Source organism: Melanerpes formicivorus, unplaced genomic scaffold, assembly GCF_026170545.1.
Source record: "Melanerpes formicivorus ecotype bairdi unplaced genomic scaffold, bMelFor1.0.p_v2 SCAF_1, whole genome shotgun sequence".
Taxonomy (NCBI): Eukaryota; Metazoa; Chordata; class Aves; order Piciformes; family Picidae; genus Melanerpes; species Melanerpes formicivorus.
Window position 1 is genome coordinate 30341 of NW_027142353.1, and position 144179 is coordinate 174519.

The following is a 144179-nucleotide window of genomic DNA, read 5'->3' on the forward strand; positions in this document are numbered from 1 at the left end:
TTAAAAAAACAAATCTGATGAACCTGAAAGAGTTCCATTCCATGGGACCTGATGAGATACACCCATGGGTGCTGAGGGAACTGGCAAATGAGGTTGCTAAACTTCTATCTATCATATTCCAAAAGTTGTGGCAGCCCAGTGAAATCCCCACTGACTGAAAAAGGGGAAACATAACCCCCATTTTCAAAAAGGGAAGAAGAGATAACCCAGAGAAATATAGACCAGTCAGTCTCACCTCTGTGCCTGGTAAGATCATAGAGCAGATCCCCCTGGAGGCACTGCTGAGGCAGAAAAATAACAAAGAGGTGATTGGGTACAATCAACATGGATTCACCAAGAGCAAATCCTGCCTGACATACCTGGTGGCCTTCTATGACAAAGTCAAACATAAACAGACAAGGAACAAGCAACTGACATTATTTACCTGGACCTGAGCTAAGCCGTTGACACTGTCCTGCACAACATCCTGCTCTCCAAGCTGGTGCTGTATGGGTTCAATGAATGGACAATTCAGTGGATCAAGAACTGGCTTGATGGCCACACCCAAACGGTGGCTGTCAAGGGGTCCATGTCCAAGTGGAGGCCAGTGACGAGTGTAGTTCCTCAGAGATCAGTACTGAGATGTGTCTTGTATAACATCTTTGATGGTGACATGGACAGTGGCATTGAGTCACAGGATCATAGAATCATAGAATCGTTAGGATTGGAAGAGACCTCAAGGATCATCTAGTTCCTGAATCTGGGTCAGAGCAATCCCAAGCACCTATTATAGGCCCCCCTCAACTCCACTCTGGTGAGACCCCACCTGGAGTACTACATCCAGTTCTGGAGCTTCTATTACAGGAAGGATATGGACATACTAGAATGTGTCCAGAGAAAGGCCATGAGAATTATCAGAGGGCTGGAGCACTTATCCTATGAGGACAGACTGAGAGAGTTGGGGCTATTCAGTCTGGAGAAGAGAATGCTCCAAGGAGGCCTTATTGTGGCCTTCCAGTATCTTAAGGGGGCCTACAGAAAAGCTGGTGAGGGACTTTTTAGGGTGTCAGGTAGTGATAGATCTAGGGGGAATGGAGCAAAAATAGAAATGGGTAGATTCAGGTTGGATGTTAGGAAGAATTTTTTTGCCTTGAGGATGGTGAAACCCTGGAAAAAGGTTGCCCAGGGAGGTGGTAGAAACCCCACCCCTGGTGGTTTTAAGGCCAGGCTGGATGTGGCTCTGAGCAACTAGATCTAGCAAGAGAATGGCAGGGGGGTTGGAACTAGATGATCCTTGAGGTCCCTTCTAGCCCTGACAATTCTATGATTCTATATATAAATTTAAAAAAATTGGTTAGTGTTAACTACAAAACCTTCCTTCCAAGCTGTGAAAGGATGAAACAAATGACAGCCATCTCTTCAACAGAATAACAAATAGCTGTTTAGCTTCAGTAGAATAAAGTACAATGATGTAGCCAGTGATATTGAAAAAAAGCACAGATATTCTTTAAGAATTAATTCCTAGGAAAATGAAGAAAAGTCAAGAGCTAGAAACATTTTTATTAATTATTTAGTGATTTAGACATTTAAAACTGCCTGGTTTTTACTTTCCTACATATTGATGTTTTTATGTGTACTGAGTAATATATTATTCTAAAAGTTAAACATAAGATATTTGGATAACTCTGGGGAAAGTTTCTTTGCAACGTGAGGACACTGAGGACACATCATCTTGCAAACAGTTTTAAGTAATGAGATAATTTAATCTGAAATTCAGTAGAATATGGCACATATTTTTCTTAGAAACTGTATTAATTTTCAATATTAAAGATGAGCAGTGAAATGCATAACCATTTTTCCTTGTTATGAGGACACTATTGAATGTTAGAGGACACCTTTTAGAACATAGTAACAGACATTTTCACCTATTAAATGATGTAGAATCTATTTATTGAGCTAACCATTTTCCACTTCTTCAAGCAATAGCAGAAGAGGTCATTACAAATTCTGGATAAAAATATATTGAGTTTGGATGGACTTAAGTAATAGAAAGCAGTTGACTCTATTGCAGAAGTATGAATCATAACAGTGAAATGCTTGACAATGTATTTTGAAGATTTAAAACATAAGGACCATATACTGACCCTGAATTGTATAATCAATAATAATGTATGAATGATGATCTAGTAATATTGAGAGTTCTGAGATGGAATTTCAATACCCTAAGTGAAGCAGTCTAGCTAATAAGAAAATGTTTTCTTCAATGCTAAATATACTAAATGAAGAATCGAAACTGAACACTGGCACATTTCAAAGAAGGGCTTTATATCAAGCAAGCCAGTTTAAATCTAAAAAGCTTAAGGATGTATTAAAATGTTGTAATATCCATAAATCCATAAAGAAACCCATATAGTGTTATACAAATCTTCAAATACATTTCCCTAATACCTTAAAATCAAAAGAAGACAATTTGCTTACAGCTTTGATAAATCAGACTTAATCATTCAATCCTGAAGATAAATTATTTTGATCAGATGGAAGACATTTTTGTGACAGTGTTATTTCTTGTTTAGACTAAATTTAATCACAGCAAGTACCATTTTATGCAATTTTGCTCAGATCTATTCTGATAATTCATTAAAGCATTAGTGAAAATACTCATGATTGAGAAAACTGTCAGCTCGTGGCTTCAACAGGAGCACTCTGTGAAGGGTTAGGAACCAACTGGAGGGCCAAGCCCAGAGAGTGGTGGTGAATGGTGCCACATCCAGCTGGCAGCCAGTCACTCCTGGTGTGCCCCAAGGGATCAGTACTGGGCCCCATGCTCCTTAATATATTTACTGATGATCTGGATGAGGGGATTGAGTCCATCATCAGGAAGTTTGCAGATGACACCAAGTTTGGGGGCAGGTGTTGATCTGGTAGAGGGTAGGAGAGTTCTGCAGAGGGCCCTTGACAGGCTGGACAGATGGGCAGAGTCCAACAGCATGATATTTAACACATCTAATTGCTGGGTTCTACACATTGGCCACAACAACCCCATGCAGTGCTACAGGCTGGGGTCAGAGTGGCTGGAGTGCAGCTGAACAGAAAGGGACCTGGGGGTACTGATTGACAGCCATCTGAACATGAGCCTGCAGTGTGCCCAGGTGGCCAAGAAAGCCAATGACATCCTGGCCTGTATCAGGAATAGTGTGGCCAGAAGGAGCAGGGAGGTCATTCTCCCCCTGTACTGAACGCTGGGTAGGCCACACCTTGACTAAGTGTTTCCAGTTCTGGGTCCCTCAGTTTAGGAAAGATGTTGAGTTCATAGAGTGTGTCCAGGGAAGGGCAACAAAGCTGGGGAGGGATTTGGAGCACAAGCCCTGTGAGAAGAGGCTGAGGGAGCTGGGGTTGCTTAGCCTGGAGAAGAGAAGGCTTAGAGGAGACCTCATTGTTCTCTACAGCTCCCTGTAGGGAAGTTGTATCCAGGTGGGGGTTGGTCTCTTCTCCCAGGCAACCAGCACCAGAACAAGGGGACACAGCCTCAAGCTGCACCAGGGGAAGTTTAGGCTGGATGTTAGGAAGAAGTTCTTCATAGAAAGAGTAATTGGGCTTCCCAGACAGGTGGTGGAATTGCCATCACTGGAGGTGTTTAGGAAGAGACTTGATGGGGTGCTTGGTTTAGTTGATCAGGTGGTGTTGGGTGATAGGCTGGACTCTATGATCTCGAAGGTCTCTTCCAACCTGGTCTATTCTATTCTACTCTATTCTATTCTATTCTATTCTATTCTATTCTATTCTATTCTATTCTATTCTATTCTATTCTAAATTTTAGAAAATATATTCCAGTAGTGTATTTCAATGTCTCTTACATATACCGTTTCTCACAGTATCCATCTGGACAATATGCCCAGTATACAGGTAGGCAACTACATGTTCTGTTGAGTGAATAGTTGGTTCCAAGAGTTGTATTAAATGGGGATACACCAGACTGGTGTATAGTCACTAGCTGTTTTCTCCAGGGCTCAATTTTGGAGCTAGTGTGATTCAACATTTTTATAACTGATCTGGATTCAGGAATCTGGTGCATATTAAGTCTGATGATGATACTAAAGTAGAAGTAGCTGTGGACTTCCTCAAGGGTACAGAAGTCTTAGAGAGAGATCTGGATAATCTAAAAAGATGAACAATCACCAATTACATGAAATTCAAAGAGAGCAACTGAAGGATTTTCCATCTGGGACAGGGTAATCCTAGTTGTATATACAAATTAGAGGATGATGGGCTGGAGAGGAGCCCCACAAAAAGAGATCTGGTGTTTTGGGTTGATGGCAAATTGAACAGTGTGCCCTGGCAACCAAAAGGGACACCTGGGTGCATTAAGCACAGCATAGCTAGTTGATCAAGGGAGGTGATAGTCCCACTCTACACTGCACTGATGCAGCCCCACCACATGTAGTACGTGAGGTTTGACTGCTTCAATGTAAAGACATTGTGTCCAGAGAAGGACAACAAAGGTTGTTAGAAGTTTTGGGGGCCGGACTTTTGAGGAGCACCTGAGGTCACTTACCATGTTCAGTCTGGAGAAGGGAAGGCTGAGGGGTGACTGTCACAGTCTACATCTTCCTCAGGGGATCAGCTGAGCAGGAGCTTCTGACTTCTCTCTAGTCACCATTGTTGTGACATGAGGAAATGGAATGAAGTTGCAGCAGGAAAGTTCAGGCTGGGCATTCTTTGTTAAGAATTAGCTACTGGAGTAGGCTCCCCAGAGAAGTAGCCATGGCAGCAAGCCTGTCAGTTCAAACATCTGGACAATGCTCATAGTCATATGGTTTAGTATTAGTTAATTGGTTTTGCTTATTTGGTAATTTGGTTATTTGTTTTGTTGTTTGGTTTCTCTGTGTATGTTGTATCCTAAATCACATAAAATAGTGAAATAGAAGATCAACAAAGCTGATGAAGGATCTAGAGAACATATCTTATGAAGAATGGATGAGGGAACTGGGATTGTTTATCCTGGAGAAGGCTGAGGGGAGACCTTATTGTTCTCTGCAACTACCTCAAAGGAGATTGTAGTGAGGTTGGTGTCAGTTTCTCCTCCCAAGTAGCAAATGTCAGGATAACGGAAAATGTCCTCAGGTTGTGCCAGAGGAAGTTTAGTTTGGATATTAGAAAGGATCATTAAACACTGAAACAGGCTGTCCAGGGAAGTGCATGAGTCACCATCCCTAAAGGTATTCAAAAGGCATATAGCTGTGCTGCTTAAGGAAATGGCTTAGTTGCAGACTTGGTGGCATTTACTGTTGAACTCAATGATCTTAAAGGTCTTTTCCAAACTAAATTATTCTATGTTTCAGTAATTCCATGATTACTACATGAGAAGCTTCACAGAAGTAGGTAGGACAGTTTCTGAATACAGAAATTTTATGGTAAAAGAATTTTCTAAGTTATTCTACTAGATAACTTCTTTTTTTCTTATACAATTGCCTCTGATGTGATAAGAATGCTTAATTAATAAAATCAAGATCAAATTGGTGATAAACAAAAATATGACTATATTAGTCATTTTAGAGGGACCATATTTTGAAAACTTTTCTCTATGAACAAACCCCATTCTTCATTTCCTCTTAACTTACACTCTCAATACATTTTTTGTTAAGTTCAGATACCTCTTTCTAGGGAAGAGCTTTTTAAGTTAGCTCCCTACAAGAGAACAAGAGCACTCATACCTCTAAAGTATTCTGATTTTCCAAAGTCCTTAACATTGCACTGATTGTCACACAGAATCTGTCCTTAGAAATATTTTCTACTGAAAACAACATGCGTGTGTGACACTTTTCCTATATCCACCTCTTACAAAAATTAAAATACTTGACAGTAATTTTTGATGGACTCAAAAGTTCCATCGAAGTAACATATCACTAGCATGCTTTTTTTGAATCATAATATTCATATCTCCTAAGAAAGGCATACTGTGGGTTTAACTGAACAGGGTCTAAGAGGGATTACCAACTGTGTCTTCACAACTCTAGTTCTAGGTGGGAGCATCATGTAGGAGTACAGATTCATCTTTTAAAGGTGCCTAAGTCACTACCCTAAATAAAAGCCCCAGATCTCTCTATCTCTGAATATTCCACTAGAAATGGATACAGCAGAGGCATTATGAAACATTTTAGGGCAAACATAAACCAGCATTAGCACATTCAGGTTATTTAATTCAAACTCTTGTTGAAAGTCTTAGATGACAATCAATACTTGGGTTCACATGACCTCATTTCTGTCCTTCCAGTATCTGAAGGCCACTTTTCCTGCATTTTTCTTTGCTAGAGATTAATTAATGTATCATCCTTCAACAATGTTCCTGGTGTGAGATTCAATTCATGCACTCCTAAACAGGTAAACAATAATCTAAGCTACTTCTGTAAACCTCCCCAAGAAGGGGAAAACATACCTCCAAAGGAGCATTCATCCTAACTAAATTGGCAAATGCCAAAGCAGATGTTTCTCTTTCTGCATCTGTGGCACATAACACTGATCTCAAGTTGTATGCCTGATGCTATTCCAGTGATCCAGCCTCTATATGCTTGAAATTAAGTGCTTCAAAACTCCTGAGCTCACACTTTGCTTTGAAATGGTGTAGTGCATGTGCTAAACTGCCTGGTCCCCCAATACAAAAGTGAGGGGAAAGTAACACATACAACTTAGGGTCGAGATAAAGAGACAAGAGTTTAATATAACATAAGAGATCATTATCACAATGTATAATTACCTTAGCTAATAATCTAATTAATCTAATAATACAATGCATGATTACCTTTGCTTAGTCTATTGGCAGAAGCAGCACAGTGAAATACAACACAAAACCCAGTATAAAACAGAAAACAAAACTCAGCAGCTACCTAACTCCCACCCATTCTACCACCATGCCTACAGAAAAAGAACCAACACCAAAGAACTTGGAACACAGAAGCAGAAACCAGAACAGGAAGCCTTCTGTGTTACAAGAAGGCTGGGGAGGGACTTCTTGAGATATCAGGTAGTGATAGGACTAGGGGGAATGGAATGAAGCTGGAGGTGGGGAGATTCAGGCTGGATGTGAGGAGGAGGTTCTTCACCATGAGAGTGGTGAAGCCCTGGAATGGGTTGTCCAGGGAGGTGGTTGAGGCCCCATCCCTGGAGGTGTTTAAGCCCAGGCTGGATGAGGCTCTGTCCAGCCTGATCTAGTGTAGGGTGTCCCTGCCCATGGCAGGGGGGTTGGAATTAGATGATTCTTGTTGTCCCTTCCAACCCTGACTGATACTATGATACTATGATACAATCTGAACTTCAAGCCCCATAATACTTTGCTCCACTACTTTCATTTTTTTGATGCTGGCATGATTGCAACATGGTATGAATAACAGTGGCAGATTCAACTCAATCCATGACATACTTCTTTATACTTTCCCAAGCCAAAGTTATATCCTCTTACATTTTTCCAAGACAATTTGTCAGGAAGAAACATATTAGGAGCAGAAAACCTCTTATTAATTATTTCCACTTTTTCTTAAAGTAACTGCAAATTACAAGCAAGCTGTCAGCTTGCTTTCCTTTCATGACTCAGAGATTCATCACTATTTCATGCTGAACTCAATTCTTCTTTCTCCCTATGGACAACAAGCCTATACCTGAAATGGATGATTCTGCAAAGGATACATTCTGTTTCTCTTCCCATACCACATACACTGAGAAGGTATGAATCCAGCAAACCACATTTACTATATTTTGAATAACGACTATGGAAGGGACATTTTTGTCCCATTATCAACAGATGTATAGCTGATAATTCTCCAGCAACTCCCAATCACTCTTCCACAAGATAAGAAAGACCTTTCTTGGACAGATCAGTAATTGTAGAATATAGTGCAAGAGGATATATTTCTGTAGTCATTATTTCCACCTATTGTCTGAAAGAGTTCACAATGTATGTATTTCTACACAATGCAAACAACACAAACCTATTTGTAACACCAGGGAAAGGATAAATCCATGTAAATATCCTCCTACTGGAAATAAGAATTGTCTTCATCTTTCCTCCATGATTCCAAGAGGAGATAACAGCCCTGATCTAGGCTGAAACAGCAAGAGGAACTCTAACTTCATCTCATGCTGCAAGACTGTGTACCACCTCTGCTTCTGATAATTCGGTAAGGATGGTAATAATGAGGAATACAAACTTCAGTTGTCTCTGCTCCTTTTAATTCTTGGATGCAAAGCACTCCTTTTCATACTGGAGAAGTGCTGCTTCTTGTGAAGAACCCACTGCCCGTAATATGAGTTTCTGGACTACATGGCTACACCTCTAGACTGCAAGAAGCAGCTTTGCAGCATGACTCCTGCTGTTGTTTCTGAAGATAATAGTGAATCAGTGTCTTTTTGGTGGAGGCCAAGTAGCTGTAATGGACAATAGTCTAGCTATCTCCAAGATCCCTGCTGTCATGCTTAAATTTGGGATTCAACAACAAACTAGATTTCTCAAACCAATTTTCTGTTTCAGAAGAAATGTTTGTAGCATTACAGGGACATATGTAACTAGTTGTTTACTCCTGACATTGTATTCCTACATATTGTTAGTGGTGGCAAGCTGTGCGTTGCATGTCAGGATATTTCTTCACCTGTCTACCTTGTTCTGTCTTTCATCCATTATCTTTGTTTCTCCTCTTTTCACCCTTGGATAGCTGATCTCAACTAAGAGAGAAGCCCATATATCTCATTATTTCACATTTTCCTCCTCACAGATGGTAACCCCACCTGCAGATCTGCCCTTTTCATGCCATTACTAACTTCATGCACTGTTTAAACTCTGTTATATTTGCAACCAGGTCACCTGCTGAGGGAATGGCTACTTCTGACAAGACCCAATCTCCTATTGAGCAAATGAGCTACAGACACTGAGGCCCAATTATTATTAAGTGTTAGCATAATTGTAATTATAAGTAGAGTGTTTCATTATAATACAGCTGTTGAGGGTTTAATGCATCCCTGTAATGTGCTTTATTAATAAGCTGTATAGAACTGCTGACTTTACAATTTTCTGGATCACATTTATGATAACAAAAAAGGTTATGAAAATGAATTCACTATGGGAGCCCTACTGTGTTAGTTACTATGATTCGCGAGTTTATTATGGTAATAAAGCAACATGAGACAATAATGCTGGGAACTGAAATACACTAATGATGCTTCATATTGTTCCAAAAACATTATGCAGAAGTGGTAAAAAATTTTATGACTTGCAGATAGTCAAATGTAGCAGATGCCACACTACTGAATAAAAGCAAGAGAGACAATACTGTTAGCCTCTACAACATTTGCAGCTTCCTACCAAGTATTCCTAAATGAAGTGAATGTTTAAGTTGGCTTGTTGGCAGAAAAAGATTATTTGTATCAGTTCTTGCAAATTTCCAAATTAATATTTGAGTGAAAAACTGTGTGATCTCATCTTCACTAGATGTTCTTCATGGAAATTTGTTGACACTTGGTAAACAGTTCTCTGGATGAAAAGACAGGGTTTTGTAGCCAATATTCTTACTAGTGTATGTATTTTCAACCTGATTGTTGGCCACTTAAAATTGCTCAGAATAAACCTACCTCAAGTGGCTTTGAGAAAATAAGATCAAGACAAAACAACAAGAGAGATTTCTGACACTCTACCCAGTTTTTGAGGAATGTCTTAGCCCACTGTTCTCCATAAATACTTTTATGTGATATTACAACATATATATAGTCTTCATGTAAAAAAAAGTTTTTCTACATTAAAAGCTTGCAGAATCACAGAATCATAGAATAGTTTGTATTGGAGTGAACTTTTCAAGATGATCTAGCCTCTCCTTCCTAAATAAGCAGGCACATTTTCAACTAGATCAGGTTCCTCAGACCACTGTACAACCTGAGCATAAATATTTCCAGGGATTGGGCATCTGTCACCTCTCTGGGCAGCCTGTTCCAGTGTTTAATCACTTTCATTGTAAAAAAGGGCTTCCTTGTGTCCAGTCTACATCTGCTGTCTTTTAGCAGGCCCTACTAAAATGTTTGCCCTCATCCTTATTATAAGACCCCATAAAGTATTTCTAAGCCACAATAAAGTCACATTGGAACCTTGTCTTCTCCAGGCCTAACAGTTCCAAATTTCTCACCCTTTCCAGCTCTTTGATAATTTTTGGACCCTCTTCTGGACTAACTCCAGTATGTCCATGTCTTTTCTATTCCAAGGTCTCCAAGAGATGGATGCAGTACTCCATGTAATTCATGCCCTACTCCTGTTCCCATATTTACATTAACAACTCAGGATACGGACAAAGACAAGGAAAAGGAGAAATGGGAACCTTTGGATAACTCACCACCACCTTACTAGAACCTGAGCAGAGGTCCCCTGTAACCAACAGCCCCCCTTCCTGCTCATTCACCACCTCAAACAAGAAGCAGGGTTAGGAAGGACCAAGAAGAAGGTGATACAGGTTTACATCCACTCAGGGAAGTGCCTGTGGGGGGTATCAGGGAGGAATAGGATTTGTCACTGTCCCTCTTAACACATCAGATGTCTGCAGTTTCAAGAATGAGATGGGTACCTTGTTAGATGACCCCTTAGGTGTGGCTGAGAGGCTGGACCAATTTTTGGGACCCAATATATATACCTGGAAAGAGATGCAGTCTATTTTGAGTATTCTATTCACTGCAGAGGAAAGAAACATGATCAGACAGGCTGGCATGAGAATATGGGAGAGGCAGTGTCAGGGGGGGGCACCAGGAGATCAGAAGTGGCCTAATCAAGATCCTTGTCGGGACCATTAACAGCTTCAAGGGAGACAGAATATGGGTAACCTGAGAACTATAATAATACAAGGAATCAGAGAAGCTGTGCCCAAAGGATGAAATTTTGATAAAGCCTCTAGTGGGTATCAGAGGAAGCCTCCTATAGAGTGGATAGTAAGATTAAAGAGAAGCTTACAGACATATTCTGGAATAGATCCCAATTCTGCAGTTGGAGTGACACTTCTCAGGATGCAGTTTGTGGCAAAATCATGGGGAGATATTAGAAAGAAATTGGGAAAGATCAAGGATTGGCAAGACAGGGGTTTAGAGGAGTTTAGGGCTTTACTACGGGAAGCTCAGAAGGTATTTGTAAGGAGGGATGAAGAGAAGCAAAATGCAAAGGCTAGAGTGTTGGTGACTGCTGTAAGGGAAAGTCAGAAATCAGGCAGCTGCTCGGACTTTTGGGGTACATATGTACATGTCACACCAGAGACATAGAGTCTCACCAGAGAAGAGTAGAGGGGTAAAATCACCACTCTTGACCTGCTGGTCACCTTTCTTTTGATGCATCCCAGGATACGCTTGGATTTCTGGGCTGCAAGTTCACATTGTTGAATCATGCCCAGCTTTTCATCAATAAGCATCCTTAAATCCTCATCAGGGCTGCACTCAATCCCTGCATCCTCCAGCCTGCATGGATGTTAATGATTACATCAAGCCAGGTACAAGTCCTTGTACTTGAAATCTCATAAGGTCCACACAGGTCCACTTCTCAAGCTGTCTCTGTCATTGATTAAGATATTGAACAGAACTGGTCCCAGTATAGACCCCTGAGAAACACCATTTGTCACAGATCTTCATTTGGATACTGAGCCATTGACCACTAACTCTGGATGTGACCATATAACAAATTCCTCATCCACTGAACAGTCCACTTATGAAATCTCTCTCTCCAATTCAGGGAGAATGAAGTTGTGAGCAACTATGTCAAAAACCTTATAGAAGTTCATATAGATGATATTCATAGCTCCTTTCCCTGTCCATGTTGTGGAAGAACCCACAAAACAGAGTAAATGTCAAACAAGAATATGAGATTTACTCCAAAAAAAGATTAACCAGAACTCTGATACATCAAAGTAGACCACAAATTCAGACATTAGGCAGGAATATAACCGTCCACAACTTGACTTAAGAATTCCTAAGTTTTACCTCTTTTAGAAAGATGACCAAAAATGTGTACACACTCAAAAAAGGGAAAACCCCCCACCCAAGGGTTCCCAGAGAAGGGGATCCCTCACGCAAAAGGGGAAAGGACTCACTCAAGGATATATCCAGGAGGAGTATTCAGTCACCAAATGGGGTATGAATGGTCAGTCAATCCTGGGCAGCATTCTGATACAAGAGGAGTGTATAACTTTCTCCTTCCAGAAAAAAAACAGTTCAAATGAGCTCTACAGCAGGGCTTCATTTATACCACATCTGAGTCTGAACTGTGGTCATATTGGTTCTTACTGTCTAAGGACTCCAGCTACTGTAAAGGCATGAAAATAAGGGCTCAGAAATAAGGGTGTGAAAACAATCAGAAGCTGTTATGTTTCAACAGCCAGAAAGCTTTGTCAGGGTGAGTACACCTGCCATGATCCACTGATTTAGAAGGCCATGATAGACGGCTGCTAGGTTAGTCGGGTAAGACTTATTCTTAATGAATCCATGATGGCTGTCTTGAATCACCTCCCTGTCCGCCGCTTGTCTTAGAATAGCTGTTAGGAGGATCTGTTCCATGGTCTTCCTAGGCACAGAGGTGAGGCTGAAAGGTCAGTAGTTCACATGATCTTCCTTTCTACCCTTCTTAAAAGAAGAATTGCAGAAGAAGAGTGGAGTCATGAAAGATTTCACTACGTTTAAAAGTATTTGGAAGTGTGAAAGATTTAAACTTCACTTGAAAGGTGTAATAAATGGGAGAATGCAGAAAGGAAGACATTTAGAGGCAGTCTTAGCACTAAAGCAGCTATTTCTGAAGCATTACCTGATTTTAATACTGTTCAGTTAATTCATGCAGAGGAGGCTAACTGTATAACTATTATAGAAATGAGAAGTACTGCACTTCATGTAAAATAGATGGAAAGATGCTTTTAATAGAGTTTATTAAAATAGGCTGAGAGAAATTTGTAATGCATCTATGGATGAGATCCCGTCTTGCAATTGGGAGAGTAATTGGAATCTCCTATTATAAAATAGAAATACAATGAAAAATGATAAAAAAACCCCAAAAAACAAGACAAACAAACATTAAAAAACTGTGATGCAACCAAACTGATGATATTAAAATAAGTAAAATTTGCTAACCAAAGGAAATGAATAGGATTCTTTAACTGAAACAGAGACATAAGGGAAATTCAAAGGTTGGGTCCATCCAAAACTCTGCACAGCAGAGGACCAAGCCAACACTTAACATCTGCAAAAGAACAGAGGAAGTGATCATGACCATTAAAGATTTCAAGTATCAGAACAGAATGTGCATTACTGACAAAGTGGATAAAGCAATGTTGTTTCTGAAGAATTATTCATAAGGTGCTCTAGTGATGAAGGAGTGGCTGACTATGAAAATTTAAATTGATATAAAAGGCATTCTAGTGCCAGAAATAGTGACAATAGTACTATTAAAGAGATCCATAGGTAACAACAAGGACAATAATGACTTGTGCCTTAATCTGATCCTTTTGTTCAGAAACATGTGAGATATATATATGCCAATATATAGAACAAGTTTCTTTTTTTAATTTCTACCATTGACTATACCACAAATAATTGGATTATACACAGTCACTCACTTGACTTCAATATAAATGAAAGAAAAACTGAACAAACAAACAAAAAACAACCAACACTGAGTGTGTAGACAGCACAGGTGAAGATGGGGAAAATTCACCATATAAAGAAGTAGTATTTAAAGAGAACATATTGTTTTAATGTTGTTACCAGAGATAAAAGAAAAGAAATTGTATAGTTGCTTCATACATATTTTTGTTATTGAACCACTGGAAAAATGCAAAATCATGGAGAAATGTAGAACAAAACAAGATACTTAAAGAGGCAGATATCTAGAAAATGAACTTTTTCATTTAGCTATAAAGAAACATCTTTTGACAGATGACTGATGGTAAGTATATTTTATTTTGATTCAGTATCCAAGTGCTACCATATGAACACAGAATACTAGAGTTAATGTTTATGCACACTGAAAAAATATTTTCCTGGAAAGTACCATTTCCTTTGATTACTGCATGATGCTCAGCACTTGTCACACGTCACTAGGAAATGCAACAAATTGATTTTATTGCATAGAGATAGGTAATTCCAGGACAGGTTATGGTTTGTTCTGGAAAGTGTCAGTAAAAGAGTGTGGCCAGAGTCTCCACATAGTCCTGGAGAAAGCCACAGTTTCTGGGCTAGAGCCAAACCAAACCAAACCAAACCAAAATTAAACTTTCATTATTGGAAATATGCAGATATACCCCAGAAGAAATTAAAGTGTAAGAGAAGGTGACGGTGTTTTCACCCTGAATGTGCCTACCATACCAGAGAGGAAAGGATACTTCATGGTTAATGACTGGAATTTTATGGCTGTATCAGTAACTCCATGTGCTAGTTTTAGGGTATACCTTTAAAAATTTTTCACAGATCTTGAACAGAAAGTGATAGAATGTAAATAAATCACTATTGGATGTATAAAGGAAAAGTAATTGTAGTTCTAAACAATCCCATTGTAGATTGCAGTTTTGTTTGTAAATACAGCTTTAATTTGCTTCCAACTGAGCTGATCTGGCAAATTTAATGTTGTGGGGGGGGAATTTCCAACTCACCACACTCCAGAGTGCTACCATGAAAAATTGCTTAATAAAGTTGACAAAAGCATTCTAAGAAAGCATTTAAATAATTAAAATATTTATTTATTTAATTACTTATTTTTATTGGTTTTATAGTATTGCATAGCATTAAATAAATGTTCAAAAAGCTTGGTGAACTTTAGCCCTTTATGGCTGTTGACGTAAACCGAACACTAAAGATGTTCGCCTGCTGTAATATAGAATATGTATCTTTCCAGGCTACATGGTAGTAGGTTTGCTACCTAGTAATTTTTTACAATACACTTAACTTTCTGGTCTGTTTGCATTGCAGCCATACCTTAACTAATTCATAGTAATACATGAATTTTAAAAAAACAATGCTTCATAGTAGCTTGTTATACATGTCATGGATTATTTAAACAACTATGTTCTATTGTGTTCAAATAAAGAAGATAAATCTGTTCTTAGTGTTAGGCATGAATAGCTCCACTTTAATTCTAGAGGGAAATTGGTAGCTAGAAGTGACCGTAAGCTGCTTACTGCCAGTTTCTGTGACTCATTCCTGAATTTCAAATTGTGTTGGCAGACCTCTTCTACTATAAATGTGCTGATTTCCATCTTAAGCTCAAAGATCTGATAGATTCTGGACTTCCAGATCCAATTTCCATGGCACTATTTAACGATTTTTGAAAAACAGTGTCCACCCAATCCTTATGAAACATCTAAAACCCATCTCATACCACGCTTTAAATATGTTTTATGATTTTTAGTCACAGCAACATAAACGTTCATTTAAATGTAGCTTCAAATATTACTTTTTAATCTTTACTTTAGCTCAGTTTTCAGGTAAATGGTTGTGTACTCTTCATTGATTTTCAGGTTACATTTATATGTCCTATTATCTGAAAAGATAGATCATATTAATTAGAAGCAAGGCAAGGTGTAATCTTAGAATTCATTAACTATACAAATTGAATGCAAGTAAAACTTAAAAGATTCTTAAAAACATATAAGTTTTTCTGCTTAATCTCACGTTACACTAAAGTCACTAACCTCTTGCTGCTTACATTTTTTTCAGGGAGCTGAGTAAACAGATGATTATGTATGGCTTGTAATACAATCCATTAGTCCTGTAGAATGCCAGTAAGAGCTCAGATGGATTTTCAGGTGGAATTTCTGTTACCTAGCCTCAATGTACCATCAATGTCATATATTCATAGAATCATGGAAGGATTTGGGTTGGAAAGTACCCTAAACATCATCTACTTCCAAATCCCCTGCCTTTGGCAGGGACATCCTCCACTCGACCAGATTGCTCAAGGCCTCATCCAACCTGACTTTGAACACCTTTAGGAAGGGAGCATCCATGACCTCCATGAGTACCTTGTTCCGATGTCTGATCATCCTCAGTACAAAGAATTTCCTTCTAATATCTAGTCTAAATCTACCTTTCTCAAGCTTAAATACATTCCCTCTTGTCCTACCACTACAAGCTTTTGTAAAATGTACCTTGCCAGCTTTCTAGTCAGCCCCTTTAAGGTACTTGAAGATCACTATGAGGTCTCCTCACAGCCTTTTGAGTTGAACAATGTAGAAAATACTTTTAAAGTTAAATTCCATTTCACCCTAGGGTAAGAAATGTAAAATCATTTACATTACTTTTAGCCTGAAATACTCTAGTATGGAGAAATGAAGGAGACAATAAAAAGGATTTTTTTCTGAGTCCAGGAAATGAAGCAAATATTTTGCAATGCCTTGCATAAAGTCTCACTAGAAAAAGAGATTTCCAAGGAAGATCAGTTTCAAATGGAGAGACTGCAAAGGAGAATCCAGCTGTAGAAAACATCATGCAGCAGGATAAGAAGAGCTAGGGATCTTTTAATATTTTGTCCTTTTTGACAGCAAAATTCCAGTCAATACCAGAAACAATGAAGCTACTATGTAACAGCAGCAGTTTAGGTTTTTATTTGTTTATTATTTAGGTTTTTGTTTGTTTATTATTATTTTATTTAATTTTTTTTTAAGGAAGTTCCTCCCATACATGTGACAGGAGCACACACCTGAGAAACTGATTTCACATTCCTAGGTAGTTTTAAATCACAGACAAACTACATGCTTGTAAAAGAAAATATGTTTTAAAAAATCAATATTGTGTATTACTAGTTAAGACTATATACCCCAAAAGGGTGTTTTAAGAGAGCATAACTGATCTGTAAAATATCTGCTGGACTATACTTGCTATTATCCAGAGGCTCATGCTAAGTACAGGCAACCAAAGCTCATGTACTAAGTGAAGCAGTATGCTGACAGTCTTAGCTTTTAGTGATTTCTGATCAGCATAATTCACTATTTTCAAGGCTAAACAAATGCAATTAAGAAATTTACAAAGGTTTGTTTTTAAATATATTTGGGATTCAAACAGTCTTGAATTTTACAAGCTCAAGACTTTAACTCATGTTTTCATGTGGAACTAAGTGATCCAGGATGTATGAGAAAGCTTAACAAACTCTTATGTCAGTGGTTAAACTGCTAGATGAATGTAAGAAGCAAGTTGTACACAGACTGTGAGTGGTAAACTGTTTTCTCCTGATTTTCAAAAAAGAAGAAATACTGAGACTTGCCTGTGTTTTTAATTGCAATCAAAGATACAATGGTAAGCAAAACCTCTCTGATATTGGAGTTTCCTGGATAAATTTGATGGAGCATCCTACCCATCTCTGAAAAAGATGTTATAAACAAATAAAGAAGCACTATTATTTTCTTTCTGTCTGTTGCTGGTATAAGCAAACCCCTAGGCCTTTTCTGCTTATGCAAATAAAATATTAAAGAAGTGACATTTGCAGTCAGCTGGTTTGAAACATCAAGAAAACTTTGATCTATTTAAATGTCTAAGAATAACGTTCATTTGTTTTGTTTTGTTATGCAACCATATTTTGCAGCAAAATCAAGGTCCCAGAAGTAGGCTTTTAAGCTTTATCAATATTTTATTTTATTAATCACCTCAGACAATTGTATTGAAATTTTATATAGAGAAAAGTCAAGTCAATAGCCACTGCAGTTCTCTGAGGATGTCTGTCACAATAAAAGGCAGAAATAGGTGGGTTAAATGCTTTCTTAGTCATTTTCATCTAAGCAGCAATGAAGTTTGAAAAGGCTCTAATAGCTGAAAGCTTTGATCCCTAAAAGACAACCTCTTTAAGACTGGACCTTCAATTAATTATGGCCTATATGATAAGTGTATTCACTGGGTTTTATTTAACATTTGTTTTCATCTGGCTGAGTAGGCGTGAAGAGAGAATTAAGAGCTTCTTCATTCTGTTGCTATCCCTCTATTATAAGACTTATTCCTAGGATGTATTGGTTAATGATCTCAAAGAATTTGAGGAGGAGCAGGAGTTCATGATTATGGTGTTACTACTCAGTTACAGAGCACTCTCAGCACTTGTATATAAAACATTGGAGTATAGAGGAAATGACACCCAATTTTCTGTAGTGTATTACTCTTGCTTTTATATGTCCTTGTTATGTCTAATTTAGACTGTAATAGACATATCTTTTAAAATGTATTTGCACATAGATGTTGATATGGGTATATAACTGTTTTTTCCCAAGAATCAAGGAGGACCAGAATTAGACCATTAATAAAAAATAAAAATACACATGTAATTTCATTTATGCCATCAACCATTCATTGGATTGTTGCAGTTCATTGGATTGTTGCAGTTTATTGCTATTACTTAACCAAATTAGATTCAAATAGATGGCCAAGAGTTCACTGTCTTCAAAACCCATAGTAATCCTTTGCGGCATCCACTCTCATAGGAACACCTAAAATTGAGCTTGGGTTTCTTATTGTGAGAAGATAATTAAAAGTTCTAGAGAGCTAACCACTGGAAAAGCCTGTACTAACCTCTTGGCACTTTTAAAGACAATGAGCTAAGTATATTCTACAACACAGTACTGATGAATTCTCCCACATGCCCCATTTTTGGGTCATTTAGCATAATTTTTTTTTTTAATATCTGGCTCAGAGACAAAATCTTTTTCAGCCTTCTGCTATTTACTTTGTACTTTTTCATCTGCCTGCCAAAATTCCCTGAACTAGGTGTCTTGATTTTATTCTGTTTTGACTTCTATATTTCAATTGAAATGTCTTCATTATTAGTATACAGGAAACTACACTGCAGCTTTCATTTAGGTCAAGGTCTTGAGTTACACAAATGGAAAGCTGAAAACCTCATAATTTCTGTCTCTCTACTAATGTGATGAAGAACTTATGTAAGTCTTCTATGGCATCTTCCTCCTCCCCTCCCCCCAAAGTGGAAGGAACAAAGCTATCCTAACCTCATAGGAAGAACATAAAACCAGAGAATTGTGAATTTGTGACTGCTGTATGTTCATAACATATTCACTAACATTAACTGGGCCAAGTGTCATAGAAAGAAGGTTCAAGCTTTTCTGACTTTTACCTGCCTTTTTCACTTTTTAACCACCTCTGAGACTTAGAGCTCACTTTTGAGGAGAGTGCTCGAGTCTCAGAAGTATCCTTCTCATGAATCAGAAGATATTTGAGACCTGGATGCTGAATATTCTGAGATCATCTCAAGCTGCCTCAATTGGTCTCAAGAGGGCTGTTAGTGTTAAAGATATCAGTGTCATAATGCCAGACTTGATCTACGGAAGTACAGTGAGGTCAGAACACCAGAGAAATGGCATGAGTCATTACTGAAATGATGCCTACATGGTTTTAACATCCCATTTTTTTGCCAGTGCACAATGATTATCAAAAGTGAAAATCTTACTTACATAATTGGTACAACTGCTAATTATTTAGTCTATATTATATAGTTGATTTTTACCCAGATGCCTTGTACCTGAGTCTTTCAGTGATGTGTATTTTCTCTTTCACCCTCATGTATGATGTTACATACTCACATCTAGAAAAAACATTCTGCATATTTCTGTTAAAGAAAACAAGAGATCTTACCTGCATCTTGTACTTTGAGGAGCTATGTGATTTTTCTCATATTATGGGAGAGTTGATTTTTCATCTATTCAGCCTCCAGAAGAGTTGCCAATTTTCTCAAAAATTATCCAGAGTAGCTGAAGCTTCTTAAGACTCACTAGATTCATCATTCTGTTTCAGTCAGTGACTTCGTATAACAATTACTTCAGTTTTAGCAGATACCTTAAATGCTGTCTTAAACTCCAAGTAGTAGATACAGCATGGAGACAAAGAATAAAAAAAATAAGAGTCTGTGTGGTGGTTTGGCCCTGGCTAGGAGTCAAATCCTCGCAAAAGCCACTCTATCACTCCCCTTTAGATGAACAGAGGAGAGGGGAAAGTATAACAAAAGACAGCTATACAATAGAAGCAATTTAATAATAATGATAAGAGAAAGTGATAGACCACATGCACAGAGATGTTAGTCTCAGCTTCCCATCATCAAGGACAGTGGTCAGTCTCAGGAAGCAGGGCTCTTGACACTTGTTGGTTCCTTTGGAGGACAGACAGCATGGACAACTCCTTCCCCCCCCCCTCCCCCCCTCCCCAATTCTTTCTTTCACTTCATTCTTATATCTGAGCTGATGTCATATGGAATGGAATACCCCTTTGGCCAGTTTGGGTTAACTGGCACAGCTATGTCCCCTCCCAAGATCTTGCCCACCCCTCAGTGTACTCTTAGGGTGGGGAAATGTTGAAAGAACCCAGCCTGGACACTTGTTCAACAGTAGCTAAAACACTGGTATATTATCAACTGCAGCTGCAAAGCACAGCAATAGAAGGATGCTTTTGAGGAGAATTAACTCCAGCCCAACCCAACCCAATACAAACCCTTATGGTTAGTTTCTTTCCCAGTTTTGCTTCCAGTAATTGGTCTCTTGACTTTGCAAATTACACTCAAGATTTATTCCTGGCTTTCTCTGTTCTGATAGAGTCAACTCTCTGTCTTTGGAGTAAAATGTTGGCATGCTTTAAATTTTAAGTTTCAGTAGTGACTGCTCCTCATAGACATCACCTGTGTCTGGATAGATATCAGATATACTGGGTATGTACTGTGTTCTTCTTTTTGACCTGGGCAAACCTCTATAACTATTCTAGGAGGCTGCATATACCCTGTAGCCATATTCACTAGCTCTTCAAGTTTCATCTGGTAACTGGGATGATGCCTTATCTCATCTGTGTGTTTCACGTACAGTAAAAAGAGCAATTTAGATTGTATTATTATTAATTTTATGTTGCTGTCGCTGAGATATGATAGACTGGAAAGGATAGTGAAGTATAGAATGGAATGGAATGGAATGGAATGGAATGGAATGGAATGGAATGGAATGGAATAGAATAGAATAGAATAGAATAGAATAGAATAGAATAGAATAGAATAGAATAGAATAGAATAGAATAGCATAGCCCAGGTTGGAAGAGACCTTCAAGATCATCGTGTCCAACCCATAATCCAGCACCATGCAATCAACTAAACCATGGCACCAAGCACCCCATCAAGTCTCCTCCTGAACACCTCCGGTGATGGTGAGTCAATCACCTCCCCGGACAGCCCATTCCAATGGGCAATCACTCTCTCTATGAAGAATTTCTTCCTAACATCCAGTCTAAACCTCCCCTGGTGCAGCTTGAGACTGTGTCCTCGCGTTCTGGCGCTGGTTGCCTGGGAGAAGAGACCAGCCCCATCTGGCTGCAACCTCCTTTCAGGTAGTTGTAGACAGCAATAAGGTCTCCTCTGAGCCTTCTCTTCTCCAGGCTAAGCAACAATCCCAGCTCACTCACCCTCTCCTCATAGGGTTTGTGCTCCAAACCCCTCACCAGCTTTATTGCTCTTCTCTGGACACGTTCCAGCACGTCAACATCTTTCCTAAACTGAGTGCATACGGCTGAAACCAAGAGGACAATTGAACACGGGTTTTGCCTCTATGAGTAGCCATTTTAATAAAGTATACTCTAGCAAACATCTTAAACACTGCATTGAAAAACTTTGTTATAGATTTACAGCACTTGAAAGATAAAGTTTGATTCATATATAATGAAGATGAGAATAGGTATGAAGAGTACTTTGGCAAGTCAAATCGATTGGAAGACAATGAGTATTATTTGCATTTGGTGGGGTTTTTCTTTTTAAATTTTTTTTCTATTTCTACATCAGACTTATTTGTAAGAGAAAATTGCTGGAGAGAGAAATTTAATACTGAAGGGTGTTTTTTTTTAGTTATTTTAAACTGTATGAATGGGATACCATGCTGCTATCATGTCCAGTGAGACCTATGATGACATGCTGAATAAATGCTATTTGTAAAATTTACAGCTACTTGGAGGTGGTATTAATTATAACAAGTATCTTAACTCCATCAAAGGTAACAATCAAATGGTGAAACCTGAATGAAAGTCATATGACTGCTTTTCAAATCATATTATAAATCCAGAATTTGTCTTCCTGGAAATAGATACTAAACTGTATGCTTTTAAAATATGTGGTTCTCTGTCTATTTCTAATATACTCAGCAATGTCCTTAATAATTTATGAAGTGCTACCCAATGGAAGATTCTCTGCTTTTGTACTCCCCATCCAAAATTATGAGATGTAGCCTTTGTAAGGTATCTTACTACAACTCCATTTCAACTGCACTTCAACTGTTACTGTAGCTATGCTTCAGTAATGGAATAACTGATTGACTGATTTAGGGTAAGCAAAGAAGTAAAAGATAAATTTCAAGCTGTGATAAATTGTTCTGCATGTGATTACAATCTGTGTGCATGTGTTGAAAGACGAAGGCAGGATGCATTACTTCATATGACCCCAGAAATCCAAGGATGACAGCTACAAAGGTATAGAATAGAATAGAATAAACCAGGTTGGAAGAGACCTTCAAGATCATCGCCTCCAACCTATCATGCAACACCACCTAATCAACTAAACCATGCAACCAAGCACGCCATCCAGTCTCCTCCGAAACACCTCCAATGTTGGCAATTCCACCACCTCCCCAGGCAGCCCATTCCAATGGGCAATCACTCTCTCTGTGAAGAATTTCTTCCTAACATCAAGTCTGAACCTCCCATGGCACAGCTTGAGACTGTCCTCTTGTTCTGGTGCTGGTTACCTGGGAGAAGAGACCAACCCCCACCTGTCTACAGCCTCCCTTCAGGTAGTTGTAGAAAGCAATAAGGTCTCCTTTGAGCCTCCTCTTCTCCAGGATAAACAATCCCAGCTCCCTCAGCCTCTCCTCAGAGGGCTTGTGTTCCAAACCCCTCCCCAGCTTTGTTGCCCTTCTCTGGACACATTCCAGCAAGTCAACATCTTTCCTAAACTGAGGGGCCCAGAACTGGACACAGGACTCAAAGTGTGGCCTAACCAGTGTTGAGTACAGGGAGAGAATGACCTCCCTGCTCCTGCTGGCCACACTATTCCTGATACAGGCCAGGATGACATTGGCCCTCTTGGCCACCTGGGCACACTGCATGCTCATGTTCAGTCTACCATCAACCAGCATCCCCAGGTCCCTCTCTGACTGGCTGCTCTCCAGCCACTCTGACCCCAGCCAGTGGGACTGCATGGGGTTGCTGTGGCCAATGGGCAGAACCAGGCACTTGGATGTGTTAAATCTCATGCCATTGGAAGTTGATGCTCTCTGGAATGTGTGCAGAGAATTTTCATTGAGTCATGAGTCTTCATTTACCAGAGAGCTTAGTCAGTATAAATAGTTTTAATTATAAAAAATAACTGTTTACGAAAAAGCAAGGACATTTTGAAACATAGATCACTGTATCACTTATTCCACATTTTAAAAGCTGGTATAAGTGCTATATTGAAAGGGGAAATGATGCAGGTTTGTCATCACATGCTACTCTTGAAGGGAAGTTTTTTGGACAGAATGAATAGCAATGAAATATGGGGTGAAAGCACAGGTTTGATATAAACATACTTTTTTGGATAAAATTAAATATTTACTTTATTGTTGGTCAAGGCAGTTGTCTATATCTGAACTCTAATATACCTTTTTATTGCACATTTTGATCTAGAGCTAAAATTGTAATTTATGTAATTTTCAGCTGAGGAATACTAAGATCTGCTTTAAAGCAGTGTGACCGTTTGAGGCTGTCCCCTTAAGAAAGGGAATATTGTAGTCGGATGTTTGCAAACAAAAAGACGGATCTAAACTAATTTCATTGGTAGAGTGGGAGGAAGCACCTTCTGAACTGGGAGTGCAGCAGGGTATCCTGGGCATTCCTGCACTTTTCTGGTCAGTCTGTCTTTCCTCCTTCAGTGGCTTTGCAGCTCACAGCGTTCTGGGCTTTCAGCCAAGGCTTGACCTTGAAACTGATGAACTGCAAGGCCTGTATTAACCACTTTCCAATTAACACATAACTACTTCTAATCTTTTTCTCTTTTCTCTCTTTCTAACCCTCTCTGGGGAAAGGGGGAGAGAAGGGGGAGCAGAGGTGGGGAACCCCCTCAGCAGAGGGGGGAACTCTCATTTTCTGTGCTGCTTTGTTGTATATTTCTGTATATATTGTAAATATTGTAAATTCTGTGTATTCCCCTGCATATCCTGTATTGCTTTGTAAATATACAGCACCCATTGCTTTGCTAATTCAGCTGTGAGTTTTTTTTCCTTCACTGTCCAGGGGCAGGAGGCCTTTCCCTTCCAACCCTACGACATTTTTTTTTTCCATGGAAATGTCTATGGATCTGTCACGAGCAGGAGTGAAGTATATGTTGCCTTCTAGCTGGTTTAGAATTAGAGATCTTCAAACAAAAGAGCCTGATGTGTATTTCACTATAGCACAATGTATAAATGTTGCATAAATATACCTTTATGATTTAAGAAGTCAGTCAAAAGAGTATAAAAAAATCTATATACTCTTACTAGATGCATTTTTTTTTTTAATGACTGGCCTAATTCTACTCATACTGGTTTTAAATTGCTCTAAATGTAATGATCCCAATCAAGTTATTTTTAATTTAGAGATGTAATTGAGATTCGAGTAAGACCCAGATGTGCACGTGTGGTTGCTGGTACACTAGGCAGACAGTTTTTTATTAGTCCTTGGCCAAATTTAAATAATGAAGCCATTTGATTTCTAGGAATGTGAAACAGAGCTTTTGTGCTAATGCTTTTTCAGAAGCTGAAGCAGTACAGTATGAAAACAAACATTTTCCTGAAATACTACACTTTCTTTATGTCATAATTGTTAATTCTGATAGAGACTTTTTCTTCAGTTCTTGGGCTCTATTGCAGTCAAGATCAAGGATCAAAGAGTTAGAGTTTAATTATTGTGTACTGCTTTATACAAATATGACAAACAAATGAAGAATGGAAACAAATAATAGGTCAATATTATTTTGTGCTAATCTACGCATTTGTTTACTGCTACAAACCAGCCATTTCAAGCAGAAGGATATTCCTAAGAAAATGCCGTTCTCTTTGGAAAGAATTTTAGACATTTTGAAAAGATATGAAAATAGCATAAAATATAACTCGAGTTTTTATCTCAATGTTCATAACATTTACTCATCCAACTCTATCAAGAGTGAAAGTGTCTGGCAGAAATCAGCAGATAATAGAATCACAGAATCAATAGGGTTGAAAAACACCTCAAAGATCATCAAGTCCAACCTGTCTCCCAAGACCTCATGACTACTAAACCATGACCAGTTCTGATCTGGACACAAAACATGTACGTGTAAACCAATTTTAACTTTAAAGTCATTTTTCTGTTCATGTTGAGGGCCACCTGCTATTGTGTGGGTTTCTTTTTTATACTGCTTTGCAGCAACCTTTTTATATGAATTCTAGCTCATAATTACATAGACTCTAAAGCAATTGTTAGTGAATGCACATGAACGTACACCAGTCACCTTCTTAATCAACCTAACCTTCTGTTTCTCCTTTTTTCATCCCACAAATGCCCTTCCATATTTAGGCAATCTGCCATTAACTGACTTTAAAAGAAACTAATTAGCACCTGTGTAAAAAAATAAGGGAAATAAAGGGGAAAACAGTGACAGAGATTATGAAGAACAGTAGTAAGGTAAACAAATAGGGAAGGAAGAGCAAGGGTACAGCAACCATGAACAAAGTTCCACCTCATTTTTAGCCCTGAATGTCATTGCAATTGCTATGAAATCGTTTAGTTGGGAAAATGTTACTCTATTACATGTAAAAATGTAAAATGAAGCTGTTGGCAGGTGATTATAAATATTCAAACTACTGGATTTTGACCAGGTAAAGTCCAATTGTGCAAAAATATATATAGGCACTTCAAAACAAAGGTTTCAATGAAGGTGGAAAGAGAATTCTTCAAACCCTTCAAAGTAGTTTTACTTCTATATGAGAAAAACCTCATATAATTCACATTTAGAAATAGATAGCTAGGGTATGCAGTCTCGCTTCATTCCAGTATATGGTGAATCCAAACTTGTTTTCCATACATAATTTCTTTGAATATATCTTATACTCAGATTGTCTATGCTCTTATTTGTATTAAGTGATTAGAGATATAGGCAAATTATATGTTCTAGGCTTGCAAAAATATAATCATTTTAATGACAATGACAATTACAATAACAATAACAATAACAATAACCATAACTATAACAATAATAATAAAACAACCAGGTTGGAAGAGACCTTCCAGATCATCGTGTCCAACCCATCAACCAATCCAACCCACCCAAACAACTAAACTATGGCACCGCTGGCTAAGCCACTCTCCATCATTTTTCAGCAGTCCTGGCTAACTGGAGAGGTCCCAGAAGACTGGAAGCTGGCCAATATGGTGCCCATCTACAAGAAGGGCCGGTTGGATGAACCAGGGAATTATAGGTCTGTTAGCCTGACCTCAGTGCCAGGCAGGAACACTGAACAGGTCATTTTGAGTGCAATCACACAGCACTTACAGGATGGCCAAGGGATCAGGCCCAGCCAGCATGGATTTAGGAAGGGCAGGTCCTGCCTGACCAACCTGATCTCCTTCTATGATCAGATGACCTGCCTGGTGGATGGCGGGTGGCCTGTGGATGTAGTCTACCTGGACCTCAGCAAGGTCTTTGACACCATCCCCCATAGCAAACTCCTGGCCAAGCTGTCAGCCCATGGCCTGGATGGGAGCACACTGTGATGGGTTAGGAACTGACTGGAGGGCCGAGCCCAGAGAGTGGTGGTGAATGGTGCCACATCCAGCTAGTGACCAGTCACTAGTGGTGTGCCCCAAGGATCAGTTCTGGGCCCTGTGCTCTTTAACACCTTTACTGATGATGTGGATAAGGGCATTGAGTCCATCATCAGTAAATTTGCAGACGACACCAAGCTGGTGGCAGGAGTTGATCTGCTGGAGGGTAGAGAGGCTTTGCAGAGGGACCTCAACAGGCTGGACAGATGGGCAGAATCCAACGGCATGAGAATTTGATATTGATTAAAAAAAAACACAACAAACAACCAAAAACAACAATATAAAAAAAATCTGGAGAGATGGTTGTTACTCCCAAGAATCATAGAATGAATCAATAAGGTCGGAAAAGACCTCAAAGATCATCAAGTCCAACCTGTCACCCAAGACCTCATGACTACTAAACCATTGCACCAAGTGCCACATCCAGTCCCCTCTTGAACTCCTCTAGGGACGGTGGCTCCATCACCCCCCTGGGCAGCCCATTCCAATGGCTAACAACTCTCTCTGTGAAGAACTTTCTCCTCAGCTCCAGCCTAAACTTCCCCTGGTGCAGCTTGAGACTGTGTCTTCTTGTTCTGGTGCTGGCTGCCTGGGAGAAGAATGTAACATTCTTTTTGTTTATTGCAAACCATGACTTTTTTTAATATATTCTCAGTTGTTTGTCAGTCTTGCAATTGCACAGCAATTGCTAAGGAATGTCATCACAATTACCATTGTCTTTCTTGTAGATCCTGTTGTCTGGATGCCTGGAGGTTCAGAGATCTTATCATGTATCACACTTAACTGAGTATTTTCACATACTATTTCATTTCTGTAGAAGTGTTACTGGTGATTATTTCAAGTATAAGACAAAGAACAACTTGTTGTCCTGGTTGCAATGAAATATTTCTTTATATATTGAAATGAAATATTTCTTTATAGATACCTATTTTTGACAACACCGAACCTTTCTTCAACTGGTCCAGACTGAATAGTCTCTGATAACCTTATTGTGAAATTACAGAAAGAGCAGAGCAGGCAGATACTCATCTTGATTTTGAATCTCGTCCTTTCTAGCCGCAAATAAATCCAAACAGCATGCTATTTATCATATCCTAAATTAAACAGCTGGAGAGCTGCTATAATTTTTCAGTGGACTCTGTGTTGTCATTTACAAGGTTATGTAGAAATCCTTTGGTAAATAAACCACACCTGTATATGCTGCAATGTTGTTTCCCTGCAAAAGCACACATCTTCTAAATGTTGTTTCCTAGTTGATCTACCATTTTTGTATTTTATAAGTCATGCAAGACTGTTGCTTTCTGAAATAATTAGTCATTGTTACTATTGCATTCTTACTGTGCAAAGTTTCATGTATACTTTAGGATCAAATGCATCACAGCTGAGATTATATGTCTCTGTTAATTTTATTAGTTCAACAACGTGGTCAGAAATGGTATCATTTTTCTTCTACATCTATTTACAAACCCAGGAGCACTCTACTCATACCAGTGGCTGTAAAGATGGACAATTGAGCAGGATTTCCCATGAAATTCAAAGGTTATTTGTGAATTCAACAAAATGCAATATGTCTATGAATAAGTAATAAAGTAGGATCAAACACAGGAAAGACACCATTTTTTTTTCTTCTTCTCCCACCAATAACTTTCTTATATTGAAGTGAGTTATTAAATGAACTTACTTCTCAGATATGTAGAAATATCTGATAAAATACCCCTGAGAAGGTAAGAGTTTGGGGTTTGCTGTGGACTTCTTAATTTTTCTGAGTCTCAGTAAATATAATTTCTCCCTAGATTTCCTACTGTGGTGGTTTAGGCTGGGTGCCAGCCCAGATGCCACTGCACAGGCCACACCTGGGATGTTCCAAAAGGGGTCCCAGCCCAGTGGGTGGTCACAGGAAGCCCGGTATTTAATCCCATAATGCCCTGCTCCTCTATAAAACATCAAGCATGGGGTGCTCTCACTCTCTTTCCTCCCTCACCGCTGCCTAGATAAAATGGCATGAGCTGCCTCCCTTGGGCCTGCCCAGGCCCAAGGCTGGGTTGGGGGGGGAAGAAAGAGCCTTGGGAAGGGGGGGTGGGTGGGTGTACCCCCAGGTGGGGATGGGACATTCTTGGGTGTATTTTGGGATATCTCTTTGTCATGGTGCTTGAGGTTTTCTGTAAAACTTTCATTGTTTTTTCGTTTAAACTTTCCATAATTGTTTACAATCCATTTTGTCTGAATCTTTCTTTTGCCTGTGGTGGGAGAATTGGTCTCCCAACCCACTACACTTACCTTTGCCTCACTGTTCTATATTCAGTTCTATTCTTGAATTAGAATTCCAGTCTTATTGTTATATCCACGTTTTTTCTTCTTTACACAATTACAAGCATGTGAAGGATACCCAAGGGAATAGCCAGAGGCTGAACAGCTATGTACAAGCTATGAGTATTATTAGTTGCTCTAATTGATTTTTAATGTTTTTGAAATCACAACTATGATAGAAGTAATGGAATTAATGCATCCTTGTTCATATATGTTACTGATAGAGATCTTACTTATCCAGTATTAATGTCTCCCTGCATTTACCTAGCAATCCATTAGAAGCACAAGGGAAAACCTAAACAGTAATTGAAAACAGTTTTTGCTACCACACTCCTACATAGTCTGCTTTTACCAATTGATCTTGCAGACCTTGATAAAGAAGATTAAAATCAGTAACTGCTTTCAAGAACTTAGAAGTAAAATCAGATGAACAATAATCCACACGGATGTGGTGAAATAAGATTTCTTATTCTCATTTTCCCTAAAAAATAAGTTGATATTCCTTGTAGGTAGAAAACTCAAAATCCTCAATAGGCATGGTGTTATTCTTTTTCTTCTAGTATTCTCAGAAGGGAGGGAGGAAAGTAATGTCTTCTACACAATGCCTTATGTCTAAATTCTAGATTATATGCTTCACACGTGAAAGTTTTTGGTCAGATGCTATCAGAGAATACATTTAAATGGTTCATTGCCAAAATCTAGGAATGTGCTACAGGGTCTGTGATTGTCACTCAGGTTCAAAATGTGAAAAAAAATCTATGGCAGAAAATTCTGTTGTTTGTGTGGTATTAGGTAGTAAGACATCATCCCTCACTCAGGAGGTTCCTGAGCTACCAGCTGTTTGAATATGGGAGACTATTCTGGGGAAGTATAATTGTATGGTCACCATTAATTTTTTTCTTTCTTTGGAGAAACTTGTTATAGTTATTCCAGGAACCTATAGACTGGTTAGCTTCACCTCAGTTCCTGGAAAGGTAGTAAAGCCATTAATCCTGAAAACCATTTCCGGGAAGCTAACCCTGGAAACTATTTCCTGGCACATTAAAGGAAACAAATAATCAGAAGCAGTCAGCATGGATTCACCTAGAGAAAGTCAAGATCAACCAACCTTATCACCTTGTATGATGACACAGAATCAGCCAGGTTGGAAGAGACCTCTAAGATCATCAAGTCCAACTGATCAACCAACCCTAACTAATCAACTAGACCATGGCACTAAGTGCCTCATTCAGTATTTTCTTAAACACCTCCAGGAACATTGATGCCAACACCTCCCTGGGCAGCCCATTCCAATGGCCAATCACTCTTTCTGTAAAGAACATCTTTCTAATATCAAGCCTAAATTTCCCCTTGCACATCTTGAGACTGTTTCCTCATGTTCTGTTGCTTGCTGCTCGAGTGAAGAGACTAATCCCCACCTGGCTACAACCACCTTTCGTGTAGTTGCAGGTGGTAACACAGCCTTCCCTGAGCCTCCTATTCTCCAGGCTAAACAAGCTGTAAGATACTAAATCTTTTCTCTGTTGATGTGAATCAACAAAGAGAAAATCACCTTTGTTGCCTGCCCAGATAATAGCTGATGTATATTGGGCAGGAGCCACTGGATAATGACTCTCTGGAATGTTCATGGACAAGATCATCCCTACCTCTCAGCTACCTTAGAAAGGGAGGATGGTTAAAGGACAATGGTTTTACCACCTGGACACATACATAAAAAAACTGTATAAAAGACCTGAGCAACTAGTGGCTCAGAAGAAGGAAAAGACCTGGGCAATGCTGCTCTGAAGAAAAATGAAGAAAATACCAGGAGAGAAAAGGACAGAGACATCACCATGTATACTGGAGGCAGCAGACCAGGAGGAACCCTCTCTCTGTGCCCTAAGTTCCTCCTGCTGCAACTCATGGAGCTGAAGAGGCTGCTCAGAGAAGGACATGGACTTGGACTTTGGTATCTCTCTCTCCCCTCCTCCAGCAGGGGATAGCACAGCCAATAAGGCATCACTCTTCCTCCACAGACCCAAACTGTCTTGGGGTTGGGGGGTGGTACTATAATTCCTTCCCTCTTTTCTCTCCCTTTTGTCTCTCTCTCTTTTCTATCTCTCTCCTTCCGATCCATCCACTTTATTCTGTAAATAAATAGCCTCACTGTTGATATTTTGGCCTCATTTGTGCCTCTAATTTCATAACACAGGAATATTCAAAAGAACTGAGCCTCTTTCTCTCTCTGGACCGAGACACAAGCCCAGTTCCCTCAGCCTCTCCTCACAGCACTTATGCTCCAGACCCCAGAGGATTAAGGGAATAGATCATCTTTCTTGTGAGAAAAGGATGAAAGAGCTGGGACTGCCTAGAGTAGAGAAGCCTCAGGGGAAATCTTAGCAAGATATATAAATACCTAAAGGCAGTGTAAAAAGAAGACAGAACCTAACACTTTCCAAATGGTTTCCAGTGTCAGCACCATAAGCAATGGGCACAAGGGACACAAGCTGAAACACAGGAGGTTCCCTCTGAACATCTGCAGCTGATAGCTGAGAGCTGGCACAGGTTACCCAGTGAGGTTAGAAGTCGTCTTCTTTGAGATACTAAAAATCTGTCAGGTAAAAATCTATCCTGGGCAGTCTGTTCTAGGTCTCCCTGCTTGAGTAAGAGGCTGGACAAGATGACATCCAGAGGTCCCATCCAACCTCATCTTGTCTGTATGTTAACTGAAGGTAAATGTTCTTATATATCAACATATTGTTCTTAGGAGGAACTACGCATGATATCTTATCAGTTTCATACAATTTAATAATTTCATTGATTACTTAATTGTTAGAATGAATTATATATGTATGTGTGTGTGCATGTGGTAACTGTGGTTTGGGAAAATCTTGGTGTTTTGCTCTGAAAAACAGTAATATTTCATAGAAAGAGGTTCAATGTATTACGCAAAATATGATGGGGTTATTGTGGATCACGAGCTGAACACACATGGAAAAAAAAATACGCTCTTGGATAAAAACCTCTTAATATCATATTTGGTCCATGAATCACTTAATCCATAAGATATATGACATAGCTGAATTTTGTCTCATTTTAATTACCATATGTCTAGAAAGCTACACTCCACTTTGAGACAATATAGAATGGAGTAGAAGTCTAGAAAAATGTCTATTGATTATGCTTAATAAAAATAGTCATGGAAGTAATTGTGTATTTGCTCAAAACTTTCAAGAATGAAAACCAAGAAATTTCAGAAATTTATGTAATGAAAACAAAATTTTGTTATATAATGTGAGACAGTATATTGCAGCATCTACAACAATTTTAGTCCAGGTGAAATTCATCAATATTTACTTTTTTAAAAATTATAATATTTAATTTTACTGATATGAATACATAAAACATCAGCAGAGAGCTGGAATTACTGACAAGAAGGCAAAAGAAGTTAGCAAGAAGAGAGCAATCATCTGAAAAATGAAGACACCAAGTCCACAGGACAAAGGGTGTAATCTCACTGCAGTTTAGAAACTGTCAGCTATATATGCATCCTGAAAAAGTTCAGCTTTTTATTTCAGTGTAAGATAGTGTCAATAGTAAGAGTGGTGATGAGGAAATATCAATATATGAAATCCAGATTCCATTTAAGTCATCCAAATCTGTGCTCCCTGGAGCATGTTTGACTAGAGTGGAGCTGCATTTAATTAAAGACATTCAATAAGAAACTAGCAAGAATAAATCTATCTTTCTTAGTTTTTGGATATTAAGCCTTGAAATAATGTAAATATTTGGGATTTCAAGAATAGTTTGCAACAGGCAGAAGCAAATTCTTTTATATCTATTAGTCCACGTAAAATGTAAAAGATCCACACATCTAACTACATATGAGGTCAAATAACATAAACAGAATAGAATAGAACAGAATACATGTGGAAAGATATAATAATAATCATCCACATTATAGTGTTCTCAGAATAAACCTTTTACACATGCAGTCAGGTTTTGGTAAGGTTTTGGAAGATTTGAAACTGGAAACCATTACTTTTTATTCTGTGGGGTTTTCAGTTGTGTTCCCTCCCCCCCGCTCCCCCCTTCCCCCTTCCGGAAACTCAATGAGGAAATACTTAGATTTGGTACTTGCTTCAGTCGTACCATTAATAACTTTCATTTAAGTTCTCCCTTTGATCACAGATTCAAGTCCTGTCAGAGCTGACTCATATCACAGATGAACTGAGGGGAAACAGCTTGCTATTCAGTTATCGTAGGAAGTATCTGGAGTTGTTAAATCATAGAATGGTTTGTGTTGGAAGGGATCATCTAGTTTGAACCCCTTTGCCATGGGCAGGGACACCAAGTCCTGTTCACGTTGTCTTGACACTGAAGATTCTGTGTCAGACAGTGTGAAAGTTGCACTTTTATGTAACTGTAACTCTGTAGACTTTATGATACAAAAGCATTTTTAGGGCTTGGTTTTTATTTTCTCCTTTGTATTTCTCAGTCTTTCTCTGGAGTCTGTTTCTAACTCATCTCTGTTGTATTTATTTGAGGACAAACACACAAAAATCACAGAATGACAGCTGTTGGAAGGGACATCTGGAGATCATCTAGTCTAACCCCCTTGCCAGAACAGGTTCACCTAGAGCAGGTTACACAGGATGGTGTCCAGGTCAGAGACAGAGACTACACCACCTGTCTGGGCAGCCTGTTCCAGGGCTTCACTGCCATCAGCATAAAGAAGTTCTACCTCATGTTTAGATGGAACTTCATACGTCCAAGTTCATAAAATTTATTAATTTTGTTTTATGCTGATCTTGTTGCAAGAGGATCACATTAAGTACAGAGATGGCTACTTATCCTGGAAGTGTCTGTAAGATACCAGTATGCCTCTCAGATCATCTTCTCCTCTGGATGTACTGCTTTTTAAGGTAGAAACTTCCAATTTAAGCATGCAGCCTTTCAGTCATTGTATAGGGTTGGACTGAGCTGGAGTTAATTATCCTCACAGCATCTTTCTAGTGCTGTGTTTTGCAGCAGTACTTTGTAACACAGCTACTGTTGAATAGGTATCCAGGCCGTGTCCTTTCAACATTTCCCTGCCCCAAGAGTACTTTGAGGGGTGGGCAAGATCTTCAGGGATGTCATAGCTGAGCCAGCTGACCCAGACTGGTATTCCATGCCATATGATGTCAGTTCAGATATAAGAATGAAGTGAAAGAAGGAAATGGGGGGATATGTCCATGGTAACTATCCTCCCAAGTAGCCACCAAGCTTAGAGAGCCCTGCTTCCAGAGACTGACCATTCTCCTGCTGATGGAAAGTAGAGACTAACATCTCTCTCTCTGCTTTTTTGCTTCCATGTGGTCTATTCATGTTTGCTTATTAGTATTATTAAAATCACTTCTATCCTCTTACTGGCTTTTGTTATATTTCCACCCCCTCTCCCCCTGTCCATTTAAGAGGGGGAGTGATAGAGCAGCTTTGGTGGGCACCTGGCCCCCAGGCCAGAGCCAAACTACCACAGTCTATATATCTATATATTCTCAGAATTGTTTGGAAATTAAGTCTCTCATTCTTACAGTTTTCTCTATTTTAGGCCACAATACTGAACATGGAAAAATCATGTAATTATAGGAATACTAAAGGAGAGAAATGTTATGGCTATGACAGAAAAAAATGCTATGGCAGAAAAAAAAAGGAGTGTTAAACACCATGTTTCAGAGGCTTGAGTCAGTCTGAAACTTTTTGAAACGTATCCTCGTATAAATGCCATGTATTCAAGTCATTTTTCTGTCCTACTAAAGAAACTTCTCAGAAGTCTTTCAGAGTTTCTTTCTTGTTTATATTCTGTTGCACCCTCTTGTTTACAGTTCCATTATTTTAATTCACCTTTCAAGCAGAAGTTCAATTGCAAATATATATTCCAGATGCATCTTGTTGACCTTTCCAAGACTCATGAATACTTGGTGCTGTCAGTCAGTCACACTTTCATGATAAAGCCAGCCAGTCCTAGAAAATGACACCAGGACAGGGGAGCGCAATCATTATGAGGCAGGGTCATGCAAAATCTTCCTAGATAAGATCATTTATAATGCTCATATTCTTGAAATCACTGAACTAAACAAAAATAATGAGAAAAAGAGTTGAAGGGGTTCTTTGTTTCCCTTCCCCCTGCATCTTAGGGTTACAATTTATATTTGAACAAGTTTTTGATACAAAGAGTTTTCATGTGATGTCTAAATCTATGAAAATAAATTAAGAAGTTTCTGAGCTTGCAAAGACTATTCTTTGAGGAACTACAGAGGATTTAGACAAGATTTATTGAAACTTCTGTTGGAATGACAGCTCAACATCCACTTCGAAGTTCAATTAAATTAGCATTCCATCACAGGATATGACTTTCATGGTGCACAGAGCAATTGTAGGCTGATATTTGCATATATTGCAATCCACGAGGGGAACAAAGCACATAGAAAGAGGAGCAAGCAGTAATAATAATCACATTAATTTGTTGTTATAACCATCTAGCAAACTATAGTAAACTAAAAATTTTATAAGGAAAATATATATCAGGTCATTACTGAAAGATCTAAAATTGCTTTGCTTTATTATCCCCTCTCACTTCCTCTAGATTTTCTTAGGCTATTAATTTCTTGGTAAAAATTTAAAGAAGTTAAAAATATTGTGACCAACAATTCAACTAAATAATCACAGAGGCTACAGCAATATAAAGCTTTCAAGTAAACAAGATGCTTCTTACAAAAACTTCAATTTATTTTTTTCTTTTAAGAAAATAAATTAATCTAAAAAGTCTTTAATCTGTTTCATAATGATTTCAAAGTCTTCAGGTGAGACTTTTCTCACTAATTGTAGAATTTACTTGTGTCCTTCTGAGCTTTTCATGCAGGCCTTATTTCATAGTCAATAAAATCTGGTTGATATGGTCAGTGGAATCAGGCAGGCATTAGAATTGTTCAGAATCTCTGCTTCAGAAAAAGTGTTGTGGTTTTGTTCTGTTTCTTTTTTTCAATTCACTGTTAAGAATCATTATGTAACTAAACTGGTTGGGTGACATCTATACATTTGTTTTCTAGTACAGGACTTTGACATCCATGTTTATCTCACCAATTACTGTTGCTTGCTTCCTTTTTTGGTGCCTCTGTGTTCTTATTGGTGAAAAAGTGTTTCTCATACTGACATTAATTGCATCCTCTAGGACAGATGCATGCAAAGTGCTATAGAATAGTTATTTAATGGATTTATGACTTGTTACTCATGAAATTTGCTTTTGCTTTTAAAAGGAAACATGAAGTCTAAGATTCTATTATTGAATATTAGAAGATTACTGAATTAATCAACAGACTTATTTTCCCATATAGAAATGTTGATCTGAGCTCTTTAGTTTCCCCCTCAAAATGATATCCACTTCGATCCTACCTTTTTCACCCTCAGTCCCTGTAAGTCACACTCACACCAAAATACAGTTTCAATGGAGTAAGTGAAAAGAATTTTATCTCATTCTGAAGAGTAAAATTTAAGAGTCCCATAAAATGCTGTTTGGTATCTGTGCCAGTACAGCAGAATTTTTGAATTCATAAAGCACATCAATTCAGACAGACAAAAGTTTGTCTTAGTTTGAGAAACACTAAAAAAGTAGATGTAGGTTTTGAATTGATCTTTGATACTAAGACCAGACTTTCCATTCCCAGAGTAGCTTCACAATATATTCTAATATATTTTCAGATACCATCTCTAAGACAATTTCTATTTTAAAAATGCTTGAAAACTATATGTTCTTCATCATGAACCAGATTTAGTATTTTTACAAGAAATTAAAATAGACAGTTGATAATGCTTACTTATATCTTGGGATTGTGCAACATGACAGGATAACCTAATAAATCCTTAGTATTTCTAGAATACCTCAGATATATGCAATAGCTTTGCCACGGTGTAAAAATCTTCTAATTCTCATTTCTACTTTTTGTGTACAAGTATTAAAAATCTTAATCTAAATTTTATCATCCTGGGAAAGATTAATCCTAAAAAAGTGTTGAAAATTGAAGTGAGCTGTAATGGGGACCTTCTTTCTTTATTTCTTTCAGTTTATTCATAATACATTTAACCTAACAATGAGAGAACTAAAGGGAGAAATAGGATTTACGATACTAAAAACAGGAAAAAAATTCAAGGTCAGGTCAGCTGTTTATGATGTCCCTGATCACTGCAGGGAGGTTAGACTAGATGACCTTTAAAGACCCTTTACAACCCAAATTATTCTATAATTTTATGATTTTATGATTCCATGGGAGACTAATAATAATCTAACATAAAATGAATCTAAGGTCACTAAAGAGTTTACTGAACTAACACTAACGGAGTGATATATAGATATGACAAAGAGTACCATGTAAGAATATATGCTGAACTGCATTTAAGAGAAACAGTGATCCATCTGCTGTATTTAAAAGCATCACTTAAGTGCCTGAGGTCCTGAAGGAATGTTAAATGTCAAATTTTAAACCCCTGGGGGAGAAGAATAAAAATATGTAGCTTTTGATGATCTGTGAAAGTTGATGTGGGAGAGATCTGAAAAATGTTTTCTGTGCACTTAACCATTGTTAACTGGGGTTCTATTGAATACTGCCCCAGTGGCTGCTGTGAATTCCAGATCCTATACTCTGTATAAGTGAAAAGGAATTACACAAATCAGTGCTTAATATTTGATTACTGATCAAGAATGTAACTTTTTAGGCCTTATACTTTTTAGTGTTTATAAAGTGTTTTGAATGGAGGCCCAATGTCTGTGCAACAGTCTGATACCTGACACTCAAGGCTTGCATTGTTGGTGTTCATCCTAAGTGAAAAATAAGGACACTTGTTTGTCTGTTTAGAACATTACCAAAATCGTTCTGCTCTGAAGTGTTGTGATGTACTTTGATTTCATGACAAGGTTTTGGTAGCAGTGGGGCTACCAGGATAACTATTGTGAGAAGATGCTTGAAGCTGCCTCTGTCCAGTGGAGCTGCTCATTTAAACTGAGCCAGTCAGTGGTGTGGCAGCACCTCTGTGAAAATACATTTAAGAAATGGAAAAATTTTGTGTACAGCATGAGCTGGAAGTAAGAAGTAAGAAAATGTGAGAAAAAACAGCTCTGTGGAAACCAAGATCAGTGAAGGAGCAGAGTAGGTGCTCCAGGCACTAAAGCAGAGATTCTCCTGTAGTCCATGATGAGGTAGGCTGTCCCCCTGCAGTCTATGGACAGCCATGGTGAAGCATGTGGAAACACCTGAAGGAGTCGGTGACTTGTGGGAAGCTCATGCTGGAGCAGACTTCTACCAGAACCTGTGGCCCTGTGGAGAGAAGCACACACTGCACTGCATTGAAAGGACCCGTATTTGAGAATTCATGAAGAAATGCAGCCTGTGGGAAGGACCCACACTGGAGAAGTTCACAGAGGACTGACTCCTGTGGGAAGGATCCAGTGCTGGTGCAGAGATGAGAGTGAGAAGGAAGAAATGGAAAAGACAATGCGTGATGAACTATCTGCAACCTTTGCTTCTCATTCAACGTGTCACTCAGAGAGGAGATAGATAAATCAATTAGTAAGTTGAGCTTGGGAAGAAGGGAGGGGTGAGGGGAGGCTGTTTTAAGATCTGGGTTAATTTTTTTATTATCCTACTCTGATTTGACTTGTAATAAATTAAATTAATTTCCCCAAGCTGAGTTTGTTTTGCCCATGATAGGAGCTGCTGTGTAATCTCCCTGTCCTCATCTTCACTCATAAGCATTTTGTCATATTGGAAAAGGGAAAAAAACTGTTTTGATTAGTACTGTATTTATCCTATGCCATTGAATAGTATAAAATGTTTAAAAAAGAGAAAGGAGGAATCAAACTTCACTTTCATGAGAAGCTAAACTACTTCATTAAAGATTTCTGTTACATATTTTTTATAAATGCCTGTTTTTATGTATATTTTAAATTGAATCAGATTATTGATCTGTGTCAGTATGAACAACTTCCAGTCTGCATTAAAAGTAACGCTTCACAAGTCAAAATAAAAACTCACACCAGCAATATTTTACAAATTCATGGATTTCATTGGGTTGGAAGGGAACCTCAAAGATCAAGTTGTCCAATGTCCCTGTGGTAAGCAGTGACACTTCCAACTAGATCAGACTGCCCAGGGCAACATCATCTCATCTTCAACGTATCCATAAGCAGGGTCTCAACCACATCCCTGGGTAACCTGTTCCTGTATTTTACCACTCACACGGTGAAGAGCTTCTTCCTTATCTTCAACCTAAATCTACCCTGCTCCAGTTTAAAGCCATTGTCCTTCATCTTATTGCTACAAGCCCTTCTACATAGTCCTTCCCAAGACATACTGCAGATCCCCTTCAGATACTGAAATGTCTGTCATAGGAGAGGTTCTCCAGACCCTTGGTAATCTTTTTGACCCTAAAAAAGGAAGGCTTTCATCCCACTCATATATACATTGTAAGTTATATTAGGAGTTTCAGTTCTGCAAGAAATGAATTAGACCACCCTCCCCATCTCCCAGTATTTCTACTCATGGCTAGAAACTAAAAATATAACAGACAAAGATGTCTTGATTAATGGCAAAGCCAATTATCTTCTTCTTTGGAAAGAAGATTGGAAGCTTAGTCAAGATAAGACAAAAATGTCTGTAACTTCTGTAGAGGATTTGGATGCAATTGGTTGTACTCTAGTCTGTATTGCTGAGCAAATGTGCTCTGTCATGTATCAGTGATTCAAATCATCCAATCATCTGGACTGGAACACATTGTAGTGCTCTTTGTGTGAGACTGTTTTCTTCCAAAGGAGACTTTAGTGTACAGAGACACAATGTATATCCAGATGTCTTTCTGGCACAAATCTAGAAGGCTTCTAGATCCAAGGTTGTAGAACACACTTGTCCTGTGGTCTTGATGTGGTTGCTATTTATTCATGTAAAGCAGTTTGATCAAGGTTAATTTTTCTCTCTCATAGAATTTTTATTATTATATACTTTTATCATGAATTTCAGAAGCAGTGGGTAAGGAACAGTGTTGCTTGACTGCATTTTCAATGATAAATAGCTCAATGATACTCTCTTCCAGTTTTTCTGCCCCTCTCAGCTCAAGCACTGATGCTGCAGATTCCTGAAGCACCAAGACCACACAGTGATCTCTACAGAGATTAAAACAAAACAAAAAAAACCCAAACAAACAACAAAAAAGCCCACCACCACAAAAACCAAAACAAACAAAAAACCAACCAACCAAAACAAAACCAAAGCTAAAATAGGACAAACTTTGAAAATGCTTCAGAAAAACAAACAAATGACAAAAAGCAAGAAAACAACAGAAAAATCCCAAACAAACAAATAAAACAAACCTACCCCCCCAAAAAAACCCACAAAGAAACAAGGCTAACAACAAGAAAAGCCCAACAAAAAACAAGCAACCAAAATGAATCTATAAACCCCATCTCATTAGGCATGGGCCTAGGGCAACATTTACCATGTATTCTAATTCTGTGATTCATCAATAGAGACTACTTATTGATCAGTCACACGTTTCAGTTGTACTCAACTAACACTATCATTATAACTCAAGCTTTTTTTCTTTTTTTTTTTTTCTTATGGCTGGCTTCATTAAAGAGAAAAATGAGAGTAAATAATGATTTTTACGCGGTTAGTATTTGCTTGTAATGTTGGTTGTGCATGTCATGAAATTTGTAGGTAAGATTTATACAAAAGAAATTTTAGAGTATTCTAAATCACAGAGAGTATTCTCTGCATCACACAGCAAACACATCAGAGAAAAATCAAGATGGAATAAAAGATCAGGCTGGTTAACATGATCAAAGCTAGGCAGAATCTAGAATGTGGGAGGGAAAGGGACCCAGCCACTGAAAGAAATAAGGGAACAAAAAGGTAAATTCTGAGGGGATCCCATACTGTTACTGAGTGCATGACGGAGATATGGCATTGTAACTTAAATATTGGCATTGTTCTGTTTAGACCAGTAGACAGATTAAAGGCAGCTGGCAAAGACATAATGTGCCAGCTTTAATAGTGGCACAGAAACAGAGGCAATGAACTAGGAAAATGACTTTAGATGATCACCAATAATTTTAATTGATGAAGAAAACTCATCCAGTGGAAAAACCCTAATTGGCAAACTAGTGAGTAAAAGTGATTTAATGTGTTCTATGGATCAGAAAATAAGACCTGGCATGGAGTATTGGCTATTAGTGCAGCTGTTGTGAAGATGATCTGCATTGGAAAATTGAACTGAAAAAAGGCACCAATGAGCAGAAGCTTTGGGAAAACACTGGCATTTAGAAGTATTTTCTGCAAGAAGGCAAGGATTTTTGTTCTGAAGTTACTACTAATCATAGAATCAATAAGGTTGGAAAAGACCTCAGAGGTCATCAAGTCCAACCTATAATCACATAGCAAATTGTCACAGAGGCACTATGATAGTTAAAATAGAATAGAATAGAATACACCAGGTTGGAAAAGAACTTCAAGATCATCACGTCCAACCCATCATCTAACACCATGCAATCAACTAAACCATAACACCAAGAACCCCATCCTGTCTCTTCCTAAACACCTCCAGTGATGGTGACTCCACCATCTCCTCAGGTAGCCCATTCCAATAGCCAATCACTCTTTCTATGAAGAACGTCTTCCTAACATCAAGCCTAAACCTGGCTCAGCTTGAGGCTGCGTCTCCTTGTTCTGGTGCTGGTTGCCCAGGAGAAGAGATCAATCCTCACCTGGCTACAACCTCCCTTTAGGGAGTTGTAGACAGCAATAAGGTCTCCCCTGAGCCTCCTCTTCTCCAGGCTAAGCAACCCCAGCTCCCCCAGCCTCTCCTCATAGGGCTTGTGCTCCAAACCCCTCACCAGCTTTGTTGCCCTTCTCTGGACTCGTTCCAGCAAGTCAACATCTTTCCTAAACGGAGGGGTCCAGAACTGCACACAGGACTCAAGGTGTGGCCTAACCAGCACTGAGTACAGGGGCAGAATGACCTCCCTGTTTCTGCTGGCCACACTATGCCTGATACAGGCCAGGATGCCATTGGCCTTCTTGGCCACCTGGGCACATTGCTGACTCTCATACTGTGTTCTCCTGTTGCTTTAAGGGGCTAACCAGATGAAATTATTGAAAATCATGCAGATCGATGCCTATAGATGTGTTGAAAATTAACTTTATAATTTGAGAGAAACTAATATAATTTTGAAAAAAAGTATAAAAGATTCTTGACACACAACACCTGTGTGTGTGCTAGAACCATAAGAGCAGGTCAATGAAGGACAGGATTCTTCTCATTATCTGCATTCTAATATATGAAAACGAGATATCTAAAGTTAATCCTTCTTTCTTTCTTGTCATGGAGGAGTACCAAACACACAGTGGATGCCTATCTCAAAGTTAGATGCTTGACTTTTTATATTAATAAAGTTAAGTGTGATGAATCCCACATTCCATGTTAAATTTTTGTATGGCTAAAGATACCCAGATATTTTTCAGCTTGACAGCTTTTAAGGAGGCTGGTGAATTCACTGGGAACATTTGAGCAGTATTTTATTAGTGAAATGTGGGCTTATCTCTTCTGTTCCCTCTTGTAAGGTAAACTCTGGTCATGATCATTTAACAAATTAGACTACCCAAGACAGATTGTAAACTATGAACTGTCAGCAGAGGGTTGGAACTTCATATTTTGCTGCTATGAGCTAGCTGTCTGCTAACAATGTTGGAGGTAGCTTAAAAAAAAACCCAAACACTGTGCTGGGTTGAGGCAGGGTAGACAGCTGTCTGATCTTCTCTGTATTCACTGTGGCCACACCAAAAACCCATCTATAACCCTTTGAATCCTTGAAATAACCTCTCTTGAGGTAATCAATACCAAGAATGCAAGGGGCTTCTGGGCCAGTCACAATGGGATGTCTTTCCCACTTGTCCCCTGTTAGGCTCACGTCAGCTTCTAATACAGACAGCTCCTGGCAGCCTCCTGTCACTCCAGAAATCCAAAGAGATTCAGCACCTCTATGCCCTGATGGCATCAATGTACACTGTGCCCCTGTGTCTACCAGCGCCTTGTATTTCTGTGGCTTTGATGTGCCAGGCCATCGAATCCACACAGTCCAATATACTCTGTCATCCCTCTCCTCCTCCTGGCCAAAGGCAGGTGCCCTCTACTCCTGGTCCTCATCAGAGCATTCACTGTCTGATCTGGGTAATACCTGGCCAGAGGTCCCCTCATCGGGATCAAGGGGTGTAACCTCAATTCTTTTTCTCCTGAGAGATCGTTGATTACTTTCTTGGCTCTTTACAGCAGATACCTTTGCTGTTTTCTTAAATGACCCCTTTTTAGTTGTTGTTTTCCCTTTCAGTTCACGTACCCGAGCTTCCAGTTTATAAATGGGTTCACCATCCCACTTCCTCATGTCCTCACCCTGGTCATGAAGGAAAAAACAGAGTATTCCACGTGGTGTGCGTCTGGGGCTCCCTTTCCCTCCGACTGAGGCAGGAGGGGACATATTTCTTGGAGTAGACCTGGTCGATGAGGCACTGGTGTGTGGAAATGAGTTAGTACAGAGGTTATCTTCAAAATTCTGGAGCCAGGCTGACACAATCTCCACAGACCGTGCGTCCTCATCCAAATAGTACATCATTGCTAGGCTGTTGGAATACGATGCTGGAGCACCTTGGATCACTTTCCTCCACATGGCCTGTGTACATGGGACATCTTCTGGATCTGTGGAGACTCTTTGATCATCTAAACCACTATAGATAACTTCCAACACCGCTAATTCTCTTAAGTATTGGATTCCTTCATCTGCAGTATTCCACTTCCCTGGAGAACTCATAAGGTCCTTCTTGCATGGGTACCTGGCCTTCACACTTAGCAGGAGTCATCTCCAGAGGCTTCATATGCCTGTCTCCTTTGCAATGGCTTTCTCAATACCTCTGTTTCTAGCAATGGGTCCCAATTGTTGGGCCTCTTTGCCTTCCAGCAGTTGGCTGTCAGCCCCATTATCCCAGCACCGGAGCAGCCAAGCAGTAATTTGCTCTCCTGCCTGCCTCGCCAAGAATGTAAAGGGGTTGGAGGCAGACCCCCTGCCCACCATAAACATCCTCTGCTACCAAGAATGTGCTGGGTGGAGGCAGCCCCCTTCCCCACCACTGGCAACAATAAACAGACAAAAGGATTGCAAAAGTGATGGAAAGTTTAAATAGAAAGCAGTGAACATTTACAGAAAACCAAAAGCACAGTGACAAAGAAAGATCCCAAGACAGACCCAGAGAGATCCCATCCCCACCTGAGGGTACACCCAAGACCCCCAGGGCTCCTTCTTCCCCCTCCCACTGCTAGGCTAGTCTCAGCTGGCCAGATCTGAGACTGCCCATCCCCCCATGGCCTTGGGCCTAGCCAGGTCCAAAGTCAGGAGACATCTCCCCCAGTTACCGGCTGATGGAGGAGGAAGAAAAGAGAGCGTGCTAGACTCCACACTGCATCTTATAGTGGTGCAAAGAATTGTGGTAGGAAATTCTACATAATTTCCTGTGTCCACCCCTCTGGGCTGGACTTCTGGACACAGGAAGTAAACATTGCAGGGGGGCACCCAGCTGAAACTGCAACAAACACCCATCATATCTTTCAGCTTGGATGATCACTTTTTTTTGTGATGACTGAATTGACAAAGCAGATGTGCTATTTTCTTCAAAAAGCTAGCCATGCTTAGATGTCAACTAAAACAATGAGCCGAGACTGTGCACGTATGCACAATTTCACCATACTCTCTAATGTGTCAAGTCCCACATCAGGCAGAGCACTTGGTTGAAAGGGAAATAGATGGCTAATGACTAGCTTGGCATCTTAGCTAAGATTTAAAGAGCCCAGAGCAAGAATCAGTTTATAAATGACAAAGTCACTTACAGTGTAAGAACAAATGTACAAGTTCAAGTCAAATATTTTTTCTCTTACTGCTGACTATGTGCTATAAACCTTTGCCCTAACTAGCACTGATGAATAAATACAGTGTGTAATGAGACATATTATTCTAAAGAATTATCTAGCATGTGTTCTGTGCAAAAAAAGTAGTTAAGGGCTGCATATTTTGAAACAGTTTACTGAATTTCAATTTAGCCATTATAATATTTTACTGAGATGTTGAATATATCTATTGACTTTCAGTACTTCACAGCTACTCAGTGTTATATTTGATTGATGATAAAAGCAAATTTCTGCAATCTCATATAAAATAGCACCTCATTTTAAGACTAGTACCACAGAACTCAGAAAGACATCCTGTGAAATAATTGGTTGTCAACAGTGGATAAATGTAGCAGGAGATAGGTCAATGTTTATATATTTGTTAATAGCACGTGGTTGGAGAGGGTACTGCCATTTACTCCTGATTTTACATTCATCTGATCTGTCGTACACATGGTTGTGTAGCAAGTAAGCCAAGCCACTGGCTTTAAAATCCTTTGTTAAAACTGGATTGATTTGATTTAATCTTGATTTATTTGAAAAATCATTGATTTTTCTTTAGTCTGGAACTTTTGTTTTCTTTCCAGACTCCACAGTGCTCTGAACTGGACTTGCTGTTAAAAGACCCTTTTGTAAAATAAAGTTGTGGTTAAAAAAAATAGTCATGTGGAGGTTACCTGGAGGCTTCACAACATGACATTTTCTCTGTAAAAATCCTATGTGAGAAGTAAACAGCAATGCAAGACGAAAAATGTCCTTTTAAAAAGCACAAGCCTGCTACACAAGATAAGCAGAGGGGATAATGAATGTTATAAACCTTGAAAATTATTTATTTTAGAAAAGTTAGTATGTCAGTGAAGGGGGGAAAAAAGTACATTAGAAGAACAGAGTAATTTATGCACACAAAGCCATAGTTGTTTCCCCAGTTAAAAGGAAAACTAACTTAGATTTTCTCACTTAACTTGTGTTCCTTAAAGAGGAGTATTCTTGTATCCCCGTGCAGGCTAGGTAGAGTCATATATTGTCAGCTGATGTGGGATTTTATTTTGGCAGTTCTCAGATTGTCAGCTAATCAATAGTGAGTACTGAGTTATTAGGTTTTATTTATATTACCAAGAATTCATTCTTTAAAAAGTAGGAATAACAGTAGAAATTCAGCTTGACCAATAATATGTCTGTGGATGCCCAGATGAGGTAATTCATAGGATAAGAATTTGTCCAATATGCAGTCCTATTACATTCAGTACTTAACATCTTGTTGGTGCCAAGGATTTTCAGTGGTACGGACATTTGACTGCTAAGGAATGGAGAGAAATACCAAATCCATTTCAAACAACAGTGCCAGGAACCAATTAATCACATTTTCCAGACCTTCATAAAACAAACCTCCTTAAGTTTGTTGTGACCTTGTTCTTCCGAACTTTCTCCAGTCAGTGCCTGTGGAATTTGACCTCATAATATTATGAGCTGGTTAAGTCAATCAGGTGCTCTGTTTTGTTCTGATATAATTTTGGTTTTCATTCATTAGCCTCCTTTGTTTTCATGGAACAGTATTAGAGGGGAACTGTGGTCCTATGAGATGCAACTGGTCTTGTATACACAAATACATAATTTCAAAGGCACACAGACCAAAAACCTCCGATCTTGTGGATTCAGAAAAAGGAAATTAGACAGCTGCACTTTGACCTCCACAGGCAGTCTGAAAGTGCAAATAGAAGAGGCACTGTAAAAACAAAGTTTTGTAAGCCTTGAATTTTTCACTCAGAAGTGACCTCTTCTAAAAGCTTTTCCTGGAGATCTTCTCCCTACTTGCCCTTGAGATCTCCTCTCCATCACCAGAGAGACGGCTGCTGCTTGTCTTCAGTAAAGAAAGGAAGAGACAACTTTATGCAGAAATTCTTTTGCCTCATCTTTTGTTAAACAGTAAAATACCCAGAATAAGTTGGGAGTGTCAATTCTTTGTTGACACTTCAGATGTTTAACCTTAAGAAAGTTAAAATTCTGTCAGATGAATCCTGATGGGCAGAGTCCAACATGGTGTCATTTAACAAGTCCAAGTGCCGGGTGCTGCACTTTGATCACAAGAACCCCATGCAGTGCTACAGGCTGGGGTTGGAGTGGCTGGAGGGCAGCCAGTCAGAAAGGGACCTAGGGGTACTGGTTGACAGCTGGCTGAACATGAGCCAGCAGTGTGCCCAGGTGGCCAAGAAGGCCAATGGCATCCTGGCCTGTATCAGAAATAGTATGGCTAGCAGGAGTAGGGAAGTCATTGTGCCCCTGTACTCAGCAGTGGTTTGGCCACACCTTGAGTACTGTGTCCAGTTCTGGGCCCCTCAATTTAAGAAGGACGTTGAGACTCTTGAATGTGCTCAGAGAAGGGCAACAAGGCTGGTGAGAGGCCTCAAGCACAAGCCCTACTAGGAAAGGCTGAGGGAGCTGTGATTGTTTAGCCTGGAGAAGAGAGGCTCAGGGGAGACCTTATTACTGTCTACAACTGCCTGAAGGGAGGTTGTAGGCAGGAGGGAGTTGGTCTCTTCTCCTGGGTGGCTAGCACCAGAACAAGAGGACACAGTCTCAAGCTGCACCAGGGGAAGTTTAGGCTTGAGGTGAGGAGAAAGTTCTTCACAGAGAGTTGTTAGCCATTGGCATGGGATGCCCAGGGAGGTGGTGGAGTCACCATCCCTGGAGGTGTTCAAGAGGGGATTGGATGTGGCACTTGGTGCTGTGATTTAGTAGTCATGAGATCTTAGGTGACAGGTTGGACTTGATGATCTTTGAGGTCTTTTCCAACCTTATTGATTCTATGAAATACATGTATCAAAGAATGAGCATTATGAAATTTCCCTTGTATTTTGCATTTCATTTAAAGGACAAAGTTTTAAAGAGCTTTTTGTTTTGGTACCTGAACATTGTACTCAGACAGGAATGCAAGCCTAGATTAAGATAAAATAGAACATGCAGAGCTGTGCCACATTCATGGCAGAAGTGCGAGACCTAACTGAAAACTACACTTCTTTCACATAAAAGAAGGATAAAATAAGCAGATGAACCCAAAACCACTGCTGATTAACAAGGTGTATGATAGACAGCTGTGGAACTTAAAGGTCATCCCTAAACATGAAGCATATTTACCCTTTTAGCCAGAATGCTGTGGCCTTGTTCAAGCAACAAACCCTTGAAGTTTCACTGTTACCTGTCTATTTCAAGTTACATTGCTAAATTGAATGTCTAGTGATCATATTGTGTTATGATATCAATTGAAAAGTCAATGAATTCAGGAATTCCCTTCTTGTATCACAGTATAACTAAGGTTGGAAGAGACCTTGAGGATCATCAAGTCCAAACTATTAACACAGACCTGATGACTAGACCATGGCACCAAGTGCTATGTCCAATCTCCTCTTGAACGCCTCCAGGGACGGTGACTCCACCACCTCCCTGGGCAGCCCATTCCAATGCCTAACAACTCGCTCGGTGAAGAACTTTCTCCTCACCTCAAGCCTAAACTTCCCCTGGTGCAGCTTGAGACTGTGTGCCCTCATTCTGGTGCTGGTTGCCTGGGAGAAGAGACCAACCCCTTCCTAGCTACAACTACCTGTCAGGTAGTTGTAGAGGGCAATGAGGTCACCTCTGAGCCTCCTCTTCTCCAGGCTGCATGACATCATTTTTGTGTTTTTTCGACAATAATTGGAGACTTAACTACTTTCCATATTACATAAGAAAACAATCAGGGAATAACACAGTAACATTCAGAGAGATATGGTGTGTTTGCTATGGGTTTTAAAAACATGAAATTAATGAATGAAAAAAAAAAATAAAATCAAGACCCCTTGTAGAAAAACTCCGATCTATTTCATATACTGAATAAGGCAAATTTGAAAAAAAAAACGTTTGAAAATCTCCATCCTGCACTAAAAGAGTATAAAAGGGTTAAGTATGTATGCAAACAGATATGGAGAAATGTATTAAAATAGTATTTATAAATATTTGCTTCAATTTCAGGTGGGTGTTTGGTTTGGCTATCCACATACCGCTTTTATTTGCAAACTGCAAATATTTACAGGAACAAGTTTTCACTTGTAAGGATTCTTGGGGAATGACCATGTTTCTGTAGACACTCACTCACATGAGAAGAAAGACATTCACTTATGGACATGTGTATTTTTTATATACTGTTTACTGTTCTCTATTGTTCTCTTTAGAGTCAATATACCAGAACTAGAAGCAACACTATGCGATGATGATGACTAATCCTATACAGCAAATTTTGAGTAGCTATAGGAAAAAATTCAAAGTCTGCAATTGCATTCATTGCCCATTTAAAAAAAAACATTAAAATAGTAAATTGATAGAATTTAAAATACTGAAAAATACATTAGCAACCAATGGATTAGTTTTTATCCTGATGATTTAATATTTTCAAGGACTTAGTCCTCTTTGAACACTGGCTTTGGATAAAGTATGAAAAACTGTGAAATTCTGAACTCACATCATTTATTGCGTGAAGGCCTACTACAAAATCGATTTTATAAAGAAAGTGGGCAATTTGTGATTCACTATTTTAGGTCACTTTTGAAGTTTAAATCATGTTTACACTTAAACAGTTTCATTCTTAAATTGCAGTTCTTTTCTTAGAAGTCTTACATTGAACAATTTGTGTTAAGAACTTGAACTTGCAAGAAGTCAAGCTTTCCAGATCAGATCTAATTAATCATTTAAAGTACGTCTTTTAAATATGAATAATCACTGGATCTGTGATTTTTAAATTATTCTCCCTAGGAATACAATTTTAAACTTGTGCCATCTTCTCTTTGTGATTTTAAATTTATGATTCTACTGCTTCACCATTGTGAGTATAGCCCTGAATATTGTTTTTTATTGCTGCTGTTGTTCTTTATTATCTATATGTTTTCTACATAAATAAAAATAATAAAGTACTTGTAGTGTTTTTTACATGGTTTTGTTCTCCATGTAATATCCATTCATTAGAAAATGAAATGTAAAAACAAGTGCCCCTCATATATTGATAACATAAAGCACTGCAAAAATAAATTGCATGAAATTGCTACACAATTAAAGCTTTTTATTGATTTGCTTTGTTTCCTATATTTTATTTTGTTTGATCTGATTCAACCACTTACCTACTAAAATATTATTTGAGATGAAATCTACACAGATCTTCAATATTACAAATGCTCTTCAAAGCTGAAGTTATTTCACAAGGTTGGTTTTATCACTGAATGTATTTCAGCTTCTGATTCTTAAAAGCCAATAGTAAAACCAGCAAGAACTGAAGAGAGGGAGGAACCTGAGACACTGGAACAGGTTGCCCTGAGGGGTGGTAGAAGACCCATACCTGGAGGTTTTTAAGGCCAGGCCTGATGTGGCTCTGAGCAACCTGATCTAGCTTGAGGTGTCCCTGCCCATGGTAGGGGGATAGGAACTAGGTGATCCTTGAGGGCCCTTACAACCCTAACAATTCTATGATTCTTGAGGAACAAGTGGCCTTCTGCCATCTGAGATTGAGTAATAACACATTTGTGATGCCCTTAGATGTCTGGGGCCGCACGCATGCTACACTGACTGGCTCAGCTTGTGCCTACCCTCCGCTGGCAGGCATGGGTAACCCATTGAACCCCATTTGTGATGGGGATCGGGGATTGCAATTGTTCCCTGTGAATGAGGAATTCCCAGTAAGTGCAGATCATAAGCTTGCATTGATTAAGTCCCTTTTAGACAACACAGTCTAAAGCTGTGCCAGGGGAGGTTTAGACTGGATGTTAGGAAGAAATTCTTCATAGAGAGAGAGATTGGCCATTGGAATGGGCTGCCCGGGGCGCTGGTGGAGTCCTCATCCTTGGAGGTGTTTAGGAAGAATCCTGATGAGGTGCTTGGTTGCATGGTTTAGTTGATTAGATGGTGTTGGATGTGATGATCTTGAAGGTCTCTTCCAACCTGGTTTATTCTATTCTATGTACAGTAAAAAACTAATAATAATAAAAGCCCTTAAAGATGCTGACTCGGTCTAGTGGAAAGTGTCCTTGCTGTTGGCAATGGGCATGCAACTAAATCATAGAATCACCAGAGCTGGAAGTGGCCTCCAAAGGTCATCCAGTTTAATCCCCCTGCTTCCCCCACCACCAGCCTTCACCTTCCCAAAGCAGTTCCTGCTCCCTCTACACCATCCTCCACCTTGCCTAAACAGCTCCTCCTCCACCACCATCATTTTTGCACTTATCCCAGAGCTGAGTGCAAGACCCTCAACCAGCCAAGATACCACACAGAGGAGCTCAGCCAAGTAAGGAGGCACAGCCAGCCCCCATGGATGACATTGGAGGGGCCATCAACCCTATTCCTACCTGACTGGGGGGCCACCAGGCCCCCCAGCCTTTGTCCTCACCCCCTCACTCCAGTGTGCACCATGGGGACTCACCAGTGTTGAGCAAGGGATCCTTCAGCCCAGATGGGCTCAGCCTGGGGCTTCTGCTTTTCCTGGGGGGGATTAAAAAGCAGAGTGGGCAGGGAAGGCAAAGTGGCTACACTTGGGGTGGGAGGAGACTCCAACAGTGCCCAGGTGCTCTGGGATTTGAGGGAGAAAAAAGGGGGAAAATGGGGCTGGTGGGGTGGAAAAAGGGCAGATGTGGTGGGAAAGGGGAGGTGGTGGTGAAAGAATGGGATTTTTAAATAACTTTATTTTCAATAAATATTCCATAATGCATAACTGCAGTTCATGGTTTGCTTTGGTCCATGCAAAAGGAACAAACCCATCAGTACTTCATAAAACGTAGTACAATGGTGGCTATTACAATGAAATCTTTCCATAATTGTCATTTTGCTTGGCAGGAAAATCTGTGCTTTTCAGATCAAAATAGCAAGTTTTAACAAACAAACAAAAAAAGTTCTCCAAGAGTGAATTTTCTCCCTGGATACCAGCAGAAAACAGCAGGATGATGAAGGGACTGGAGCATATGCCCTGTGAGGAGGCTGAGAGCACTGGAGCTTTTTAGTCTGGAGAAAAGAAACCTGAGACGGGATTTAATACATCTTTATAAATATGTGAAGGCTGGGTGTCAAAAGGGAGGGGACAGGCTCTGCTCATTTGCACCCTGTGATAGGACAAGGGGCAATGGGTATAAAATACAGCACAGGAGCTTCCACCTCAGCATGAGGAGGAAGTTCTTCACTGTGGGGGTTGCAGAGCACTGGAGTGGGCTCCCCAGAGAGGTTGTAGAGTCTTCTTCTCAGGAGATTTTCAGGACCCATCTGGATGCATTCCTGTGTGGCCTGTGTTAGGTTTTGTGGTCTGCTCTGGCAGTGGGATTGGATTCTATGATCTTCGAGGATCCCTTCCAACCCCTAACATCCTATGATTACAGCCCATCCCAGGAGGAAGAGCTAAAGTTGCATTAGCATAAACCTTGTTTCCTCACCCTGTCTTTCAAAGTGTTATTGAAGTGCACATCCTGAAAGGGCAGGAGGCATGACAGAACAATTCTGACAAGGTGTTAAAACATTTTTCTGCAGTGAAACCAAAAGGAACAAGTTGCCAGGGAGGTGGTAGAAGCCCCATTCCTGGAAAATTTTAAAGCCAGTCTGGATGTGACTCTGGGCAACCTGTTCCAGTGTCTCACCACCCTCATAGTGAAGAACTTCTTCCTAACATCTAATATGAATCTACCCATTCTATTTTTGCTCCATTCCCACCAGTCCTATCTCTTGGATAGGACAGTTCTATCTCAGGGGGCTTGGAACTAGATGATCCTTGAGGTCCCTTCCAGCCCTAACAATTCTATAATTCTGTAACACTCAAGAGTATTGAACTTTAAATATTTCATCAACAAACAGATCTCTGAAACTGAAATGTAAAATGAACCTCTTGATAGGATATGTTTCTAACTATTTCTCTCTCATTATCAGCTTTCAGTGTAAACTTTAATGTCTCAGCTGGCTAATAAAGATCTTTGATGAGAAGATTTTCCATCCCCAGAGGGGATGGACACATTCACACCACCAGCATATGTATCCATGAGTTATTACAAGTCAAACATTTCTAGATAAAAATAAACCACTAAAAGTACTAGTAATTCTGACTGTCATACTTTAAACATTTATAAACTAATTTTATCTGACTTATGTTAGTAATAGTCAATATTCATTACAATAATCCTCTAAAATTACCCATCACTTTAAATTGTGAAATGTTTGTGGCATATATTTACAACGTTAAAATGAATTTGATTTACATTGGTAAATTATTTCAGTTGATACTTATGCCAGGTAAACGACCTGTTGAAGACTGCTATTTGAAATGCACAGCTTTTATGGTTTTCTCTATGAAGAGACATTGCAAGTACCCCATATGTTCTTTCCTCCAGTCATTGAAGGGCACCAAAACTCTCTATTGTCAATGGTAAACGTAAGAATAATAAATTATATATCTGTGGCCAGTCTGGAAGTTTTCAAAAAGTTTGAAAGAAGAGAGGAAGAATCCGAACATAGCTACTTGTGTACCTAGCATTTACACCAAGCACTTAGTTAAGATTCATTTACAGTGCTTAAAGCGGTGACAGTTTTAAGAAGAAATACTTACGGTGTACTTGTCTATAAAAATGATTAATAAAACAAGAACACACAATTCTGTGGTTGCATGAGGTAGAGAACTGTGACCATTTGAGACTGTCCCCTTAAGAAAGGGAATATTGTAGTCGGATGTTTGTAAATGAAAAGACGGATCTAAACTAATTTCATTGGTAGAGTGGGAGGAAGCACCTTCTGAACTGGGAGTGCAGCAGAGTGTCCTGGGCATTCCTGCACTTTTCTGGTCAGTCTGTCTTCCCCTCCTCCAGTGGCTTGCAGCTCGCTGCTTCTGGGCTTTCGGCCAGACTCGGCCTTAGGAAGAGATAAGAACTTTCTAACATGTAACGGCCTAACTGCTTCTAATTAATCACTGCTCTTTTTTCTCTTTTCTCTCTTTCTAACCCTCTCTGGGGAAAGGGGGAGAGAAGGGGAAGCAGAGGTGGGGAACCCCCTTAGCAGAGGGGGGAACTCTCATTTCTGTGCTGCTTTATTGTATATCTTTGTATATATTGTAAATATTGTAAATTCTGTATATTCCCCTGCATATCCTATATTGCTTTGTAAATATACAGCACCCACTGCTTTGCTAATTCAGCTGTGAGGTTTATTTTTTCTTCACTTTCCGGGGGGAGGAGAAGGCACGGCCTTTCCCTTCCTACCCTACAACAAGAACATAGAAGCGAAGTGGTTTCCTTGAACTTTTCTAGTGTTGGCTGGATGCTTTGAGTGACCTTGCAAGTAAAATCACCCTAAACATTTCTAATCCAGGATGACTACAAGATACAGAAAATAAGTCTCTTTCTAAGATGGACAATATAAATTTCTCATCATCACTGCTTAAGAAGATTTTTAAAAAAGCAGAGAGATGCTTATTGGCTTCAGAGTAATTATGATCCCTGAATACACACAAATGTGTTTGACCTGCACTGAGCCTCATCAAGCAAACTGACTTTCCATCAGACTCCTCTGACTTTTTTTCAATATTGCTTCCATGCAGTAACTGTATTCTCAGCAAAGAGAATTTCTCACCTGCGTACCACTCAGTCACATAGCGACTTGTGTTTTCAGAGTTCATAGAATCATAGAATCAATAAGGTTGGAAAAGACCTCAAAGATCAAGTCCAACCTGTCACCCAAGACCTCATGACCAATAAACCATGGCACAGACTGCCATGTCTAATCCCCTCTTGAACACCTCCAGGAATGGTGACTCCACCACCTCCCTGGGCAGCACATTCCAATGGCTAACAACTCTCTCAGTGAAGAACTTTCTCCTCACCTCAAGCCTAAACTTCCTCTGGTGCAGCCTGAGACTGTGTCCTCTTGTTCTGGTGCTGATTGCCTGGGAGAAGAGACCAAGCCTCTTCTTCTCCAGGCTAAACAATCGCAGCTCACTCAGCCTCTCCTTATAGGGCTTATGCTCGAGGCCTCTCACCAGCCTTATTGCCCTTCTCTGGACACATTCAAGAGTCTCAATATCCTTCTTAAATTGAGGGGCCCAGAACTGGACACAGTACTCAAGGTGTGGCCTAACCAGTGCAGAGTACAGGGGCACAATGACTTCCCTGCTCCTGCTGGCCACACTATTCCTGATTCAGGCCATGATGACATTGGCCTTTTTGGCCACCTGAGCACACTGCTAGCTCATGTTCAGCCAGCTGTCAACCAGTACTCCCAGGTCCCTTTCTTCCTGGCTGCTCTCCAGCCACTCTGACCCCAGCCTGCAGAGCTGCTTGGGGTTGTTGTGACCAAAGTGCAGCACGTGGCACTTGGACTTGTTGAATACCATCATGTTGGACTCTACACATCTGTCCAGCCGGTCAAGATCCCTCTGCAGAGCTCTCCTACACTCTAATAGATCAACTCTGGCCCCCAGCTTGGTGTTGTCTGCAAACTTACTAATGGTGGACTCAATCCCCTCGTCTAGATCATTGATAAAAATATTGAACACGATGGGGCCCAGGACTGATCCCTGGGCTACACCACTAGTGCCTGTCCACCAGCTGGATGTGGCACCATTCACCACCACTCTCTGGGCTTGGCCCTCCAGCCAGTTCCTAATCCAGCACAGAGTGTAGTGGTCCAAGCCACGAGCTGACAGCTTGGCCAGGAGTTTGCTGTGGGGAATGGTGTCAAAGGCCTTGCTGAAGTCCAGATAGACTACATCCACAGCCTAACCCACATCCACCAGGTGGGTCACCTGATCATAGAAGGAGACCAGGTTGGTCAGGCAGAACCTGCCCTTCCTAAATCCATGTTGGCTGGGCCTTATCCCTCGACCATCCTTCAGGTGTGCAGTGATTGTCCCCAACATGATCTGCTCTATAATCTTTCCAGGCACTGAGGTCAGGCTGACAGGCCTGGAGTTTCCAGGTTCCTCCATCCAGCCCTTCTTGTGGATGGGCATCACATTGGCCAGCTTCCAGTCATCTGGGACCTCTCTGGTGAGCCAGGACTGGTGAGAAATGATAGAGAGAGTATTGGCCAGCTCATCTGCCAACTCTCTCAGTACCCTAGGATGGATCCCATACAGTCCCATGGACTTGTGAGCGTCCAAGTGGCTCACCAAGTCCCTAACTTCTTCCTCATGGATTTCAAGGGTACTACACTGTTCCTGGACCCCATCAACCAGTTCAGGAGGCCACTTGTCCTGAAGTCCTCCTGCCTTACTGTTGAAAATTGAGGCACCAGAATGTGACAAAAGAACTGCAAATTTTTTAAGAGACAAAAATGAAACTTCTTTTTTTCTGGTATATGAAACTGTCCAGCTTTGGTAACACAGAATTTTGTAAAATGTGACTGGTCTTCCATTCAATATTCTGTATTATCTTGTAAATTTGTCATGATGTAATTTAAAGTTATAAGTAGATTTTGAGCTGACATTTATCACAAATCATTCCTTTATAACCCCTGAACCTGAACACACAGGTTTGGGTTTTAGTAGCTGGAGCCCTTCATGATTATTGTTAAAATAGTGCCCTACAGAGCACTTATGAAAAGGTTAAGCACTCCAGTACAAGTTATATCCTCACACTTGACTTCCAAACAGAATCACTGTATTGAAACAAAATGACTTATTTTTTGTCTTTGGTGTTTGTTGGGTTTTTGTTGTTATTGTTTTGATGTTATTTGGTTTGGGGTTTTTTAACTGCTGTTCTGCTTACACAGTTTTTATTCGGTGATTAAATATTGAAATGTGTTAATGACTTTCACTTTGATAAATCGTCTTGTTATGAGTATATAACCACATCATCTGGCACAGGTGTGGTAATGGTTGTAACAAGCAGTGTGAGCAATCTGGCAGTGTAGGCCTAGAGCCTGACATGGTGGTAGGCCGTGCCCAGCATGAGTGTGGAAGTGGCTAGCAGTATAGCAGAACAGTGCTGTGCCCGCACTGTGTGACCAAAGCAGGGCACTGGTAGCCATAAACATAGAGAGTTATCTCGGAATAACAGGACGCACACGTATATCAACAATCCCACGTGTTAACCAATAATCCACAGTAGTACAGTGTGTGGTCACTCGTGAGGGGCCAATGAAGCCATGCCAGCAATGCCCCCCGAGCTTATATAAGTTGTAAAGTTTTTCTTAATACGCACTTCTTCTGCGCACTTCTTACTAGCCTGTCAGCTCTACTGTCTGCTTTGCACTATGCTTGCTTTATAACGGAATAATGCTGAAGCAATAAAGGAACAATACTAGATCATATTGATCAGCCGTATTGATTCCCATCTCTGTCATCCCACACACAGGCAAAATAAAAGTTTGTAATATGAATATTCCAAAAGTACTTGCATTTTGAAATTTTAGAATTTTAGTCAACATTGTACAGACAGAGAAAAAATTTATAAGAGAAAGCAAATTCTGAAGATAGAGGAATCTCCTGTAAATACTGACATTTCTTTCACATTTGTTCATACTGTGTTACGACTGGAAACTGTGAAAACCCTAATATTTCTTTTAAGGCCTTGTTACAGGTCAAAAATCAGTTTAAAATATGAATGCAAAAATTTCCATAAAATTTGGACTCAGCAAAAGTGGCATACCTACAAGTCAGGAGACTGATCATATGTTGTGCTTTTATGTGCTGACTATTTAGATTTACAAAGAAGTGAGCTCTGAAAGAAGGGGAAAATCTTGGTTGAAAGAAAGACCAGGGAAATGGAGGAAGACCCCAGAGATCACAGGAAGACACCAGAGATCACAGAGCTGTGTGGAAACAGATGCTCAGGGATGGACAGGGACTTTGAGAAGTAACACATGAGGCTTGTGATTGTGAGCAGCAACATAGTAAGAACCAACACAACTTTCTGTCCAACATTCCTGGACCATAAGCGACCTGCCTGCAGGAATGGGATGTCAAATTGAACATAATGCTGGAGTAGAGGGAGGTAAGAAGGGATGGAAGGAAGGAGGAAGAGTGAGAAGGAGGGAGGAAGGGATGGAGGGAGGGACAGAGCAAGTAAATGTGAAGTAAAGGCTCTAATCTGCTTGGTTCTTAAATAAGTCTCAGGCTCTACATCCACTCTGAATTCCCACTTCTCTGTCCTCACATGACAGATCCTTAGAGTAATTCATTTATATTCAGTAGGTTAAGACTGATGTGGTCAGATTTCCCTGTTTCTCACTGGTGACTGTTCAAAACAACTGTTTCACATATGTCTGGTAGGAGACAGAACAGATACACCCTTGATGATATAATTTCTCATTCAAATATGTGAAATTGATGTTCTTTCTAGCATTGAAACTTCTCACAGGCTGACAGGCAGGGCATCTAACCCTTCATGAAATTTATTCATTTCCATCTAGAATGAAAATTAAAAACTTTTCAGATGTTTAGTGCAGACAATTTTCTTAAAAATTAGTGCCTGCCAGTAATGTGAAACAAAATTATTGCAATTTGAAATGTGGTCAGAGACACAGCACCTGCACCTAGGGGTTCTGGTGAACAACAAGCTGACCTTGATCCAGCAATGTATACAGAATAACATTTTATATCCTATACACAGGATAACATTCAGAGCCTTCACTGAAACTAAGAAATTAATTCCTGCATGAAGAACTACTTCTTGTTTGTAAGATGAGGAAAATTAGGCTTTTTTGATCTAGTCCAAAAGTCATCTTGAAATAAATGGCAATTTTCCCATTTATTTTGGTGGATTAACAATACACTCTTAAGCAGTGCAGGTTTTAATTCAGTGTTCTGTTTGAGTCAGAAGGTAATTTTATGATAATATAAATAAGAATTCAGACTTCATAGAATCATAGAATCAGTCAGGGTTGGAAGGGACCAAAAGAATCATCTAGTTCCAACCCCCCTGCCATGGGCAGGGACACCTCACACTAGATCAGGCTGGCCAGAGCCTTATCCAGACTGGTCTTAAACACCTCCAGGGACAAGGCCTCAACCATCTCCCTGGACAACCCATTCCAGGGCTTCACCACCCTCATGGTGAAGAACTTCTTCCTCATGTCCAGCCTGAATCTCCCCACCTCCAGCTTCATTCCATTCCCCCTAGTCCTATCACTACCTGAGATCCTGAGAAGTCCTTCCCCAGCCTTCTTGTAGGCCCCTTTCAGATACTGGAAGGCCACAATTAGGTCACCTGGGAGCCTTCTTTTCTCCAGACTGGACAGCCCCAACTCCTTCAGTCTGTCCTCGTAGGAGAGGTGATCCAGCAATCTCATCATCCTAATGGCCCTTCTCTTGACACGTTCCAGCATGTCCATATCCCTCTTGTAATAGGGGCTCCAGAACTGGACACAGTACTCCAGGTGGGGTCTCACCAGGGCTGAGTAGATGGGGAGAATCACCTCCTTTGACCTGATGGCCACACTTCTCTTGATGCAGTCCAGGATCTGATTGGCTTTGTGGGCTGCAAGTGCACATTGAGAGCTCATGTTGAGCTTCTTGTCCATTAGAACTCCGAAGTCTCTCTCCTCAGGGCTGCTTTCCAGCCAGTCACTGCCCAGCCTGTATTTGTGCCTGGGACTGACTTGGTTTAGGGTTTCCAAGAAGTAGTAATTGGCTCTGAAGGCTCACAGCTTTAATGCTTCTGTCTTTTTCATTTCAGTTAATAGTATAGGTTAGCTAACATTAAAGTTTCACACTACTAGAATGTTCTTGGAAAACTCAAAGAGAAAAAAAAAATGCTTTCCCATTGACAGTGCTGTTGACTCAGTAAGTAAAACCTGAATTTCTTGTTTAGCACTAACTCAGAGATTAGGTTTGTGAAAGGAACTCATACATAAGATGATATTTCCTTGGGTTTTTTTGACATTTATTGCAATGAAACTAGCCTGTAATTATTGGTAGTATCCCAAATGACTTAAGGGCTTGATGATAATTTTATATGAGATGCTTCAGAGGACTATCCTTTACATATTGAATAAATGAAAGTAAATGACACAATATGCTTTAACTCTTACAGTAATCCTTATTCTGCTTTTATCTTGGAGAGAGTTAATTTTCTTCCTAATAGTTAATTTAGTGCTGTGTAACTTAGTGCTGTGTTTTGGATTTAGTCTGAGAATGACATTGATATGTTGGTTGTTGCTAAGTAATTATCCTAAGTTAAGGATTTTTCAGCTTCACATGCTCTGCCAGTAAGCAGATGTACAAGAAGCTGGGAGGGAGCATAGATAGAACAGCCGACTTGAACTAACCAAAAGGGATATTCCATACCCCAGAACATCTCAGCTCAGTATATAAACTGGGGGGGAGTTGACTGGGATGGGTGGATCAATAGGGAAATGATCAGTGGGTGCTGAGCAATACGTAACTAACTTGTGTTTTCTTGTGTTTTATTTCTCTCACCTTTTTTTTTTTCCCTCTATTAATTTTAATTATTTTTATTACTATAATTTTTAATTATTATTGTTATTTGTCTATTTTTGTTTCTAGCAGTTATTAAATTGTTCTTAACTCCCAAGTGCCTATGTGGTGCTTAGCTGCTGTCTGGGGTTAGACCACAGCAAATGTGCTTGAATAGATGTGCTCAGAGTCTGGAATAAGGCCTCAAAGATTTTAACACAGAGCCAGTTATATTCTGAAGGAACCAGGACACAAGCTCCATCATGGTTGTCCAGGGAGGTGGTCGAGGCCCCGTCCCTGGGGGTGTTTAAGAGCAGGATGGATGAGGCTCTGTCCAGCCTGATGTAGTGTGGGGTGTCCCTGCCCATGGCAGGGGGGTTGGAACTAGATGATCCTTGTGGTCCCTTCCAACCCTGAATGAAACTATGAAACTATGAAACTATGATGCAAAGAAAATTTCCTGATTTTCTCTGAGATTTGTAGTGAGCTATGCAGAGGTTTTCCAGCCCTTAGCCATCTTTGTGGCCCTCCTCTGGATTTACTCCTAGAGCTCTGTGTGCTTATTAGAAAGGGAACACCAGAACTGGATGCAATATTCAAGGTGGGGTCTTGCAAGAGTGGAGAAAAGGGGAAGAATTACCCTCTTGATCTGCTGGCCACAGACCTCTTGATGCAGCCTAGGATGCACTTTGACTTCTGGGTTGCATGAATACACTGCTGGCTCATGCTGAGCTTCTCATCAATCAATACACCTAAGTCTCTTTCTTCTGAGCTACTGTCAACTCTGCACTCAGTCTGTATTTGTGTGTGATGTGTTGAGGCAGACCCCCTCCACACCATGGGCAAAAATAATGACTCAGACAAACGGATTGCAAAAGTGGTGGAAAGTTTAAATAGAAAGCAGTGAATGTTTACAGAGAGACAGAAGTACAGTGACAAAAGAGATCCCAAAGCATACCCAGAAATATCCCATCCCCACCTGGGGACACACCCATAACCCCCAGGGATCCTTCGTCCCACCCTCACTCCATTGCTAGGCTAATCTCAGCTGGCCAGATTGCCCATCCCCTTGGCCTTGGGCCTATCTAGGCCCAAAAGGTGGGGAGACATCCCCCCCTGCAGTTAACGGGTGGCAGCAAGGGAAGAAAAGAGGAAATGCCAGGACCCCTGCTGAGATCTTATAGGGGAGCAGGGTATTATAGGATGAAATACCTGGCTTCCTGTGTCCACCCACTGGGCTGGACTCCTTCGGAACACAGGAAGCGTCCCTCATATAATCACAGGAGACGGCACCCAGCCCAAACTGCTACATTGTGCCTGGGATTGGCTTGACCCAGATGAAGGACTATGCACTTTTGTTGAACCTCATGCAATTGGCATTGGCCCTCTACTCCAGCCTGTCAAGATCCTTCTGGATGGAATCTCTTCCCTCAAGTGAGTCCACAGCACCACACAGTTTGGTGTCATCAGCAGACTTGCTGAGTGTGCGCTTGATGTCACTGTCCATCTGGCTGACAAAGATGTTAACCAGCTCTGGATCCAGTACAGATCCCTGAGGAACTCTGCTTGTCACTGGTCTCCATGTGGACATTGTTTTAATGTTTTTTTTGTTTTAATGTTTTTTTTTTTAATATTTTAATGGTTTTAGTGTTGGACTTGATGATCCTGAGGGTCTTATCCAATATAAACAAGTCTACGAATCTATGATAATCTCTCTCTCTATCATTCAAGTTTAGGCCAACAAATGTCTGTTCATTTATATGAGTTATGTAAATTCCTACAGATCAAAGGCAGATATAACTAAAGTATTTTTGTCAAAAGGCAGGCAAACTGGGTCAGTGCTAAAAACTTCTTCAGCTATAGCTTATTTCAAACTGTTTTCTTCTGGTGTAGCTTTTGCCTTAAACCTCCTAAACTGCAAGATCTTTATGAGATTGTTTACAGGTTGATGTAATTTCAGAGGAAAGTATAGTACATAGGAGCTCATACAGAGAGATTACAGAGGCAGATGAATAGGTGAGTAGTACATTAAGTTGTATTTGGCTTGGTAGCAAGATTTTGGCTGTAAAGGTGGCTTCTGTGAGAAACTGCTGGAAGTTGCCAGCTGGCTCCAAAATGGACACACCACTGGCTAAGGCTACACCAATCAGAGATTGTGGTAGCAACTCTGTGATATTTAAGAAGGTGGAAAACCCAAACTGCACAACTGTAGTTGGGAGACAAGAGAGAATATCAGAGAAACAGCCCCACAAATAACAAGGTCAATGAACAAGGAGGTGGAGGAGGTGCTCCAGGCAGCAGAGCAGAGATTACCTTGTAGCTCATGGTGAAGACCATGGTGAAGCAGGCTGTCCTTACACAGCCCATGTATATCCACCATGTAGCACATATCCACCTGCAGCCTATTGAGGACCCCATGTTGGAGCATGTGGATACACCTGAAGAAGCCTGTGACCCTATGGGGACCCATGCTGGAGCAGTCTGTTCCTGAAGGACTTCATACCTTGGGAAGGGTCTGTGCTGGAGCAGTTCATGAGGAACTTGCCAAGAAGAGGTGAGAGGTGAGAAGTGGGGAAAGGTGTTCCAACATTTGATTTTATTTCTTATTATCCTGCACAGGTTTGATTACTAATACTTTTATTTCCTAAGTTAAGTCTGTCTTGCTTGTGATGATAACTAGCAATTAATCTCTCTGTCCTTATCTCAACCCAAGAGCCTTTTGTCATATTTTTCTTGCCTGTCCGTCTGAGATAGGAGAGTGATAGAGTGGCTTGGTAGTATTGGGTGTCCAGCTGGGGTCAATCCACTACATGAGTAAAGGAATCCAGACTCAGCCTTCCCACAGAACCAACATTTACCTGCTATAGAATAGAATAGAATAGAATAGAATAGACCAGACCAGACCAGACCAGACCAGATTGGAAGAGACCTTCAAGATCATTGCATCCAACCAATCAACCAAACCAATCCACCTAAACAACTAAACCATGGCACTAAGCACCCCATTAAGTCTCCTCCTGAACGCCTCCAATGATGGTGACTCCACCACCTCCCCGGGCAGCCCATTCCAATGGGCCCTCTAACTCATGATAAATCATTCCCCTATGGAACTGGATTTTTGAACATAATCCTCTCTTTCCCATAATTCAAAATTGTGCTGGATAAGGCAATCAAGTCTATATAAATTATGTGAGTTAAATAATTTCCATCAAGCTTGTAGATCTACAATAAATAGTTTGATGAAATATAAATCCCAAAACTTTTGAAATGAATAAAACAATTCTTTACAAGAGACAGAAATTACTGATCAACTCAAAATGAGCATCACATATTGCAAGACTGATCAAAGAGACAGCAGCAAGTATAATATCTGCCCTTTAAAATAGGAAATTCTTTAGTGCAAAGATATTTAAATTAGAATGTTTCTGAGCTTATTCTGTAAAATATCACTGCATAACATGAAAATTAAGAAAATAACTTAGGAGTGTGATTAGGAAGCAAAATAGTGGAAAAAATTCCATAAAAGATAACTTGAAAGAGAAACATTAGATTTTTGGGCTTTATAAAAAATTAATAAGTGGATACAATATCAGAAACTAATGAATATGTAATACAAAATGAGCAGAGGGAAAAAAAATGAGAACTTATAACAATTAATGGGCACATACAATGGAAAAAGTAGTAACAACATTAATGCCTGTCTTTAAAATAGTGTATGACTCATGGTCTGGTGGTTCAAGAATTTGCACAGCTTTTGCAATGTAAAGAGCCATTAAAGGTTTCATTCTAGTACCCTGTATACCTGGTCTGTTTCAAGGGTAACAGCTGCAAAATCTCCAAAGATTTGATGTTCCTTTTTTCTTTTTTTTTCCTTAAATGCAAGGCAAAGGGTAAGAGAGGGGACAGAATGAGGAACATTAAACCAGTTTATATTCATGTAGTGGCTCCATAGATGGTGTCTAATCTGAAGTCTGAAGAGTAGAAAAAGTTAACCAAAGAGAATTCAGTTCTCACCAGAATCACGGAAACATTCAGGTTGTAAAAAACCCTTCGGATCACCAAGTCGAACCAATAACCCTGCTCTGTGAAGGTCACTCCTAAACCGTATCCTCAAGCACCACATCCAAATGAGCCTTAAACATCCAGGGTTGGTGACTCAACCACCTTCCTGGGCAGCCCATTCCAATGCCTGACCACTCTTTCCATGATTTTTTTTTCCTAATGTCCAGTCTAAACCTACCCAGTCACAGCTTGAGGCAGTTCCCTCTTCTTCTATCACTAATTACCTGTGAGAAGAGATCAGCACCAGCTCCTCCACAACATCCTTCCAGGTAGCTGTAGAGAGTGATGAAGTCTCCCCTCAGCCTCCTCTTTTTCAAACTAAACAGACCCAGCTCCTTCAGTTGTTCTTCGTAAGATTTATTCTTCAGGTCCTTCACCAGCTTCATTGCCCGCCTCTGCACTCGCTGCAGCACCTCCACATCTCTCCTGTATTGAGGTGCCCAAAATTGTCCACAGTACTTGAATTGGGGCCACACCAGTGCCAAATATCAGGTTACAATCACCTCCCTTCTTCTGCTGGGCACAGCATTTCTAATACAAGCCAGAATGCCATTGGCTTTCTTGGCTACCTGGGCACACTGCTTGCTCATATTCAGCTGCTTTTCGATTAGAACCCCCAGGACTCTTTCTTCTGGGCAGCTTTCCAACTACACTTCCCTAAGCCTCCAGCATTGCTTAGGGTTGCTGTAACCCAAGTGCAGAACCTGCATTTAGAATAGAATAGAATAGAATAGAATAGAATAGAATAGAATAGAATAGAATAGAATAGAATAGAATAGAATAGAATAAACCAGGTTGGAAGAGACCTTCAAGATCATCACGTCCAACCTATCACCCAACACCACCCAATCAACTAACCCATGTAACCAAGCACCCTGTCAAGTCTCCTCCTGAACACCTCCAGTGACAGCGACTCCACCACTTCCCCGGGCAACCCATTCCAATGGGCAATCACTCTCTCCGTGTAAAACTTCCTCCTGACCTCCAGCCTGAACTTCCCCTGGCGCAGCCTGAGACTGTGTCCTCTTGTTCTGACGCTGGCTGCCTGGGAGAAGAGACCAACCTCTGCCTGTTTACAACCCCCCTTCAGGTAGTTGTAGAGAGCAATAAGGTCACCCCTGAGTCTCCTCCTCTCCAGGCTAAGCAGCCCCAGCTCCCTCAGTCTCTCCTCAGAGGGATTGTGTTCCAAGCCCCTCACTAACTTCGTTGCTCTTCTCTGGACTCGTTCCAGCAAGTCAACCTCGTTCCTAAACTGAGGGGCCCAGAACTGGACACAGGACTCGAGGTGTGGCCTAACCAGTGCAGTGTACAGGGGCAGAATGACCTCCCTGCTCCTGCTGGCCACACTGTTCTTAATGCAGGCCAGGATGCCATTGGCCCTCTTGGCTGCCTGGGCACACTGCAGGCTCATGTTCATCCTACCATCAACCAGCACCCCCAGGTCCCTCTCTGCCTGGCTGCTCTCCAGCCACTCTGATCCCAGCCTGTAGCGCTGCATGGGGTTGTTGTGGCCAATGTGCAGAACCCGGCACTTGAATGTGTTAAATCTCATGCCGTTGGACTCTGCCCATCTGTCCAGCCTGTCGAGGTCTCTCTGCAAAGCCTCTCTACCCTCTAGCAGATCAACTCCTGTCCCCAGCTTGGTGTCATCAGCAAATTTACTGATGATAGACTCAATGCCCTCATCCAGATCATCAATAAAGATGTTAAAGAGGATGGGGCCCAGCACTGATCCCTGGGGGACTCCGCTACTGACTGGCCGCCAGCTGGATGTGGCACCATTCACCACCACTCTCTGGGTTCGGCCAGCCAGCCAGTTCCTAACCCAGCTCAGAGTGCTGCTGTCCAAGCCATGGGCTGACAGCTTGGCCAGGGGTTTGCTATGGGGGACGGTGTCAAAGGCCTTGCTGAGGTCCAGGTAAACTACATCCACAGGCCTCCCCACATCCACCAGGCGGGTCACCTGATCATAGAAGGAGATCAGGTTGGTCAGGCAGGACCTGCCCTTCCTAAATCCATGTTGGCTGAGCCTGATCCCTTGGCCATCCTGTAAGTGTTGTGTTATTGCACTCAGGATGACCTGTTCCATGATCTTGCCTGGCACTGAGGTCAGGCTGACAGGCCTGTAATTCCCTGGCTCATCCAACCGGCCCTTCTTGTAGATGGGCACCACGTTGGCCAGCTTCCAGTCCTCTGGGACCTCGCCAGTGAGCCAGGACTGCTGAAAAATGATGGAGAGCGGCTTGGCCAGCTCCTCTGACAGTTCCCTCAGCACCCTAGGATGGATCCCATCTGGTCCCATGGACTTGTGGGGATCTAGGCGGCTGAGCAGATCACCAACTACCCCATTTTGGAACAGTGGAAAACTATGCTGCTCCCTGGCTCCTTCTGCCAGCTCTGCAGGCCAGCTGTCTCCCTAAAGCTCATTCTGTTAACATTGGCCCATTGATCCAATCAATCCAAGTCCCTCTGTAGAGCCTCCCTACCCTCATGCAGATCCCACTCCCACCTAACTTGGTGTCATCTGTAAACTTACTGATGATGCAGTCTATGTCTTCATCAAGGTCATCAATAAAGATGTTAAATAGAAGTGGTCCCAACATTGAGCCCTAAGGAACACCACTTGTGACCATCTGCCAGCTGGCTTTGTCTCCAGTGATCACCACTTTTGGGGCCCATCCCCCCAGCCAGTGCTTCATCCAGCAGAGTGTGTGCTCATCCAAGCCATGAGCAGCCAATTTGTCCATGAGAATTCTGTGAGAAACAGTAGTAAAGGCTTTTCAAAAGTCAAGGTAGACTAGACAGCCTTCCTCTCATCTGGTCAGGTCATTCTGTCATAGAAGGAAGTCAGGTTTGTCAGACAGGGCCTGCTGTCTTCTTTGCCTATAAACCCATGCTGACTGGGCCCGATCCTGTGGTCGTCCTCTATATGACTGTTAGAATTTGAAGGGGGAATTTTACCTTAGTTCTTGACTGAAAAGAAGTAAAATAAATTACCATTGGCTGTAAAAGGAAAATAATTACAAGGTCTGTATAATTAATTGGATTGCTAATGGGAATATAGAACAGAGGCATAAACAGTTCTTTCTCTCTTTTCTTCTGTCACTTCTGCTTGCAACTTTCCCCTTTCTCTCTTCTGTGGCCTTGCCAGAGTATCTTTGTTTTGATTACTGTGTGAGGTAATGGGAAAGAGGGAGGGAGTGGGGGAAGAGGTGAATGGGTCCCCTGGATCTGTCCAGGGGGTTCTAAGGAGTTTTTGTGCTGTTTATAAATTATATATATCTATATAGAGATAGTACATATATTGTATATTTTGTACATATTCATTGCATTTCATATTTCTAGATTGTAGTTTGCTTGTAAATATAACTTCATTTGCTTCCAAAACCTTCTGAGCTAGTCTGGCAATTTTCATTTTGGAGGGTGTGACCGGTTGACGCTATCCCCTTAAGAAAGGGAATATGGTGGACGGAAGTTGATAAACGAAAACAACGATCTAAACTAATTTCATTGGTAAAGTGGGAGGAAGCACCTTCTGAACTGGGAGTGCAGGAGGGTATCCTGGGCATTCCAGCACTTTATCTTCAGTCTTGCTTCCGCTCCTCTGCAGGGCAGCAGCTTGCAGCTCCTGGGCTTTCGGCCAAGGCTTTGGCCTTGAAACCGATAAGCTACCAAGGCCTGTATTAATTCCTTTCCAATTAACACAAACTGCTTCTAACTTTTTTTTCCTCTTTCTCTTTCTTTCTAACCCACTCTGGGGGAAAGGGGGAGAGAGGGGGAGAGCGGAGGTGGGGAACCCCCTCAGCAGGGGGGGGAACTCTCATTTCTGTGTTACTTTATTGTATATCTTTGTATATATTGTAAATATTGTAAATTTGCATATATTCCCCTGCATATCCTACATTGCTTTGTAAATATACAGCTCCACTGCTTTGCTAATTCAGCTGTGAGTTTTTTTTTCCCTTTCCCTTCAATTTTCTTTTCCCTTTACTTTACAGGGGGGAGGGAAGAGGCTTCTTGGCCTTACCCTTCCAACCCTACGACAGAGGGTAATTTTCCAAATCAATGGGAGAGTAATTTCAACCCACCACAATGATGTATAATAGTGCTTGAGATGGCCTGCTCCATGACCTTCCTGGTACTGAGGTCAGACTGACAGGTCTACAGTTCCCCAGAACAAGCCCAGAAGGGCACCTTCCCTGCTTGGCTCCCTCACCAGTTGCATCAGGAACCACACACTCCAGGAACCTTCAGGACTGCTATCTCCCTGCTATACTGTATTCCCAGCAGACATCCAGGAAGTTGAAATCTCCCATGAGAACAAGGGGTAGTGATTGTGAAACCTCTCTCAACTGCTATAAAAAATTTATTCTACCTCTTCATCCTGCTTGGGTGGGCTATACAAGATTCCCACCATGGTATCACTCTTGCTGGCATTACTCCTGATCCTTACCCATAAGGACTCAAACTTCATTCATCTGCATGGTTTCATATGTCTACCTTACAAAGAGGGCCACTCCACCACCTCTTCTTTGCCTATCCATTCGGAAAAGTTGGTACTCATCAATTGCAGCAGTTCAGCTGTGGGAGCCATTCTACCAGTTTCTGGCATGGTGGCTATATCATAGTTTACCTGTAGCACAATGGCCTCCAGCTCCTCCTGTTTGTTGCCCATGCTGTGTCCATTGGTGTATAAACATTTCAGGGGGGGAGCTGGGATTGGAAGAGAACAAATTCTCATTTTGAGACCAAATAGGAAAATCTGAAGCTCAGCTAATTGATGAAGGAGGAAAGGGATACATGGCTGTTTACATATTTACTGAGTACAGATTGCAATAGATATACAGTACTGGGAGTGATAAATAGGAGATTAACTGGGCTCAGTTCAGTTGCCTACAGAGACCACTGTTATTGGAGAATATTCAGAGGCCACCAGTCTGGCTGCCAGCAGCTACTGCAGTAGGTTATAAGGTGTCTTGTAGGTCTTGTGTAACAGAGAGGTCAGGTCCATGTACCATATACCTATGGGTGTCTCAGATGGTTGTTGATTACTGTGCTTAGGTAACTTGGATAGAGAGAAAATACAGGTTGTAATTTTAAATACATGAAAATAGATGCTTTGTGGACACCTACAACTGAGCTAGATACTTTAAACTTCTCTCCTGTGAAGGATTTTTTCCACTAATGGAGCTCTGAAAGGGGTCAAGTGTCTATTTCTCTCCATTGTAAAACAAGCATAGGCTAAATGGTAGGCACCAGCACTTGAAAGTCACGATTCTTCTGAAGCATGAGGTTTGAGTGGCATTGCTAGGGCTGTGAGCAGGGCATTGTCACATCAATTTATGGGTCTAAAGAGAGGCAATTGATATAATTAATTAATTTTAATATCAGAACTTGAAAAGATAGATACAGAGAAGATGATGAAGAAAAAAGTGTTGATAAGGAAACCAGAGACACATATCTCAAGGCTATGAGTTAAGAACTTTTGCGACTCATAAAGAAAACTTTATTCTCAGACTGAGAACAAAAGAGATCTTATCCTGTCTTATCCAATAGTTTAATGGTTGACAATGTCTCCTTTAGACATTGGTGCCTCAATTTCCTCAGATCAGGGAGGGAAATTACAATACCTTAAATAATTTTGCAGTGTATTACTGTGAAATATTACAGAAAATTTGTAACTCTATACACTGTTCTCTGTTGCATATTTGTCAGTTAAATTCTGGAAGAAGCAGGACTTAACAATATGTATAAAACTCCAGAAAATGACTACTCAAATTGATAAGAGGAGTAGCAGTACTAATTATAATAATTAAAAAAAAAATGCAGTCACAATAACTGACTAAGCCTGGTTTAAAATTATTTAAAATCCAGTTTGAGGAAATAATCACACATGCACAGCGTGCTGTTGTGGCTTTTTAATCCCGTAGGTGTAAAATTGAAATCCTTACATTACTATGGGGGGAACTATTTTTGGTAATTAGGGCATAGCCTGTATAAGATGTTCCAGACGTAAAACACCCAGGATAAAGTATTAAACTGTGATCAAAATAGGATGTTATAAACTCTGCAGAGTACAAGATGATTTTAAAGTGAAGTACATTACTTTTGAACAGTTCTACATTATGATTTATACGATTTTCTCTAACACTAATACATCAGCATTCGTAGTCTCCAGTTCCTACTTTTCCTACTGTTCTTTTTCTTATCAATCAATATGAATGTCACAAAAAATAATCTTGTGCACTAACTATGGAGGTATCCCAGTTTCATATTCATACACAGATTCATCTAAACTTTGCTGTGGGTTTATTGACAAGATTTCGAGATGATGTCTTTACTGTATACATCTAAATGTTGTGAGGGTTGAATACTATTCTTTAGCAGCTTTTTCTCATACTTGGGACTGGATCCTGCTCCCAAATTGTAGACATCAGATGTTGATTGCATATAATTAAATTGAATTGTCTCAGTGTGCAATTCTACATTTATCTAGGCATTTTCATTACCATTACAGTCAATAAAGATGTAGCAGTAACCAGTGAAGGGAGTATAGAAAGCTATCCAATTTACTGAAAAACAGTTATTTTTGTTCATCTGCAGTTTTCTATTCTCCATTAATTAAAACCCACCCAAACATCTACATTTTGGTATTTAAATATAGCTATACATGATCTTGTTTTGTGGTGCTCAGAAAAAAATGCTTGTTTCATCCGTCAGTGTAGAAAAGTAACAGATATTTTCTACATGTTAAACATAAGTGACTGGTAGCTTCCTGAATTAGGCAGAATTCATTCCACATGAAGGCTTGCTACTGTGGTACCATGGAGTAGCTGTCCAAACTGCACTTAAGTAAAAAGCATGTAGCGAGAGTACTAGAGATTGATGAAAGGATAGCTTGCACATATTACATGTGATTATAGGTAATAGATTTAAAGTGACAGTAATCATGTAGTTAGAAGTTGTGGCAATGCCAGCGACAAGCAGTGTGAGCAATCCGGCAGTGTAGGCCTAGAGCGTGACATGGTGGTAGGCCATGCTCAGCATAAGTGCAGAGCCAGCTAGCAGTTTAGCAAAACAGTGCTGTGCCTGGAGCATGTAACTAAAACAAGGCACTGGTAGCTATAAACATAGAAAGTTATCTTGGGACAACAGGACATGCACCTGCATCAATAAACCTCACATGTCGTTAGTAGTTGGACCAATAATCTATAATAGTGCGATGTGTGGTCACTCATAGGGAACCAATGCCAACAAGGCACTCCAAGTTTATATAAGTTGTAGAAGTTCCCTTGCTACGCACTTCTGCCTTTCCTTTCTCTTCTCCTTTTACGCTTTACTTTACTGTGCTATACTCGCACCATAGGCCTGCACCATAGGCCTGCAACACTGGAACAATAAAGGAACAATACTCGATCATATTGTTCAGCTGTATTGATTCAAATCTCCATCATCTATAAGAAGTTGGTAGAAGAAAACTTCCTTTTCAATAACAGAGAAGACATGAAAGTTTACCACAGTCTAAAATTGCTGATTCTTTAGTTTTGATATCCTATATCCTATTAAAACTGCAAGCTGCCAGAACATTATGAAAAAGAGGACTTAGCTAATTCCCTCCAAAGGCAAAGTTCAAGAGGAAAAGACTACTGGTACCACCTGTAGTTAGATTAAGTTGCTGGACTGATTTTGATTTTTTTGAGTAATGCAGTAGCAAGATGACCCCATCTTGATGAAACATCCTGAGAATACATTCAGAAAGCTTAGCAGTCAAAAGGATATATGAGTCAGAAGATGCAATTTAGAGAGAACTAGTACAGAAACAGATATAAAAGAGTTTAATGACAGTGTAAAGGTCAGTAGACAGAGGACAGTGGTTGCCTAGCACTACAAAGGAAAATGTAAACATCTCTAATACCATTGGACCAGATATTCAGGCTTGTTTTTTTCATATAAGAAGGTGTTCTGGTATAGAAATATATCTGTATGTAAACATGTGATTATCTGACCTTCCATATTAGGAACATTTCAAAATGGGAGAAGTTTGTGTTTGCTAATGCAAAAATTCTTACTACCAACATTGAGTAGATATTCTTCAGTTTTCTTTAAAGTACTTACAGTTTGGTATGAGAAATATTTTCATAATAAAGCTTTGGAAGGAATTCTGTTCTTCCAAAGCATAGTTAGTGTAGTTAGGCTGTTTGAAGATGTAGCCTAAAACCACCACACATAATGAGCTGTTCATGTAGTTATGTCACTATCAAGAATTAGGGCTGGGCTGGCCACTAGATACACTATTTTTGATGGCTGATAATCTTTATTTTTGAAAGTGCAGAGGAAGGGGATAAGGGAATGAGATTTATGAACTGGAAAAAGGAAACTGAACCAGCTTTCATAAATAATGAGAACAATGAAATGTATACAAGGCTAATATGGTTGCATGGTTTAGTTGATTAGGTGGTGTTGGATGATAGGTTGGACACGATGATCTTGAAGGTCTCTTTCAACTTGGTTTATTCTATATTGAGCCCAATGTTCCTCAGATGGCAATCATGTCACTGTCATCACTGATGATGCAGGACAGGCACTGAGGAAGTCTCAAACTGGACTGGTTGGCAAACAGGAACTTCACTGAGTAGCTGGATTCAGGAATGCACAGACTGGGATTGCAGTCACAAAAACTGTGACACCAGCCATTGGAAAAGAGGTTGCAACCCTTACAATGACTCAGCTTAGTACTGGGCTTTGTACTGGGTTTTAAACTAGATTTGAAGGGGAAAGGAGTTGAAACCAGTCTCTCCAGACAGGAGTCTGAGGGTGGTAAGTGGGAGCCAGGGGTGAAACCAGCAGCCCAGCTGAAGTGCATGTGCACTAATGCACTTGCTATGGGTTATAAACAAGAGAAACTGGAAGCCTTGGTGCAGCAGGAAATCTATGATGTAGCCACCAACACAGCACTCTGAACATGAGCCAGCAGTGTGCCCAGGTGGCCAAGAAGGCCAATGGCATCCTGGCCTGCATCAGGAATAGTGTGACCAGCAGGAGCAGGGAGGTTATTCTCCCCCTGGACTCAGCACTGGTTAGACCACACCTGAGTCCTGTGTCCAGTTCTGGGCCCCTCACTTTAGGAAAGATGTTGACTTGCTGGGACATGTCCGGGGAGGGCAAGAAAGCTGGTGAGGGGTTTGGAGCACAAGCCCTGTGAGGAGCAGCTGAGGGAGCTGGGGTTGTTTAGCCTGGAGAAGAGGAGGCACAGAGGAGACCTTATTGCTCTCTACAACTACTTGAAAGGAGGTTGTAGCCAGGTGGGAGTTGGTCTCTTCTTCCAGACAACCTGTACCAGAACAAGAGGACACAGTCTCAAGCTGTGCAAGGGGAAGTTTAAGCTTGATCTTGGAAAGAAGTTCTTCACAGAAAGAGTGATTGGTCATTGGAATGGGCTGCCCAGGGAGGTGGTGGGATCAACATGTCTCTGGGTGTTTAAGAAAAGACTGGATGGGGCACTTAGTGCCATGGTCTAGTTGATCAGTTAAGGGATGGGTGGTCTGTTGGACTTGGTGATCTCAAAGGTCTCTTCCAACCTGATGATTCTGTATATTCCAAGTATAACATGGAATACCTTGTCAGTCAGATTTGGGTCATCTGTCCTCTCCTCACAGGTGCAGCTTTTTACTTTAGGGCATCCCAATGTGGCACACAAGATTTAGCGGTGGCCTTGGTCTCCATAGCAGCAAGTATAAGCAAGAGACTTTCTGCATACCAATCCTTAGCAGCAACTATAAACATCCAGGGTTACCACTTCTAGAAACAGACATTGTGTGCAAAAATATACCATTAACTTCAGAAAGTGCAGTTATTTTTGAAGAGACTAAGCTGAGTGTTAAAATTACAGAACAGAATTGATTCTATTCTTGCTCAAACCAGGACAATCACATGCTACAGCTTTCTAATTCTCATTAATGTTCTGTTTCATAGCTAATTCAAACTATACAAAATACTCAAATTGAGATTTGTCCAATCGTGCTTAAGAATGGCAATGCTCACTCTTGGTTCTGAGAATTACTTTCATGTACAGTTAATTTGTAGAACATTTTATTACTGATCCAAAAAGTTATGCCTAATATATAAAATACTTTCAGTACTTATATGACAAAAAGTCAGAGAAATCAATTATTTCCACTTAAACATATTTCATACGTTATTTCTTTATGGTTTATCATAATTAGCAATTAATTTTATATACATTTTCATTGATTACTCTGGAGTTGGAGAAGTGAGGTACTTCTTGTCATGAGATAGGCATGCAGATCATGAGCAGATGTTTTTAAATAATGTATCTCTTGTTTATGGATCATTCAACCTCAAGTTTATTCAATATTGTAGTGGGGACAAATCAGTAGGTGTTAAAAAGTAAATAGTGTAGAAAAGTTCATATGAGCAGAAATGGTTTGGGGCTCTCAAAGGTACCTTTAGTTAATTGAAAAGTGGAAAATCAGAAGTTTTAAACTGAATAAAAATATTGCAAAGTAAGTGAACATTTGTCATACAAAGGTCAAAAGAGTCTGATGGAGAACAGTAAGTTTTCTTCTGAGTCACATTTTTTTCTTTGAAAGGAGTCTTAAACAGAATTTAGAATCATAGAATCAGTCAGGGTTGGAAGGGACCACAAGAATCATCTAGTTCCAACCCCCCTGCCATGGGCAGGGACACCTCACACTAAATCAGGCTGGCCAGAGCCTTATCCAGACTGGTCTTAAACACCTCCAGGGACAGGGCCTCAACCACCTCCCTGGACAGCCCATTCCAGGGCTTCACCACTCTCATGGTGAAGAACTTCTTCCTGACGTCCAGTTTGAATCTCCCCACCTCCGGCTTCATTCCATTCCCCCTAGTCCTATCACTACCTGATATCTTAAGAAGTCCCTCCCCAACCTTCTTGTAGGCCCCCTTCAGATACTGGAAGGCCACAATTAGGTCACCTGGGAGCCTTCTTTTCTCCAGACTGAACAGCCCCAACTCTTTGTCTGTCCTCATAGGAGAGGTGCTCCAGCCCTCTGATCATCCTTGCGGCCCTTCTCTTGACACACTCCAGCATGTCCATATCCCTCTTGTGATAGGGGCTCCAGAACTGGAATTTGCATCACTGTTTTTATTTCCTTTATTTCTGCTGATGTTTCTGCAAGTATGTTCAGAGAGTGTAAAAGTACGCCTTTCTTTCAAGAGTATAGGAAGGTTATTTTTCTTTGAAGTACCACTGTTAAGGCACTGCAAGCATTCACTCTTACAGAAAGGTTAAAACAAAACACAAGGTTCCATTCTGTCTGCAACAATATTAAAAAATAATGATAGTAATAATATATGCAAATACATATAGGCACACATACATAGTGTAACATCTCAAATTGGATTGCAGCTGACTATATAGAAAAAGAACTTTATATAATGAGGATTATTATATCATCAAGGTCAAAATCTTAGCAAGAGTCAGAAAGTAATTTATCACTGATGAGAGAAGGATAAAACAATAAATAAAAAATAGTAATTTAGACAGAATGAAAACTTTAATGACTCGGGTCTGTTATAAGAGACATCGCTAGGAATGAAGAATTACAGGATTCCTCACTTCATTGCTCAAGCACTTGCTTAAAGAGATATTGGACACTGGAGATGTCCATACTAGAATGGATACTGAACAAGTAGAAAATTAAATCCTCCACCCCAGCAGAACTAATGCTTAATGTCTGTCTTTAAAGACTATGTCATAAATTAAAATGAAATACTAACTTCATACAAGACAAAGATTTTGGAGTTTGAATCCACTATCTTATTGTCCTCTAGTATGAGTAGCAAAGATTGTTGCTTTATTTATAGTATTTTGTGCAGTACTGCAAATAATTATTAGAGCAGCAATAACAGAGGGAATGAATACAATGACCACAGTGAACACAGGTTTTTCACAGTTCTTCTTTAGTAAGAACATAGCTCTGGGAGGCCTTCTGGAGAATGCAGTTAATATATCAGTTACTGTTGACAAAGCATGACATAGTCCTTTAATGTATCCAAAACACTGTGGTCAATGACATTAAGAAAAACTCATTCTTAATATATAAACAAAAAAAACCAAACCCACAGCCAACAACCAACCAAACAAAAAAATACAATAAGGGCTAGAACATTCTAACATTTGCAGAAGAAGGAAAAAATTCTCAAAACTCAGAAGTCTTCTGAAAAGATTGAAATATAAAAGAATTAAAAATTGTAGACATTGTCTAAAACAAAGACCGTGTGGTGGATCGAAATTTCCCCCCGATGTTAAATTTGCCAGACCAGCTCAGTTGGAAGCAAATGAAAGCTATATTTATAAGCAAAACTACAATCTACAATTAAATGCAATGAATATGTACAAATATACAGTAATTACAATATTTACAGGTACTTACAATTAATAAACAGCACAAGAACCCCCCTGGCCAAGGGCCAGGGGAATGGAATGGAATGGAATGGAATGGAATGGAATGGAATGGAATGGAATGGAATGGAGTAGAATGGAATGAAATGAAATAGAGAGGAATGGAATGGAATGGAATGGAATGGAATGGAATGGAATGGAATGGAATGGAATAGAATAGAATAGAATAGAATAGAATAGATTTAACCAGGTTGGAAAAGACCTTCGAGATCATTGAGTGCAACCTATCACCCAACACCATCTAATCAACAAAACCATGGCACCAAGTGCCCCATCAAAGCTACTAACTTCTCCCTCTCTGCCTCCCCCTTACCTTCCTGTACAAAGGAACAAGAGAGAGGAGCAGAGAGATGTTAGACTTAACCAAAACAATGCAGCCAAGGTCAAGCAGAAGCAAGTTAGAATCTCTCTCAAAGCGAAGAAGCAAGAAGAAAAAGAGATTGTTTTGGTACAACTAATTTTAGTCCCTTATCTCTTCCAATGGGATTGTTTAGAATTATCATTAGTTTCCTTTTTGCGCACAATAAAGAATTATGTTTTGTTAACCAAGTGATGACAGTGTTTCAATGTGAGATTCTTTATAGATGCTCACATCACTAAGAACTCACACATTTAGTTTTGGCGGTGCTCTCAATGAAAGTAAAGATTTGTTAAGCACAGTTCTCTGTTTCCTTTTGGAGTGATAACACATATGATCAATATGAAAATTGCTGTTTTGCCTTTAGTGAAGACAGACTTTGTGGAGATGTAACTTGTATTGGAGGACAGATATAAGCCCTCTCTGACAAGAGGTTTACTTTACATGGTTATTAGTTCAACAATTTCTAAGCAATTGTACAATTCATTCATTTCCTCCCTGTTTTGAGAAACATTCTGAAAGTATTAGCGTTTGTTAGGGCCTTCATACGGTGAAGTACTCATTGAGTTTAATGAAGTACCAGGCACAGAATGATTTGGAGACAAATTCTGAAGGTACTTCAAATTCTATAAGCCACAGAATTGCTCAGTAATACTGTGCATCTTGCTGCATAGGAAATACTTACTAGATGGCAGAAAAGAGAAGGAATAGAAATGACTAATGATACTATTTAAATCAGAAGTTCAATAACAACCATTCTTAACTTGATCCTAATCTGTGGTCCACTAGTGCTTCTCAGGCCAGTAGATAGCCTTTACATCCTGTTGTTTTACCGACCAACATTTTTCAGAGGTCAAGTTCTATTCTGTGGAGTGTCCAGCATCAAAATTGTATTTTTCTTCTTCTTCTTACAAATTTGAACAGTGACATACTAGTCTTGAATCCAATATCCACTTAGAGATTACATTTTAAACTAATGTTTTGTGTCTACAATCAGACACTTGTGTACAGAGATAAGATCCTCAATGAGCCTTTTCTTCTCCAGGCTGAACAATCTCAGCTCTCTCATATCCTCCTCCTATCTCTGATGTTCCAGTCTCTTAAAAATCTTTGTGCACTTTGCTGGATTAGTGTGAGCATATCCATATCTCTCTTGCAGTAGGGAGCCTAGAATTGAACACAGTACTCTGTATGTGTCTGAGCAGGTCAGAGCAGAGACAAAGGATCATTTCCTTCAGTCTGCTGCTGCTGCTCTTCCTAATGCATCCAGGACACTATTGGCTTTCCTTGCTTCAAATGCACATTACTCACTTTTGATCAATTTGGTGTCCTCCAGGACATCCAAGTCCTTTTCTGGAAAGCAACATTTCACTTTTTTGTCCCTCAGCATGTGCTGGTGGATGGGGTTATTCTTGCCCAGTTGAAGAACTTGTTTGCCTTTGTTGAACTTCATAAGTTTCTTCTAACCTAATTCTCTAGCCTGCCCAGGTCCCTCTGAATGACAGAACAACCATCTGGTGCATCAGCTGCTCCTCTCAGTTTTGTATTGTCTGCAAACTTGCCAAAGGTGTGCTCTGTCTCATCATCAGCATTATTAATGAAGTTCTTAAATATCATTGCCCCAGCATTGACGCCTGGGGCATCAATAGTGACTGACTTCCAGAGGGACTTCATGTGTTTGATCACAATCCTCTGAGCCCAGCACTTCTGGCAGTTCTTAATTCACCTCACCTTTTGTGTAACTATCATACTTCATCAGCTTGTCTATTAGGATATTATAGGAGGGGGTCAAGAGCCCTACTTAAGACACAAAAAACAACATTCAGTGTTCTTCCCTCATCCATCAAACAATTTATCTGATCATTAGAAAGCTATCAGGTTGGTCACGTAATTTTGACATTGTGAATCCATACTGACTGCTCCTAGTCACCTTAAACTTGTGTCTGAAAACCCCTTCCAAGATGATTTGCTCTATCACCTTCTCAGGGAACAATATGAGACTGAATGGTCTCGATCATCACTTTTGCCTTTCTTGAAGATGGATGTGACATTTGCTTTACTCCAGTCCTTAGGAACTTTGCTGTAACTTTTTAAAGATAATCAAGAATGATCTTGAAATGTCATCAAGCAGCTCCCTCAGTACTTAATGGTTCAGGCCCATAAGGTATCACTGACAATTTAAATAAATAAATAATCCCCTAAACTCTTATGCTGAGAGACTTCCCTGCCCTATCACACAAGTCTCTTGGATCTAAGAATCCCCAGGGAAAAAAAAAAAAAACTAAGATAAAGAGATATATTGAAAATGTAGGACTCATCTTTATACTTTATCATCAGATTCCTTACCCAGTTCAGTAGTGGGATCATAGTTTTCCTAGTCTTCCTTTTGCTCAGGATATATGTGCAGGTCTTTTTGTTGTCCTTCATGGTATTGTTCACTAGATTCAACTTCAGGTGGGCTATGGCTTTCTCAGCTTCAGTCCTCTATACTTGGATGCTGTCTCTATATTACTGCTGGTGTACATTTTCCTGCTTCCACCTTTTTTATTGCTCCTTTTTGTATTTGGTGCTGCTTCTAAAAAATTAGCAAGAGGGTCAGAAGTCAGGCAGTACAAATCATAATGGACATGCTATTAAGGAATCAGTTCATGAAACAGGTTAATAAATGTTAAACATTTATTTTGGCCTCAGCTTTGACAATTTTTTTTCTGTAACAAATCATCAGATAATATTTTTTACTGTCAAACCACTTAAAGCCTGTTTTGTTGAAAATGGTGGTAGTTGCAAATAGCACAGCCCATATTAATTGTTTCAGTTCAAGGGTTTTTCTTAAGCATCACACTTATGCATATATATTCTAAATACACATATACTAAATTAAATAAATGACATTCAAAAAAATTTAGCTGTGTGCAATATTAGTGTCACAAATTAAGAAATTGAATTCTTTGTCTTAATGTCAATTACAGTTAGCAAACAGCTTTTCTAGATAGTAAAAGTGCTGAAATGTCTTAAATTTCATACAATTCTTACTAGCTGTTCAATTATTTTATAAGAAACATAATTTATAATTTTGCAGCCCAATATTGCAGAATTAATCCATGAAATAAGTTATATCCAAATAACATCAAGGAAACATTACCATTAAAGAAATATTGAGGAAATTGTTCAGTAACTTCATTTGTTAGTAGCTTCAAGAAATTCCAAGACATTTTAGAAGTCAAGTAGAAAAGCTAAAATCTACCTTCTATCTTCCCTTCCTCTGGGTCTTACATGACTTATGTTTCCTCCTTTCAGACTTGCAAGTTTATTGGTTACTTAATTTTCACCCTCTACATATTGCCATGTAAGGAGTCAAAGGGTCTCTTAGACTGAATTTCAGTTTTATTTTTAAATTAGGCAAAGTATATGAGGTGAAGCTGAGGGAGCTGGGGTTAGCTTAGCCTGGAGAAGAGGAGGCTCAGGGCAGACCTTATTGCTGTCTATAACTACCTGAAGGGAAGTTATAGCCAGGTGGGGGCTGGTCTCTTTTCCCAGGCAACCAGCACCAGAACAAGAGGACAGTCTCAAGCTGCACCAAGTGGTTTAGGCTGGAGGTTAGGAAGAAGGTCTTCATAGAAAGACTGATTGGCCATTGGAATGGGCTGCCCGGAGAGGTGGTAGAGTCACCATCACTGGAATAGAATAGAATAGAATAGAATAGAATAGAATAGAATAGAATAGAATAGAATAGAATAGAATAGAATAGAATAGAATAGACCAGACCAGGTTGGAAGAGACATTCAAGATCATTGTGTTCAACCTATCATCCAACACCACCTAATCAACTAAACCATGCAACCAAGCACCCTGTCAAGTCTCCTCCTGAACACCTCCAGTGATGGCGATTCCACCACCTCCCCAGGCAGCCCATTCCAATGGGCAATCACTCTCTCTGTGTAAAACTTCCTCCTGACCTCCAGCCTGAACCTCCCCTGGCACAGCCTGACACTGTGTCCTCTTGTTCTGGTGCTGGCTGCCTGGGAGAAGAGACCAACCTCTGCCTGTCTACAAACCCCCTTCAGGTAGTTGTAGAGAGCAATAAGGTCACCCCTGAGTCTCCTCTTCTCCAGAGTAAGCAGCCCCAGCTCCCTCAGCCTCTCCTCATAGGGCTTGCGTTCCAAGCCCCTCACCAACTTTGTTGCAAGGGAACAGAGATGTTTAGGAAGAGACTGGATGGGGTGTTTGTTGCCATCGTTTTGTTGATTAGATGGTGTTGGATGATGGGTTGGATGTGATGATCTTGAAGGTCTCTTCCAACCTGATCTATTCTATTCTATTCTATTCTGTTCTGTTCTACTCTACTCTACTCTACTCTACTCTACTCTACTCTACTCTACTCTACTCTACTCTACTCTAAATATATAGATAATTTGGCAACATATCTAATAAACCTTAATTGAATTGATTCTCTCATAATAGGCAGTTGTAGATACAATATATAAGAATATATAATAAACACAGACAAGGAGGCCTTTTCACTTTCAAATTTTTATGGTGTCAATGGGCATGAAGGCTGAACTGAAATAGTATTCTGTTTGGTTCCAGACCTTCCAATTGTGCAATAACCAATTTTATAGGTCTGTGATGGGAATGTGCAAGCCTAATTCAGCAGCATATTTATTCTACTCTGCTTGGAAAGGGCAACTGTGCTTTCCGGGCACAGTATGAGTTTTGTATTAAGCACTCACTGGATGAAAACCAGAAATAAACCTGATTGACAGGTCTATGACTCAGCTCTTAGGCAGCAGAGCATTCTTAAGAGGAAAAATTATAAAACCATGGAAATATTTTATAAAAGGTAAATATTAATTTAAGTTATTTAAATAAAGGGTAAATACTTACTTCCTTAGTGCATTATTTTGTAACTTTGGAAAAAGGAAAAATGAAAAACCAGACAACCCTACTCAGCCATTATTAAATATTTCCAAAAAATGTAGTCAATAAGTTTTGGTTTGCATAATCATTTTCACTTTTTTTTTGTTTTACATAGTTGTCCAGAAAGATGGTCCATCATCCAGAAAGACCTCATCATTCTAAAGAAAGATGTGAGCAAATTTGAAAGCAGGGAGGAAGGGCTATTCTTAGGCTAGGTAATTGTTCTTAAGACTTAAAATGAGCTTTAGAAATGTAATTTTCAGAACACGACTAGAAGTGAGATTGCAGTGCCAGATATCACTAAGCATAAAAGCATATTATGTAACTTTTATAGCTCTCTTTTGTGCAATGCCTTTCTATGATGATTAACTGGAAAATTCTATCATTGTCATTTTGTGGCCCAAAGTGTAATGTGATGTTATTTAACAAGATGTATAACCTTCCTGCCTGCCTGTTCTTGTTGACACTGTTAAATGGGGTGTACATACATTATCATGACTGTGGCAATATTTTTTGTTGATCTAGTTATGGTTTCCAAAATACTTCATTGTAAAACATGTTGACATTATTAAAAAACAAAACAACAAAAAAACAAAGGAGAGAGAAAATAAATTTGTTTCACATTAGTTTCATAACTTCTCTTTCCATAACTTTACAGTACATTTACTGAGTCGTGAAAGAGAAGGATAGCTCTCAAAACTGCTTGGGAATTAAAATCAGAGAAGCCTGCCACCAGTTATAACATTCCCCATTTAAATTTCAGGAAAAAGTCCTCTTGTTTTGTCTTCTACTCACCGCTCTATTGCTAATTTGTAAAAACAAACATTTGCCATAAAGATATAACTGCCAATTTAACCTAACTAAGACAAATGAGATAATGAGCAAGTGGCAGCTTTTAAGCCGACAGACCCAGCTGAGTGCCCAGTTCCATGCAGAAAGCTTTCTTTTGCTGCCAGGACGTCTATATGCTAATACTAACTAATTTGCCAACCTTGGCCCTACAGTGCTTGACAATGGGAGAGCGTACTATTTTGTTACAGATGTGACATTAATTTTGATGTAAACTAAATCTGGAACAGTTAATCCATGCAATCTTGTAACTGAGAAAGCAGTCACCAAAAGTGTGAAACCTTACCTGGTAAAAATAAATCCAAATATACATAAGTGTGAAGGACAGATTATTTAAATGCAAATGATGATGAACTAATGAAAAAGTCTATAGTAAGTAATGGCAGAAGTAATGCCACTGTAATTTGCAGCTTCTTATGCCACTTTGGTTTAATGTCCTTGCCTAACTTAAAAAACAGAAAAAAAAAGGATTTGCCCAAATTCCAAACCTAATGGAATATGATCACTTTTGACACACTTAATTCATTTGAAGAACTGCACACAGACAAAACTTTCCAGAGTATTTTGAAACACATTTTTTAGTTAATTTCTGCCAATATTAGCTTTGAGAGAGATTTTTTCTAAAAGAAACTTAATTTTTTTTCTCCCCTCTTTCAACCCTCCCCAAGCTTCATAAAGAAAATAAGTAAAAGTGAGGAAATTAGGAATTACAATTAGGAATATTGGCTTGGTTTATTTTGTAAATATTTTAATGTGCAAGAATTCATTACAGATAAAAGATTCAAATACAGATGAGGAATGTTTTTTATAGATATCTATTACATGAAATAACATCAAAAGAAGTCCCACATGAATATAGATGTTTTTATTCTTTGGGGCTGTGAGAAGTATATGCAATTTTAGAGGCTTGATATACATTTTTTTTCATTTCCCCTTTTACAGTGCAAAAGTCCAAACAATGCTCTTTCTCATCCCTAACCACAATAGAAATGCTGGTTAATTCAGTGGAAGTTGTGTACATTCACAGAATCACAGAATCACCAAGTCTGGAAGATCATCAAGTCCAACTTGTCACCACAGACCTCATGACTAAACCATGGCACCTAGTGCCACGTCCAATCCCCTCTTGAACACCTCCAGGGATGGTGACTCCACCACCCCGTTGGGCAGCCCATTCCAATGGCTAACGACTCTCTCAGTGAAGAACTTTCTCCTCACCTCGAATCTAAACTTCCCCTGGCGCAGCTTGAGACTGTGTCCTTTTCTTCTGGTGCTGGTTGCTTGACTAAGGGCATTACACAGTCTTACACTACGACACTTCACATCAAAATATTGTTTATATAATTGCTCATACTTCATGTCCAAAATTATCCAGACTCAGATAATCAAAATAGCTAGAAATATAAGGTTATTTTCCTCCTATTTATAATGTGGTCATTATAAAACTCTTCCAATGTGGATCAGTAGAATTAATCACTGTCTAAAACTAATGTACTTGAAATATACGTATGAGTTTATGCCAATTTGCTAAATGATCCACAAATAAAATATAGACTTTTTTTATGAAAAACAAACTAACATCATAACAGATAATTATATATCTGACCAGCTACTTAAAGAGAACCTTATTTTTTTAGTGTTTTATCGTTTTGCTTAATCTATAGTTTTGCCATAATGGACTGTATTTTAAAAGCTATGTAAACTAAATAATGTAGAACAGAAAAATATTGATCCAGATCTCAACATACACATGAAGAATTTATTCTAAATTTTAAATAACCAAATTCATGAATATAATATAGCTACTGAAGTATTTTCTGTAACACCTTATCTTCTAACATATTGAAATAGTTATTTAATATTACATAGTGAGAAACAGTACTCCTCATTCATATTTTCAAGCTAGGTGAATGTAATACTCAATACTTCTGCCCTCTTACTTGGCAGACGTGAGGAACTTAGTCATTAATTGTGGGAGAAATGGTTTACTAGGTGCCCACAATTTATATGTAGGTTTGATTCCAACACTAGCAATTATCAGGATAATTGTGAACTTTGATGTTTCCATTTTAGTGGTGGTGTTCTGCAAGCTGAAAAATTTATACAATCTTAAACTATTGCAAGTCTAGCTTGTAAATATTAAGTGCATGCCATTGTCATCATTTTAGGTCAGATCAGTAGTAGTATTATCAATTTATTACATTTTAAGGCAAAGAAAGCTTTAATTATAGTGTGAAGGACTGAACAGAAAAGTTTTTGGTGGTGCATATTATCTGAAGAGCTCATGACCAGTATTCATCTGGCACCATTTTTACAGTTTTCCAAGGAAGATTGTATCTTCCTATATGCATAAAAGAAGTTGTTAACCCCAGAATTCAGACTACTCAGGATATGTATATAATGTGTCTTTATGTATCAAATATGAAAAGCTTTAAGAAAATAATCACCCAAAGACCTAGGAATTTACAATGAGATAGTACTGTGATTTCTGTAGTGATTAGAAAAGAATACATCGTAAATTAGAATCATAGAATCAATAAGGTTGGAAGAGACCTCAAAGACCATCAAGTCCAACCTGTCACCCAAGACCTCACGACTACTAAACCATGGCACCAAGTGCCACATCCAATCCCCCCTTGAACAGCTCCAGGGATGGTGAGTCCACCACCTCCCTGAGCAGCCCATTCCAACAGCTATTAAACAAATGAGCATTGATGCCATGTCACATTCTTTGGCCTGGTGGAAAGTAGTAGACAATTCAAGAATAACTATACAGCATAGTACAATGATATGGAGAGTTTAATGATTTGTAATTCAGTATGATGATTTGTAAGACACTACAACTTTGAAGGGCTAGGTGGGATTCTATCCATTTAAATACATGTTTTATATTTCTTGGTATTCCAACTCTATGAATATTTTTGTCAATTTTACATAGAATTGTTTTAGTTGGAAAAGGTCTTTAAGATCATCAAGTCTAACAGTTGATACACAATTTTCGCAATTAAGAAAAAGTGGGCTAACACTGGGAAAAGCACAGATTATTGCAGAGTTCTAGTAAAATTAGTTGATTTTATGATAATTTCCTAATTAGTTATGTTTTAAGCTCTACCAGTGAGGGAATTTTAAATTAATTTAAATTTAAATTCATTAAATTTAATTAATTTAAAATACAGTGCATGAACTGTGTGTATATTTTTAATTGCAACAGCGTGTTCACTTCTGTCAGGCATTAACATAGTCTGAGTGAATTATCATCACAACATATTTGATCTAAATTTATCCATCATCACATAAAAAGAGACCAATTTTATCTGGCATTTCTGGGTTTTGTTTGTTTGTTGGTTAGTTGGTTGGTTGGGTTTTTTTTAATGTCTTGTTGTCCACAATGAATTATAGAAATCATAGCTAAGTCTTTAATGAAGAGCTAATGTGCGGGCTTTGGTTTATGCCCTACTTATGGACAGAGCAATATTAATTTAAGTTTTTCTGTTTCTTACAGGAAAACATAACTGGTATAAAAAGTTCTAAAATGCTGACACATTTCTAAATAACGTACTTTTTAAAGTATTTAAAACTTTGGATTCCTCTAAATGAAAACTGACAAGAAGAGCCTCTGATGTTTTCAAACAGCTAAATATTGCTTTGTGACAGATATCTGTTTTTCTTCTCTTCTTGAAAGAAGTGGAGAGAAGACAGACGACATCTTTTACCTTCCCTGTAGCAGTGCTATTTTCTATAGGCAAGGAACTGAGGAGATAATAGTCACAAAATCCTAAGATATTTCTTTCTCCAGGAAAGTGCAGATTAGCATTCACTTATGACTAATTTGTTTGTAGTCTGCTTTTTGTGCTAAATAGTGAATGCATATGGTGCAGAAACTAACTAAAGTTTAGCTGATCTGGGTGATTAGCTGTTAATCAGCTGGTTATGTTAAGTTTCTACATTTGGATGAATAATCACTTGATAGTAAATTCATCTCAACTCAGAGTGAACTTCAAGAAATAAAATAAATATTGGGCAGAAGTGATAAGCAAAAGAAGCAGAAGAACTCCCTTAAGAGAGAAAGCACAAACTAGTGATATATGACCTAGAAAATCAAGATAGGAAAGCAGTTTAAATTTATGTGATCCCTTTTGAATAAGTAAATTAAAAACAATGGAAAGTACTTTTAGAGAGAGTTCGAACTAAGATAGAGAGCAGTGCTTTTTTTTTTTTTTTTTTGTAGAGTGATGACAGCTTACTAGTTTAATAATGGGAGAAAATAAAACAATCTCAGTTTAGACTGCAATTTATTGCAAACTATTTTATAAACCCATGATACAGGTATAGTCAGGAGTGCAAATTAAATGAGCTCTCTTTATTATTTGTGAAGAGAAAAAGAATTCTCCAGAATTCTCACAAAAGTGGTTTTATATGCCTATTTTAAAATTAAATATGCTACTGTCTCTAACTGAACCTTTCTTCATTGTCCATAACTGAACTGCAGACAAGGAGCTCGGATATAGACATGAAATTATCTAAATATCTAAGTATCACCTAGCTATCATCTGAAGTCTAACTGTCTGAGGACAAGTTTGTATTATTCATTTGTATTGTTAGAAATGATACATCTCTGCTCCTGAAATCAGTAAAATTATTGGGAAGCAGAAGCTGATTCTAATTATGTTACTCATTTACTGTGAACAACATGCTTCACCGATTCCACATATTCAAGTGCAGAACTAAGCAAAAGTGACACAATCAAAAGAAATTAAATTAAATATGTTTTCTATTTCTTACTTTTTGTAAGTTTGCTTGCTTGTATGTTTAACTTTATTAGAGACACTATATCATAAAGTTCTTGTGAAAGAAAAGAGTTTGGGTGTATACACATCTCTGTGTACCAACAAAGAGAAAAGCTGGTAAGAATGCTAGGAGGCCTGCCTGGATGGGCAAGGAGCTACTGGACACACTATTACTTAAAAGGAAACTCTACAGGAAGTGGAGGGAAGGACAGGTAGAACAGGGGGAATACAAGGAAGCTGCCCGAGCAGCAAGAGTCCTGGTCAGGAAAGCCAAAGCAGAGTTTGAGTTGAATCTAGCCAGGGAGATTAAAGGGAATACTAAGAACTTTTACAGGTATATTAATGGGAAGAAGAAGACTAGGGAAGGTGTGGGCCCCCTCAGAAAAGAAAATGGTGACATGGTCACCTGTGATGAGGAAAAGGCTGAGGTACTTAATAACTTCTTTACCTCAGTCTTCACTGCAAGGGCCTCTAGCCACACTCCTGATGTTATGGAAGTCAAAGCCAGGGACAGGGAGGAAGAACTGCCCATTGTAAGTGCAGATCAGGTTCGTGATCATCTGAAGAACCTGAAAGTGTTCAAGTCCATGGGACCCGACGGGTTACACCCACGGGTGCTGAGAGAACTGGCAGATGAGGTTGCTAAACCCCTCTCTATTATATTTCAAAAGTCCTGGCAGTCTGGTGAAGTCCCCACAGACTGGAAAAGGGGAAACATTGCCCCCATCTTCAAAAAGGGCAAGAAGGAGGAACCAGGGAACTACAGGCCAGTCAGTCTCACCTCTGTGCCTGGAAAGATCATGGAACAGATCCTCCTGGAGTCACTACTCGCTCAAAAGAATAGTGAAGAGGTGATTGGGAACAGTCAGCATGGCTTTGCCAAGGGCAAATCCTGCCTGACCAACCTGGTGGCCTTCTATGAGCAGGTGACAAAATTAATAGATGAGGGGCGAGCAACTGATGTCGTTTACCTGGACCTGAGCAAAGCCTTCGACACTGTCCCGCACCACATCCTGGTCTCCAAACTGGTGACACATGGGTTTGATTGGTGGACCAATAGATGGATAAGGAACTGGCTTGATGGCCGCACCCAAAGAGTGGCTGTCAATGGCTCCATGTCCCAGTGGAGGCCAGTGACAAGTGGAGTCCCTCAGGGATCAGTCCTGGGACCTATCTTATTCAACATCTTTGTGGGGGACATGGACAGTGGCATTGAGTGCACCCTCAGCAAGTTTGCTGATGACACCAAGCTGTGTGGTGCAGCAGACACGCTGGAGGGAAGGGAGGCCATCCAGAGGGACCTTGACAGGCTGGAGAGGTGGGCACAGGCCAACCTCATGAAGTTCAATAAGAGCAAGTGCAGGGTCCTGCATCTGGGTCGAGGCAATCCCAGGCACAAATACAGGCTAGGCAGTGACTGGCTGGAGGATAGCCCTGAGGAGAGAGACTTGGGGGTGCTGGTGGACAAAAAGCTCAACATGAGCTCTCAGTGTGCACTTGCAGCCCGCAAAGCCAATCAGATCCTGGGCTGCATCAGGAGAAGTGTGGCTAGCAGGTCGAGGGAGGTGATCCTCCCCCTCTACTCAGCCCTGGTGAGACCCCACCTGGAGTACTGTGTCCAGTTCTGGAGCCCCTATTACAAGAGGGATGTGGAGGTGCTGGAACGTGTCCAGAGAAGGGCCACGAGGATGATCAGAGGGCTGGAGCACCTCTCCTATGAGGACAGACTGAAGGAGTTGGGGCTGTACAGTCTGCAGAAGAGAAGGCTCCGAGGTGACCTAATTGTCGCCTTCCAGTATCTGAAGGGGGCCTACAGGAAGGCAGGGGAAGGACTTCTCAGGATCTCAGGTAGTGATAGGACTAGGGGGAATGGAATGAAGCTGGAGGTGGGGAGATTCAGGCTGGATGTGAGGAGGAGGTTCTTCACCATGAGAGTGGTGAAACCCTGGAATGGGTTGTCCAGGGAGGTGGTCGAGGCCCCGTCCCTGGGGGTGTTTAAGAGCAGGCTGGATGAGGCTCTGTCCAGCCTGATCTAGTGTGGGGTGTCCCTGCCCATGGCAGGGGGGTTGGAACTAGATGATCCTTGTGGTCCCTTCCAACCCTGAATGAAACTATGAAACTATGAAACTATGAAACTATCTGTGTACATTTGGGTAATGTATGAGGATGGTAGTACTGCCATTTTTTTCAAGCTGCCTACTCACAGTTTCGCAAGTCACTATTCTCACTGCTGTTCAGTTGGACTTTTTTCAAGCTGTGTGTAAGACTAGGTAATAGAATTGGCCTCAGAAGAAGGGCACCTGTGATGATTTGCTAGAAAACATCTGTAGAAGAATCCACAGGGGTGATCACAATCTACACATTGCAGGTAGGGTTTGATCTAAGCTCCCGGTGCTCTCATGATTGTCACTATTATTATTTGATGCCTTCTGACCAGGGGATATGACTAAGAGAGAAATGCAGTTTTGTGTTCCCTCTGCCTTACTGGCTGACCATGTCTACAAAAACTCAATCTCCAGCTAGAGATCCATTGATGTTAACCAACTGACTGGAAAAAATCCTGGCCTTTTTCTTATTTTAGTATTGTACCTTCATACTTGTAATAAAAAACATGTTAAGTGATGTAGAAGTGACAGCCTTTTTTCACTTTTGCTTTCCTTATTTTTTAATTTTCAGGTGTAGAGGGGTGCCTTTATTCAGTACGCTAGCAATTCGTAGATACTGAGCTTGAATAAAGGTTTGCAGAAATGGGTAGAAAGAAATTGTTTGAGAATGATGCCTACAGAAGAGTTTCTTCACCACCTAAGACAGACTTATTTTAAAAATGTATGTTGTTCAGAAGTTGTTTGGTTTTGGGTTTTGTTTGTTTGTTGTTGTGTTTGTTTGTGGGTTTTGTTTGTTTATTTTTAACATGAGATAAATTTACTCTTGAAAAATGATTCTTCAATAATTTTTTTTCTTGGTATTTCAAAATTAAGTGCAATATGTCATCTCACACAGAACTCTCAGATTTCATACTGGGGTGGAGGTGTAGACAGGCTAATGCTGTATCACTCATAATTTGGCTAGGCTACCTTTAATAACATCATAGTTGAAGCTTGACTTTGCTTTAGTCGAAAGCCATTGCAGTCTGGAATATACGAAATCACAGAAACAGAATCACAGAAATATTTAGGTTGGAAAAGACCTTCAGGATCACCAAGTTCAACTGATAACCCTACTCTACAAGGTTCACCCCTAAACCATATCCCCAACTACCACATCCAAATGACCCTTAAACACATCCAAAGTTGGTGACTCAACCACCTCCCTGGGCAGTCCATTACAATGTCTGACCACTCTTTCCATTAATTTTCTTTCCCTAATATCCAGTCTAAACCTACCCAGTCACAGCTTGAGGCAGTTCCCTCTTTTCTATCACTACCATCACTGACACACTAAAAAACTGTGTTTAAAACTTTTTGTTTGAGATATCCTTCTCTCACATAAAGAAAGTGTTCAGGACCAAGTGCAAAATAAGCACCTGGCATATACAATTTAAGTATTGTGTAGTGACAGAGCAGTGTGACTGCTGTTCCTGCTGATGAAGACTGATTTGATTACATTTGATTACATTTGAAGGCATTTGATTACATTTGAACAATTATATGAAACACGAAAAAGTAGAATTTCAACACTCATAATAGTAAACAATGTAGAAAAGACCAAGCAGAGAGTAAAGAACATCTTAATACATCAAGTCCATCTCATGAAATCTCACTTTTCATATATTTCTGCTTAAAATTTAGAAAAATTGTTTTCATCAGTGGTTATGAAATAGACATGACTTTGCTGTAAAAAAGAATGTCACTTTTCTTTTACTCATTCCTGGCAAAACAGAGATAATAGCACATTCTTTTTTTTGTTTGTGCTTGTTAGGCTTTTTGTCTATTGCTTTGTTTTATATTCTAGTTTATGTTTGGGTTTTATATATTTATTGTATTTCATTACTAGTTAGACAACAAACTCTAAAAACCAATATCGTGTACCAAAGGCAGAGCATCTCCGACTACCATATAATATTTCTGGTTTTATGTCAATTGATTATATATTTCTGTACAGAGGTGCTAGTTAATAACTCCAGAATATCAGAACTGAGTGTTCTGAACCATTTATGCATAGATTAATTTCAGATTTTGTTTTATCAATTCGCAGTTTGTATAAGAACTTATTTAGTAACACATACATGCTTTCTGGTGGACAGACTGTTCTCCATTAATTACAGAGGTAGCAGGAAATCCAGTCCTGGTTAGATAGGTAGAGTTTTTGTGAGACATAATCTGTCAGGGAAAGAAAGTGCACCTAGAGGTACATTGTGAAATCTTCAGACTTGTGATAAAATGCACACAGAAATGAAAAAAAGAGGGGCTCAGCAGAGAGAGAAAGCCCATATCCATATGCAACCATTTAGCTCCCAGAAATATATAATCTCTCATCAGCTGCTAAACTTTGATATACAATTTAGGGAAAGAATTCAAGGCTAGGAAACAAGTTTTCCATTACCCAGCACAGTAACCAGGGGAACACACAAATTAGTCAACAGCAGAGGGTACTCAGTCATCTCCATCACTGCCAAAATTCAATGGTTATTTAAGATGGTGATTTGCAGGGTGAAAATTTTCCATTTTAGACTGACAGTCTTTCTCTGTGTGGAGAAATAGATCTTTTCTCCCTTTTGCCTCCTTTGAAACATGTCTGGAAGTGTCAGTGTTGTCCACCTTTAATATCACAGCCTAGAGCACACATTCAAAATGTAACAGATCTCATTTCTGTGCCTTCCTGAGCCTGAGGCAGTTCAAACCTGCATTTCCCTGGAGAGTGACTTAACCAGTGGAAAGGGAGGGAACTTTCTCTTCAGCTGTTCTGACAGAGCTTTGACACTGTAGCTGAGAATTTAAGATTTTAGGATGAAACAAAATATAAGAAGTACCTTGACTCTTAACCAACTGATGGAACCATTTATCTGAGGAAGTGTCTTTTGCATTTTATTTGTATAATATGAAATGGAAAATGTGTAAGCAGTTGTAGGAGCAGAAATTAGATTTAAAGATTTGCTCCCAAAGTAGTAGTCCAATTATCAGGCTGGTAGGTGATTCTCCCTTTTCTGCCTTCCCTATGCTCCCAAGAGTCTTTCACAGATTTACAGATTGCATTGGATTCAAAGGGACCCTCAAAGGTCATCTTGTCCAAAGCCCCTTCAGGAGCAGGGACACCTCCAATTAGATCAGGCTGCCTAGGGTCACATCAAGTCTGATCTTGAATGTTTGCAGGGACAGTGCCTCAAACACTTCACTGGGCAGCCTGTTCCAGTATTTTACTATTCTCACTGTAAGGCACTTCTTCCTTATGTCAAATTGAAATCTGCCCTGCTCCAGTTTAAAACCATGTCCCCTTGTCCTATCAGTACAAGCCTTTCTTAACAGTCTTTCCCCAGCCTCACTGTAGATCCCCTTCAGATATTGAAATGCAGCTATAAGGTGTCCCCTTAGCCTTCTTTTCTCCAGGCTGAATAGCCCCAGTTCGTTCAGCTTGTCTTCATAGGATAGGTGCTCCAGTCCTCTGATCATCTTTGTGGCCTCCCTCTGGACCTGCTCCATCAGGTCCAAGTCTCTGTCATGTTGAAGTGCCAGAGCAGCACACAGTACTCCAGGTGAGATGTCATCAGATCTGTGAAGAGTGGCAGAATCACCTTTCTTGAGCTGCTGGCCACATTTCATTTGATGAAGCCCAGGATGTAACTTTTGTGTTTTTCTGAATGATTCTACAGATTTAGCAAATGTGGAGAACATATCACAGTATCACATACATTCCTTCTTTCCCAGGCTGGAGTTTATGTTCTTCTCTTGAGAAAGGAGAAATTAAGATCTGAATCCAGAGAAGGTATGTAGAGACTTAAGAGGACACAGAATCTAGTGTATTTCCATCTTAAGCATAAGCTCTAACCAATAAATAATCAATTATGCACAATTGAGCCCAAAACAGGACTGCAACCCTATTACTATCCCTATATATTACCAGGTGTAACTCCACCACAGATTTACACAAAAACTGATGTGACTGTTACTCTGAGATTAATTAAATGTTATAGTGTGGGTTTGCTGTGGTCAAAAATTGGTTCAAATACTTCTCAAGAAATAAAATCAAATCAAACTACTTTGTGGGAATAGTCAGAAGTAGAAAAGAGCCCTGACAATTCTAGTCATAACAAGGTACAGAACTGTGGGCACGTAGCACATTTTACTAGTTAAAAACTTAGAACTTGGCCTGCATCAAGAATAGTGTGACCAGCAGGAGCAGAGAAGTCATTGTGCCCCTGTACTCAACACTGGTTAGGCCACACCTTGAGTACTGTGTCCAGTTCTGGGCCCCTCAATTTAAGAAGGACATTGAGACTCGAGCCTGTTGAGAGAAGGGCAACAAGGCTGGTGAGAGGCCTCAAGCACAGGCCCTACAAGGAGAGGCTGAAGGAGCTGGGATTGTTTAGCCTGGAGAAGAGGAGGCTGAGGGGAGACCTTATTGCTGTCTACACCTACCTGAAGGGAGATTGTAGACAGGAGGGGGTTGGTCTCTTCTCCCAGGCAATCAGCACCAGAACAAAAGGACACAATCTCAAGCTGCACCAGCAGAAGTTTAGGCTGGAGGAGAGGAGAAAGTTGTTAGCCATTGGAATGGGCTGCCCAGGGAGGTGGTGGAGTCACCATCCCTACAGGTGTTCAAGAAAGGATTGTACATGGCACTTGGTGCCATGGTTTAGTCATGAAGTCTGTGGTGACAGGTTGGACTTGATGATCTTTGAGGTCTTTTCCAACCTTCTTGATTCTATGATTCTATGTTTTCGAAATACCTACAGAATTAGGCAGGGTTGAATTCACCTTGCACCTGATCGCTGAATTGGTCTTTTGGGCTCAGCTTCAATGACAAAATTTAGGAAGAAAATAATGGTTTAAAGTCACATGAAAATTAAAAAAAAAAAAATAATTTTTTTTTTTAAGGGATATCTGAAATATCTTTCTAATATCTAATATTTAATGTGTAAATGCATAACATTGTACTATATTGCATTCTATTTTGTTAAAGATGCCAGTTTGTCTATACCCTGTTAGTTTTTTTTTTAGGTTCTGCATTTATATCTTTTATTATATCAGGATAAACATGTATATCAGTGTTCTGTCAGTAACAGACCTTTGGAAGTAATTTTTTGTTGTTTGTTTTTTTTTTATTTTTGACAAAACAGAAAAGATATACGCAATATTGACATTATAAACTAAATGAAACTATTTCCTTCACTAGCTGTGAAATATGTGGCTTTTATTTTAAAATTTATTCCAGTCATCTATCTTCCAAATTGAAGTATGCTTTAAAATAACACAATTCTAATTAATAGATCTTTTGGCAGGAAGATCTCGCGGAGCCGTGCCGGGACCAGTAGCCTCTGGGGGGCATCTGCCGCTCTCCTTTTCAGGCTACGTGAATCACCAGGACTGCGGAGATTCCTAGACACGCTGCGAGGCTTGGAGGAGCCATCTTTTCACGGGCCTGTAGCTCGTGATCCCAGCATCATCAGCGGCAAATTTTAAAAGAGATTGCCGCTGTTCACGGGGCTTCCATTCGGCGGGAAGTCCATATTCTCTCATATTCTCTCGTGTGCTCATGCGCCTCCACACTTTTTCTCATTTTTTTGTCCAGTAGGTGCGGTGGCCAGGGACAGTCATGGTTGTAACTCACAGCAAAAACTCCTTAAACATTCAGTGTCAACCCAGACTGAGGTAGAACACAAGCAGGTAGCTGTCCAGGTATCTGGCTGTAGAGAGTGCTGGAGCCTGGCTCTTGAGATGCAGGGTAGCGGGGGCAACTCTTGCATAATATGTGAGCAAATCGACTATCTGCTTAACTTGGTGGCCAGACTGAAGGATGAGGTTGCTAGTCTTAGAGATGTAAGGGAATGTAGAAAAGAGATGAACCAGAGGAGGAAAGAGATATACCAGAGTAAGCAGTCTCTGCAGGCTCCCCCAGCAGAGGCTGGTTATCCAAAAAGCAGAGGGGAATGGACTCAGGTTCCTCCCAAAAGACACAAAGTAAAACCTCCTTGCCTCCCCTCACCTTCCCCGCTGCTCTTGGAAAACAGGTATGGGGCACTGGAGATCAAGGGTGAGGTGATTCTGATGCTGGAGGACACACCATCTGGGGTTTTCTCTGTGGCTAAACAGTCAAAGGTTAAACAGCCTAAGGCAAAGCAGCCTAAGGTTAAACAGCCTTCCCCTGTCATCAGCACCTGCTCCTTCAAATAAAAGAGGAGGGTAATTGTTATTGGTGATTCCCTCCTGAGGGGAACAGAGGCCAGACCCATCTCATAGGGAACTCTCTTGTCTCCCAGGAGCCCAAGTTAGAGACGTTACGGGAAGGCTGCCTAGTCTGGTGCAGCCCTCTGACTATTATCCCTTACTAGTTATGCAGGTAGGGAATGATGATGTTGCAACCAGAACTCCCAGGGCTATAAAAAATGACTTCAGGGCCCTGGGAGATCTGGTTGAGGGGTCAGGTGCACAAATAATTTTTTCATCAATACCCTTAGTTGCAGGAGGGAATACCATAAGGAACAGGACAGCAGCTATAGTTAACAAGTGGCTTAGAGGCTGGTGTAGTCAAAAGAATTTTGGTTTTTTTGATCTTGGAGAACTTTCTACTGCACCAGGTCAGCTGGCAACAGATGGAGTACATCTGTCCCAGAGGAGGGGAAAAGTCACTGTGTATGAGAACGGCCTATCCCCCAAAGGTAAAAAGATTCTAGCAAGGGAATTGGCAGGTCTCATTGACAGGGCTTTAAACTAGTTTCGAAGGGGGAAGGGGCTGAAACTTGTCCCCTCAGGCAGGAGTCTGGGGGTGATAAGATAGAGTCATAGGTGAAACCAGCAGCCCAGCTGAAGTGCATGTACACTAATGCACGAAGCATGGGTAACAAACAAGAGGAGTTGGAAGCCTTGTTGCAGCAGGAAAGTTATGATGTAGTTGCCATCACAGAGACATGGTGGGACGACTCACATGACTGGAGCTCTGCAATTGATGGCTACAGACTCTTCAGGAGAGACAGGCAAGGAAGAAGGGGTGGAGGGGTGGCCCTGTACATCAGGGAGGCACTAGATGCCGTTGAGATGGAGATTAGGGACGATGGGGTTGAGTGCTTGTGGGTAAGAATAAGAGAGAAGACCAGCAGGGCTGACATCCTGGTTGGAGTCTGTTATAGACCACCCAAACAGGAGGAAGATGTTGATGAGTCATTCTATAGGCAGCTTATGGCTGTCTCAAGATCGCCTGACCTTGTTCTCATGGGCAACTTCAACCTGCCTGATATCTGCTGGGATCTCAACATAGCAGAGAGGAGACAGTCTAGGAGGTTCTTAAAGTGCATGGAGGACAGCTTCTTATCCCAGGTGCTGCGAGAGCCTACCAGGGGTAAGTCTATGCTTGACCTCCTCTTCACCAATAGGGAAGGGCTGGTGGGTGATGTAGTGGTCAGAGGGTGTTTAGGGGGCAGCGACCATGAGATAATTGAATTTTCAGTACTCAGTCAAGCTAAGAGGGGCAGCAAGAAGATCTCCACTCTGGACTTCCGGAGGGCAGACTTCAGGTCACTCAAAAACTAACTCAGGGGGTTCCTTGGGAAACAGCCCTTAAAAATAAAGGGATCCAGGAGAGTTGGACCTGCTTCAAGGAAGAACTCTTGAAGGCACAGGAACAGGCTGTGCCAATGTGCCAGAAGATGAGCCCCCGGGGCAGAGGGCCAGCCTGGATGGGTAATGAAATTTTAATAGAACTAAGGGAAAAAAAGAGGGTGTATCATCTTTGGAAGAAAGGTGAGGCAACCCACGGAATGTTTAAGAATGTTGCTAGATCATGTAGGAAGAAAATTAGGGAGGCAAAAGTACATTTGGAGCTTAAACTGGCCTCTGCTGTGAAGGACAACAAAAAGTCCTTCTATAAATACATTAATAGTAAGAGGAAGGGCAAGGACAACCTCCACTCCTTGGTGCACATGGAGGGGAACATTGTAACAAAGGATGAGGAAAAGGCAGAGGTACTTAACACCTTCTTTGCCTCAATTTTACTAGCAGGACAGAACGTCTTCCAGACAGCTGGCCTGCAGAGCTGGCAGAAGGAGCCAGGGAGATGCATACTTTTCCTCTGTTCCAGGAGGAGGGGATAGTTAGGGATCTCCTCAGCCACTTGGATCCCCACAAGTCCATGGGACCAGATCAGATCCATCCTAGGGTGCTGATAGAGCTGGCAGATAAGCTGGCCAAACCACTCTCCATCATTTTTCATCAGTCCTGGCTCACTGGAGAGGTCCCAGAGGACTGGAAGCTGGCCAACGTGGTGCCCATCCACAAGAAGGGCCGGTTGGATGAACCAGGGAATTACAGGCCTGTCAGCCTGACCTCAGTGCCAGGCAAGATCATGGAACAGGTCATCTTGAGTGCAATCACACAGCACTTACAGGATAGCCAAGGGATCAGGCCCAGCCAGCATGGATTTAGGAAGGGCAGGTCCTGCCTAACCAACCTGATCTCCTTCTATGATCAGGTGACCCGCCTGGTGGATGTGGGGAGGCCTGTGGATGTAGTCTACCTGGACCTCAGCAAGGCCTTTGACACCGTCCCCCACAGCAAACTCCTGGCCAAGCTGTCAGCCCATGGCTTGGATGGGAGCACACTGCACTGGGTTAGGAACTGGCTGGAGGGCCGAGCCCAGAGAGTCTATATGATTTCACACATTTTTGATTGGCTTTTCATATTCTTAAAGCATAAATTAATTTCACTAAATATCTTCCCTAAAGCACTCTAAACTGCTAGCTCATGGTGATACAAGTTATTCGCTCTAAATAATTTATCACCACATAAAGCTATCATAAAATTTGGTCTAGCAATTAGCATGATGGCGTTGTTTCTGTCAAATATTCCTATTATAGGCTGAGACTGCTATACTCTCTGAGGATATGACAGAATGTTTAACAAGTCTATCTCCCACTGACAGAAATCTATTCTGGTACCATTCTGCAAATTAGATAGGTCAATGACTTGTACAGCTTGTTTAATACCTCAAAAACTGCCTGTAGGTACTTGCTTAAAAAAGAGATGGAAGTATGTTTAAGCTGAGTTTGCATCCTCTATGTGTCAGAGGTGTGTAAATATTTCATTGTACAAGTCGTTTGACAGAATGTTCACAGAAGTGAATTTTAATCCTTCGTTAAGGAATACGAATGTTGGACTTTATAATATCAGTATTTGTCCCATACATTCAATCAGAATTGGAAACAGATGCCTGACAAGAGTTGACATAAAAATAAGCAAATTATTTAATGAGAGAATTCTGTACTCCACTCTTTTAAAATGCTATGCATTTTGTAATATTTCAGTATGCTCCAACAAATCAGGAAGAAAAAGTCAATAAAAAATAATTTGTACACTTTGGTTGGGCCTTCTTTTAATGGCATGAGCTGTCCAATCCCTACCAAATAGGCATACTGCTTTGTCACTATGGACTTTTGGGCTATTCCTTCAGGTGGGGGAATTTCCTTTAGGATTGGTTTGAGGAGAGGGAAAGGGCCTTGTACTACCACATCTTGCGTAGCGCATAGATTCTCTGCCTCTTTGACAGCCTTGGTAAGGGAAAGGATTCGCTTTTCCCACTCTGAGTATCTTTTCTCTGTGTCCTTAAATGCCATAAAGGAGAATAGAAGGGCTCTATCTGGGCTGTTAGGTCCCTTCTGGAATATCCCACAATACAAGGCATACTCAGAAAAGCTGCATTCAGTCCTAAGGGCATCTTGTGGTTGCAAAGGGCCTAGCTTCTGAAAAGTGTGAAGCGCATTCTTCAGGATGTTTAGGCTCTCAGTATGCCTTGGAGTCCAGTCCCAGACTTTAGGCTTTTTCAGTAAGTCATACAAGGGATGTGCTATTACAGAGAAGCCTGGGATATGTTTTCTCCAATACCTCAAGGTACCCAATAGCTTCTGTATCTCCCTTTGTCACTGGGTTTTTGGACTTTCATAATAGATTCCATAGTATCCTCCGGCACTGTTACTGCACCGGTGTAGCAGTTTAGGCTGGGTGCCTCCTGTTACTGCCATATAAGATGCATCTCTGGTGTCCAGAGGGTCCAACCCCCAGCCCCCAGTCTGTATCAGCTTCTTCAGCACTCAGGAAAACAAGATCACTGCCCATGGCTGAGACTATACAGAAACAGTAATTGTTTCATTGGGCTCATGTGAAAATTTTTCCTGCAATTAGTTTAGCTGATCTGCAGAATAAGGAAGAATTTGAATTTTGGTGGTCCCACGGCCACTACTGGTCATTGTAACTTACTGCCTAATGATGGGATGAATGTGCCTCAATATGTCTTCTTCCTCAAAGCTGGAGTCTGTGTCACTAAACTTAGGGAAAGTCCCTGCTGGCCAAAGGTTTGCCACTTGTCTGCAGCTGCCAACCATTCCTAGGTCAAGTTGCACTGGGTGGCTAGTCTGCAGATAGACTGGCTCTGAATTGGTGAATGGTGCACAGCATAAGCAGCCACTGAGGCTGGGTCTGGACATGCAGCTGGCAGCAAAACATGTGGGGCCACACTCGGTGGTGCTGATGTAAAGTCCAGTTCACAATCCTTTACTGGAAAGCCTCTACTTTTTGGCTGAGCCATGGGCAGATTTGTTTCACATCTGGTGGCTGGGCTAAACAGATGAGCGGCTGGTGCACTGAACTGAACAGCTGAATTAGGAGCCATTTTGTGCGGCACATAGGGGTTTGGCATGGAGCATGCTGCATGTGAATCAGCTAAATTGCAATCCCCTGCCTGTGGGACACAAGGGTTTGTCCTGAGATAGGCTACATATGCAGCCAGTGGAGTGGCTAAATTGTAATCCACTGCTCGTGGGACATAAGGGCTTGTCCTGGGATAGGCTACATATGCAGCCGTGGGAGCAGTTGAATTGCAATCCACTGTCCGTGGGACATGATGGCTGGCACAGGATACGCTGCAGGCAGAGCCAGTGGAACGACCGGTCTCGGTGATGCAGAACCCAAATGAGCGGTTGGAGGCTGAGCGCTCTGTTTATCTTTGAAGATGTGTGCCGAAACAAAGCTTGGCAGTACAGTGCCTTGATCTAAGGACAAAGCCAGTATGTCTTCAGCAATAAGCTGTTGTGGTGGTTTAGGCTGGGTGCTGGCCTGGATGCCACTGCATAGAACACACCTGGGAGGTCCCAAAGGGGTGGGCCCAGCCCAGGGGGTGGTCACAGGCACGTATTTCAATCCCATAATGCCCTGCTCCCCTATAAAATGCCCATGCCGGGTCTTCACTTCCTCTTTCGTCCCCAGCTGCAGCCTAGGTAAAATGGCATGAGCTGCCTCCCTTGGGCCTGCCCAGGCCCAAGGCTGGGTTGGGGGGGAGGAAAGAGCCCTGGGGGGGTTTGGGTGTACCCCCAGGTGGGGATGGGATGTTCTTGGGCATGTTCTGGGATCTCTGTCACGGTGCTTGTGGTTCTCTGTAAAGCTTTCATTGGTGTTTGTTTTTAAATTGTTTTTCTATTTAAACTTTCCATCACTTTTGCAATCCCTTTGTCTGAGTCGTTGTTTCTGCCCTGTGGTGGGGAGGGGGTTTGCCCCAACCCATTACAGCTGTTCAAAGTCTTGTGCCCCCACAAAAGACACCATTTTAGGGTCTGTCCCTACAAAGTCCTGTTTGTGGGATTGTGGTTCAGGCAGCTTACAAAAAGATGATACTGGGGACCAAGCTCCATCAATCTGGACCACGTTGGGGCTGCATGGTCTGGAAGAGCTTTTGATCAAGGTTTTGGATGAGATGGGATTAGAACCAATACTCAGCTCTGAGACTGGTTTGAGAGCAGCATTAGACTCCTCGATTTGTAGCGCAAATTAATCAGTGCATCCTGTATGTTTTGCCTCCAACTTTTCTAGCTCTTTTTCCAAACAAAATGTTCTCTCCTTGAAAATCCATATTTTTTTCCTCCTAAGTGCTTAATTCAGCTAGCCCCTGGATAATACAGGCTCCCAAAATCACAACAGGCTCCCAAAATCAGCCACTAGCAGTGTCAACTAATTTACTGACAATGTTCTCTGTATTTTTACAATGTTGTTTTGCCCATTCCAAGTCTGAGACTGTTAATTTATAACCTTATACATGGAAAACCTCCATGACTGGGCACCCAGAAACTCACTGCACTATCTGTTATAGTCGATGATCGAATTTATAGGATGGAAATATGATAAAATATCAATATGAATTATTAGATATAAAAAAATATTTTTACAAGCTAATTTGACCAGGTTCATTTGCCTGATTGATGGAAGGTTAAGCACACACAATAAGACGCTAATAAACAGTAGAAAAACAGTCTAGGAAAACCAGAAACTTGGAATACAGAGAAACAAACTGGAAACTCCTATAACGTGAAAAGATATTTTTATGCCAAGTTGGGTCAAAAGAATTCTAATTTTCTTCCTCAAAAAGGTAAGTGGTATAAAAAGGGGGGGGGGGGGGGGGGGTGGAAGTCATTGAGACTTGATCTGCTAATGCAGAGCAGCCGAACAATATTTGGATTTACTGTTTCTGCAAATAGTTGTACTGTATGATCTGATTCTGGTCATCAACTTTCTCTCTAGTGTACTGAAAGTACAGAAAGTCCATGAAGGACATGAGTTTTGACCAAAAGAAAGGGTCACTGCAATAACTAATTTTTTTCTTTTCCCTGACAAATGTGTCTTTCTCTTGTTTCATAGTGGTCAAAATGGTCACCTGTCTATTTTGACCAGGGCTGTGTTATAGGAAGACAACCTGGGGCAAGAAAATATCTGTTAAAAAAAAAGTTTAAAAAATTATAATATGTCATTTAGAAAGTGATCATCCATCCCTTAACTTTCCAGGACTTGATTCCACATACTGTTTCTTTGGTCTGAAAAAAAAACCCAACAATTTGGGAAAAAAAGAAAAAGTGATGCAATATATGAATATTTATATACTGTTCTATTTTTAAGTACAAGGAACTACAGTTGTTGATGTTATGTGTGGCTACTTCTATATAATAAATATAGAAGCTGGGTGCATGTAAGAATTTCACAGCCTACTAGAAGAATGCAAAGTGCAACCACAGAAAGAAGAATGTCATTAAGAGATGCCTACACTGCGTCTTAACAGCTGGCTTTGAATATTTCTCCTGATTACAGCAGGGGATCTCCAGGAGGAAAGCTGTGCAGAATGGATTTGAAAAATTTTGTTTGAAGACAACACATTACCACTATCACTCAGACTACTTTTATTACCATGTCTAGAACTTGTTATTAGAGCTTTGATTAAATTTCCATTTCTAGGAGAGTAAGAAGACTGCAGCATGGCAGTAATTGAAGACTTCTAGAATCATTAGCTTTTTTATCACTTCAGTTAGTGAGGTTGCATACCAAGAGATGAAGTACAGAATGCATTGAATACATTTGTTAGTGATCTTTTCCTGACAAAAAGAACCCCAAAACAACACAGACCTCCTGGTATTTAACTTCATTAACCAAAGAGACAATATGGAGTCCATTTTTAAAATCCTTTGACAAGCTTTCGCATTGCTATTTCTAAGATTGGGTCGTATCTGCAGTCAGCTTAAGTGTTGTTTTTGTTGTTTGTTTGTTTTTGCCTTGCAAGATTATTCATTGTTTTCAAAGAAATACACTCAAAGCAGGACATTAAAAACTTGTAGAGAAGACACTCTCAGTTCTAATCTCTAATTTAAACTAATTTTAAACCATTGGCCTCAACATATGTTTTTTTTCCTGAAAAAAAACCACCAAAAACCAAACCACTAAATGTAAGCTGAAACTTCAAAGAGTTCCAACATGTAAAAGCCTGTTAATCAAAAGATTACAGTTATTCTCCAAAGATAATTATGGATTTCAGTCAGGTCATGACAAGTCATAAAACAACATTCAGAGAGATATTACCCTTTATACAAATTGCACTTTTGCTCCTTCCAAAGGGATCAATGATGACACTTTAAGAGTTGCAAGTCAATTTGATATTGTTCTTGCTAAAGTTTTGCTTGGAATTTGAGGAGAAGGAAGAATAATACATTGCAAGCCTAATGCAACATGGACATACAGTTATATCATCTTTTAAATGAGATCTATTCAGATTTAAATATCTGCAACAGATCTTAAATGGCTTTGTAGTTAATTCATAGGATCAAGTGTTTAACTAGTCTAGTGCTTCTTGAATATTCATTCTTGTGTATAATTATTCTGTGTATGGCTGTAAATACTATGTAGCTGTTAAAATTCAGTCTTCATTTAAAGTCCATTCTCAGTTTACATACTGCTGTGTTCCCACACCAGCACTGCTATAACTTCCTGTAAAATTCTGATGTAAAGACTACTCTAAGAAAAAAGGAGTATTTCTTTTGCTTTTCTGCGTTTGCACTCAAACCAGCATTTTTGATACTTCTAAACTCAATATAATGACTTCTTATCTGTAACTTTACTGCATTAATTATTTGAAAACAAACAAACAAACAAACAAAAATAAACACCACAATTTATTACACATGTATCAGGAACAGTGTGACCAGCAGGAGCAGGGAGGTCATTCTGCCCCTGGACACAGCACTGGTTAGGCCACACCTTGAGTACTATGTTCAGTTCTGGGCCCCTCAGTTTAGGAAGGATGTTGACTTGCTGGAACGAGTCCAGAGAAGAGCAACAAAGTTGGTGAGGGGTTTGGAACACAAGCCCTATGAGGAGAGGCTGGGGGAGCTGGGGTTGCTTAGCCTGGAGAAGAGTTGGCTCAGAGGAGACATCTTCTTGCTGTCTACAACTACCTGAAAGGAGGTTGTAGCCAGGTGGGGGCTGGTCTCTTCTCCTGGGCTGCCAGCACCAGAACAAGAGGACACAGTCTCAAGCTGCACCAGGGGAAGTTTAGGCTGGATGTTAGGAAGAAGTTTTATGCAGAGAGAGTGATTGCCCATTGTAATGGGCTGCCCAGGGAAGTGGTGGAGTCACCATCACTGGAGGTGTATAGAAAGAGACTGGATGGGGAGCTCAGTGCCGTGGTTTATTTGATTAGATGGTGTTGGATGATGGGTTGGATGTGATGATCTTGACGGTCTCTTCCAACCTGGTCTGCTCTGGTCTATTCTATTCCATTCTATTCTATTCTATTCTATTCTATTCTATTCTATTCTATTCTATTCTATTCTATTCTATTCTATTCTATTCTATTCTATTCTATTCTATTCTATTCTATTCTATTCTATTCCATTCCTAATGCTATTGCTAATGCTATTGCTAATGCTAATGCTATTGCTATTGCTATTTCAAGATGACAGATACTATAAAAATGAAAGGTATTGTTGTAATCATTCTGTAATTTGAGAACACGGAGTCCTTCATGCTTTAACTGACTCATATGTAAATTCTACCTTTGCCTTTTAACAACTATACTATAAACATAAGTTTTGATTTTTTTTTTTTCATTAACATGGATGTTTTAATATATTTTTTCCAATAAATTCAATTTAACACAAGAAATTAGAAACTAGAAACAATTAAACCGTTATGTCTGTCCATTATTTGTGGAGTTTTAAATGGGTTTTGCCAGACATATTGGTTTTACATTAACATTATATTAGTTTTAAAAAATTCCATGATTAATTTTGCACTAGTACAGTATTAGTTTTCAAACTATTTTGAGAAGTGGATGGGCATATGTGTCAAGATGTCACAAAAAGACAAAACATTGAAATTAAATGTAATGTAGATGCTATCTAACCTAAAGTATGATGAAAAAAAGTCCTAATAGAATTCATTAGATGCTCCAAGTTGTATTTTCCTGGATAGTCTTGATAACAGTGAGTAGACCAGTGCTGTTGTGGTGCCTGAATGTGGAGGATTGAGGAGTAGCTATTTCAGTCATCTAGATCTCTTGAAGGTCTTACGTGATGAGCAGGCTCTGACTATTGTCAGTGTACAAGGGTAGCATGTATAACAGAACAGTACTACAAAATTTCAATTTAAAAATAATTATTGACCATTTTATTATATACTAATGCATTTCTCTGAGAGACACTTAAGGTTTCATCTGCCTCATTCAAATCATAGGACCTTTTCCTGGTCACAGATGACAGACAAAGGACACATAATTACACAGCTCAGTGACTAATAACCTAGGATGTTTCATTTCCTCTTCAAGACATGTCTGGCATTTTAAGAAATGAAAGTCAAAGGGAAGATACATAATATTTCTGAGAGATAGAAATACAGATCTCTATTCCTGAACATCTCTTGCCTCTTTCCTTGGTTTGGAAATAATTTGTTGACTATAAATAAACTTGTGATTCAAAATTTATTGTAAAAGAAATGTAGCAGATCTATCTGTATGCTTCCGAAGAACATCACCTCAACAAAAGAACTATAAATTGCAGGCTATGGAACTGGACAAAATCATTTCTATTGCCTGCTTAGCTTCTTTCTACCTAAAGACTTCACAAACCAAACAAACAAACCAAAAAAAATCCCAACAAGCTGCGATACCCATATTAAAATAAAACCAAACCAACCAACCAATCAAAACCCACAAAGTGAACACCCAGTGATGAAGATATAATTCAGTACTGAAAAGAGGAGAAAATATAAATGTCCAGAAGGGTGACTGATCTCAGAAGAAAGCCAGAAAAAAAAATTTCCATGACTGGAAATTAAAGTAAAGAATCCAACACAGATATCCAACACAGATTTAAGTAAGGGCTATTATCAGTTAAAAGCAATCTGGAAATGAAACATTAAGTATTTTATTCTTTCTAATATATTTTTCAGGATCAAGCAACATTTAAAAATTGTCCTTTACTAATGTTATGTGACCTATTAATCTAATAAATCATATTAATGAACAGCTGTTTCTGTCATGTTTCTAAAATATTTAAGTATATAAGCATTATCAGCTGTAAGAATTTGTCAAAGTGCTTGAGAAAATTGTGATTATGCATAGATTAATATTACATCTTGACCCATTGTAGTAGAGTTTGTTAGAGATTACTGTGGGGAAAACTATAGAAACAACCTTTCTTAGAGGTTGGATACAGATTTTGCTGAATTTCTGGGAAGGAATTTCTTATTCTCTGGAGAATGAACAGATCTCTTTCTTAACAAGGTTAAAATAATCTTCGTACTCTTCAGAAAATATATCTCTCTTTTACAACAGTGTATCTTATTTTACTGAAAGACAATAATGTCCACATCGTACAGTTTAAAGTACTAAAAAAATAATTTAAACATATTCAGTTCAGATGTGAAAACCATAATTTTGACCTTTTAAATACTGCTGATGCTTGAAGTATAGCCAGATTCCAAAGTTCAGCTGTGCATTGCAAACACATCTTCCCCTCACCCCTCTTCAAGAAGATAAATCCAACATATATAGTGACCATACATCACATATATGTCAGGATTTCCATAAGCTGATGGACCAGATGGCTCATGTGAGGCAACTTAAAACCAGTGCTCTTTTCAATTGTTCTCAGACATGTACTTGCTATGAGTATAGATTCCTATATAGCATAAGTTTTGTCATTTCTACTGATAAAAAGCAGTTAAGACTTGCTCACAGGTTATTGATCATCCGTGTTGTCACAGCCAAGATGTATGCAGTGTAAGGATGATTTTACTAAATTATATTAAATCTAATTAGATTGCTAATATAAATATTTATAGCAAAACACAGATCTTAAAATGATCAGGTGAACTGGACTTTTAGAGAGCCTGTTTATTTGTTAGCTGCAAAAAGATGCCAGGATGGCAGTTCATATATAGGTGTCAATAATGATAGACATCTAAAGTAGAGACCTCCCCAACTGGAGGGGAGATTTCAGTGTTTATCAGGAGCTGAGAAATATATCTTATAAAAAAGATTTTAGAACCTCATCATAAAAAGGTCAGGAAATAATGTAATGCACCTTTCTGAGTCATCTAGAAATAGGATTTATGATATGAAAGATTTCCTTAATATATGAAAGCTGATCAAGAACCCCTAGTTGAAGGCTCAATGTACAATGCAATTTTCAACAAAATGGGCTACTGTAGACTGAGGAGCTTTCTCTTTCAATCCTTAAATATTTTTAATTGAATGTGAAACTCCCAGGTAGCACAGAGAATGAGAATCTCTGTAAACTGTATCAAAGATAAGTCCAGTCGATGTTAGAAATCCATTTTAGCTTTAAAATCCATTAGTATGCAATTAGTATTAGCCAGTGCTAGGGAATAATGCTTTGAAATATTCTTGTTTCTGTACTCAAATCCTTCAGCAGTGCATATACTTTCTATGTACTCCAATCTGACAGGTTTTCAAGCCTTAAAAATTATTTTCTACTTTAAAATTTTGTTTTAAAGTCTTCTTACAAGCTCTTCATTATGTAGTGTTATACTGCTATTAATAAAAATCACAACACTTTATTGGTATTTTATATTCAGTTGACAAGATAATTTTATCTGATGAATTTACTCGCCACCTTCTTTCTATTAGCCACTCATGACATAAAAGAAGATAGATACTTCACAGATATATGGGAGTAAAGGCTCATTAATACTTAATATATTCAGTTTCATAATTGCATAAACTATATAGATAAGTACCACATAAGGAATTTGTTCTACCACAATTTGTTCTAGGGCTGCAGTGAAACACGACATTAAAAGCTAATTTTTCTCTCTGCTTTGTTCTGCTTATGCAAATTCTAACTAGAGACCTCTTTGTGCATGTGCATTTATTTTTTCCTGTTTATTTTCTTTTAACAGAAGTCCCTGAAATCTCTGGCTACTTTGATCATGTGTTTTTGACAAGCAGTTTTTGTTTGTTTCCCCTCCAGGCCCACATTCTCTGCTGTGATATGTCACTATTGGTTGTGTCAATCACGCATCTCCACAACAAGTGCTGTTAGAGAGTGATAGCAAAAATGTCAAATCAATTAAAAAACAGATGTTATTACACTATAACAATAAATAACACTTAATTGTTGTAGTAGTGTAGATGTGCCTAATTAAATTGCATACATAATGGAAATTTTCACAAGTGACATATATTCAGAAGCTTTTTCCAGAGGGTCTGACAATTCGGTTTTGGTCATTTTTATTTAGATTAGAATGTGGAAAATTTGCTAAAGATCAAGAGTTTTCAGTAATGTTGATGGAGGCAAAGGAGAAGAGATTAAAAGTAATACTCCAGGAAAGATAAATAGAGAAGGAACCATGAGGTTGTGCTACATGGAAAATGCAACCATGGATAGTTTTATATTATGTTGATGCAAGAATGTTCCATTAGGATTAGAAATTGTAAGTTAAAATACATGCCATATATACCCTCCATGAATTAGGAGAAATTAGTTCTAGTTGTCCAACTCTTTTTGGAGCTAGCAAACTTATATACCTACATAGAAAATTCTAATATTGACACTAGAAATGAATATTACATTGATTTGTTATGAAGTATTGAAAGGTAGCACTAAACTTTTGAGTGGTCTCTGCAGTATATTTTCTTGGTTTGGGTGAATGGAATGGGTACAATTGCTGTTGTAGTACATCACTAAAATTAGTTTCCTGGGATTAGCATAATGCTATTCTATGAACCCTCCTTTCCATTTTACTGCTTCTGTGTGGCTGTTTGTTTATAGAAAATGCTATCAATCACCTGGATTCATTAAAAGTCTGCCTAAACAGCACAGTTCTGTATAATTTTCTTTATCATTATTTTTAAAACTCTGCATGGGAAACCAGAGTCTGCAATTTTTATTCAGTATAAAACTCTCCTTTGAGAGGTAGACTAGATTTACATCAAGGCTGATTAAGCCAAGATATGATCAAGCTACAAAAAAAGTATGCAAAAACATCTACACTTTTCATTAAAAAGGATGATTTTGATACAGAAAAGTTGTTTGGTCTGGGATAGCAAAGAAAATGTTTTGCAAATGCTATTCCAGAATAATGATATTCAGGCACTGCCTAACAACCCATTTCAACATAAAGGTTTGGAAACACTCCAGAGAAACCTACTTCTGTAGATGCAGATTTAAAAACAGCTTTGAAGCTTTTTTCCAGCAAAGCTAGGTCTACTGGAGGGAAAACTCACCTTTTTTTCACCTTCCTTTCTTTCCTCTGCCCTTCATCCAACTGATACTAGAAATGTATTTAACTGAATACAGCTCCTATCTGCAGCACTATGTATGTCTAAGGGCTTGCACTGAAAGGTGCATGGTTGTATGTATTTGATTAGTATAAAAGAGACTCTAAATATTCTTTTTTTTTTTTTTTTGTACTTTTATAAAAGAACAGTATTGTCCATAAGAATGTGGGGGAAATGTTTAAGCCAATGGCACCCTGGCCTATATCAGGAGCAGTGCGGCCAGCAGGAGCAAGGAGGTCATTCTGACCCTGTACACAGCATTGGTTAGGCCACACCTTGAGTACTGTGTCCCGTTCTGGGGTCCTCAGTTTAGGAAGAATGTTGACTTGCTGGAATATGTCCAGAGAAGGGCAACAAAGTTGGTGAGGGGTTTGGAACACAAGCCCTATGAGGAGAGGCTGAGTGAGCTGGGGTTGCTTAGTCTGGAGACGAGGAAGCTCAGAGAAGACCTTATTGCTGTCTATAACTACCTTATAGGGAGGTTATAGCCAGGTGGGCGCTGGTGTCTTCTCTCAGGCAACCAGTGCCAGAACAGGAGGACACAGTCTCAAGCTGCACCAGAGCAGGTTTAGACTGGATGTTAGAAAGAAATTCCTCATAGAGAGAGTGATTGCCCATTGGAATGGGCTGCCTGGGGAGGTGGTGGAGTTGCCATCATTGGAGGTGTTTAGGAAGAGACTGGATGGGGTGCTTGGTGCCAAGGTTTAGTTGATTAGATGGTTTTGGATGATGGCTTGGATGTGATGATCTTGACGGTCCATTCCAACCTGGTCTGGTCTGGTCTATTCTATTCTATTCTATTCTATTCTATTCTATTCTATTCTATTCTATTCTATTCTATTCTATTCTATTCTATTCCATTCTATTCTATATTAGATGCATGGTTAAGATGTCCTGCTCTGCAGCAGGAAAAGTGAATTTTGTCTGAAAAGGAAAGCTCATCTGTTTTGCTATGTGCTCTGGGCAACGTGGTCTAGTTGGGTATGCCCCTGCTGACTGCAGGGCGGGTTGGACTAGGCAACCTGTGACAGAACAAGAGGACACAGTCTTAAGCTGTGCCAGGGGAAGTTTAGTCTGGACCTTAGGAAGAAATCCTTCACAGCAAGAGTGATTGGCCATTGTAATGTACTACCCAGGCAGGTGGTGGAGTCACCATCACTGGAGATGTTTAAAAAAGAGACTGGATGAGGCACTTTGTGCCACGGTTTATTGATCAGATGATGTTGGGTGATAGGTTGAACTCGATGATTTCGCAGATCTTTTCCAATCTGCTTAATTCTGTATTCTATTTCCAATCCCTTCACATGTGTGTGAGAGGGTGAAGCTGTGAGTTCACTGGATTCAATGGGGAAAAAATAATTAAATGGGTCTAAAATAATGTCTTGAATCACAGAATCTTCTCAAAGCTTTTTTTTTTCACCGTTAGTTATGTCAGCTGTGTTTAATTGGTATCATAGTTACTTGGTTTTGTATATGTTCCACACGTAACTTTTGCAGTTTCAGCATATGGATACAGATTTGGTCATGCTTTCCTATATTGCAAAAACAAAGGCACTAAAAATAAAGAGCATTCATTTCCACTGCATTGTTCTAATACTTAATTCCTTTGGTGTACCTAAAACCTCAATAAAATTTCTTCTCCATGGATAAAATTTATAGAGATTTCTTTCCCCGCATGACAATTACTTGAAGTAACATTTCTAGTTGCAGTGAGGTTAATTAAACTATGTGAATGGAACTCTGGTAATCAATAAGAGGATACAAGATGCATGTTCATAAATCTTCTTTTTCTTGAAGAATTAATGGAGGAAAAATGTCTATCACTAATGTAGTCTGAATAGATTAGCAAGGTTTCCTCTATTTTGGTGCTTTAGTAACTCAGCATATTTTAGTCTGTTTCTTGTTTTTATATGTTTAATAAAACCTTCAGCTTGAATAAATTCGTATGTCAATCTTGAGTATATTGGGGTATTTTGGATCATCTCTATTTAACCTGCAGGTGACATTTACAAATGGAACTATCTAAGGAAGTTCTTTACTACGAGTCTTGTGGACCAACCATACCAGTTTCCCAGGGAGGCAGTAGAGGTCTCATCCCTGAAGACATACACATTCAGGCTTGACAGAGTGCTGAGCAACCTGATCTAGTTGGGGATGTTGATGTCTCTGGGTACGGCAGGGGCTGGGCTAGATGACTTCTAGAGGTCACTTCCAACCCAGTGCATTCTGTGATTCTATGAAAAGAGGGGCAATATCTACTGAAAAGATAAAGTTTCTTAAGACACTTCAATACTGATCATAGCAGATTAAATACATTAGAAACCCTGATTTCCCTCAGTATTTCAGCAACTTTTAAATGATTTAAAGTACATATTGTGAGTCAGATACTAGGATACCTTTTGGAGCAATTTTGTTAGAGGAGGGACATGTAGTTAGATAAATCATTTAATGCTTAGTTTTGCTAACTTTTGAGTATGGTGCCCCATTTTCTTTGCCGTTTTGGTCATTCATTACTCATATTAAGTAGAGGCCTCATACTGAGGCATGGGTGACTTTTTATGTGTTGCACAGGCATGGGAAGGAGAAGTTTCCCATTGTGTTGCTTTTATTTTTTGAGTAATACTGAAGTTGTATTGGGTTTGGCTGAGATGGAGTCAAAGCATCCTTCTAGTGCTGTGTTTTGCAACAGTAGTTCATAATACAGTAGTGTTCTGGCTACTGTTGAATAAGCATCCAGGCTTATTCAAGAGTATGCTGAGGAGTGGGCAAGATCTTGGGAGGGGATATGGCTGAGCCAGCTGACTCAGACTGGCCAAAGGGGTATTTCATGCCATATGTCCATTCAGCTATAAGAAGGAAGTGAAAGAAGGAAGTTGGGGGATTTTGTCCATGGCGTCTATCCTCCTCAGGAATGCCAAGCTTAGAGAGCCCTCCTTGTTGACACTGACCATTGTCTTGCTGATGGGAAGTAGAGACTAACATCTCTCTCTCTCTGCTTTCACTTCCATGTGGTCTATTGCTCTTTTTTATTATTATTATTTAATTCTTCTATCTTATTACTGGCTTTTGTTGAATTTTTCACCTCTCCCCTGTCCATTTAAGAAGAGTGGCTTTGATGGGCATTTGGCCAAATCACCACAGAAGTGGAGACTGTGGAAGCATTTGATCAAGTGATTTTATTTCTTCTGTTTTCTGGGTGATCATGATGCAGGGTTAAGCTCTCTTCATGACTCAGTTTCCAAAGCTCACAACTATTTCAATTTACATTATACAAGTTGGCCTTTGCACCTGCAGCTTTTTTCCCTGACTTCATCATCAAAACACACTATTGGAATTGCAGGAAAACACATACTGGATCTTCAGGCCTGAGGTTATAATTAGGGTTATTGTCATGAGATAGCATCACAAAACACTGTAAACAGTGCTGTGTGGAACTGTGGTCAGAACAGAAGAGTCAGTAACAGTTCTACCAGAACCCTAGCAAAATGCATTGTTTCTGTCAACCTCTCTTAATATATAGTTTAGGGCAGAATGTTTGATCAACAGCTTTCAAACATTTCCTGTATTCACTGCATTAATATCTTTCACTTGTATGCAAGAACAGCAGCTCAAAGTGCCTGCTATAATAAAACCTATTGTAGATTTCATCAGTAGCTCCTGCCACAATTTCTTGAGTTTCTATCAATCAAATGTATATAAATACCAGGGAAATTTATTAAAATTTTAAATAGCCAGTGATATTGTTTCTTGCTGCTGTGATTAATAATACCATCCATACAAGGTCAAGCATCTAGTCAACATACTGAAATCCTTTTGTCCCTTTGGAAACAGTTTTATTTGACTTTGGATAAGGGGAAAATAAATTCAAGGGAAAAAAAAAAAAAAAGAGAAAACATAAAGATTATTCTGGAATATCAGTTATCCACTGATTTCCTTTCCATCAGATGCACAGAAAATAAAAAATTTATGAATTATTGCAACCTCTCCTCCCCTCTAGTCCTGTTTCTTGTCATCAAGGAGAAGAGTCGGGTTCCCTCCTCACTCCAACTTCCCTTCAGGTAGTTGTAGACAGCCCTAAGGTCTCCCCTCAGCATCCTCTTTTCCAGACTGAACAACCCCAGCTCCCTCGGACACTCCTTGTAGGTCATGCATTCTAGGCCCTTCATGAGCCTCATTGTCCTCTGGACACACTCCAGGACCTCAGTCTCCTTCCTATAGTGAGGGGCCCAGAAATGGACACAATACTTGAAATGTTGCTTCACCAGTGCATGTAGAGGGGGATGATCACCTTTATGTTCCTGACAGCCACAGTGTTTCTAACAAAGCCAGGAAGCTATTGACTTTCTTGGCCACCTGGGCACTCTGCTGACTCATGTTCAGTTGACTATCAACAAATAGCCCCAGATCCCTCAACATGAACATGAGCTTCACTTCCCATTAAAAAATAATAATCAATCTCTTTCATTGACTGTGATTTGTTAGCACAAAGAACTATAAATAATGGGGGCTTTCAAATCCATACAAGTATCAAATGATAATTTAGTGTGAGAATATACTGCATTTGTCATTGGAGAAAATACCCCTTCAAAATGAGTCTGAGTGAAAGATTGTGAAGTGAGATGACTGCACTTTTCAGTGGTTCACTGTTCTTCAAGATGACTTCATGTACTTACATCAGAACAGAAGTTTGTTTACTCATCTGGGAGCCATTTGACAACAAATATTTTGTAGGTCATCATTCTGCCTAGTGAAAGTTTGTTATTACCTTTTTTGATCCATCACAGCAGGTGTCTAGCTTTGCTTGGACTTCATTGCCTTTTCTTCCTGTCAGGGTTAAAAGTTCAGTGAAGAAGGTAGTCACTTTCCTGTAAGCATTAATCCTAAATTACCAGATTCTCTGGTGCAAAAGCAATGCTTCTTCCCTGATATAGCAGATACAAACAGCATGTCATCTGCCACAAACTGGCACTAGTGACTAGCTTGATTGTTTTGTCTTGCATCGGGTTTTATGTAAAAATAGTTGCATTTCTAACATGTTTTAAAGCTTTCAGCTCTCAGGCAAGGAAATGTGTCCATTTTCCCTAAATTTGATGTGTGCAATATTTTTGGTGAGTGACTACCAGTTTTTATTGGGACAGGTGGATTGTTCATCCTGGAGAAGAAGAGGCTCCCAGGAGACCTTATTGCAGCTTTTTGTTATGTAAAGGAGGCTTATAATACCAATGGAGACACTTTTTACCAGGGTCTGTAGTGACAGAATGAGAGGCTGCAATGTTAAACTGAAGAGGGTAGATTCAGACTGGGCATAAGGAAGACTTTTTTTTTTTTCCTTTCTTTCCCCACAAGCAGGGTAGAGAAGTGTTACCCAGAGAAGTTATGATTCTCCACCATTGGAAGTGTTCAAGGTCTGGCTGCAAAGCACTTTGAGGCTCCTGATCTATTCGAAGATGTCTCTGACCATGGCAGAGGAGATGGGACTAGATTATCTTCAAATGTTCCTTAATTCTATGATCCTGTGATTATGTCACAAGTCCTTTGGTTTGCCACTGCCTTCAGTCATGGCCAGTTCTGCTTCTGCATAATTTCAACCAGTTTACAGTTTTCTTCAGTCAGCTAAAACTTACGCCTTAATAATTGAATTCCTTCTTTTATGAAACACAAGATAGTAATTTTTCTTTCTTTCTTGTCATACCAACCCATGTTTAATCTGATACTAAGGGGTCTGTACACTTCAAATCAACTGTCTAGTGAGAACTTTACCTGCATCTTGCATGCATTTAAATTACAGTGACTGAAGAGCTTCAAGCCCTCAGTCTAACTAGGTTCATTTAAGTCAGGTGCCCTCAGGTTTATTTATCCCATGGGTTTGCCCAGATGAAAGGGCCTTGTAGTTTTCCTGAAAGCAATGTCAATTTGTATGTCTTCCTCTACTTTAAAATACCTCTATTTTAAAATACCTGTGACCATCTTGAGATGAATAAATGATGTTTATATGTGAAGTAGTATTTTTTAAATGTGAATACAATTTGCTAAAAATACATGTATTTACACAAAAGAAACAAATTATCTCCCCCAGATAACTACCCATTCTTGTCTACGTGTTTTGAGAAAAATAGTGTCAGAGAAAGGAATGTTTTGGATCAAATCAGGCACTCTTGAAAGTGCGATCAGTATAATCTAAGTTATCCACTGAGCAGTTTAAACTGTAAGGGCTTTAACCTTCTAAGCTGCAAGTTTTGCTTCACAGCAAATTACACAGTGAGTACACGAGGGACTACATTATGTGATTTCAGAAACAAATCTTGGCAGATCCTCAGCACTCAGAATATGCAGTTTGCCATGCAACACTTTTGTTGAAGAATTTGTTTTCATTTTATTGAAAATATGCATATTTTTGAATACAAGTATACATAGTTTTGAAAATGAGCACATACAAAAAATGGGCTGCTGTGCTATTTGAATTGTAAGGTAATAAATAATAATAAAAAGTTGGTTCAGATGACTAACAATAGCAGCTTTGCAAGGCATGGCACTCCTAATTTATTTTGTTCTGTATAAAAATGAAATGTTTTAAGCATTCAACTCTAACCATATGTCATTATATCAGAATGCAGCAGACATTCAAATGTGATAGATAGATAGATAGATGAACTACAGAACATATTACAGTAATGTAGACACAGCAATAGAGGTTGTATAATCAGGTATTTTACTAAGGGTAATAAAAATGCTCTTTCCATTAAAAGCTACACAAGACATGCCTTCCAGAACATAAAATGGTAAGTAAAAATTAGTCTTAAAGTGAGGCCTAATCATTATATATCTAAAATTAATTATTAAATATCTCAGTCATAAGAATAATTAGGTAGACAATATTTTTTTCCTTTTCTGGTTTATGGTGAAATGCTTATTTCCATCTGTGTATGACATTAAAGATTTCTTAAAGAGACCTAAAAATTATGGGCTACTATTCATTAAATGGTACTAAACTGTGCTTATATAGAATAATAGAATAATAGAATAAACCAGGTTGGAAGAGACCTTCAAGATCATCGCGTCCAACCTATCACCCAACACCACCTAATCAACTAACCCATGTAACCAAGCACCCTGTCAAGTCTCCTCCTGAACACCTCCAGTGACGGCGACTCCACCACCTCCCCAGGCAGTCCATTCCAATGGGCAATCACTCTCTCTGTGTAAAACTTCCTCCTGACCTCCAGCCTGAACTTCCCCTGGTGCAGCCTGAGACTGTGTCCTCTTGTTCTGGTGCTGGCTGTCTGGGAGAAGAGACCAACCTCTACCTGTTTACAACCCCCCTTCAGGTAGTTGTAGAGAGCAATATCTTTAAATGTTTCATACCCACAAGACATCATTATTTTTTTAATATTGAAAGTTTGTTTTAAGCAATGCCAGCAATTTTTAATGTTTTTATTAACCCCCTATCACCTAAATGATGTTAAAATAATTTTACTCTGGCAAAAATATTTAACAGCAAATCAGGAATAGAACTGATATGTCTGTATTTCTAGTGCAGCCATATTTGATCAGGTATCAGCTCAGAAAACGCATGTTACCATGAGCTCAAGTTCAATTAATTCTGCAGAGTATGCATATAAAATAAATAATAAATCATCCAGATTGTCAGATGATTCAATTAGCAGTACTCAAAACATTTATAATTTTTACATACCATGCCAACATAGAACAGTTTATATAAAGGAAATTACAAATATTTTTATAATTTAAAATAATTTCCTTACATTACTGGTAGTAGTCCAAATGAAAACAACAGATTTAATTTAAATAAACTGCTCTGTAAAGGATTTAGTCCTCAGCTGCGGAATTGCGTCTCTTGAGCCACATCACTAAAAATGGGATGATGGCCCAGTTAGATACTGTTATTTAATTATTTTCAAAATTTCATAGCAACCTTGAAGACAATTAGAGATGTCTAATAGGATTCTGTGAATCTTTTGCCTCATAGCACATTCTTTTCCTGAAACAACTTATGGTAATAATTACAGTGCCCTATGTACAGGTAGCACATTTGCTACTCAACAATTCTCCAAGTAATTTTAGTGGAACCTCTGTACCACCTCTTAGCCCTTGACTTATGGTGTGGAATCCCTCAAATTGTTTTAGTGTTCAATCACAACATTTTACTCTATTATATCCAATATTTTAGAGCTGTTCAAATCTCTCTTAATTTAATTTTTAATTTTAACTATAATGAACAGTTTTCCCCTATATAAAAGTTTCCAGTCTCTTCAACTTCAGAAAAAATACATCTAATTTAGTTTCATTGTTTAGATAAGATGATATGTAGCAGTTAACAAGCTTTTGTTTCCAAATTGCCTCATCAGCCAGTGCAATGTAGTTCCTTTAAAAAAAAACAAACTAGCAATGAACAAAAAAACTCCAACACATATTTTTTCTTTTAAACAAGAAAGTGAAGATAGCTCTGCGATGTTAGTTATTCATCAGTTATCAAAGCTATGAAGCTATTCTTGTTACAGCATCCCTACCTTTGCATTGCTGCCTCTAGATTAGAGAAATTTCATTCCTCATCATCAGAATGATACAAAGGAAAGAAAGAATATGTGTTAACACATCTGGAGAGCAATCAACAATCATGTTTTAACCTTCTGAAATGGCCAAGATATGGCTGAAATCCTTTCAGATTGGGATGAAGCAAAGCAGATGACGAAGCAAGAAGAGTGTAATGAGCATTTGAGGAGGAAGGAGTAGAATCAAGGGTTAAGGTTAAGAGAGATTTTTTTTTTTTAATATATATTATATTATTAAAGTAATTCTGAAGTGCTGAACTGTGATGAAAAAAAAAGAATATAAAGATGAAGAACATTTGAGGTTTACTGATTAGATGGAACAAATTACACAGTCAAAGCAACAATAGAAAACTTATAGCACCATAACATTTAATGTTACTGAAAGCTCAATAAAAGGAGTCAAACATCTTTCAAGGACAAATAGGCACATGGAAAAGACAAACTTCTATTTTCCACAGACAAATTCTGAAAGTAAGTCAATGTCTTTCTGTTGTCCATGAGGTTCTGGAGAAAGTTTGAGAGTAAGTTAAAGAACAGATTTATTTTTATCCCTTTTTTTTTTTTTTTTTCTTAAAACATAAATTGAAAACTTTTAACTCTCTGTCAGTTCTAGACATTTATTTGAAACATAAACAATTACTGCTGCCACAACATTTAAAAATGTAACTTGGATAAAATAGAAATAGGTGATATGTATCATAGGTCTTCCAAGGTCACATTAGTAGTGAAGAAATTCAGGGAAATTCCATAACTGAAGAAACTGCAGAAACCCAGTTCAGAAGATGCTTCCTCCCACTCTACCAATGAAATTAGTTTAGATCCTTCTTTTCGTTTATCAACTTCCGTCCACCATATTCCCTTTCTTAAGGGGACAACGTCAAACGGTCACAGACAGGAATGTCAGGACTCAAACTGCAGCACCTGAGAAGGCCACTGTGACATAAAAATAGAAACACAGTCTCATTCCTGGGGTTTGGGTTGGGTTTTTGTGTGTGTGTGTGTGTGTGTGTGTGTGTTGGGGGTGGGTAGGTGGTGTGTTGGTTGGTTTTGATGGGGTCATTTGTTTGTTTTCTTTTTTATTGCTTTTGTTTATTTTGCTTTATTTGTGGTTTTTTAAAATTTGTTTAAGTTTTGTGTTTTCATTCAAAGTTTTTGACTTTCAGCAGAAAGATTAATGTTATAGGCGAATCAAGCCTTTTAGATCTCCTACCAAGTGTCCTTCTGAAATGGACAGAGAACACAAATACCAGTGTTATCCTAATTTTTAAACATATATGGCAGTATTCATTGTGTCTTTTCATGCTCTACATATTTGAAAAACTATTGACTTCAAAAGCACATATCTAGATATAGACTAAGAGCTACAGGATTCTATACCTGAGTCAGAATAATCCTTGCTATCAATACAGACTAGGGGATAAGGTGATAGAAAGCAGCCCTGTGGAAAAGGACTTCAGGGTGCTGATGGATGAGAAGCTGGACATGAACAGGCAGTACGTGCTTGCAGCCCAGAAGGCAAGTCACATCCTGGGCTGCATCAAAAGATGTGTGGCCAGCAGACCTAGAGAGGTGATTCTGCCACTTTGCTCTGGTGAGACCTCACCTGGAGTACTGTATACAGGTCTGCAGCCTTCAGTATAGGAAGGACATAGACCTGACAGAGTGGGTCGAGAGGAGAGCCACAAAAATGATCAGGGGGTTGGAACACCTCTGCTACAAGGACAGGCTGAGGGAGCTGGTTGTTCAGCCTGGAAAAGGGGAGGCTTCAGGGAGACCTAATAGCAGCCTTCCAGTACCTGAAGAGGGCCTTCAAGAAGGATGGAGAGAGACTCTTTTCCAAGCCTGTAATGATAGGACAAGGGGCAATAGCATCAAACTAGAAAAGAGCAGATTTTGATTGGGTGTTAGAAAAGGTTCTTCACCATGAGGGTAGTGGAACACTTGAACAGATTGGCCAGAGAGGTGGTTGGGGCCCCATCCCTGGAGATATTCAAAGTGAGGTTTGACGGGGCTCTGGGCAGCCTGGTCTCATTGAGGATGACCCTGCTTCCTGCAGAGGGGATTGGACTAGATGACCTTTGGAGGTCCCTTCCAACCCAGACCATTCTATGATTCTATGACAATTCTATGATTTGAAATATAATGAAAGCTTAATAAAGCAGCTAATGTGAAAAATATATCTAATACATTGTAACTTGAATTTCTGCCTAAAAAAATAATTTAAAAAAAATTTAGATATTTTTGTTTAGTTCACATTTTCTGCAAATCCATTTGACTGATTATAGCCCAAGGACAAAAGTATACAGGTAGGAAATAATGAGCAATCCTTTCCTTCTGACAGTGCCCATGTTTGTTATTACAGACTGATTATAGCCCAAGGACAAAAGTATACAGGTAGGAAATAATGAGCAATCCTTTCCTTCTGACAGTGCCCATGTTTGTTATTACAGAAAGGGAAGGGACCTCAAAAGATCATCTAGTCCAACTGCCCTGCCAGAGCAGGATCACTTATACCAGATCACACAGGAATGCATCTAGGCAGGTTTTGAATATCTCCACAGAAGGAGACTCCACAATTCTCTTGGGCAGCCTGTTCCGGTGTTCCATCACCCTCACGGTGAAAAAACTTTTCCTCATGTTTACTTGGAACTTCCTATGTCTCAATTTCCACCCATTGCCCCTTGTTCTGTCACAGGACATCACTGAGAAGAGCCTGACTCCATCCTCTTGCCACTCACCCTTTACATATTTATAAATATTAATGAGATCACCTCTTACTCTCCTCTTCTCCAAGCTAAAGAGCCCCACCTCCCCTAATCTCTCCTTTTAAGGAAGATGTCCACTCCCTTATTTATTTTTGTGGCTCTGAGCTAGACTCTTTCAAGCAGTTCCCTCTCCTTCTTAAACTGAGTGGCCCAGAAATGGACATAATATTCCAGATGCAGCCCACCAGGGCAGAGTAAAGGGGAAGGAGAATCTCTTTCAACCTACTAACCACACCCTTTCTAGTATACCCTGGAATGGCATTGACCTTCTTGGCCACAAGAGCACATTACTGGCTCAAGGTCAACCTTCTATACACTAGGACCCCAGGTCCTTTTCCCCTTCACTGTTCTCCAGGCAGTCTTTACTTTTTTTTCTGTTACTCCTCAACTAGTTCCACCATAGTGTTGGGTGATAGGTTGGACTCGATGATCCTGAAGATCTTTTCCAACATGGTTAATTCTATTCTATTCTATTCTATTCTATTCTATTCTATTCTATTCTATTCTATTCTATTCTATTCTATTCTATTCTATTCTATTCTATTCTATTCTATTCTTGTGTCCTAGGATGAAGTATATAAAGCTCACTGGTCTATACCTCAACTGGTGTCCTTTTTGAGATAGTTCTTTTAAACAAGATAAGGATGATTCATTGGCCTCTTTCAAATGCCTAAGGGGAGATGATTTGGCTCTGTAGATACTAATCAGTATCCACAGACTACAAAAAAGCCTAGAGTGATTAGCTCAAACATACTTGCCCAGTCAGATGACTAGAAACCAGGGCAGATTAATCCTATCCTTATTTTCTGGTAGCTGCCAGAAGTCTTAAAATCTATATAGTTCAGTGAATAATTTCAGGTAGGGAATGGATTCAATTAACTTCATCTATCTCTCATTTCTAATCATAAACAGTTCTGCTTTGTGGTGGTTTTTTTTTTTTAATGGGTAATTTATATATTATTCCATGGCCTCTGCACATGCAATATAAATTTCCAGTGTATAAAGGTGAGATGTATGGCTTAATTTTCACTGGACATTAAGGTTAAAGGCAGTTTGTGGTAGAAGTTTACTAATTTCCTCCCAAAATTCAGGCAGTAAAGAACTTCCGCCTAACGTCCAACATAAATCTATCCTTCCCTAATTTAAAACCATTGCCCCCATGCTATTATTACAGGCCTTTGTGAACAGTCCCTTTCCAGCTCTCGGTTAGGCCCCCTTCAGGTTCTGGAAGGCAGCTATTATGTCTTCCCAAAGCCTTCATGTCTCCCGGCTGAAAAACCCCAGCTGCCTCAACCTGTCCTCATAGGAGAGGTCTTCCAGCCCCCTGATCATTACTGTAGTCCTCTTCTGGACTCAATCCATGAGGGCCATGTCCTTCCACTTACTAATTATTCAATTATTTAATTTTTGTCATTACCAAGCACTTGTGCCGAAGGTATCCAGTCGGGGAAAAAGAAAAAAGCTCACCTTTGTCTTCCAAATTTGGGAGATTTTAGCAGCCAGATCTGCTTGGTATTTATGTTTGTGTTCCTCAGTGGCTCTGCTCTTGGGGATGTGTGCATCAATGTGTTGTACCTGTATTGGTAAGCTTATTCTATTCTATTCTATTCTATTCTATTCTATTCTATTCTATTCTATTCTATTCTATTCTATTCTATTCTATTCTATTCTATTCTATTCTATTCAGGTTGTGATGTCTTGCCACAGGTCTGTGGCCCAAACAGGCTTTCCTTTTCTCTGCTATCTGTTCTTCTTCTATTCCTTCAGCCACCCCCACAAAGCATTTGCTACCATCCAGGAGTCAGTACAGAGGTAAAGCACTGCCTATATCTTGCATTCTGCTACATCCAGGGCCAAGTGGATGCCTTTTACTTCTGCAAACTAACTAGACTCCCCTTCTCCATCCCTTGTTTCTGCCATTTGCCTTGTTGGACTCCAGAGAGCTGCCTTCCATTTCCACTTGCTTCCTACAAGACAGCAAGATCCATCTTTGAGTAAAGCATAGCCCTTTTCATTATCAGGGAGATTATTATATGAGGGAGCCTTCTCATCATGGGTCACTGTCTTCTCTGGTGGCATCTCAAAGTTAACACCCTCTGGCCAGTTGGTGATTACTTAGAATCATAGAATCATAGAATCAGTAAGGTTGGAAAAGACCTCAGAGATCATCGAGTCCAATCCTTTCACTATGCCAGGGCATTTGACATTCCCCCTTCAAGCTCACTGAGTTATTAGGGCTGTTCACTTATTCGAGGTGGCATCTATAGCATGATGTGGGGTTGAGACTCTCCCTTTAAATGTCCAAGTCAGGACTGGAAGCCTTGTAACTAAAAGGAGTGGTGACTCAGTCCCAAACACCTCAGAAACAGCTTGAACTCCCTCATAGACAGCCAGGAGCTGGCCTCAGAGCCTTTGTACCCCTTACTCCAGAAACCAAGGGGACGGCCCCATGTTTCACCATGAGCTTTCTGCCATAAACTCCAGGTAGGACCACTCTCACCAGCCGCAGTGTATAGCACATTCTTAATCTCTGGCCCAGTTTGGACAGGTCCCAGAGTCATAGCATAGGCTACTTCTCATCAGGTTGAATACTCCCTGTTGCTCAGGTACCCACTCAAAATTGTCTTTTCTTTGTGTAACATGGAAGAGGGGTTTTATAATCTGACTGTACCTGCAAAATGTGCATTTTCCAGAAACCCACAAGCCCCAAGAAGGATTGTGTCTTTCATTTTTTAAATTTTATTTTCTTTTTGTCTCTGTCTCATAAAGATTATGCTAGTATGTTGTCTGAAAATACATATATACATATATTTTTTTTTTTTCTCTGTGTGTGGCAAGGTTTCAGTACTGGGAGGGCTACAGGGGTGACTTCTGTGAGAAGATACAAGAAGCTGTCCCTGTGTCCTGTAAAGCTAACACTGGCTGGCTCCAAGATGGCCCCCAACACTGGCCAAGGCTGAGCCCATGAGTGATGGTGGTAGTGCCTCTGTGGCAGCACTTTTAAGTAGACAAAAATGCCTGTGTGTAACAGGGAGGTCTCTCTGAAGAACGAGTGAGAATATGTGGGGGAATCAATGCTACAGACATTGAGATCAGTGAAGAAGGAGACTGTCCTGCAGTTCATGGTGAAGACCATGGTACAGCAGGCTGTTCCTCTGCAGTCTAAGGATATTCATGGTGGAGCAGATACCACTGGCAACCCTGTGCTGGAGCAGATGAATGTCCTAAGGAGGCTGTTATCCAGTGGGAAGATTGCACTGGATCTGGCTCCTTGCCAGTGAACCTGTAGAGAGAGGAACCCAAGCTGAAGCAGGTTTTCTGTCAGGATTTGGGACCTAGTGCTCCCTGCTCCACCAATTTGTTACTGAAAGAATTCACTCTATGGAAAGGGCCTACTTGCAACAGTTCAGAAGTTCATGGGAAGGATCCACCACGCAGAAATTAGTGGAGGACTGTGTTCATTGGGTAGGGCCATATAGGGAAGGATGGAAAGAGCGTGAGGAGTCTTCCCTATGAGCAGCAGAGACAATGTGTGATGAACTGACCACAACACCTGTTACCCAACTCTCTGTGCTGCTGAGGGGAAGGAGAAAAATCAGGTGTAAAATTAAGCCTCAAAGGAAAAGGGAAGGCTGTGGAAAAAGCATTTTAAAAATTGATTTTATTTTTCTTTACTCTAATTTGTTAGTAATTTCAATTCATTTCCCTTCTGTTTTGCCCGTGATGGTAATTGGTGAACAATCTCTCACTGTCTTTATCTCAATCCATGAGCCCTTCATTTTATTTTGTTTCCATTGCCCATCTGAGGAGAAGGAGTGATAGAGTGTCTTTGGTGGTATCTGGCATCAAGCTATGGTCAACCCTCCACCACAGATTTTTCAAATATATACATACATATCTCTTCCCTTATGCTTCTGTGTGTTCTATTAGCTTTTCATGACTAATGAAACATTAGAGAATCTCCTTCTAATAATTATACAGGTTGGTTGAGTTCATTTTCACAAAACTGAGGTCTTTCAGACTAGTTGAGAATGTGTCCACTTGCCATGTAATTCAATAGAACAATCCTGATTGATGGTTGTTTTACATCTTGCCCCAGATATTTTCTCGTACATGTTTTTCAGTAGATACATCATTTTGACTGTAGTAATAAAATATATGTAGAAATACTATTAAGGAAATGAATTAATGCTGTATGACTTAAAGTAATAGGTCAAAAATGTGGCATTATTTAGCTTGGCAAAATATAAATTAATCTCAAAATGAAATTATAAATTTGGAATATTTGATGATCATTTAACTATTTACATTATACTATGATTCTTTCAATAATTTTGAAGGAAAACATACATTTTACTTCCAAAATTCTTTGTACAGAATTTACCTCAAGAGTCTATTTGACTGCTTTTAGTTGCTAATGAAATATTAGTGTTGAACTCGTGCGAATTTTAAGTGGCTTACGTGGTTATTTTTGTCAACATCAACTTTATTCCTGAGGGCTGATGCTGTGATATTGTGTTTCCTGTTTCCCTTGGTGTTTTGATAAATGTTATGGCAGTACTGCAGAAAGAAAGTGCAATTACTGCTCAGGAAGAAAATATGACTATGTAGACATTCAATGCTACTACACTGTAAATCAGCCGTTTTTCTGGGTCAAAGATCAACTCAGTGACATACCTGTATGGAACTGCTTGAAAACTTCTGCAGCTGTACTTTTGTTTGTTTGTTTGTTTCAGGCTTTTACCATTTCAAATACTTGAAGACTCATCACTTTGAATTTTTTGAAATTTATTCTTTATTATTGTTACTGTTACTTATTCTTTCCAGCAATAGAGACAACTTTACTTGAAGTACTTAATGAACACTCCGAATCAACTCTGAGAACAAGAAAAATGTAGGGCGTGAAATAATATGAGAAACCACTCTCACTGTTCAGTCTAATTGAAATGGGATCAGGTGCACTGTTGTTGTCTCTGACAAGATTATGTCTAACTTGTTCTGAAAAAATCTCCAGTGAAGGGATTTTCTATGGTGTCCCTAAGAACATTGTTCCAGTGCTTTACAGTATCCATATGACAGTAAAAAAATATATTAGAAAAAATGTCATAACTGAAAAGAATTTGGAACATGAAAGTTCTTTCACAGGGCAAAGCATATTTGCTCAGTAGATACTCAATAGTTACTTTGCCATAAAGTGAAAAGTGAAAAAAAACTCAAAACCCTACCACCCTTATTGAAATGAAATATAAAAGGACGTGTACAACAAAATGTAACTCTGCAGGAAATAACTTGGCAGGAAGACAAGATAAATATATGCAATTGTACTTTATTTGACCAGGAATAGTGAAGTCAAGTTCTTAGAACTAATTTTTCATCTGAAATATCATCCTTACAACTGCAGAGTGCCCCTTAAAAGCAGAGGCACTGATTCAGTGTTGAACCAGAGGGGAAAATATTGCCTACTAAATCAACTGCTACTATTTCTTGTACCATCTAGCTTTTCCTTGGAAGCTTTCCACTTGAGCTGACCTCGACCCTTCAGTGAAACTTTGAACTGTCAGGATCACAGAAAAAGCCAATGCAAGTAGAGGCCTTGTGAATATAAATTCATAGAAATTGCAGTAATTAACCTCATGTAACTACTTGTTAACAATTACCAATATTTTATTTGGTTAACAACAAAAATATTTGGAGATGATTGTGTTATGTCATTCACTTAGTGCTGGGAATACAAAGTAAAATTGAAAATCAAAGTAGAATAACTTTTCTTCTTACATCATTTTTAGACAGGTATCATACACTTCCCTGAGAGGATGACAAATTCTGTAATATCTAGCCCAGAGATTTTGGAACGCATCCAGAAAAACTATGACAGTGTCTAAAATAAACAAGGTTGAAATTTTGTTGCCTCTATTTAAGGAGCTCATCTAAACCATCTAAATTATAGTTTCTTCATAACATATTAGATGTTTGGGGAAATGTCCTGCATTTAGAGATAAAAAGTAGGTCTCCCCATTGCTTCCATGCCTCTTGTATTTGGGACTGTAAGTGCTCCAAGATTCAACAAAGGGTGTTGAAGACCATATTATTGGAGAATTTACTGTGAAGTGGGAGCTTGGGTTGGTGTCAAATCCTATCAAGTTCTGAATTTTATGTGAGCTAGAATTTAGGTCAGCTATTTCTTCATGTTTCATTTGTTCTTCTCATTGTTCACAATTCTTACCTTATCTTGGCATTTTGTCTCCAGTTAAGTTCTACTTAGGCTTCCAGTTGTCCTGGAAGAGGCATTAACAAGACAGCTAAATCTGTTCTGTGCCACTGCCCCTCTCTCCTCTCTCCTCTCTTTCTGTTGCAGGGTCCAGATTGAGGTCGAGGCACCTAATAGGCAGGCGATATTAAGGCTGCCTGGAGGGGGGTGGAAGCTGAACCCGATCCCCAAGCCTCATGTTTCAGAGAGGTGACTGCACGTGTCAGGCGCCCTGAGAGGAGGTGTGTGCAGTTTACTTGCCATATAAACATTTTTAATTAATTGGCAGGATTTGAATGGCTAATGTGCCATTGGGCCATGCAGTTTTCAGAAAGGGAACTTTTAGGGGAAGACCTCATATGCTCATTGCTCATTACACTCATCCCTCGCATGCTCATATTATCCCTCTCCCCCCCACTCCTCATTAATGAGATTCAAGGTGGCAACAAGCACCCTACTTGCTTCTTTCTTCAGGGCAATTAGCTTCTTTTGTTTTAGCAGCATAGTGCTCAAGTTGGCCTCCACTACAGCAGTGTGCTTTCTTGTTTCCTCTAATTTTTGGATACTGCCCTTTGGACTATAACTACGAACTTAAAATGTCTTTTCATTCAGCAAAAGTTTTGGTAGATAGCAGCTCAGCGGTTTGTGAGTAGCTTAGGCTTATTTACCTGTTTATTTCTGAGGTTTATAGCTTGTTACCTGTTGGTTAGCTTCGTTCTGAACTCGAGGTGGTCTACCTGCACCACTCAAGGCAGCATTGCTGTTTATAGCTTGTTACCTATTGGTTAGCTTCATTCTGAACTCGAGGTGGTCTATCTACACCACTCAAGGCAGCATTGCTGTTTGGTTTCACATGTATAGGGAGATTCCAGTTTCTTCCTGTGTATTCCAAGTTCTGATTGCTCTAGACAGTTATTCTACTGTTTATTGGCCTTCTACCATGTGTAATCAACCTATCATTGACCAGGCAAATGAACCTCAATCAAATTGGCTCAGGAAAACAATTTTTTATATTTAATAAAGCATATTCATATTTTCTCATATTTCCAGCCAATACATCTATATAAACTAAACAACCAGTTTTCTGGAAAAAATTTACTTGTTGACTCCTGTGTTAAAGAAGTTGCATGTTCTTTAGAAAACACTGAGAGTTTAACTGTAATGTCATATGATTCAACAGATTTAACTTAGTAAATGTTTGAAGTCTGTAACTTTGCCATTTGATAAAGACAGATTTTAAGACTGTATTTGCAACTCTTTGAATGATTGTTCTGATGTAATATATTTAGAAACTGTGAAGCCAGAAGTTGAAACCGCCTTCAGATGCCACTCTAGTTGAATTAAATGGAATGGAAAGAGCCCACAGTTACTCTAAAATTGAAACTGGATGACCCAGAGCCCCTGTCTATAATTTCATACCCATGAAGGACATGGTTTTTCTTCCAGATTTTTACTAGTGCCTGAATGATACAATAATCACCAATTTTAGCAAACTGTCATACTTACTGATGTGGTTAGTAAAATATGAAAATCATCCATAAAAACTGAGTAATAATTAAAGGTGTTTATGGGACTTACAAATCTATTCATTCTGATGAGTTATTAATGGTAGTTTAACATTTAATATATTGAATCAAACTTTTAAAATACCTTATAGGTGGCAATATTATTTACATATTATTGCCTTTAAATGTGTTCCTAACTTTGGAATATAGAAAAGTTTGGAAGAATCCACACTGAGGGAGGCCATATATTTAATGGAAAATTTGTGTTACAGTGCGTGCTTTGAAAGAACATAAATATCCAAAACATTCTTCACTTTCCTTGACACTGCACAGTTCATATGTCTTTTCAATAGACACAAAAGCATAAATAAAACACTGTAATTTTGAATGCACTTTGGCTTGAAACATTGTTATACTTAAAACACAAATTTCTAATCTATCACATTTTTCAGTTTGTATGTTTGACATTCCTTGTCACCATGAAGCTGATCTACTGATGTAATAATAAAGTATGGACAAAATTTACTGTAGGGTGCTAAAGGAGGCTAAAGTTCTGTTTTGAATAAACACAAGAGACAGATTCCAGTTTCACAATATTTGGGTAAGAATAAGTGTTTGACTACTGTTACGTAGTGCAAAGGCTGCAGCGGCCTCAAAGGCTGAAACATACACAAGAAAAACTGAGTCGGATTTTCTGGTTTAAAGATTAGTGCCCACACTGAAGATTTTCAATACTGGCCTTACAGCACTAGTAGGACTGCTGGACATAGACAAAGATGTTTGCTTTAGATCTCAAACAGCAAATCTCTGCTCTTTTTTGCCTTTTGAGCAGAGTAGGCCCCAGTTTTGCCTTTCCTTATAAATTTTGTGCTGTTATCACTCAATGTGTGGAATCTGCTGGCTGAGAGGCTTCAGGCTCCAAACCTCTGTTGCTGTAGATACCTCCATGGCTTAGCCATATGCATTTTTCCCAACAATTTCCATTCCTGAGTGCTCCATTTTATAATTTGACTTATGGAATAAGACAGAATCTGCTGTCCCTGGACTGCTGACCTAGTTGCACTTTGGTTAACAAGAGTAGAGGAATCCAGTGTTATGAAAGTGTGCTGTGTTGCCTGTGTGCCACAGACTTTCTAATGCCAATAATTTCCTCTGAAGAGCAACTGCACAATTTATCAATTTCTCTCTGTATATATGTACGTATGTGTGACAGTTGAGGCTGTGCCTTTTAGAAAAAGAGCTGCAGAATTCTTTAGCTGAATGTTTGGGTGTAAAAAGGAAAATAAAGATTAATTCTAAATTAATTTCATTGGTCAGACTTGAGATGTACCATAGCGAATATCTCTACCATTCTTTCACTCACTCCAGCTTCAGTCTGTCTGACTTTTTGTTTCTTGACCAGACAGCATGCAACTGACCCTGGACTAAAACTGGTAAGAGAAACTAACTTAGCAACTGCTTTGAGCTAATGAATTTCCTTTAATATCCTTTTCTCTCTCTTCCTCCTTTTTCTCCTAATTAACTACTAGGGGAAAGGGAAGGAGAGAGAGAGAGGTTTGGGGGAAACCCGAGGTGGGATCCTCCTCAGGAGGATTGGTGTTTGTGTTCTTTCCTGTAAATTCTTGTATAATTTTATAAATATTGTATATTTTGTATATATTAATTGCATTTCATTATTGCTTGTAAAATACAGCTTTTCATTTGCTTTCTTTGACTGGGCTTTCTGTGCTTTATTGTTTGTGTGTCTGGGCTAAAGCATCACACCACTACAATATGTATTGATGATGTATTAATCTATCTATTTGTTTGTTTGTTTGTTTATTCTAGAGAGGCGAAACACGCAGAGTTCATAATATCAAAGTTTACAGCACAGCCATGTATTTTTCTAACATTTTTCTCAGATTTACTTCTTTTTCCTACTGACACAATTATTCTGTTTATCGATGCTGAGTACATTAAGAATGAAATATACTTACCAAAATGTGATAATATGTCTGTGACATTAATTTTTCTCCATTTTTCAAATATGGCAGCTGTGTAGTGAAAAAGTTTTCACAAGATTAGTCTAATGACAGATGCTATTTCTCCACTACTTCTCATCCTACATGACTATGACTATAGTCTTGGCAGATTTAAACTTAATGAATACTATTTCATATTTATTATGCATTGATAGTAGACTTGATATTGGAAAAGACTCAACAAAATGTTTTTTTTTTCACTGTACATCATGGTAGGAATGAAGATAATTTCAAAGAAATGAGAAAATATGCAATTTTTCTTAGATATACCAACACTTACATCAATAACAATATTTCTTTTGTTATTGGACTCTCATAGTCAGTCCTTGAAAAAATAAATTATTCAGTTCATATTATTCTTTGTTTGTTGTTGATATATTGCAATTTCAGTTTCCATTTTTATCCTGTAAATTTAGATATATTTTGGTGAAAACAAAATCATAATCTGTTTTATACTGTTTGACTTATTTTTACCTATACTAGCCGCATTTTAAGGAATTGCTACTCCAATTTAATTTGATAATTTTATCTGAACTTCAAATTCTGGATCAGTCACATTATTCCCTCTGAGAATCAACAATTATTCATTGCTATGTAGATTCAAGTGCATGGGGTTTGTGCCTTCTGTATTCTTTTGAAGATAAAATATCTTACAAAGCCTGGAGGAAAGCATTCCAGCTCAATGAGATTTCAGAGTTCTTTTTATTTGGTTTCCTTCATTGACAGGAAAAATGAATTTTAAATTATGTAGAGGCCATTCTTTTGTTTCAGAGTATTGCAAGGTATATTCATATAGTATAAGTGTTTTTTTTAGCTTTTATTTTAATATTATTTTAAAAATAGGTACTTGTACCTTGAACTGTCATCTCTGTTGCTGAGGTAATGCACCAAGTGTACTTTCATGATCAAAGCAGAAAGCTTACAGAAAGAACAATGTAGGAGCAAATCTCTTCCTATCTTACTAGGGAAAGTAGATGCCTCTGCAAGAATTTTTCAGTGAGATTAACACTGAGTAGGAAGCTGAGGACCCTGTCAGGATTTAGAACTCAATATTTGACACACTCTTGCATCCCTTTCAACCACAAGGACCATGTAGACAATATGTCTTCCTATATGTCTGATGTAATCTCTAAATAACATATCTCTCTGTGGAAGAAGGAAAGGAAGACATTCCTGATATCTTGAGACCTCTTGTCACACACAAAATACCAAAATACAAAATTAGCTTAGAGTCATAAAATGGTTTGGGTTGGAAGAGACCCCTCCTACTAGATCAAGTTGCTCAAGGCCCTGTCTTGGAATACTGCCAGAGCTGAAGCTGGCACACACTTCTCTGGGCAACCTGTTCCAGTACCTCACCACTCTCATGGTGAAGAATTTATTCCTAATATCTATTTCATATTTATCTTCCTTCAGTTTCCAGCCATTGCCTCTTATCCTGTCACTACATGTCTTTCTATTAAAAGTATCTCTTCAGCTATCCTGTAGGGTCCCTTCAAATACCAGAAGATTGCTATAAGCTCTTCCTGGAGACTTCTCACCTCCAAACTGAACAACCTCAACTTTGTCAGCTCATCTTCCTAGGAAGGGTGCTCCAGCCCTCTGATCTTCTTTGTGGCCCTCATCTGGACCCACTCTAACAATTTCATGTCCTTCTTGTGTTACATGGCACAATAGGATTCTCTGAATAGAGCAAAAGATGTGTGCTCTCCTACCTGTCTCTTGCTTGTGTGAATATTTTTTCCTCCATCTTTCCTCTGAAAGTATCACAGCACACTTAGCTATTTCCCATTGGCAAAAATCCTATACATTCTGGTACATTAACCCACACCAGTTTTTCCCTGTTATTTTGTGTCTTTCTTTTCCTATAAGCACTTAATTTAAAACTCATGGATTTATAACACAGTGTTTATGATGATATCAGAACTCTCAGAACTAGAAGCAAGCAGTATGGACCAACACATTTCAGGCTACACTTCCCACACTGTATGTAAGTTTTCAGCACCTGAGGGTTGTGACCTGACCACTGTAGAAAATCACTCTTTCTTTTAAATTCAGGAGCCAAAGCCACCTGCAAACTACAATTCTGAAGATTTACTGAATTTTTACTCTAGAGTTAGAGTTGTCTTGGCAAATGCTTTTGTGTCTTGTCCTTAAGTTTAGTGCACCTTACTGAAAGAGAAGGATGAGCAACAGAAAGCTGTGGGGGACTGTGATGAATCTGTGAGTCTTCTGAAGAGCTCTGGTGAGAAAACATCACTTTGGTCCCATGAGAAGTTGGAAGCTCCCTGGACTGAGTGTCTGAGGATGAGAAATCGCAAGATGAGATAAGAGCTACCTGGGCTGGCTGACTGAGTAACCATGGCAATGCTATCAGTGACCAGTGAGAACCTTGAGACAAGTAATAAACAAAGTCTTTTGTCTTTTTCTATACTCTGCTTGTGTTTTATCTTCATCACTCTGACCATCACCCTATCCCTATCCCTATCCCTGTACAGTGACAGAAAGCTAGATACCAAGAGTAGAGGGTCTGCAACATAAAGTGGACCCGTAACATAAGTGCATTTGGCAAAACAGAGAGATCTGTCTCAGGGCCTGTTTACAGATGTTAGACAAAGGATCTAGACATGAGAATTAGGAGAAGCTTAAAATGGGAAAGAATATTCTGGGGGAAAAAAAAAACCCAAACTAAAAAGAAAGGATACATGTGCCTAACATATATGTGAGATAGAGAAATAAGATGGTTTCATAGTAGAAGCACACATCCAGAGCACAATATAGTTTTATGTTGTCATAGTTCTGTCATTCCAAGCTGAATCTTGAGACCTAATCCTAAACCTAAAATTATTAGGTTGGTCTGAGTGGTCCACTTGTCCAATGTGTTTTGTCTGCCTTAGCTTTCTGCTTCCTAAATTTTGCTAACCGTTACCATGACAAAGATAAAAATTGGCAAATCTGGAAAGTGTCTATGAGCTTAATTTATGTGATATTGTAAAAATGTCTTATAGATGCCTAGTTTGCCACCTTCACAGAAAAGCATAGCAGTGCTATTGGCAAGAGGTTTTGCAGTTTTATATATTACATGAAAAATGTTCCCTTCTCTAAGTATTGGAGAGCTTGGAAATATTGCCAAGGAAGTAGAGCAAATATAATTTTTCACAAGGGTAATGAGACCTGATTAAAAAAGTTACAAAGGTGCCGCTAACAAGCCAAAAGAAAAAAGCAAAGCAAAACAAAACAAACAAACATACAAAATCTAGAGAAATTGTTTTAATGCTGGTGTTCCCACCTGCTGTTGACTGGGTTAGACTGTAGTCATGTCATAGATTTCTGTGCTATAATTTAATTACAGAAGTTCATTCTTTCTGGATAGTGCCATCTTTGGAGCAACATACTAATACATCATCGGCTGTCCATGCTCACTAATGATGAATCACACTAATATATCATTAGCTTTGTCACACAGGTGGCTCTGTAGATTAATTTCATCAGAGCAGTGAACTGGGATGATGATGCATTACTCAAAGGATAATTTTGATAAGAATAAGTCTTACATCATTTTATATTTAAGTTATTTAATTCATCTAGAGCTTGATTAGCACACGTTCATATAATATAACTGTAATGGTCTAGCGCAAGGGCTAACCTGCCTGCTCCCCCAACACAAAAGTGAGGGAAAGAATAACACATACAACTCAAGGTTAAGATAAAGAGGTAAGAGTTTAATATAACATAAGATATCATAATCACAATGCATAATTACCTTAGCTAATAATCTAATTAATCTAATACTACAATGCATGACTACCTTAGCTTAGCCTATTTGCAGAAACAGCACAGGGAAATACAGTGAAAGAAACAGCGTAAAGCAGAAAACCAAGCCCAGCAGCTACCTGACTCCCACATTTTCCTCTGCCATGCCTGCAGAAAAAGAACCAGCACCCAAGAACCTGGAACCCAGAAACAGCAACCAGAACAGGAAGACTCCCATGTTTCAATCTGAAATTCAAGCCCCAGTTGGCACTTTCATTGTTTTGAAGCTGGCATGACTGCAGCATGGTATGAATAATAGCAGCAGGTTCAGCTCAATCCATAACACTAACTGACTGACCAAAGAGTGTGTTTTCCTGGAAAATCTGGACAACTATGTAATATGTTGGTGTTAGACTGTGTAGTTAAGATGGAAAATGATCTCAAACCATAGAGAAGCTAAAACTGTGGAATTAATGAAATGCAAGGTTTCTTACAAATGGTGTATCATTGAAGAAAAAATATTACAACTATGCAAAGTACAAAATTAAATGTGACTTTTATTAGCTAAAAATACATAAAAAGACAAAACCCCATAGTACGTAAATAAATTGCAGAAAGATAGGCTATTGACCCTTAAAATTTCCCTTAAATTTTGCAACACAAATAACTGTGCTTGAGGAAATTTCAGAAAAGTAGGGAAATTTGTTTTCTTTCTTAAACCTTTTCCTTGTGCTTCCTATATATCTTATGGAAGAATGCAATTCTATATTTTGCTGACATGTACTATTTTATGGGTTCATTTTCTATTACCTTCTTTTTCCATACATCCATCTTTTGATCTTCATCGAGAGGAGCTCATTAACTTTCATCTCCCAAGTAAAAAATACATCTTTACCATAAATGTGTTAGTTTTTTCTGAACTCTATTATCACAGTACAAAGCATCCATGGTACCCCTACATCAAAAATGTTGTGCGCAGTTTCGGTCACCCTATCTTCAAAGAGAAAACTAGAAAAACAATGGGAAAAGAAGGTCATCTTTATGGTAACTTCAATATGGGCAGAAACTTAAGAGGCTGGAATTTGGAACACAATATTTATAAAGAAATAGACCTCTAGAAAGGAAGGAATATTTGAAAAGCCACACTTGAAATAATATGGCCTACTTTTATTCCCCAAAGAAGAAGAGAAGACATGCAATCATACCCTATTTTACCTAGTCCCGTTAATAAATACCAGGACAAATTGCCAAGAGAGATCTCAGTTTTTGTCTATTCTTTGCCATTAATTCTGCATTATTTTGTTAGTATGATTTTGTTAGTATGATTTCTGTCGTTATGGTATCCTTACCATTGTAACCGTTCACTGCTTTTGTGAACACCCAAGAATAAAGTTCAATGTTATGTGAGCTACTGAAAAAAAAGATTGAATAATTGGCTTTGGAATGAGAAAGTAAGAACATCTCATGTGGGTTAACTATTTCTCTGCAACACAAAGGTCTCTGTGAGGAATTTTTCTGTTAGGTAAATGTCTGTCCGTGTAGGAGAAGGGTTTATTGGAATGGCTATATTTGGTCTCTGATTTAGAAAAGAGTGTAAACATCTTGTAACTGAAGGGAGAAACTTGGCAGAATTTGGTTGGATGTGTTAGAATATTGTTTAGTTATTTTAACTGACTGTATGTATGCCTTAATTACACACATGCCAGTAGAAAATAACCAATTAAGATGTGACACATATGCCTTCTGATAGAGCATATAACTTTGCTATGTAACTTAATAAACATCTTTGCCTGCTAACATCTTGGCCTGGAAGCTGAGCTCTAGGGTGGTTGAACACCTACACCCATACTACAACATATCGGTATTTTTAAAAATTCATTAAGTATGTATAAACTCAACAGAATCAGACTTACTGCAAAGTTTGACTGTCTTTAAAAAGTTCATATATAAGAAAAATATTCTACTACAGTGAATTAAACTGGCTAAAAAAAAAAAAAAATTACATCATGGGATTCCTTTTCTTATCTTTTAGTGGCTGAAGATTCAACTTAGTCACTCCTCAAACTGTCTTTTCTGCTACTGTCAGCTCTCATGATCTGACAAAGATTGTACTTCCACAGAGAAGGGTCAGAGTCACTAGTACAACCCCATGTTAAGATTAGGACCTGAGTGACATGAATTCAGCTATTCTCATTGCTACAATGTCTTTTCCAAGGTGTCTGCTTGGTTCTAAAAAATGTTAAGATCATTTCCCTCTCCTCTTCTCCTTCCCTTACTGAACTCATAAATAGGATGACTTACATAAGTTTACAAATGAACACGTGGAAGAAACAGCTCTTTGAAATGAAGGTGCCATTTACAGTCACTTTTTTTTTCTTTTTTTTTTCGGGAAGAATCAAACCTGGAAAAAAAACCAACAAACAACAACAGAAGAAAACTAAAACAACAAAACTGCAAAAAGATTTGCGTAATTAGGGCCTAAATCTTTCATGGTTTCTTTTTGTGGTTTAATGTGGGGGTTTTGTTTGCTTTGTTTTGTTTTTCAGCCAATATAACTTTTTTTGTTTGCTTTTTTGGTTTGTTTGCTTGCTTTTTTTTGTTTGCTTGTATTTTAGGTTTGGCTGAGCTGGAGTTAATTCTCCTCAAAGCATCCTTCCAGTGCTGTGTTTTGCAGCAGTAGTTGATAACACAGCAGGGATATTCCATGCCATATGACATCAGGTCAGATATAAGAATGAAGTAAAGCAAGGAAGTGAGAGGATTCATCCATGGTGTCTATCTTCCTAAGGAACCACCAAGCTTAGAGAGCCCTGCTTCCCAAGAATGACCATTGTCCTTCTGATGGGAAGTAGAGACTAACATCTCTCTCTCTGCTTTTGCTTCCACGCGGTCTGTTACCTCTGCTCATTATTGTTATTAAATTGCTTCTATCTTTTTACTGGCTTTTGTTATATTTTTCCCATTCCCCTGTTCATTTAAGAGGCAGAGTGATAGAGTTGCTTTGGTGGGTATCTGGCCCCTAGGCCAGAGCCATACCTCCACAGTTTGTCTGTTTGTTTTCTGTTATCTTGTACTACTATATGTAAGAATGTGTTAGTGGGTGAAATATACAAATCACATCATGTTTCACTAGTGTAATATGCAATCATTCTCTGCTGTATTGTTATTCCAATACCGTTTTATATTTATTAATTTCAATATTAAGAAAGAGGATCATGGCTTTATCTCAGAGAAGACATTTATTTCCAAATCTAATACTGTGAGATAATTGTAATGGTTTAGCACGAGGGCTAACCTGCCTGCTCCCCCAATACAAAAGCAAGGGGAAGAGTAACACACATAACTTAGAGCTGAGATAGGAGATAGCAGTTTAATGTAACATGAGATGTCATAAGCACAGTGTGCAATTTCCTTAGCAAATAATCTTATTAACTAATAACACAATACATGATTACCTTAGCTTAGCCTATTTGCAGAAGCAACACAGTGAAATACACAGGGGAAAAAAAAAAAAAAAAGAAAAAACCACAGCATAAAACAAACCCAAAACTACCAGCTACTCAACTCCCACTCTTTTCACTGCCATGACTACAGAGAAAGAGACCACATCAACGAACGCAGAAGCAGCAACCAGAAGAGGAAGCCTCTGATGTTACAGTGTAAACTTCAAGCCCCATAATACGTTGCTACAGTTAGCACTTTCGGGTTTTAGAAGCTGTCATGACTACAGTGTAGTATAGATAAGAGCAGCAGGTTCAACTTAATCCCTGACAGATAATGAACTGGGGAACAAAATACAAATGATATTGAAACATCCAAATTAGTCTGTCTTTAAAAGATCCCTATCTCTGGCAAAGTCAGATTTTTAATAATTTAGAAGTCTTAGTATATCATAATTGATGCCAATGATTATAATCTCTAAGATAATTGTGATCAATAGCAATTTTTTTCAAACTATCTTTTTATCATCAACTGACATAAAACTGAAGAAAAAGAAATAGAACTCATAGCTGATGAATAGAAGTGTTCTGATCAAGAAACTGTGGACCAGAGAAACACACATCATTGGCCTCATCTCACCTGTATCTGCTGAAGCTTAACCTAACTGTGCTTAATTAGTCTAAGCTAATTGAGTATATTCCTTCTGCAATGAATGACAAGTACTCATTCCAGGAAGCCATTACTCCTGCCTTAGGATAAGTAGTATAATTGATTCTTTGAAGACTGGAATATTCATTAATATGTAAAGAACTAAGTTACCAGTCCAGACAAGTAAACTAGTGTATTCATGGCTAAAATTAGGCAAACCAGATCATGTTGCTGGGGTCATAATCTGCTCCACTCTGTTGAAATTTAACTGTAGGCTTCTAAATGAAGGTGTCTATCTACGAGATAAATGCCAAAAGCCAGAAGAACCTTTCAGTATAGGATATACAACCATGAGAAATGACATTTAGATAAAAATAGATGTCTCTTTCTAGAGTGAACTAAGTACCTCTCCAGAATTCCAGCAGGAAGCTTAGAGTTATACATTAGCATGTGAACACCTGTACATTAGAAAATTCTGATGTTAAATTAAGTCTTGCTGAGTCTTCAAACAGCTTTCCAAACATTTTCAACTGTGATGCATTAGTATGATTATAGGTCAGAAAAAATCCCTGTGACTGGAGATCCATAACTAGCTCTAGTACAGCTCTTAAGCTAAACTAAATAAAATAAAAGAAGGAGATTGCAGAGTAATTCAGAAAACTTTCAAGGAGCATTACCAATGAGATAAACTCACACACATGTTGAAAAATTAACATCTACTGTTCATGTATCAAAGTTTCTCTTTTGTCAGGGAATTAACATTTTTTTAATAAACCAGAATTAGATTATTTATGCATTTCTTGCCTTCATTTTATAGATTTTTCTTTATTTTTATCTACTGACTGCTTAAGATTAGAAAAAGCTTTCATGCCTGAAAATAAGTTTTATTGAGACTTAATATAATTATTTTTTTTTCTCATGTAATTTCCAAGCCACTCTTCATGATAGCTGAAAAGTCGTCTCAGTCAAGTGAAGTCGCTGGTGACTGGAAGGGAAAAATTATGCCCATTTTTAAAAGGAGTAGAAAGGAGGGCCCTTGAAACTACTGAGCTGTCAGCCTCACCTGTATGCCTAGGAAGGCCATGGAATAGATCCTAGAAGCTCTGATAAGGTACATGGGTGACGGAAAGGTCATTTGAAACAGATAGCACAGCTTTACTAAGTACAAGTTCTGCCTTACCAATCTAGTGGCTTTCTACACTGGAGTGACTAGCTCAGTGAAAAATGGAACGATAATGTAGGTCATATATTTGGACTTCTGCAAAGCCTTTGACAACATCCTTCCCTTTAATTTGGAGAGATATTGATTTGATTTGTGGACTCTTGAGTGGAAGAGGAATTGGCTTGATGGTTTCATCCAGAAGGTAGTTGTCAATGGCTCTATATCTAGATGGAGATGTGTGACAAGTGGTATCCCTCAAGGGTTTGTACTGGGACCAGTGCTGTTTAATATTTTCATTTAATATCTTCATGAGTGCATCCTCACCAAATTTGCAGCTGACCCCAAGATGAATGGGGTGGTTGGTATGTTACAAGGTAGGGATGCCATCCAGAGGGATCTGGAAAAGATGTCAAAGTGGGCTCAGGTCCTGCACTTGGGTTGGGACAATTCTCTTTATCAATACAGGCTGGTGGATGATGTAATGGAGAGCAACCTTGTGGAAAGGGCTTGGGGGTATCAGTGGACAAAACGTTGGACCTGAGCCAACAATGTGCACTTGAAGCTCATAAGGTCAATCACATCATCTTTGAAGAAATACTTGGGAGGTTCTGGTGAAGAAAAACTCCCAGTGAATTTGATCAAGAACAAATGTATCTACCATTCAGAATTGATAAATAATGTCTATTTCATGTAACTTTTAGAGGATACATTTTTTCATTAGAGCCTCCACTGACAGTCCCATTCTCCCTTCTGATTTCTTTACACCATGACTCAAAAGTGTTCTGTGCCTTTTAGTAAGTTAAGAAGGATTTCCTTAGCATTGACACAGAATAGAAGCACACATTTTTTTGCAGGTTGTGATGAAGTTCTAAAACATGCTTGCATTTGATGCTCTGTTTTCCCACCAAAACAATATGTAGGAATGGGAAATTAAATCTCTTTTTCTGGGTATTGCAAAGGGGCTAAGTCTACTGAAAAGATAATTTGTGGTAGAAGGCCATTATTGGAATTCTGCCAAGCTGTAGACATCTTCTGTGGAAACACCTATACCTGAACAAGGGTTCTAGAATTCCATAAAGGCAGAGACACTTGTAGTGCAGGTCTGAACACACCCTTTAAGAAATATTAAATAAATAATAACAAACAAAACCTCCACAACAAACAACAAACAAAACCCCCAACAAGAACCAACAAACAATAAACCCCACAGTTATCCTGTCTTTTCCAGTTGTATATCTTGTGTCATACTAATGTAACTTTTAATTTGCTGGTAGAGTTCATGCACAGTAATTTGCTATTCCACACAAGTCACATGGTTTCAGATTTTAGTTTAGTTTTTAAAGAATAGAAATTGTTCTAGCTCTGACTAAATGTGAATCTGGTATTCACATATTAGTGTTGTGCTGATTAAAGAATATAGTTCTGAATACCTTTCTGTCCTCATTAAATAGTGAGAAGTCTCTGAGGAACATCCTACAACAGAAGATGCCGTAGAATTCAAGTGGTTAAGTTAAAGAACATTCTTATTGCATCTTAATGAGAAAGGTTGTCCGACTTGTGGATGTAAACCTTACAGGAACTTTTTAAGTCACTTGAAACAAATAATCCTTTAACATATAGACATTGTGCATTTAAGGGAGCTGATTGCTGAGTGTAGCCCAACATGAAATATTTGTGTTTGAGAATTTTTCTTACGCTGGAGTTAGGTGCTGTGAGATCCTACTCTAACTGTGACAATGTTGATTTTTTCCTAATATTGATTAAATATAAGATTAAACATATTTTCAGCAAAGAGAAATGAAAAGAGCATAGACATTAGATTCTTCATAAATCAAGATTAATCATGCAATGCTTTTTAGTTAAAAATACAACACATTTTCAGACTTTTAAGCTTCATGGTGCAGAGTAGGGGTACATAGGTTTATAAGAGTTTTGTGTTCTTTTTCAGTTAATTGAGTATGGGACACTGTGCTTCTGAGAATATTTCTAACATGATTGTAATTTTTCTCAGTGATTGCTAAACTGATCAGTAGAAATACCATACAGATATATTTTAATTTTCCTGTCTGATTATTTATTTTAACAGGAAAACACTTTTAGGTAGAGTTAGAAGTACAAGGTGTTCCTGAAATGTCTGTGTTCTTAGATTTTTTGAGATATCTGGCACAGCTTTCATAGATGTTACGATTGCTTTAGTATTGCACGCAGAAATAATTGTTAAGTGTCAAGAACACAATGTAGTTCTAATCATATTCCATCAGTGACATGTGTTTTACATTGTTAAATCATTTTGGCTGAAAAAGAATCTTAGAATTGAATATAAAAAGCCTGTTCTTTCAGTCCTTTGCATTATTCATAAATGCAGTAGCTTGTCAGCACATAGAGTGTAATCAAAACATAAATGATGTACGAATATTTTGTGTTCAAACTGCATGTAGGATGTTCCTAAGTTACACAATACACTGCATTGTCTTTTTTATAGTCAGTATAAAATTTTAACTGTGTGTCATAAGTTTTGTAAAAGCAAGACTGTCATCTGTTTCCTTTTTGATCTCTGATTCAAATGGATAAGTTGAAATTAAACAAGAAAAAACACACACCAAAAAGAATAAGCTGGTTTTACTCTTTACCATTGTATCTCATTCACATTTGTTGTGTTGTTGCATTGTATAACTTGATATTATTTTCATATTAACTCTCCTGAGTACTGTTTCACTGTTTTGAGTATTTCAGAGATAAATAATGCCATGAATAAACACACAAACATAACAGCTCTCTCTTTTTTTTTTTCCCTTTTCTGTACAGTGAAGAAAAGAATTATGAAATGTGACTTCTGGATTTTAACAGCTTGGGGTCTTTGACTACATATTGAAAGGTGAAAAAAAGGAAGTCTAGATTCTGAAGAAATTGTGAAGTTGCAATAATAAAACAAAATTTAAGATACTCTTATCCTACAAATATAAAAATAAGAAAAAAGTGAAAACAATGATTGACAATCAAAAATGTGGGAAAATCAGTTACAAATATTTTTTATTGTTTCCTTTGATGTACAAATTACAGAAAAAATATTCCTTCTCTTATATTAAGTAGCTTTCATATCACCTTGCAAGTTTTCAGTTGTAACATGTAACTAACTGTCGTAGGGTTGGGGGAAAGGCCGGGGCCTTCTACCCCCCCGTAAGTAAAGGGAAGGAAAAAAAAAATGGAAGGGAAAGAAAAACACACAGCCAGATTAGCAAAGGAGTGTGTGCTGTATATTTACAAAGCAATTTAGGGAACGCAGGGAAATACATACAGAATTTACAGTATTTACAATATATACAGAAATATAAGAAATATACAACAAAGTCACACAGAAATGAGGGTTCCCTCCTCTGCTGAGGGGGGTTCCCCCCCCCCCCCCCGCTCCCCCTTCTCTCCCCCTTTCCCCAGAGAGGGTTAGAAAGAGAGAAAAAGAGAAACTGTTAATTAAAAAGCAGTTATGTGTTTAAATGTTAGAAGAGACCTCACGCTTTATCTGCTTCAAGGTCAAGCCTGGCCGAAAGCCCAGAAAGCTGTGAGCTGCAAACCACTGAAGGAGGGGAAGAGAAACTGAGACGAGTCCCACTGGGAATCAAACTTAAGGCAGTGCTTCTGCCTCTCCACCAATGAAATTAATTTAGACCTGTCCTTTATTTATAAACATTCCACCATAGTGTCCCTTTGTTAAAGGCACCACCTCAAACGGTCACACTAACACACTGCTTTCAGTATTTGCTTTAATTTTGTTTGGGGATGTTTGAGTGCACTAAAATAGAATGTAACTAGGAAACTTAGAAGCACCTTTAACAGTGTAAAAGAATATTTTTCCTTGGAACAAATCTGTCCTTATGCATGAATTCAACCGAATGCACAAATCT